This window comes from Phascolarctos cinereus, unplaced genomic scaffold (assembly GCF_003287225.1).
Source record: "Phascolarctos cinereus isolate Bilbo 61053 unplaced genomic scaffold, phaCin_HiC Scaffold_4;HRSCAF=312, whole genome shotgun sequence".
Taxonomy (NCBI): Eukaryota; Metazoa; Chordata; class Mammalia; order Diprotodontia; family Phascolarctidae; genus Phascolarctos; species Phascolarctos cinereus.
The window spans coordinates 378,217,180-378,324,425 of record NW_027555847.1 but is presented as its reverse complement, the minus strand read 5'-3'; the positions used below and the strand labels follow the sequence as shown (position 1 = coordinate 378,324,425).

Here is a 107,246-nt window from a genome sequence, read left to right as displayed (position 1 = left end):
CTACATGAAGCTGTCTTTTCTATTCTTTTATTTCAGCCCATAGTTGGCTTCTCAGATTTTGCTGCTGCCCCTGAAGATCTCGGAGCTGCTGTGGCCAAAAAATTCATTAGCCCTGGGCCAACCCTGAAGCTGTCTTAGCCAGATGTGCCTGGAGCTTATCCTCTAACCCTTCCCCCATGTTAATTACTTTGTATACTTTACTATTAATTAACTTTGAGTTTGTTAGTATTTGTTTATATGTCAACTCTTAATATTATTGCATATTTTAATAATATTGCATGCTTCATATTGTATGCTTATTAGTTACTTTGAGTTATCCTTATATACTGACTTTAATACGTATTATATACTTTAATGCTGTCAATACTGTTGTATGTTTACTATTAACTTGAATTTGTTCTGTGACAAATGAAAAAAGTCCCAGAGACATAATTTCTGGGTAATAATTTTATTAGTTATGGCTAGCAAATAATAAAGTGTTGTCACTGGCACTCTCAGGAACCAAAGAAGAATCTTGGAGAAAGCTCAACCTTCAAATCCTCGGGGGGGGGGGGGGGGGGGGTCAGGGCGAACAGCTAGGTGCTGAAGTGGATAAGGCACTAGCGCTGGTCAGGAGGACTTGAGTCCAAATTGGGCCTCAGACCAAACACTTGATACTTACTAGCTGTGTGACCCTGGGCAAGTCACTTAACCCCAATTGCCTAAAAAAAAATCCACTTGGGGGTGAGTGTTCCTAAGGCGGAAATCAACAGGGACTATCTCTATACCCTGACCACCCTGCCTGGGGCAATCTGTACAAAAGGGATACACACAGTCGGCCTCAGGCCTCAAGATTCTCTTTGTAAGGTCTTCTAGTTGGGTGAGGTGAGAAGCACATTACCGAGAAGGTTTGGGCAGTCTCTCCTATCAGCATTGGTCTTCTTTAGGACTGAACTTTGAATGAGGAAATGGAAAAAACCTTGTATCTCCTCAGTATTAATAATCATTTAACTCTATATGTTTTTATGTGACCCCTTATAGAATGTAAGCTCCTTGAGGGCAGGAATAATTTCACTCTTGATTTTTATTTGTCTCCAGAACCTAATACAGTGCTTAGTGGGCACATAATAACCACTAAATTATATAACTATTAGTTGGGACTTGCCAGAGTTTGCACTCTTCCTGCACTGACTTCCTTCCAGAATCCAGGACCACCTTCTTTAGAGACATTCTTAAACATGCATTGCAAATGCTTTTAATTAGTGTCTAGTTACAGCATAGTGACTCTTCTGAATCTTTTTCTTCTTCTTAGAAAAATCTCAAACAAAAATCTACTGAAGGAGTGAGTAAATGAAAGCCTTTATTACACTTCTAGAGAGAGAAGAAGGTACAATGAACTCTTATATGGCACATGTGCTGGTTCAGTGGTAGAATCAACTTTTAAATAGTAAGATCCGTGCTCCACCCACCAGGGCTAGAATTGGTCTAGTTCGTCTGAGTTTCACTCTTCCTGAACTGCCTATCCCATGTTCCTCCAGGTTCTGTTAACTCCTCCCACTTCCATGCATCCCATGTTCAAAAATGGCGGCTATCTCCACCCTCGGGATGTGTCAATATTCAATAGGTTTATTCAGCAAGCTTGGAGAAAAGCCTTTGCCCAAACCAGGTTTAGCCTCCAGGGCTCCCTCTTAAGGAATTAGTTGTTTATGGAATATTTGGGGCATTTTCTGATTGGTTGAGGGACAATCCACCAGATCTTAGAAGTTCTCAGAATTCCTTTGTTCTGTTGTGGAAGCCTAACTTCTAATCCTTTCTCACATTCTTCTTCAAACTTCCCATGCTTCCCTCTCTCCCCATGCTCTAAGCTGAGAACTTGGCTCATATTTTACAGAAAAGATTAAGACCAATCACCTTGAGCTCCTCTTCTTTCCTCTTCATCTCATATCACTCACATTCTACCGCAATCTCTTCACTCAGGTCTCACATGACAGGTTGGCTTTAATCCTTAACCAAGACCAACCCCTCCACCTATTCCAGCATTGTCTCCAGCAGATTGTTCTCCCTATAATCCACACTTTATCACTTATTTTCTGTGTCTCCCTATCCTTCCCTACTGTCTCTAAACATGCCCACCTCTCCTCCATCCTCAAAAAACCTTCACTTGATCATTCCATCCCTATTAACTATCCTTCAATATCTCTTCTACCCTTTGTGGCTCAACTCCTTTAAAAGGCAATCTTTGAAAGATGCCTCCGTAGTCTCTCTTCTCACTGTCTTCTCAACCCTTTACAATCCTGCTTCTGACCTCATCATTCCACTGAAACTGCAGTGTAATGATTGCTTAATTGCCAAATCCAATGGCCCTTTCTCAATCTTCATTCTCCACAAGCTCTCTGCAGTCTTGTAATGAGGTCTAGAGGTGAGAGGTGCTGGGAACCCAAGATCATAACAGGCGGGTCCTGTCTGAAAGAATTCAACCCAAGCCTTCTTTTAGCCAAAGACAAGGTTTATTAAAGATCCGTCATATTAGCCAGGCTCTTGAGGAATCTGAGAGTCTGTGAGGTATTGGCTAGATTCTAAGAATAAGAGCAGTGGCTAGATTTTAGGAATCTGAGCACCTTCATGGAGACAAGATGGACCCTATAAACAAAAAGACTGTGGAAGGGATTTAGGAGTAGCCAAGTAGTTTTGGGGTGACTGGAGGAGGGGTCTAAGGAAGATCTGAATGGGAGTGGCCAGTAAGCTAGGGTGAACAGAACTCCTGGGACCTGGACAATGGAGCCTGGGGGAACATAGGAGGGTAAAACAATGGAGGCCAGTTAATGGGATTATAACCTCAGGCAAACACTTAGAGATTTGGCCCTGTGGGAAAGTCCAGGGTTTTTCCTTTTTGGGATTTAGCTCCCATCCTCATCACTTTGACCCTGTTGATCACCCTCTGGTCCTTGATACTCTAGGTTTTTGGAACACCACTCCTTCCTGGTTCTCCTACTTATCTGACTTCTCAGTCTCTTTCACTGGATCCTTATCCAAATCATGCCCTCTAACCAGAGGTGTCACACAACATTCTGTTTTAGACCCCTATGCTACTTAGAGATCTCATCAGCTCCCACAAATTTAATTACCATCTCTATGATGATGATTCTCAAATCTACTGTATGATGCTTTAACTTGTCAGTTGGTCTCCATTTTTGCCCCTCCAACTGCCTTTCAGACATCTTGAACTAGGTATCCAGTAAACATCTTAAATTCAAAATGTCCAAAACTGAACTCATTACCTTTCCCCCTAAACCTCTCCACCTCTTATCTTCCCAGTTGCTATGGAGAACAACACAGTTGCTAGTCCTGAGTTTTACCTAGTTCCCTAGTCCCTGGGAGTCTTAACCTAGGAATCATCCTCAACTCTTCACCATATCTCACCATCCCCTTACCCAAAATGTTGCAAAGGCCTGTGACTTTCACTTCTGCAAAATCTCTTTAATATGGTCCCTTGTCCCCTCTGACACTGCTACCATTCTGGTGCCTGCTCTCATCTCTTCATGCCTGGACTCTTGTAACAGGCTGCAAGCAGATCTAGCTATGAGTCCCCACTTCAGTCCATCCTCCATTCAGCCACTAAAGTTATTTTTCCAAAGCACAGGTCCAGTCATGTCACACACACACACCTGACTCACTGAATTCCAGTGGCTTCCTATTGCCTTCAAGAACAAATACAAAATACTTTATTTGGCATTCAAAGCCCTCATAACCTAACTCCTTCCCCCTCTTTTAGTCTTCTTATAACTTACTTCCATCCAATGTCGCTGGCCTCCTGGCTTTTCCACGAACAAGACATTCTATCTCTCAGCTTCAGGCATTTTCTCTGGCTTTCCCTCAAGCAGGGAATGGTCTTCCTCTTCAACTCTGCCTACTGATCTCCCTGGCTTCCTTTCAGTCCCAACTAAACTCCCATCTTCTACAGGAAGCTTTTCCCTACCCCTCTTAATTCTAGTGCCTTCCCTTTGCTAATTATTTTCTGTGATTCCAATATATAGCTTGTTTACACATATTTGTTTTCATGTTGCCTCTTCCATTATACTGAATATTGCTTGAGGGTGAGGACTGTAGTTTGCCTCCTTTAGTATCCCCAGTGCATGAAACATAGTAGGTGCTTAATAAATGTTTTATCAATTGAGGATACTGGGAGAAACAATAATTTCTCTCTCCTATTAATAGCTAGTTATTAAAATTGGGGAGACCCAAGCTTTTTTCCCAGTCCTATTTCTTTGTCCTAAGGCAAGTGTCTACACTCAGGGCTAATGGAAAATAGGATTAACATTCTCCTTATTTGGGATATTGCTACTCTATCCAACTACTTCACACTTCTAATCTAAAATCAATTCCTGCCCATTGGTTCCACTCCAGCTAATTTAAGTGGAGGTAGATCCTCTGTCTAGGTTGCTCAGGGCTATGGGTGGTCTAGGTGTAGAGGTAATCCCTTTATCCAATAATGATATGATGTCACTCTCCCAGTTCCTCATTAATCAGAATTGATTGCTACCCTAGGGAACACCCACTCTTCCAATGGCATATAAATTGTGAGCCCAGCATCATGAGTTGTCTCTGGTCCAAGACAGCCAAATGATCATTCCTTTTATTAATAAAATGCTAGCATTATTAATAAAATGATTACTTGCCTAGGAACTATGTCTCTTGACATAGTTTTAAACTTTTTGCATCTTTAAACTTTAAACATCTTTTTAAACATCACAGTACCTTCAAGTGGCATGTAAACTCTCAGAGTCTCAGTTTGCTTCCTTGCAAAATGATGGAGTTACACTAGATTTCAAAGGTTACCTCAAGATCAAAATCTTTTGATATCCTTTGTGTAGAGAGGAAGATCAAAAAAGGCCTGATGGAAAGACTTCAAATTCCATCATGTTAAGAATCCTGTCTTCAGAACTTAGAGGAAATTTGGGAACATGCCTGATGCTTCCCTAGTCTTAATCATAAAGAAGGTGATGAACAAATACTGCATAATAATTATGTCAAACATGGTCAAGAATTTACTGAATATTGATAAGAAATGAGGATAACACCTTATTTTTATTATTATTTTTTTTTTGCTTTTTGGTGAGGCAATCGGGGTTTAAGTGATTTGCCCAAGGTCACACAGCTAGTAAGTGTCATGTGTCTGAGACTGGATTTGAACTCACGTCCTCCTGACTCCAAGGCCAGAGCTCTATCCACTGCACCACCTAGCTACCCCAACACCTTATTTTTTAAAATAATAATTATATGTGCTCTAATACAAACCAGTTTAAGGTATGCTACCTAGCTTGTACCACTCAAAGAAAGCAAGAAGAGAAAGGTCTTCTCCATGCAAAACCAAAATAATTTACATCTCTAAGAATGCATTAGAGTAAAACTTTGAATGCTTCAAATTCCTAAATTGAGTTCAGTAAATTCATAGCTGGTGCTGAGGGGTTAAGTCTAGACCAGAGTGGGTGTGATAGAAAGCAAACACAGGAGATACCACTTATCTCCATGCCAAGGATAGGGGAACCACTGTTTTTTATCATATATCAGGCATACAGTTTATGGACACCTTAATTATCACACACGTATACACACCCCTCTCTCCTTAACCCTGTACCACACAGATAAGCTAGCTCCTTTCTAGCCACTTATTAGCACTTCTATCCCCACCCTCTCTCCTCACTAACACACAGAGTGATAGACAGGATGCTTCTTCAAAGACTGAGTGCATGTTAGAGGAATACTCTTATTTTCATGGGCATCACTGTTGTGGAAAGAACAGTGGACTTGGAGATTATTTATTCCAACCCCCTTATTTCTCAAATGAGGAAGGCCTAGAGAACCTAAGTAATTTGACCAAGGTCACATAGGCGGCAGAGCAACCTTTTTTTCCAGTCTTTACTTGACTGACCTTGGGTAAATCATTTCTATCTCTGGGTCTCAGTTTCTTCTTCTCTAAAAGAAGAAGGTAGGACCTCACACCATATACCACAGTAAGCTTCAAATTGCATGGCTTAGATATAAAAGGACACATTATAAACAAAGGATCAAGGAAGAAACTATCTTAGATTTAGAGATGTAGGAAGAGTTATAGACAGGATCATAAAATGGAAAATTTGGATTTTTCAAAATTAAAAAGGGGTTATATAAACAAAATCAATTCAACTAAGATTAAAAGGAAAAGTTAAATTGTGGAGGGGGGGAAATCTTTATAACAAGTTTCTTTGATAAAGGTCTCATTTCCAAGAAACAAAGAATTTATTCAAATTTATAAGGATAAAAGCCATTCCACAATAAGATAGCAAATAGACAGTTTTCAGGGAAAGAAATTCAAGTTATCACTATCCATACAAAAAAGTGTTCCAAATCACTAGAAACTAGAGAAATGCAAATTAAAACAACTCTGAGGTTATACTTTACGTAGGAAACAGGCACATTAATACATTGTTGGTAAAGGGGTGTGTGTGTGTGTGTGTGTGTGTGTGTGTGTTTCTGCTTCTCAGGAGTGAGTAGAATGTTTCATCGTTGGTCCTCTAGAATCATGGTTGGTCATTTCATCTAAAATTGAGAGAGACAATTATGGCTCAGGGCAGGAGCAGATCTTCCCCTCATTCCCCCCAAACCCTCCCCCCAAAAAAAATCACACTAGATTATTATACTCACCTCCCTAAAACTGGCAAAAGAATAGGAGAGATGAACGCAAAACATTCTTTCATCTCTCTAAATAATCCATGAGCAATTGAATAGCTGATCCTACTGATACCCATGAAGACTCTAGGAGTATCAGATGCTCATAGATATTAGAGTTTAAAGCATGTGTTTAGTGCTTAATAAATGTTCACTGGATGAATTAATATCGCCATCCAAGTTTTCAAATGTCAGATTCTTGTAGGCCAAGTCCAAAATGCTTGAACTTTAGTGAAAAAATTTTTTTCCATATTTGATCACTGTCAAAGCAAGAGACAATATACACTCTTACAATTATAGTGTTTCATGAAAATTATAACTATAATACATCTCAAATTTTCATATTGTAAATCTTAAGAAAACCCAGTTCTACACTTGTAATCCTGCTAAACCAGTTTCCAAGTAACCTATGTTGCCATCTAGTGGCATTTTCTTGCTCCCACATCATATTATTTCCACCTTATTCATTCTACAAGAAAATCATATAATTAAATTCATTTCAATTTAGCGAACATTAAGTTGGCTATCTGACTGACTAACTATGTGCAAGGCGGTGCTAGATATCAGAGTGCCAGGAACTGACAAGACTTTACAGGTCTTGTTTTAAACACATGAGGCCTGGATTCTAAAGTTTGGGTAGGTCAAGCAACTTCACCAGTATAACAGAAGTGGAACTAGAATCCAGCTTTCCCAATCTATGTTCTTCCTCCTACATAAGACTGAACATCATAGCACTATACTAATGTAATTGGAGGACTAAGCCTTCATTGGCCTAGTTGAATTAATATTGGGGAGATATTAATTGGCAATTGATATCTGGAGGGGAGAGGGACATACTGGATGAGGGCTTATGAGCAATAATATTAGAAGACCAGCCCACAACCTTCCAGGTGACGCTGAGAACTCTAAGGAGAAATGTAGCAGCCCTAATATGGGGACATGACCCACAAGTTCTAGCTGGGATTTAGGAGAGTGAGCCCAGAGCCCATGTGCCACACCAAGCAATAAATCTTCCACTCTTCCTTTATCTCTTTTCCCTTTCTCACCTAAACTCAAAAAAGCTGTCTATAATTGGTGTTTTGAGACTTTGTCTCATCTTACTTTCTTCTAAATCCTCTGTATTCTGACTGCCCAAATTAGCAACTGAAATTGCTCTCTCTAAAGTTACCGATGATTTCTAAATTGTGAAATTGAATGACTTTTTCTCACTGCCCATCCTTGGCATCTCTGTAGCATTCAACTCTGTTGACCATCCTCTCCTCCTAGACATTCTCCTTTGGCTTTCATGACTCCACTCTCTCTTGGTTCTCCTCCTACCTATGCTTACACACCTTTCTAATCTCCTTTACTAGTTCCTCACCCCACCCATTACCTTGCATATTCTGTATGTTTATGTGTCTCCCCTGATAGAATGTATGCTCCTGAGAGACTTGGTGTTTCTTTTCTTGTATTCCCAATGCTTAGTAGTGACTAACAATAATGATTTAATAAATGATTGATTCCTCATTAACAATTGTACTTTATAAATATATGAAAGAACAAACAATGTAACTGGACTGTGGTGAAATGAAAAGGACACCTGGAGTCCCAAGAGTCCTGGGTTCAAATCTCACCTTACATTTTACTACCTGTGTAACCTTGGACGAGGCATTTTAACTGTTTCCTCATCTATAAAATAAGAATCCTCTGAGATTCCTGCCAGCTCTAGACAAAAAGCCAATTTTCTTATGAAATCTGTCTAGTCCTAGGACTTCTTATCAGCTAACTTATGATATAATGGCAAGAAGAACACTAGGTATGTAGTCAGAGGACTTGGCTAAGAAACTTGGCTCTGCTACTTTTACCACTTGTATGACATTAGGCAATACAGTTCACCTCCTTGGGTCTCAGTTTCCTTGTCTGTAAAATCTTTCCAAGCACTAAAATCCTGAGATACCTTAGACAATTAGTCACCCTTGCAAAACAGTAGGCAAATTTTCAAGTCCAAGATATTAATGGTCTCCTCTTTTGAAGAAAGGTAAATTGGAGTGAAATACATTTAAATCTACTTTCTCTTTCCTTGCCCTCCTGCCTCATCCTCACTGCCCCTCCATTATTCAAACATTTCTACTTGCTACATCTTTGGCTGTTAAATAACTTGGACAAGTGGACATGTTGTTGTCTGCTCTACTTCCATCTAATAACATCGTTGGGCCATCACCAGTCATCTTGACTTATGTCTTGCCACTGGACTTTGATGACTCTGGAGGAGAAAGCAAAGCTGATGACTTTGCACAGCCTGCCTCACTTAAATCCAATTCACTTGCAAGTCAAGACATCACCCTCCTGATGCCATGGGCCTCTTTGAAGAAAGATTTTGGACAACAACAACAGCAACAACAATAATAACATTGTCCGTACTTCTTAAGCTCAACACTTTTGCCCCTATGTGACACCCTTTCTCTCTACTCATATGACCCTATGTAACTTCTGCTCTTCTTTCTCTGATTCTAACTCATTTAAAATATTTTAGGGGCTTCCAATACCTGAATGGCCTCAAGAGGAGAGGATATTTTCATTTTCTACTGCCTAGGAATAATTTTAATTTCAATTGGGTGTAAGCTCCAAAGAGCAGAGAGTGTATCTTATGTAAACTTTGTATGTGCTTTCAGCGCTCCTCAGTGCTTATCATACTGTTCTACACATACCAGGCCCTTAATAAATATTTCTTGAAATAAATGAGTATAGTTCAGAATCAAAAAAGAAAAATTTCCTTGAAAGAAAAATGCAAAAGAAAAAAAAACCTCAGAGATACACACAAAACATCAAGAACTACTGCAGTGAATTTAATTTTCTTTCAAAGAAAGCAAAATAAGAATTGAGCTCTTAACATTTCTTAAAAGCTTACAAACCTTTAAATCAATTCCTCCATATAATTATGCTTCCAATAGATAAAGAAAAAGGTGAAATCCCTGAGGAAGTCAACAATAAATAAAACTTTTTTTATTTATTGCTCCCCAACAAAGGAAAATTTTCTGACATTTTTTAGTTTGAGAAAGTGATGATCTTTATGATACTTTAATTTCTCTATTTTTACTATGTTGAAATTACCACAAAAGGATATTCAATTTCTGCAACTTTCCTGGCCTAACCTCCCTCAAATCCACTAGGCACTTGCATAAGAAAAGAGTAAGCATCCAGTTTGCTTTCAAACAGTTTAATTCACTAAAGTGCTAGAGGATCGATTTACAATTTACAGAATAACATGGGTCCCTTGTGTGAACATTTATAGCATGCTAAAGAAAAAAAGTTTTATATAAATGCTATTTTATTTTAAGTTGGTGGTTAAAATTTATTGAGCATCTTGAGGGTGCTAAAGTTTTCTAGAAGTTATATGACAATACCACTATCAATGTGGGTACCACAGGTACCTTAGGATCACAGGTCCCTTGGGACCACAGAAGGATTACTAAAGTATCACTTGGAGTATAGAGTTCATATGTCTGAATGTCCAAAGTCCAGTGTATGTGTACATGTATATGTATATATACTAAACCACACACAAACATATATATCTTAGATACACGGTGTGTATACATACATATGTATGTGTGTGTGTATAACATCCACTTATGTGTGGATATATGATGGGCATATATACATATATACATATATATGTATACATACACATACACAAACTTTTTTTCCCTGAGAAAACCCAGCCAGCAGTGATTTCATAACTACAAAATTTTTATTATGAAGAAGAGTAACTAGACTACATACTGTTCATCAGTGATCTATCTTAAAAACAAGAATGACACTTTAGTTGTTGGTATTCTCAACAAAGAGAGTGCAGTATAAAAGATATAGGGCTGGCCTCAAAGTTGGGAAGAGCTAGGTTCAAATTCTGCCTTTGACAAATACAAGATAATCACTTAATTGCTCAATACCCCGAACAATTTTTTTTCAAAGATTTCAAGTTACCAGTGAGTTTCTCAACTACATTAGTAGAAAGAATTTCTACACCATAAATTGCCTTCACTTATGAAATCATAGCTCCTAACCAGCCCTAAATTTTTTTCAACAGTAAAGAAGCCTGGACAAAACACTTACTAGCTTAAATTTCAGCAGTAGTATTACTGGTCACTTTAAGGGAGGAAGAGAAAACAGGTGTAGTGGAAACCAGGAGGCCTATATCTTAATCTTAGCTTTACTATTAGCTGCTGTGCCTTGGACAATCATATAACCTCTCAGGGGCCTTAGTTTCTTCATTTAGAAAGTGAAAAGATTTACATAATCTATAAAGTCCTTTCTAACTCTAAGATTCTTATTCCTCCACTAATGAAATAATACTATTACTGAAAACATTGTAGGAAAACAGTTCTTTTTTTCTGAGTAAAATTATCTCTAATACCAAGAAGAGCTTTCACACTGATGACCCTTCTTCTGATGTTTCTACTACATGAAGATTCAGATCTCAAATTCTATAAACATTTCATAGTTTCCAAGTAGAAAACAAAATGTTATCCACAATTGCTACCATCGATTAGGAAGAGGAATCTCTTTTGCCTGGAACTTATACAGTCTTCAAGGAACTTTCACAACCCATCCATGACAAGTAGAACAAAAACTTTTGCACCAATTTAAAATATTAAAAGTTACAAAAGAAATAGTTCACTTCAGAGTCTTCATGACTAATACAAAATGGCAGCCAAATCTATTCCACATTGACTCCTTGTACAGTCAAAGAAGCATCAGGTTGAGAGTCTTCAATTCCTGAAAGAGGATAGCAAATCACAATCTATTAGAGGAGAACGATCATGGATGACCAGCTTTTGGTATGAGATGACTAAGAGTATGTGTGCATGTGTATGTAGGACGCTATGTGTATTCGAGTTCACATATATGTAGAGGCAAAAAAAAAGTATATTTTCCAAGAGAGGAAAGGAAATTGCAGGGAGCAAGTACACAGAATGATAAATATAATTTTCTATACTATTCAACTATTTGAATTGAGTTATTAGTCTCCTCTATGTACATAGCCCTGAGCTAAATCTTGCTGTTGATAATGACAATGTTTTATGGAAATTGAGATTATTTGTTTTTTTCTAATGCCTCTTCCAACCATGTACTAATGCTCCTCTCTTCCCATACCCTCTCCAATACTGACTATTCCCATCTTTTGTCATCTTTTGATAGCTGCTTTTTAAAAATTTTCTTATATTTTTATAAAATTTAATTAAATAGTTTTTCAAATAAAATCCACCTTCTCTGCCTCCTCCCAGAGTTACCACTGGGAAATCAAGAAAAACAAAAACATTACAAACATTTGTAGCCAAGCAAAACAGATTCTTATATTGACCATGTTCCCCCCCCAAAAAAAAATGGATAATTGAGATTTATTTTAATCCTCAGGCCAGATTTTGTTGTTATTTGCATAGTAAATATTACAACTAAAGAAATAGAGATGAGCAGGCCAGATGAAGTGCATAACAAATAAAAACAATGGGTTTATATATTGTTCTTTTATTCTAAGGCTAAAGAGTTTGTTCAAACCCTTCTTAAACATTCATTAAAATTGTTTCCATGTGCAAATGTTAACTGAACTAATTTCCCTGCTTTAAGATACCATGAAACAGATTCTCTTATTAATATTTATTGAACCCCTCTATTTATGAAATTGCTGGGCATTCTAATTTTTGTATCCCCCTATGCCCAGCACTGTGGCTTCCCTCATAACTTATCATCTATTTGAGAAGAGAAGATAAAGAAACAGAAAATAGTAGGAAATGAAACAACCCAGAGAATCAAGTGCTAAACTGAGTCATTCCATCAACAAGCATTTATTAAGCACCTACTATGTACCAAGCACTATGCATATATAATTTAATAAAATATAATTATTTTCTAGAACTATACAAGAAATACTATGAACCAACAAAAATGAGAGAGATTAAAAGAATCAACATCACCAATATCAGATGGAGGAAAATCTGCCTAAACATGAGAATTAAAGGTAAGCTTGGGATAAAAGGTTTGGGCTTTTTTTCTTTTGCAGGGTAGTGTGAGAGGGTCTGAATACAGATCTCTTGATTTCACCAGAGAACTCCAAGTATGGAGTTCCTTCCATCATTCCAACTGGCAGTTTCCTTAGAGAATTGTCTGGGACAGGAAGTTAAGTGACTTGCCCAGGGTCATACAGCTTATATGCATCAGAAGCAACATTAAAACCAGGTCTTCCTGACTCTAAGGCCAGGCTTTTATCCAATTCAACACAGTTCCTATCAGGATAGAAATAAAAATTAATACTTGTATAATATAAGTTAGCATTATGATAATAACTCAGTTTATGGTCTACAAAGCCTTTTCCTCACAACAACCCTGTGAAGTAAGTAGCACAAGTATTGTTATCCTCATTTTACCAGTGAAGCAAATTGATGGTCAGAAGTAAAGTATCTTACCCAAGGTCACTCATCTAGTGTCAGAGCTAGGACTTAAAACTCAGGTTTAGGGGTTCAAGATCTATGCTCTCTCCATTTTATCATGCATTCTCTGTATTCCCCTAAATAGCGCATGCACCCAGAAGTAATTCAGTATGTTTATCAATGGCAAAAAAAGGCTCCACAACTACAATTTGCCTAAAGTAATATCAGACTGGAATAAAGGCTCTTACTGTTGGTACTAGTTAGAGATAATATTGCATTCAGTCACCAAAGAGTAATCATCATCCTCTGTGAAAGAGAAAGAATACAAGGTAAGACAAAACTAATAACTTACACATTACACTTTAAGTTTTACAAAGAGCTCTTCTCAGAACAGTCTTATGAGATATATAGAACAGTCGCATCCCTGAGTTACACAAAAGAGACGATCAGATTGCTGAGCTGATGTTGTGAAATGTGAATTGTAAAGGAAGAAATGGAGATGAACAAATGTCCCAAATTTTTTAATGCTAGGTGAATTCTTTAAACTATAAACTGTTAAACTGGAATTCAAATTCTGGGAAAATTTGGGGACATTATTAAAAAGACCTTCTTTAAGGCATTTTGAAAAGAAAACAGTGATCACTAAGAATTAGCATAAGTCCATCAAAAACAGGCCATGCAAAACTAAACTCATTTCCTTCTTTATAATAAGGTTACTAGACGGGCAGAGAGCAGATTAATGTTGTAGACATAGTATGCCTGGATTCCTGGAAAGCATTTAACCAAGTCTCTCTTTGTGGAGAAGATGTATAGATGCGGACTGGATAATAATATAGTTTAATAGATTTGGAACTCCTTGAATACAAGACCCAGAATTATGAACTTCCCACCCTATGCAAAACCATTGTGGAAGAAGAAAAGATGCAGTATCAGCCTTCAAAGGGCTCACAATCTGATGTTTTTATCTCTAAGGCAGTACTGAACACTGTGATGGAATTACTGTGAAATACTGTTAAAATCTTATTTAAACAACACAAAACCCACACACAAGAAACATTCAGAAAACAATTAATTAAGGTCTAAACTGTAAGTTAATTCAGGAGGGTTCAAACAAGGGAGGGGGAAGGTGAAAAATCAGCCCAATGTCCTGTGACAATCAGACTTAATTTCTTCATGACTAAGCAAACAAATCTGTGCATAATTGATTCATTTTTGAACATCTGCCTCCTATATAAGCTGGCCCAGGCTCTTTATTTACCCTCCTTGGACATAATCCAAAGGAAACTACCCCAGAATTGTACTGTCCTTATGGTAGCTCATAGAGGAAACTGCCTGAGAAGAAGTTCCTTTGGTCACTTCAGTAACTAAATCTCTGTCTGGACAACAAAAATAGATCTGCCATAAACATATACCCTATTCTCATAAATAGTGTTATAGCAGGGTTACAAGCTTATTTTCATTCATGTAACCAATTCACAAACTAGGTCCTTGTTCCCTTTGCTTTGCCAAATTCAAAATAACCAACCTTACAGAGAATTTAATTCAAGTATTTAAAAAGGAATTATCCTGACATACCTGATACATTTTGAGGAATTGGTAGAGGTCCTCTCCTGCAAAAGAGATGAAAATTAAATGTCATTCTCTCTTTGGATTATGTTAATCCTGTTATATTCTATGTTACAATAAGCCTCCACTTTCCTCATTCAGTATCAGTTTTGGTTTTTGGTTTGAGGTCTTCAATAAGACTTTAAACAAAATATCCAACATGCAGCACAGCTCCGCCAGAACCTATGCTTCATATGTTAATGCTGTGACTACCCTTAGCCCAGCATGGATCAGGAGCCCTCAGAACTCAATTGAAATGAAACTAAGACTTTAGAGATTTGGATATACTGCACTCCATACCTGACCTCCTGTCAGACACTGGACACATTTGTGTACTTTCTAGAATTCTGATTTCTTTTCTGACATGTAATGATAAAAAGTTATCCTATTCATAATTACATAATTAAAACAAAAGCCCATCTTTTTAATACCAAGATCTAACCAGTGTTGCTATACTACAGCAAGACAGGAAATAGCTATCCTCAAAGAGTTAAAAATGAATATTACACAGAAGGAAATGAAAAGGTGCAGAGTGGGGGTGGGCAGCCTGAAAGTATAACCAAGGAGGAATTCTGAAGAAGAACAGGCATAAAGGATGTCATCAAGAAAATGTATGATAAGATGAAAGGATGGTCAGGTCATGAGACAAGAATGAGAGAAGATAACAGGTGAAAAGACAGCAAGAGTTCTCTACCAGTACCCTTGTGATGTCAGGAGAAAGTGAAGAATGCCTCTATTCCATTGGGTAGGGTTATTGTAGGAAATATATGGGAAGACAGACATAAAATCTGCACAGGATAGGCAGGCACACATGGGCTGCAATCTACATTGCTGAAAGGAACTCCCAAATCAATGAATCACATGTACATTTGAATATTTGAGCATTCATTAAATGCATAACAATAGTTACCTGAAGTTGAAGTATCTTTTATAGTTCTACCTGAACTAAGTTTGAAGGGAACAGCGAAATTATTGAACCTCTTTCTTATTTCATACCTTAATGTCTAAATGCCCCATGGCTAAATCTCTAGTAATGTCACCTAGAGAATATAGGGGGTAAGTTATCAATTTAAATCTGCCTTAAGAAATTAAGAGGGAAAAAGTTTGTTACAATTTTTTTTTCAAAAACAAAAACAAAGCTGAAAGCTGTGTAATTATGATGATCAAGCTTTGCCACACATACCTCCCTCTGCTCTTTGCAGAGGTAGGGGGTACTACACATACTGTCAGACATAGTTGATGTGTTGATTGGGTTTGCTGAACTTTTTCCCCCTTCTTCCCTTTTTAAACATTGTTACAAGTGATGTTTCACTGGGCAGGAAAGGGAGAGAGATATATTTGTAAATGAGGGTATATGGAAACAAAAGATATCAGTATAAATAAGTTTTTAAGAAATGATTTATCTCCAAAGCAAGAGAAGAGCAACTAGTCCATTATTACCTTCCCACATTAGGTAATGAATTTCGTCCTGGTACTGGATTTTTCTGGGAGTTATAGAAATTCTCATACAATATAGGTGCTGTAAAAGTCATCAAGAAATAGAATGTTAAAGGGCAGTTCTCCAAAATAAACACAGGATGCACAAAAGGCATGCTCGTAGAACTGCTTCAATAACCCCCATTGAACCACTTACCTGGTGGCACTTGTCCAGTCCTTCTCTGAGCTACAAAATAGTCAATGTCCCTTTCAATGCTACACATTTCTAAACTTTTACGGACTTCTTCAAACATCTAGTAAAAGAGAAGCAGATAAATCAAAAGGCCCAGTAACTCCATCAGCAGTGACACTATTCATTCACATAGGAGATTCACTAAATAACTGGTATTTCTTTCCGGATTTTGTTTTTAAAAAAAGAGGATGACTTGGTAACATGTTTCAATGTCAATGGTAATGACCTTTCTATTATATTAGTCTCACAGTTCCTTAACCCTACAAGGACCAAGTATATCAATTGACACAAAAATTTTATTATAATTTTACTTTGAAATAAAAATTTCCATCCTATCTCTATGACCTCAATTCACTACTCTAATTGAACCACTCATCAGCACAACCTAAAACATGAACATCACTGGACAAAGGCTTCATCAAAGATCTTGAACTCTGAAATTTTCTCTCTAACAAAATGTATTACCCACTCACCCTAAACTCACCTCACTCCTCAATTTTCCTCTTTCTATTGAGGGCACTACCATTCTTCTCACCATGCAGGTTCTCAACTTTAGTGTCAGGCTTATTTCTTCACTATCATTCACCCCATATACCCAATCAATTGACAAATTATGTTGTTTGTACCTTCCCCAAACCTCTCTCGTATTAGTACCCTTCTCTTCATTCACAAAGCCCTTCTTCATTGTGCCTAATATAATTGAGGCTATTGCATTACTGATCAGAAGGATGATTTTATGGCCAGTAAGGAACATTCAGGTTAAGCCTGGTGTCAATCCAGAGAAAACTGGGACCAAAAGTTTTTTCTCTATTAGATGGCAGGTCTAGAATTTCAGGAATACCTGTATTCTTCAAATCCTGCCCCTGACGCTTGCTGTGAAACCGTCAACAAATCACTTACTTCTCACCATAGTATCTTCATCTATAAAATGAGAGGTTTGGACTAGATGGGCTCTAAGGTCCCTTCCAGCTTGAGATCCATGATCCGTGCACTAGATAAGGAGAGAAGCAGGGCAGAGAGAATCCATCCTGGTCTAATTCTGCACTGATATCCAATCTATAGTTGTCAATGTTGTCAATGGAAAACTAGAGTCATTCTGAGACTGTCCAAGAGGCTCAAGTCTGCTTAAGGCTACTCAGTAGCCATTACAGATCTTCTAGACCAAAATGGAACCTTTTTAGGACTTGACCATGTTGCCGACAGAATCTAACCAAACCTGGCCTCTCTGCCCTGGGCCTAAACCTCCTAAGAGTGATCTGGACCCTGAGCTAATCTTCAGAGGTAGAGTTGTCTCTCAATGGCATTTTCTTCTTCATAGTGAATTCATAACATCTATTGCTCTAAGCCATCAGTTCTTAAACTTTTTGATCTTAGGACCCCTTTACTCTCTTAAAAATTATTGAAGACCCCAAGGAGCTTTTGTTTATGTGAGTTATGTCTATCAACATTTACAGTATTAGAAATTAAAACATTTTAGCATTATTATGAAAGTAAGTTTTACTCTATGGAACCCCTAACAGGGTCTTGGAGGCCCTTTGGATCCCCAGACTACATTTTACGAACTATAGCTAGAAGGCATTTATTTATTTGGCCCTTGCTCTCCCCATGCCTTGTGACATCTCTGGTGCTGTTGTCTTACAATGTTATGGAACTTTCATATTTTTATTTAACTTTCTGTGTATATGTGTCTCATTTCCCCAGCCAATTCTTTCAAGGCAGCAGCTCTGCATCATGATCCTTTGTGTGCTCTGAGATACCTAGCAGAGTACAATGCACTTCATGGGTGCTACGGTCAGATTTCCAAGCCAGAGGGATCAGGTCCCCAGACCACAATAAAAGGCCAAGAGGCAAGGGAGATGTCATGGCAAATACAAGTTTTATAGCCTAGTACCTAATATCTGAATTTAAAGTTCCTTCATAGCCTGACACCCTAAACAGAGCTGTGCTTACAAGAGTGGCAACAACCCCCATTTCAGAGTTTCCAGTCTTTGACAAATCTACCTCATGTAAGGAGAGCTTGGGATACATTTCAAATAAACAAACTTCCCTTAAATGATCCCCTGGCTGTTTAGATACTTCAATGTCCAGACTTCAAGGTTCCTCTTCACTTTAAAGATCAGGGAATGAAAGAGACAATGACCATATTTCTCTTTTCAGGCATGCGTTTGTTAATTTGCTGTGCTCTTTGTTACAATGTAAGAGATAGTATGTTTATAGTTTTATTCATGATTTTATTACTTATTTTGAATGCTTCTTTGTTTTTGTTGATGCTTATTAAGTTTACAAAGAAAAAACTTAGACAATTGAATACTATCTATAGCTGAAGATATCTTCAGATAGGAGCATTAGGCTAGGAGACAAAAGATCTTGATTCTAATTTAGGTTATACAAGTATATAAGTATAAACAAGTCACTTCCCTTTTCTGGGCCTCAGTTTCCTCATCTGTAAAATGAATGCCTAGACTAGATGACCTCTAAATTATCTTCCATAGGATAGGAGATCTAGAACTAGAAGGCACCTTAGAGGTTAGTCATTGGGTGTGATCTCCTGTCTTTTTGCATATAATGAAACTGAAGCCCAAAGAGTCTACTTAACTTGCCCAAGGACTTACAGGTAAGTAAAAGGCCAGAACTTCAACTCAGGTCTTTTGACTACAAATCCAGCTGTCTTTCTACTTCACCATGCTTGCAGTTCTAAGATTCCATAACTTAGTACAATATCTACCTAACAGGTCTGGAAATGATGCTGGACTGCTTACCTCATCACTTATGACACATTGAAGTGAGAGTTGATTCATGTGTTGCCACAACGCATTCCGGAAATAGTTTATTCGTTCACATTCTTGAATCTCAAAGAACTAAAGAGATATAAATTAATGTATACATTTATGTAGAGAAAGGGTATGGTGTGATGTAGTCTTTAGATCGGCAGTGACTTAAGGAATACAAACAACAGTGATCAATGTGCATTGCCTAATTTGTGTATTAAATCCAAACTGGCTTTCTTCCATCACCCAGTAAACTCCGAGGTCAACTCCCTACTACTGTTTGGTTATGTACTGGGAAAATGAAAATTAATTTTAATAACAATTATAATCAGAAACAGTGTGAGGAGGGAAGGATCTAAAACTCCAGCTATTTTTATTTTAGTAGAATTAATTTCACCCACCTACCCCAACTTTTAAGAGGCAATGGGATGTGGTAAAAAAAAAAACAACTTTGGAATAGGCCAGATGATTTGGATTATAGTGTTGGCTTAGCCACTGATGTTATGCGACTTGGAAAAATATGCTTCTTCACCCTCTGCCTTAATGTGGAAAACATCACCTGGCCTATGTACCTCACAGGGTTGTTCTAAGGATATAATGAGAATGCATATGAAAGACATTTTAAAAGTTTACAATACAAATTCAAATATTTTTTTTATTTTGAATGAGTATAAATTGATCTAAACAACTACTTTGCCTTCCTTTCCCATAAAACCTTTACTTACTATCTCTTGAATTCCTTTTATAGTCTTTCCTTTTTCTCCCACCTCCACAAATGTTAGATGGCTGATGGAAGGTTTGATCAGAACTGAAGGCATGGTCGAGACTTGGAGGGGTAGGAGGGAAACTATTCTAAAAATCTAGGTAGCCAATTTATATTCCTAATATGATAATGATGATGGTGGTGGTGATGACAACAGCTAGTATTTATATAGTGCCTATTATGTGCCAGGCATTGTGCTAAATGCTTTACAAATGTTATTTCATTTGATCCTCACAAAAACCCTGGGAAGTGGGTACTATTATTTTTCTCATTTTACAATTGAGGAAACTAAGGCAAACTTAACTAAGATTAAGTGACTTCCCCAAGGTAATACAGCTAGTGAGGGTTTGAGTTGGGAACTCGGGTCTTTCTGAACCTAGGCCCAGCACTCTATCCACTGCACTTCCTAGCTGCCTCTTAGCATATATACCAATAGATAAGTAGGAAGTAGATAGATAGATAAATAGATAGAGATAGGCATATAGACATAAATATATAGTTCGTTTTATATCTACATCTATAGAGTATCAATATGTGGGCAGCTAGGTGGCACAGTGGATAGAGTACTGGGCCTGAAATCAGGAAGACTCATCTTCATGAGTTCAAATCTGGCCTCTAGACACTTACTAGCTAGGTGAACCTGAGCAAGTCACTTACTTAACCCTGTTTGCCTCAGTTCCTCATCTTTAAAGTGAGTTGGAGAAAGGAATGGCAAGCCAATCCATTATCTTTGCCAAAAAAAACTCCAAACGGGGTCACAAAGACTTGGACACAACTGAACCAACTGCATAATATATCAAAATCTTCTAAATTGAGAAAAAGATGCCTGGACCTGTGATTTTCTTGCTTTGGGGAAACTTCAGGTATGTAAACTCCCTCTATAGATGCAAATCACTAGCTCAGCAGTATGAGTCATGGCAGACTTGATGCTAGGTCCTCTTGTCTTCAAAGGCAACCTATACACACATTTGCATGTGTGTATGTAGTACATATATGTTTATGCATGTATGCATGTATGTTTGTTTACATACATTCCCAGAATAAATAGAAATTACTTTTGGATTAGCTGCTGTTTGGTATTTACCGGCACCAAAGCTTCAATCCCTTCCTTTGCTGTGAATGATTGAGAATCAACTCTATTCAAAAATCCTGAATATAATTAAAAACAAAGGAATATGTTCTAAGAAATGTTAGAGATTGAAGGGGAAAAATTTGAAAACAGAAAGTCAGGTTTTAGTCACCTTAATATCCTGAAAGTTTAAGCAGAAAGAACTGGGAATAAAGAAATTTGAAATCTAGTCCAAATTCTTCCACTTTTGAGACCTTGGGCAAGTCCTATCCTCTCTCTGGTCCTCTATATCATCTCTCAAAACAAAGTCAGTGAGAGGCATCTAGACAATCATCCTATATGACTGATAAGGTCCTTTTCCAACCTCTATACCTTACAGTTCTATGACAATTGCAATGTCTGTCATTGTAGAGAAAAGCCTCTGCTTGCATATATGTTAGTTTTCCAAGGCAGCTCCTCCCATCCCAAGCAATTTCTTGACAGATTTACCTCACAGGCTTTGCTGTGTTCACCCTGCCAGTCTTCTCTTATCTTCTCCAGCAAATTGATGTTCAATAAGTATGTTTTGTCTGCAAGAGAAATGGAAATTAGCAAGACAAAAGATGAGGATTCTGTTGAAAGGAAGGAAGGAAGGAAGGAAGGAAGGAAGGAAGGAAGGAAGGAAGGAAGGAAGGAAGGAAGGAAGGAAGGAAGGAAGGAAGGAAGGAAGAAATTAGAAATTCTTCCTGTTTAGCTGCAGTACTGTCATTCTCCAAAGAATGCTAAATATATTGTGGACATCATTATCTCTTTCATCCTCATGGGCTCCCTGTGAAATTGGGAAGTGGAAGCCATCAGCAGCCTCCTTTTCCAAGGGAAGCCCTTTTGTGGAACAAGAGTGGGAAAAGGAGGAAGGAAGGAAGAGTACAGCTTAATATATGACCAAAGTTAATTCTATTGAGTCCATGGGTTCCCTTTTTCCCTTCCTCATTGTATGGTCCACCCCTTTATGGCAAACAGTTTCTAAGAATGCAATAATAATCAACTTAATTAATTGGAGATAAACCCACTATAAAAGTATATACAACAAATATAGTTTAAAGAGAGTTGGAAACTCCCAAGGGTAAGCAAGGCCAATTCTCCATGTAACTATGAGGCAGAGCAGGGGGATGAAATGAGAAAAGGGAAAATTTATCAGGTTGTAGTAACAGTGGCAGTCAAGGAAAGCACAAAATTCTACCTAGGTATATCTTTCCTTAAATGGGTCAGTAAGCCAGGTAATGCTCAAAGTGCTCAGGATTACAGTCAGTTCAGGGGTAGCAATGACCTTCCCTTGCAATTAGCTCATTGCTGGTACATGTCTGCACCCATAGGCTCCTTTCTCAGTGGAGTTCAAAAGTTATCAGACTTTCCCCATCCTGCCCAACTTCAACCTCTCATGATACTTCAGCCCTTCCTTCCATCTGTGAAAAACTACATTTCTCATCAGCACTTTTGGTGATAAGAGGGAGGGGAAGGAAATAAGCATTTAATAAACGTCTACTATGTTCCAGGCACTGTGCAGTTTACAAATATTATCTTATTTGATCCTTACAACAACTGAGTAGTAAGTGCTATTATTATCCCTTTTTTTACAGATGAGGAAGCTGATGCAAATAGAGGTTTAGGTGATTTGTTCAGGGTCACACAACAAGTAAGTGTCTAAGGCTGAATCCACTGCACCACACAAGCATAGAAACAGAGGTAATTAGCAGAGCTCAACTCAAGAGGATCTGAGTTCAAATTTGGCCTCAGACACATAACACTTACTAGCTGTGTGACCGTAGGCAAGTCACTTAACCCCATTGCCTAGCCAAAAAAAAAAACTGAAAAAAAAAGAAAGATTTTTTGCCTTAGCTCCTCCACAACCTTCTCCATAATGAACTAGAAAGCTTGTCAGACCAAATTCTGGTTGGGAAAGCCAAGAAGAAGTCATAGTGAGTCATTTTTCCAGCTCAAGGAAAGGAGAGAGACAGAAAGGTCTGCAGACAGTAGAGTGTGGCTTGGCTAGTATTGTAAGGCAACAGCAGTAACATGGGGGGAAGGGTGGGGTTGGCAGCAGCCATGGAGGAGTGTTCCAGCACCCATGGATGGTAAGAAGAACATCAGGGAAGAGGCGGGGCGGAGCCAAGATGGTGGAGTAAAAGCAATGACTTGCTTGAGCTCTCCCCTAAACCTCTTCAAATACCTATAAAAATGGCTCTTAACAAATTCTAGAGCAGCAGAACCCACAAAAAGACAGAGTGAAACAAATTTGCAGTCCAAGACAACCTGGAGGGTTGATTGGAAAGGCCTATTGCACCTATGGCTGGGAGAGGGGCATAGTTCAGCGTGGACCTCGGGGACTGAATTACAGGCAGCCGTGGTGGTTTTCAGACTTCTCAACTCACAAATGCAAAAGACAACTTATAAGGTCAGTGGGAAAGGTCTGTTGGACCTGGGTGAGAAAGGAGCATTGTCCAGTCTTGGCCCGAGCGTAGCCCTGGGGCAGTGGTGGCAGCGACTGCCTCCTGAGCTCTTGGCCCACTGTTGAGGGCCAGAGCTGAAGAGTCTAATATGGGATAAGGAATTTAGGTTAGAACTTGACTCTTTCCTTTTCCTACCCATAAGGGCTTACTTATTCAGAATATTTGGCTCACCAATTTCCCATGCCTTGTGAGGTGTTAGAACACTCTGCCACTTGAACCTTGATGGCAAACAGGTGTGAACAATTAAGGATGTGCATAAGGGCTGGGATTAGTCACATAAGAATTGTGGGAACACCTCGGGTGATTGTTAGCTTTCACTATATAACCCAGACCCTCAGAATAAGAAATGGCTCAGTCTTTCACTGACCTGCCTGGCCCACGTTTCTTCATTGCACACTTCTCCATTTGATGCAACACTTAGTCTTGGATGACAGCCCACAGACAGGGGATTGAGTGCCTGATCAGGCGGCAGGTGGTGCCTGCACAGGGACCTAAGAAGGTATGAGGGGAGTGACGCTCTTGGGACTCGGGAGAAAAGAAAAACCTTGGCGGCTCAACACCGTGGAAACAAGGTAAAAGAGCAAAGGTCACAAGACCCAATCTTTTGGCAATTTTAGGGCTAAAAGGACACCAGGCTAAAGTGGGGATATGGGGAAAAGAAAAGAAAAAGGGCTCGAGCATAAGAATAGTGTTGCTTTGGAATGGCCACATGCACTTACTTTCGGTTTTGGGAGACATGCCTGAGATTGAAAGTATGGGTCAAACACAAAGTGGAAGCAAGGACAGAGAATATTATCTAAAACTTTCCAAGAAAATAGTGAAAGAAAGAGGTTTAGTCATTACAGATGGTCAGTTACAGGAATTTTTGGAATATGTAGAAATATGCTGCCCGTGGTTCCCTCAAGAAGGAACAATAGACTTGGAAACATGGGAAATGGTGGGCCGACAAATGAGTGAGTACTATAGAGAAGTAGTCCAGGCACATTCTCCATAGCTACATTCTCAATTCAGAATGTGCTAAAATAGTCTCACTCCTCCAGAGAAAGTGCTATTAACAACAAAAGTACTTAAGGCAGATGTGGGGGCGGGAACAGAGGAAGAAGAAGAGATGAATAGAGTACTTGATGAGAAGCTTAGAACTGCAGAAGAGGAGGGGGAGGAGGTTATATATGCAAGACCTATCACACCTTCTGCACCATTAAGATCCCCACCTTCATATAGATCAGGCTCATACAGAGAAGATAGTGAGGAGATGAATAAAAATCAAAAAAGCCATAAAATACATTGTAAAGGGTTATTAGAGGAAGCAATTATAAAAGCAGAGAAAAAAAGAGTAAGAGGAACCACACATTTCCAACCACAAGTCACAGCAGCTGCCTTTAATAATGTCAAAAAGCTTCAATGAACACAAAAATGTTTTAATTGTGGGAAACCAGGTCACCTAAAAAGAGAGTGTAAGACACCCAAAAGGATACCACAAAATTCTCCCAGTACGCCCTGTCCCAAATGTCGCAATGGTAATCATTGGGCTTCTCAATGTAGATCTTCTACTGATATTGATGGGCAACCCTTAAGACCCCAGCGGGGCCCATTCTGGCCCAGCAAACAATAGGAGCTGTGCTGTCTCTTATACACCCCAGGCCAGCTCCAACTCCACAATAAGCACTGTGCTTGATCTTATACATGCTACCTCTGGCAGTGCAGGATTGGATTTAAGCTCTATTATACCTAAGGAAATCTATAGTGAAGTAGTTTCCATTCCCACAGGTGTACACGGTCCACTTTCTCCTAGAATTGTAGGACTTATACTGGGTAAAAGCTCACAATCACTTCGTGGCCTCATGGTTATACTGGGGAAATAAGAGTAGTATTATATGCTTTTCCTGCTACTTTTACAGATGTTTCTACTAATAACCTTAATCCTGCTCCATTATCATCAGTTTGTGCAGGGCTTCTTTTGTCCTTAAAGTGGTATCTAGCTCAGCTCCCTCTGTAATTGCTGGTGGACCTGTTACCTACCAGTCTTTCTGGGCTGAATAATCCTATTCTGTCAGTCTTGAAAAATCAAAGATCATTGTGCTCAAGTAAACCTTTTTTATGATCAAGATGGTAATATTTCATAATAAAAAAAATGGATATTCAGTGAAATAGAGGACTTTCAAGCATTCTTGATGAAAAGACCAGAGCTGGATGGAAAATTTGACTTTCAAATACAAGACTCAAGAGAAGCATGAAGAGGTAAACAGGAAAGAGAAATCATAAGGGACTTATTAAGGTTGAACTGTTTACATTCTTACATGGAAAGATGATATTTGTAACTCATGAGACCTTTGTCAGTATTAGGGTAATTGGAGGGGAAAAATTATATGTATATGTATATAGTTAGATATAGAGATAGAGATAGATAGATAAAGGGCACAGGGTGAGTTGAAGATGGAGGGGTGATAGCTGGAGAATAAAATTAAGGGGTGAGAGAGGATTATACTGGGAGAAGGAGAAAGGGATAGGTAGAATGGGGTAAATCATCTCACATAAAATAGACAAGATAAGGCTTTTACAGTGGAGGGGAAATGGGGGAAGGTGAGAGGGAAAGTGAATCTTATTCTCATTGGATTTGGCTTAAGGAGGGTATACCATACAAATGAGTATGGAAATCTACCTTACCCTACAGGAAAATAGTGGGGAAGAAGATAAGAGAGCAGGAGGATGATAGAGAGGAGGGGGCAATCAGAAGCAAACTCTTCTAAGGAGGGACAGGGTCAAAAGAGAGAATAGAATAAATGGGGGGTGGGATAGAATGAAGGAATATATAGTTAGTTTTTCACAACATGACTACTATGGAAGTGTTTTGCATGACTACATATGTATAACCTGTATCAAGTTGCTTGCCTTCTCAATGAAGGTGGATGGGGAGGGAGGAAGGGAGAGAATTTGGAACCCAAAGTTTTAAAAACAAATGTTAAAAATTATTTTCACATGCAACTTGGAAATAAGATATACAGGCAATGGGGTATAGAAATCTATCTTGCCTTACAGGAAAATAGAAGGGGAAGGGGATAAGGGGGGGGGAATAGAAGGGAGGGCAGATTAGGGACAGGGGTATTCAGAATGCATGCCATCTTGGAGTGGGGGGAGGGGCAAGATGGGAAGAAAATTTGGAACTCAAAATCTTGTGGAAATGAATGTTGAAAACTAAAAATAAATAAATTAATAAGAAAAAAAAAGAACATCAGGGCAAGAAGCACCTAGGGAAAAAAGATCCCAGGGAACCACATTACTAGCACTTGGAGCAGGAACAGCAGCATCTGGCAACTCTGTTGCCCATGACCCATTACTGGGTCACAGAGGGAGCAGAGGACACTACTTGCGTAAGGAGCAAAAAACAAGTTCCAGAAACATAGTTGTGTGAGTTAGCGCCCAAGAATAGAGTGGGAACTCGGTTCTACTTTTATTCTTACACCTAATCCTGCAGTGGAAATAATCAGGGCAAGAGAGGAAAACCAAGGGGGAGCCATCAGTTGAGTTGCTATGAGCCTGCAGAACCTTCTAGCAGGTGAACTGTGACTGAGTCTAGCAGTAGTCAACAGAAATTCAACCACACAAAATCCAACAGAGCCAAACCAGATCATGAACTTGTAGAGTATAGACCAGGAAGCAGTGAACAGATCTCATCCTAGATCACATCACTTTGGAAACACCAAAAAAGTACAGGCCCCCAGAATGAGCTGTGAAAGCAGCCAAAAGACCTAAAAAGACTGAAGCTCAGCTAGATAACCCCTGAGAACTGGGCAGACCCAAGCACTAATAAGTCCAAAGTCAAGAAATAGGTTGCAAAAGTGAGTAAAAAAACCCTGACCATAAAAAGCAACTATAGTGACAGTAAAGTTCAAGACAAGCACAGAAGAAGACAATGACTTGAAAATATCTACAAACAAAGCCTCAAAGAAAAATGCAGATTGGATACAAGCCAATAATAATTCCTAGAAGAAATAAAGAGGTTTTTTAAAGCAAAAAAAAAAAGGTTTTAAAGATCAAATAAGGGTGGTAGAGAAAAAACTGGGAAAAGAAATGAGAACCACACAAGAAAATTGTGACAAGAGAATAGCTTGGTAAAAGGCACAAAATTTCACTGAAGAACATAACTCCTTAAAAATTAGAATTGGCCAAGTGAAAACTAATGACTCCATGAGATATCAAGAAACAATAAAACAAAAAAATTAAGGAATAAAAAAAAGAAAAAATACGTGAAGTATCTCATAGGAAAAACAACTGACCTAGAAAACAGATCAAGGAGAGATCATTTAAGAATCATTAGATGATCTGAAAGCCATGAACAACAACAACAACAACAACAACAAAAAGCTAGACATATTTCAAGGAAAACTTATCTAATAGGGAAGGTGACTACGATAAATTCTGCATAGAAATAAAATGGTCAGTAATGCGTTCAGAGAAGTCCTTTGTAGAGGTACTTTCGTCTCACTTCCCATATAAAAAGGCAATGAGAAGGCCAAGGCATCAGAAGAATAGGGTCTGCTATCTTGTGTGCTGAGTATTCTACAACTCTGCAAACCAATGAGCAGGGAGTTCTTGGAACCAGTGTAACCCATGTTCTCAGTTCATGGCTACTTCTCCCCCAATGCCAGCTGCAGAGTCATGTAGATTGACACACATTCTCCTTTGTATCGTGTTATAAGCAGGGCTCCCCAGTAGAAGAATCATAAAGCAGCTACCACAACACTCCTGTCCCGGACAATGACAAACTTTACAGAGTGCAGCGTGACATGAAGTTGTTCCCCTCACTGAAGCACGCCACTTGAAACACCAAGGTACCCAAGGGAAGGAGATACTCTGTCAGCCTCTGACCATACTACCCTGCTTGCAGAGGACAGGATCATAAAGTCCATCTATTTCAAACCCACTCATTTTGTAGATGAGAAAACTGAAGCCCAGCAAGGGGAAAATGACTTGCCCAAGGTAACATTGGTAGTAAGTGGCATAGTTGGGATTCTAATGCGGGTTCTCAGTGTCCAAATACAGTGCTTTTTCCCTGGGCTTCTATAGGTTCAAAGTTCATCATCCAGGGCTCATTCCAATAGCTCTTTTCCTTTTCCCAGGATCCTGTTTATTTCAAAAACACTCAAAGCCAACCTTTTACTAAAAATGGCTGGGGACCCTAGCTTAGCAAATAACAAAGGCAACTTCTTCATTTTACTTGCCAGAGGAAAGAATATCCTATGTTTGAGTTGCATTGGTAGTGCAAAGAAAAAATGCCCTATAACCATTAAAAGTGTATAACATTCATTACGAGATTTCTCCAGTTGTTACTGTCCTCTCCTAATACGTTATTGTCTAGCGCACGTGTGTGTGTGTGTGTGTGTGTGTGTGTGTGTGTATCCTGTATTTACTTACCTATGAATATGTTGTATACAACCCCAAACCCCAGTAGAACACAAGCTACTTAAGGGCAGAGACTGTTTTACTTTTGAATTTATATCACTGGTACCTACCATACATAGTATATATAGCACATACTAAATACTTAATAAATGTGATTATAAAGATAACCCTACTCACCAGAGTCTTCTGCAGCAGTCTTTGAAGTGGCCAGTTTCACAAAGAGCTTTGAAAACAAAAAGGGAATGAGAAACCTACAGAATCATTCAATCCATGGCTCCTAGTTCCATATCCTAGGGCCAAGCAGAACAAGTAGAAACCCTGTCCTACATGATGGCTCTTTAAATACTTGAGGACATGTCTCCTTTAAGTTTTTTCTTTTGAAGTATAATCACCCTTAGTTCCTTCAACTCATCCTGACATAACATAAACTTGAATCTTTCACTGCCCTGGTTTCCCAACTTTGCTTACTCTCTAGTTTATCAATGTCCTTCCCCAGAACTGAATGTCATGTTTCAGGGCTGGTCTGACAAGGACACATAACAATAGGACCCACCTAGTTCTAGACATGAAGCCTCTCTTAACACAACCCAAGATGACATTGTTGAATGCCATCCATCCCTTTCTTTGTATCCCCAGCACTTACTACAGTGCCTGGCACGTAGTGAGTACTTAACTACTTCTTGACTAATTAACACTATTTACTAATATTTAATTTGCAATCCACAAAAACTCCCAAATTTCTTTCAGAAAAGCTACTGTCCACAACAACCCTTTAATTTGTATTTCCAGCAGCATCTTTCCTATTCATCATGGATTCTTTAAAGTACAGGAATCACATTCAAAGTTTCTCAAGGCAGGTAGGTACTCTTACTAACTCCTTACTTATCTTGGGTTTTAATTTTCCTCAGTCCCCTTTATTCTATCTTTTCCCATCTAAAAAGCATTATTCTTGATCTGAGACCATGAGTACAAGGTCAATTCTCCAGGTGATCCATGACGCTGGGTCAGTCCTTAAAACTAGATGAACTATCGAGTGATCAGGGCAGTTGGAAGTTGTAATCCTACCAATACCTTCACTTTGAGTCTTAGTTTTATTGTTAGAATCCCAAAGTATTCACTACGTACCCTTTCCCACTTGTTACTATCCTAGATATAAAAGTAGTCCTATCTTCTGATTGGTAGAAATCTTTATTTCCCACATGTTGCAAAATTAAATGGATAATTCATACTTTCAGATGAAAGTATCTTCCACAATAATATTGGAAAGAAATTTATTTAAAAGCATAGTCCCCAAAACATTCACAAAATAAATCCCAATAGTATCATTAGTGTGCTTTGAATAACAATGACCTTGAAAGAAGATGCTACCAATAATTGATAGTAATTATGCTTCTTAAAAACAATTCTTAGTTGCCTTCAACCAATTGTTTAGGCCCAATATTATTTCTCTTCAGTTTTTAAGCTCATAACCTATGCTAGTGAAATAGTTGTGTTAGGGGTAAAAAAATGTCTTTTCAGTTACCTTCTCTTGCTGCTTTGGCGTTGCTATGTTTGCATTCCGATGCACTGCCTGTTCTGCCTCATCTTTATCTTTGCACTTCTGTTCATAGATCTTCTTTGCCTTTGTTATTCCAAAAGGAAAAACAGAGTGAGATGCACAAGACATGAGACTGACATCTTTAAGGCTGTGTACCCCAAAGAAGATTGTAAAGACATAGATTTAATATTAAAAATAAATTAATAATTTGAATTATTTATAATGCAATGAAGACTAAAGTGAGTGATTGGCTCTTTTTCTAAATTTTCACTAAGTAGTCAGTGCTAGCCTCTTCAAGGAAGAGGCATTTCTTTTCTTGTTTGTTTGTTTTTTTGGATTCTCTCTTTTTTTTTAATTTTAAATTTTATTAGTTTATTTTGATTTATCAACAATCACTTCCACATGCTTTTGAGTTTAAAATTTTTCTCCCCCTTCCTCTCCACCACCCTCCCCAAGACAGTGCACAATCTGATATAGGCTATCCATTTACATTCCTATTAAACATATTTTCACATTAGTGAAATTGTAAGTCAAAATTAAAACCGATAGGAGGAACCATCAGAAAGAGGAAACAAAAGTCAACAGAAGAGGGAAAAAAAATGATAGCAATTCAACTTCCATGGTTCTTTCTTTGGATGTGGATAGCATTTTCCATCACGAGGCCTCTAGAGATGTCTTAGGTCTTTGTAATGCTGAGAAGGGTTAAGTTTATCAATATAAGTCATAGCACAACATGGCTGTTACTGTGTTCAAAGTTCTCTTGGTTCTGCTCACTTTGCTCAGCATCAGACCATACAAGTCTTTCCAGGTTTTTCTGAAGTCATCCTGTTCATCATTTCTTATAGCACAATAGTATTCCATTACATTCATATACCACAACTTGTTCAGCCATTCCCCAATTGATGGGCATCCTCTCAATTTCCAATTCTTTGCCACCACAAAAAGAGCTGCTATGAATATTTTTGTACATGTGGGTCCTTTTCCTATTTGTATGATCTCTTTGGGATATAGCCCTGGAAGTGCTATTGCTGGGTCAAAGGGTAGGAAGAGGCATCTCTTATTAAGAGCATATATAAACCATTCTTTAAAGGAAAAAAAAATACTTGATTGAAATAAACAAAGACAAAAAAATCAGGAAAATTTATAGTTTTAAATTCATAACTGAGAATCATAGTACTAAGACATAGCAAATCCAGCCTCAGACACATAACACTTACTAGCTGTGTGACCCTGGGCAAGTCACTTAACCCCACTGCCTAGCCACAAAAAAAATTTTTTTGTGAAGATAAAGCAATAATCATCAAAACTGTCTGGTCCTGGCTAAGAAATAGAGGGGTGGGTCAGTGGAATAGATTCACAAGACACAGTAGTAGATGACCCTATAGCAATCTAGTGCTTGGTAAACCCAAAGCAAACAACTTTTGGGACAAGAACTCACTATCTGACAAAATCTGCTGAGAAAATTAGAAAACAGTATGGCAGAAATTATGTATAGACCAATATCTTACTGTATGCCAACCAGTCAAAATGGGTGCATGACTGGGTGACACCATAAGCAAATCAGGAAAGCAAGGAATAGTTTACATGTCAGATCTATGGAGAAAGGAAGAATTTATAAACAAATAAGAGATAGCATTACAAGGTATAAAATGGATAATTTTGATTACATAAAATTTAAAATTTTTTCCATAAAACCAATAAAACCAAGACCAGAAGGAAAACAGAAAGTAGGTAAACAATTTTTCAGCAAATGTCTCTGATAAAGGCCTGATTTCTTAAATTATATGGAGAACTGAGTCAAATTTATAAGAATACAAGTAATTCTTCAATTGATATTTGGTCAAAGGGTATGATTCAGATAAAAAAATCAAAGCTATCTATAATCATATAAAAATGTTCTAAAAAACTATGGATTAGAGAAATGCAAATTAAAACAACTCTGAGGTACCACCTCACACTTATCAGGTTGACTAATATGACAAAAAAGTTAAATGATAAATGTTGGAGAAGATGTGGGAAAATTGGGACACAAATGCACTGGTGGTGGAGTTGTGAACTGATCCAACCATCCTGGAGAACAATTTGGAACTGCACTCAAAGGGCAACTGAACTGTGCATACCCTTTGACTCAGCAATACCACTGCTAGATCTGTACCACAAAAAGATCAAAGAAAAGAGAAAAGGATAAACTTGTACAAAAATATTTATAGCAGCTCTTTTTTGTGGTGGCAAAGAATTGGAAATTAAGGGGATGCCCATTAATTTGGGAATGGCTGAACAACTTGTGGTATAGGATCGTAGTGTAATACTATTGTGCTATAAGAAATGATGAGCAGGCTGACTTTAGAAAAACCTGGAAAGACTTATATGAATGAATTGATGCAAAGTGAATTGAGCAGAACCAGGAGAACATTGTACACAGTAACAGCAACATTGTACAATAACTGTGAATGACTTAGCTGTTCTCAGCAATACAATGATCCAAGACAATTCCAAAAGACTCATGATGAAAAATATTATACACCTCTAGAAGAAGAATTGATGAAGTCTGAATGCTGATCCAATCATACTATTTTCACTTTATTTTTGTGTGTGTTTTTCTTTTGGTCTGTGTCTTCTTTCACAACACGACTAATATAGAAATACATTTTACATGATTGCACATGTGTAACCTATATCAAATTGCTTACCATCTCAGGGAGAGGGGAGCTGAGGGAGGAAAGGAGAAAATTTGGAACTCAACTTTTTTTTTTAAAAAGGAATGCTTCAAAAAAGAAAAAGGAAGGCTAAAAAAAAGTCTTCACATGTAATTGAGAAAAATATTTTTAAAAAAAGAAACAAGAATTGTGTGAATTGATACAGAGTGAAACGAGTACACTCAAGAGAACAGCTTATGCAATTGTCACAGTGATATAAAGGAAAATATCTTTGAAAGACTTCAAGTATCAACTGTTGATTAAGCTTTTGATTAACAGCTGATTAATGATTTCTTCAGAAGATGGGTGGTGAAACATGCCTCCTAATGCTTATTGGGGGGAATGCAGTAGGAATGTAGAATAAAGCATACATATTCAGACTTGGCAAATGTATTGATTTGTTTTGCTTTACTTATTTGCTTCAAGGAAGGGCTTCTATTTGGTTATGGAAGAAGAAAAGGAGAGTGAGTTATTGGGTAGTTTAAAAAATGCAAAAAAGAAAAGATCATAAATAAAATGTTGAAAAATATATAAAAGAAAACAAAAAAGTTCAGAAGAGGAAACAAGTCAATTTTTTTACTACTTTGTTAAAAATAATGCATACTTTTAAAATACAAACTATATAATACATTCATACATCATTTTTTTGTATATTGAAATTTTTGTGATTGTTACTGTTAAGTTCATAACACATTTTTTAAACATTAAATTATTCTTTCAAAGAGAAGAAGAATTATAGTGGTTTGAGCTGAAGTGAGCTCATAGCTTCTTGTTACATGAAATTATTCCTTTTATTCCCAGGACTACAAGACAAGAATCAGGGCCTTTCCTAACACTGATATTTGTGGTAGAAATAGATATGGTTAAGCTAACTCTTAGGTGGTTGAGTGGTTGGCATAGATCTGGCTCTTGGGGAGCCCAGAGGTAGTTGTTAAGCCTAGTTCTGCTGAAATATGGGAATGAGTAAGGAACAAGGTCACTCCAGAGGCACATGTACCATGTCTGTGAATCTGGCAAAATGAGAGATCTGAATCTAGAGCTGATATCCACAGAAGCAGCATTTAAGTCTTTGACGACATTGAGCCCTAAACAGCTTTGATATTTGACTTGGCAAAGTTCTGAGCTCAGTGCACAGCAAAACAAAAACAAAAATCCAAGATTACGCAGAGGATCTGGACATACGAGAACTCAAGTGAGGATCCATCATGACTGTTGAGAGGAAGGAACAAGAGGAACTGCTGCACTGAAGCTAATTCTGCCCAATATGGAAGAACTACTTCACGATAGAGAAGTGGCAATAGGAAAACCACATCCTCTTAGAGTTCATAAGAGTGGAAAAAAGGAACACTATACAGTTATGATGGCATCCTAGCCTTTAAAAAGTGGGGTTTTGTTTGGTTGGTTTTTTTGAATCTAAAGAAAATGGAAATGAAACTCTAAAGGGAAATTTGGTTCTCTATGGATGGGAAGTTCTAAAAAAAAATCTGTCCTTACAATCATAACAAATTTCAATGAGGAAGAAAAAGGAAATATATCTAAAGAAATTAGTATAACCACATAAGAAGTTCTTAGATGAGGTCAGATTTTTAATTTATTTTTTCAATGAATACAAATCTGTTTTCTTTTCCCCATTCTCTCTTCTACCTCCCCTCCCACACAAAAGAAGGAAGGAAAGAAGGAAGGAAAGAAGGAAGGAAAGAAAGAAGGAAGGAAAAAAAGAAGGAAGGAAAGAAGGAAAGAAATTCTTGTAGCAAATATACATGGTCAAGAAAAACAAATTCCCCCACTGTCCAGGTCCAAAAAACATATGCCTTAGTCTACTTCTTGAAATCTATCATCTCTCCATCAGGAGATGAGGAGCATGCCAGATGAGGTCAGATTTTAAAGGACTTATATAACAGCTGTAAAAGAGCTTGTAATCAAAGACTATAAAAGAGTGATGTGAAATTATAAGACTAGTATCAGGGAGGCTGTAGCCCAGAGTGAGCTGAGACATAAAAAAATGCTGAAGTTAGAAAGGGTGTCTTTTCCTTGGGGAAGATGGCGTAATGGTAATTGATGACAAAGAGAAAGTAGAATTACTTAGGTCCTATTTATCTAGCTGCACCCTCCTCCCTCTCTACTCTCAAAATGAGTTTAAGCCGTTGGATTGGAATTAACCACATCATCTCAGAATATTAAAAGATCTGGAAAATCTAATTCTTGAGTCTCCACTGTCAATGTCTAAAAGATGTGAGAGAACAGAAGAGTTTTAGCAGTAATGGAAGAAGGGCAGGTGTCCCAATTTCCAAAAAAGGGAAGATGGTAGAGTCTGCAAACTAGAGACTGTAAGCTTGACTGTAATTTCTGGTAAAATTCTAGACCACATTGGCATTCTTCTGATCTATCAGTCTCATAACTATCATCAAAGGAAATAAGGTTAACCTGACATGGTTTGATCTTAGTGTTGTTTCTTAGGTATTGATAGTTTGTTGCTGTTGTTATTTGCTAATTGCTCTCAAAATCATCTTTTTTAAAAAAAAAGTTTAATGTTGTCTTTTGTTTTTACATATTTAGTCATTTTCCAATATACCTTCCTCCCATGGTAACAAACATGTCTTCTTAGTAACAAAGAAAAATACTTGAGTAAAACCAACTGACATAGCGACCACATCTGACGGTATATGCCTTATTCCATACCAGCAGCCTACAGTTTACAAGACCTACTCCTAACCTCCTACTTATCAAAAATAGAACAGCATTCATGGATCTCCAGATTTCTGTTGCCTTTCCCATTTTCCAGGATTTCTCTGAAGTAACCAATAGTCATTCCATGGTTACTTATTCATTTACTTCACTACTGTGCACTGCTATTTGTCTAGTCCTAGAATCTTTGGTGGAGCTAAGTGTTTTCCACTATCTTCACTCCTATTTTGGTGTTCAGTTCTCTCCTGATGATGTTCCAATTGAATTCAAAAAAGGCTTATTAATTGTCTACTCTCTGCAAGGTACTGTGCTAGATGCTGAGCCTCTGCCATTCTAATTTTTGCATATTGCCTTTTCTAGTTCAAAGATCGATCACCTTTGTGGAAAAGATGAAAACAAAATAATCAAAGAATCAGAGAATCTAGGAGAGGGAAAGGACTTCAGTGGTCATGTAGTCTAATCTGTACCTGATCAAAAAAACCTTTCTGTAATTTACTGAGATCTCTAGCAAGTACTCAATCAGCTTCTTCTTGAAGACTTCCAATGAGAGAGAATGAACTCAGGGAAACCCATTTCACTTTAAGATAGTTTCCATTTTAAGGAAGTTTTACTTAGACCAAGACTAAATGTTGCTTTTCTTGCAACTTCCCCTAAATCCCTCTTCTACCTGATAGCCTTTAAATACTTGAGGTTAGTTTTCATGTTTCCTATGTTTGTCCATTTGTTTTTCCCTCCAGGCTAAATATTTCCAGTTCCTTCAACTGATTCTTATAGGGCTCCAATGCTCTCATCATCCTTGTTGCTTTTTTCTGCTTGTCTTCCATCTTTCCTATGCCTGTGTCTTTTTAAAAATATGCTGCCTAAACTGAACACAGTACTCCAGATATGGCTTGACCAAACCATTGTGTTGCTCTTGATACTATGTCTCTCAATAAAGCCTAGGATGTCATTAGCTATTCTGGCTGCCATGTCACACTCACATTAAACTTGGATGTCTGCATTATAAAACAGAAGCATCAAAGCCATTTGGTATCATTAAAAAATAGAAATACAATTAAACAAAGAAGAATGGATTAAACAAAGAAGAATGGATTAAACAAAGAAGAATGACAAACAATGAAACCAAATAACTCCATATTCAATAAACCAAAAACCATAAGCTACCTAGAAAAGAAGTCCCTATTTGATAAAAACTGGGGAAATTGGAATACAGTCTGGAAAAAATTAGACTTAAGGCTAATGTCTTATACCATATTCCACAGCAAATCCAAAACATACACAAAATCTAAATACTAAATATAAATACCATAAAATATTAGAAGACAAACATATTATATCCTTTCATTAGCTATAGGTAGGAAAGGAATTCTTTATCAAAGAGGGAACAGATGCAATTACAAAAGATAAGATAGGAAACTTGATTATATAAAATTGTAAAGCTTCTGTACAAATAAAATTAATTCATATAGGATAGGAAGGGAAGCAGTTGACTAGGAAAAAGGTCTTTATATTGAATGTTTCTGATAAGAATTTGGTATCCAAGATGTGGAGACAACTAACAGAAACATTTGAAACTAAAATACATACTATAAATGCAAATATAATAAAAAAAATTTCTCAATATATAAATGGTCAAAGGATATGAATAAACAGTTCTCAAATGAAGAACTGCAAAATATTAACAACTATATGAAGGTGCTAAGAAACTGTAAAAATAAGAGAAAAGCAAATCAAAACAGTCCTGAAGTTTCACCTTGTATTCTGCAAATTGGCAAAGATGACAAAAGATGGAAATTGTCAATGTTGGAGGGGTTGTGGAAAGATAGGCACACTAATGCATTGTTGCTAGTGGTGTGAATTAGCATAACCATTCTGAGAAGCAATTAGGTAGTGTGCAAATAAAGTGGCTAAAATGTTCAGATTTTTTAATCACAAAATTCCACTGCTAGGCATATATACAAAGGAAGTCACTGACAAAAAGAAAAGCTGAGACCACATCAAAATACTTATAGCAGCACTTTTTTTGTGGTAGCAAAGAACTAGAAACAAAGTAGATGCTCATCGATAGGAGAATGGCTAAACAAATTGTGGTACATGAATGTTGTGGAATATTACTGTGTCATAAGAAATAACAGATATAATGAATACAGAGGAACATGAAAAAAACTTCCATGAGCTGTTGAAAAGCCAAGTAAGCAGAACCAAGAACACAATATACCCAATAACTACAACAAGGTAAATTTAAAAAAAAATGGCAGGCACGAAATAGTTAAAAATTAATAGTACAAAATTATAAAGAATGTGCCCCCAAAGAAGAGATATAAGAAGATACTTCACCCCAATCTTTTTCAGAAACTGAGGGGTCTACAAGAGTGGAATATTTCATATGATGTTAGGATATTTTATGAATTGGTTGGTTTTGCTGAATTTTTACTTTTTTCCTTCCTTATAAAAAAAACAAATTTTTCATTATTAAAGGATGGCTCTTTGAGAGAGGGGACGGGGAAAATCTAAGTGATATAAAAAAGATATCAAAAGAATCTTTTTTTAAAAAAAAAGCTTGCACTATCACTAAAACACCCAATTCTTTTTCAGAGGAACTGTTATCCAACTATACTTTTTTCATTCTATGTTTTTCAAGCATAGTATATTGACCTGAGCATAGAACTCTTTACTTATTTCTAGTGAATTTCATCTGAGTAGATTCAGACCAAAATTCTATCTACTGAGATGTTTAAAAACGAAGAAAGCAAACCAATCCTGTCATCTATCTAACTCTCCAAGCTTCGCGATTTGCAATTCCGACAAGCATTTCAATTATAACTTAATCTAAGTCACTAATAAAAATGTCGAACGTCTCAGGGCCAAAGACAGATCCCTAAGGCTTTGAGCTGAGTTACCACCAACCTGTTAATGAGTATTCTTTAGATGTGGTCACTCAACTAGCTCCACATATGCCTGAATGTACTGTCATCTAGTACCTAACTTTCAATTTTATCTATAGGCAAGACATGAGATACTTTGTCAAATGCTGTGCTGAAATGGAAGGATTTTTTGTCTACATCAGACCCTTACTATACACATATAGTTGTTCAGTCATAAAAGGAAATAAGGCCAATCTGACATGTCTTGCTTTTGATGAAGCCATGTGCTGTAAATTTAGTGATTATTATATTTTAGATACACAAACCAGAACAAGGTTTAAAAAAAACAATGAGTTTTATATAAAATAGTGAATATTTACTTATAGCTTGATTTTAATGTATATATTAACTTTAATAACAATGGCTAGCATATATGTACCACTTTAAGGTTTGCAAAGTACGTCATATATTTCATTCGGTCCTTCCAACTCTCCTGTGAGGTAAGTGCTATCATTATGCCCATTTTACAGATGAGAAAACTCAGGCAGACAGATCGACTAGCTAGTAAGTGTCTGAGGTAAGATTGAAATTCAGGTCTCCTGGCCCTGAAGTCTAGTGCTTGATCCACTAGGTCAAATAACAAGATAAATAACAACATTTTTCCATTTCTGTGTCTCCTTTTGAATTCCTTTTTCCCTCTGTGTGCTTTTCCAGATTTTGTTGCATTCATCGTTATGATGAATCTGATGACTGTTGCTGTCGTTTTGTACACTGTTGTTTTGATTCTGCTTTTATCACTTTATATAAATATGCCCAAGAATTGGAAATTGAGAGGATGCCCATCAATTGGGGAATGGCTGAGCAAGTTGTGGTATATGAATGTAATGGAATACTATTGTGCTATAAGAAATGATGAACAGGCTGACTTCAGAAAAACCTGGAAAGACTTATATGGTCTGATGCTGAGTGAAGTGAGCAGAACCCAGAGGACTTTGTATACAATAGCAGCCACGTTACGCAATGACTAAGAATGTTAAACTGAACCCTTCTCAACATTACGAGGATCTAAGACATCTCCAGAGGCCTCGGGATGGAAAATGCTGTCCCCATCCAAAGAAAGAACTATGGAAGTCGAATTGTTCTCACTTATTTTTACCTTCAGTTGAGTTTTGTTTCATCTTTCTGATGGTTCCCCCTATTGGTTTTAATTTTTACTTACTTCACTAATGTAAAAATATGTTTAATGGGTATGTAAATGTAAAGCCTATGTCAGATTGTGCGCCGTCTTGGGGAGGGTGGGGGGGGAGAAAAAGGGAGAAAAAATTTTCAACTCAAAAGCATATGGAAAAAAAAATTTAAAAAAACCCATAAAGAATAAAATAAAATATATTTAAAAATAAAAAAATAAATATGCCCATATTACTCCATATTTCTTTATATCCTTAAGTTTATCATTTCTTATGACACAATAATCTTCTAATTGTAGTACATATGGTTAACCCCAGCATTTTCTCAGTGATGCTATATATTTGTAGATTATGGAATACCATGATTTCAGAATAATTACAAATTAGGGGGACCCGGAAGTGAATGGAAAGATGTATGGCAGGTGTAGGCCGCCTTTAAGCCTATTGCCCATGATGCCTCGCACACCAGAAGCGATGTGACGTGATGGAAAGAGTAGAGAAGTTGGATTTATAAGACCTGCATTTAAACCAGATGCTAACTAGCTATCTGACCACAAATAAATCACTGAACCTCTTCAGGGCATTGGTTTCATGATATATATATACTGAGGATAATCGTACTTACTAACCAACTCTCAGGGCTATTGTGAGGAAAGAATTTGCAAACCTCAAAGTGCTATGTAATGTGAGCTATTACAATGTCACCTAACTTTGTACAGAATATGCACAGTTATTCTCTGCCTTCTTGATAAAAAACCACAGTCAGAGGTTGTCTCCTCTTTAAAAGGTTTTCAAAAATAAAAGAAAGAAAGGAAGGAAAGAAGGAAAGAAAGAAAGAAAAGGGTGGGGGCAGTGGCGCAGTGGATAAAGCACCAGCCCTGGAGGCAGGAGGACTTTAGTTCAAATTTGACCTCAGACACTTGACACTTACTAACTGTGTGACCCTGGGCAAGTCATTTAACCCCACTGCCTAGCAAAAACAAAGGAAAAAAAGGTTCTTAGCTGTTCTAGCTCAACAGCCAGCAGAGGCTATCTGCACATGCTTTATAAAAAGGCACCCTACAATTAAAAAAAAAATCAGGAAGGCAGATGACCTGTAAAGAAGGTTGATTGGTCTCATAGTAACAGTGGACAAGCTGAGTGTAACATTGCTATCCCCAAAATATTGATGGTTCTAGGAAAAGGCATCTGGTGTGTTAGATGTATATAGGGATCACAGGGTCCTTTCAATTATATTTTCTTTCTTTTGTAAATTATATTTTTCTAAGTAAAGTTGATGTCTGTATATAAGATGATGTCAGATCACCTTATACAGTGGGGGCTGGGAGCCAAAGAATTTGAAAATCTCCAAAATGAATATGATCCCTTCATGTTAGAAAAACCTCTAACACACAGATTACAGATAATTATCTACCTCAACTAGAGGAAGGTTTCTAGTTGTGTGCTGCAGGGCTCTCAGTCTTCTCTGCTCCAACATTTTTTTTGTCAAGATCTTTGATGTACGACAAGAAAGCATGATTTTCCAATATATAGAAGGCATAATAATATCCCTTTTGTTAGATACATGGCTGAAATGAAGTAAGCTTTTATCAAGTGCCTGCTATGTACTAGGTACTTTGCTAAGCACTTTTTACAAATATTACTTCATTTGGTTAATACCAGTATTCTCCTAATGATATTGTGTCTTGTATATAATGAAATACTCCCCCCATTTCTTACCTTCTCCAAAATTGTGAGGGTTAACTATACATTATGAGACAGAATTAATATGTAAAAGATTTGCAATGGATTAGACTCGTTAGAACAATGGGCACAAATTGCAATATTAAAATGAATAGGGATAAACATAAAGTTTTACATTTAGGTTAAAAAAAACCAAGTTCCTAGGTACATAAGTGGAAACCCAATTAAGCAGAAGTTAATGCGAAAAAGATCTGGGGATTTTAGTTGAATACAAGCCTTAATAGAGTACAAAAGAGCTACTAAAAAGTGAATTTTGCCTTCTCTTCCATTGTTAGAAATATATCATCCTTATCAATGGAGGTAAAGTTTCCACTGTAAAATGTAATTTGTCAAACCATATATGGAACTGTTATAACTGTGTCCAGTTATGGAGGTTAAATTTTTTTTTTTGGTTTGTTTTTGCTAGGCAATGGGGTTAAGTGACTTGCCCAGAGTCACACAGCTAGTAAGTGTTATGTGTCTGTGGTTGGATTTGAACTCAGGTCCTGCTGAATCCAGAGCCGGTGCTCTATCCACTGTGCCACCTAGCTGCCCCATGGAGGTTACACTTTCAGAAGATTTACTAGATAAATCTGGCCATTTCCAGAGAAGAATGAACTAGACAGTGAAGAGCACAAAAACTGTGGTATCTAAAGGACAAATTAATGATTCATGGGTGTTTAGCCTGGAATAAAGAAAGCTTGTGAGATCGTGAAAAGCTTCCTCTTTTTTATTTTTAAAAAATATAGTTTTTTTTCAATGAACAAGTGGACTTCAGAAAAACCAGCAAAGACTTGTATGGACTGATGCTAAGGGAAGTAAGCAGAATGAGGAGAACATTGTACACAGTAACAGCCACATTGTGTGATGACTAATATTGATAGACTTAACCCTTCTCAGCAATACAAGAATCTAAGACATCACCAAAGGCCTCATGATGGAAAATGCTATCCACAAAGAAGAAAGAACTATGGAGTTTGAATGCAGATCAAAGCAGAGTATTTGCTATTTTTTTTCTTCTGTTTTGTTTTGTTTCCTCTTTCTTGTGGTTCCTCCTATTGGTTCTAATTCTTCCTTACAATATGACTAACATGAAAATATGTTTAATAGGAATGTATATGTAGAGCCTATATCAGATTGCACACCATCTTGGGGAAGGAAGAGGGGAGGGAGGGGGAGAAAAATTTAAAACTCAACTTATGGAAGTGATTATTGAAAACTAAAAATTAAACAATAAAAAATTTAAAAATAATTTTTTATTTTTGCTTCCAATGCAAGTACAGCTACTCAAATATATGAAAAAGAGCATAAGAAAAGAACATTTTAAAATGAGCAGGTAAGTGGAAACCAGTAAATAAAAAAACTGCATGATTAGAAACAATTCCATATGTGTGTCTACAGCTTTTTTTATTTACTGATTGTTAACCTCACGAAGGTGCATCAATTGACTTTTATTTATTTATTTTTAAACGAAAAGTAATTTTAATTATGTATTTTATTTCAAAGGCATTTTATTGATGCCTTTTTTTATATATCACAGACATTTCTGAAAAAGATCCCAACACTCTCCCTGCGATTGAAACTTTCCTTATAATAAAGTAGAGCAGTTAAGCAAAACCTACAATGTAGTGATCATGCATGAAAACCATCTTCAAATACTGACGGGATGCCACAGGATCAAATAGTCTGAGTTCTAGAAAGCACATTAGTCACCATCTCATCCAGTCCATACCATAAAGGAACCCCCACTCAACATACCTGGCAACCTCTACTTGAAGACCTCTAAGAAGTGGCAACCCACAATCTCCCTTGGCAGTCCATGCCACTTGTGGACAGTTCTCCCTATTAGGGGGCTTTTCCTAGCATCAAGCCTCTATTTGCCTCTTTGCAACTTCCCACCATATTTTTGTCATACAAAAGGCAGAGGATAGGCTTGTTTTCTGTTGCTTCAGAGGACAGAAGTAAGATGAATGTATGGGTTACATAAAATTACATGTTGACTAACTGTAATGAAAAACTTTCTGAAAGCTAGAGCTCTCCAATGATAAAATGAGCTGGTTTTTAAGGCAACGAACTCCGTGAAATTAAAAAGTGTTCAAACAGAGACCAGATAATCATCTGTCAAGAATATTGTGGAATGAATTCCTGTGCTAAGTGAGACTCTGGACTTGATGACCCATAAGAGCTCTTCCAACTCTAAGATTTTATGATTCTAAGCCTAACTGATCTCTACAGGCACAGAAACATCGAATTTTGAACCTGGAAGAGCCAGGCATATGCTATATGAACTGAAGCAGTACAGACATACTCATAAAATTTTAGAGGTAGAAGAAAGAGGTAAAGAAGATCCAACTAAGAAATATACCAAAGTGGATTTTGAGTCATCATCTAAACTGCCCCACAGTAGTTCAAAAACTCTAGATTCGGGTAGGGGGCTCTCTTACAGCCATAAGTCTCTTTTGAAACAGGATGTCTATCCTAAACATGTCCCTTCCTACTGCTACTTTTGTCTATCTAGAACTTCTCTATTTGGAAACTTCTGTCTCCCATGCCTGTACATCCAGATCTCTTGTATTAGCCAATTCTTAGAGTCTTCCTATCTGTGATATCAAAGATGGGAAACAGATCACAAGATCAGAGGCTGAGGGCTGCAAGAGCACTTAGAGGTTACCTGGTCCAACCTCCTCACTCCACAGATGAAGAAAAGGAAGCCTAGAGAACTTCAGTTACTTTCCCAGAGTCACAACTAGCTAGTGACAAAACCAAGTCTAGAAGCCAGGCTCCTGATCTTCCTACTAGACTCATCTGACATCTAAGGCTATGAATACCTTTATTAATTTTAAAATTTTAGTTCAAATGGAAAACAAGTTCAGAATAAAACATTTTTAGGTATGCCACAGGACTTCAAGAATATATCAATAATTCTGGGGGTGGGATGAGTAACTAGACCTGTGATTTCATTGACGCAGGGAACCTCCCATCAGGAAAAAACTCTCCTCGTGCACATTGGCACAAATCTCTTCTCCACTTATAAGTCTTAGAGAATCAGATGCCAGGGCATTGAAAGGGTATGTGTTTTTCTTAGGGTCATCCAAACAGTAAGTGTAAGAGGCAGGACATCAACCCAGGTTTCCCTGACTCAAAGGCAGTGTCTCTATACCCAACAATAAGCCATGTCTCACGTCAAGATTGCTCATCTTTAAAAGACAAAAACAAAAGATTACTCACTTCCATAGTTTTCTTATACTGTAATTGTTTTTGTTTGTGCATGTTATCCATCAAAACTTCTATCTGTAGAAGGAACAACAAAAACACAATTAATAATTAATCATAAAATTAATAATCACAATAGTCAAAATAATAATGACAAAAATAATTAATAATCAAAATAGAAAAAGAAAACTGAAATTAATATAGCATGAAAGTACCTTTGTCCTTCTGCCTTTCAACAAATCAAAAAGCCACTTTACAAATCATCTTTTAATCCCAACCTTGCTGCCTTGTGTTCCTAAAATATTAGGACTAGAAAAAACTTTGAGGGATCATCTAGTCTTCTTCCCCTATACCCATAAGTGATGTCATGCTTAAATCTTCCCAACTAAATATTTTTCTTATAGCTGAAGATTTATAGGAAAGGAAATTCTGCAAATGTCTGGGGTACTTCCATCCAATTTCTAACAAAAACTCATCCTTTTCTCCAATGTTCCTGTGTCTCCTGATGGCACCACCCCACTCCCAGCGATCCAGGTTTGAAATCTCCAAGTCCTCTTTGACTCTTCCTCCTCCCTCCTCCGTCCTCCATCCTTCCTCCTCCAGCCTCCCTCCTCCCTCACACCCAGTGAGCTGCCAGGTCCTGTTGGCTCTGCTGTCACAAGGATCTCTCGTGTCCTTCCTCTCCTCACAATTAATGCTGCCAACAGGCAGCTCTCACTCGTTCTATCATCATAGTCTACATACTAAGTTGGAAAAAAGGTTGATTTTAGACTTTAGACATTTTTTTTGACAATGAACTTATTCATTTAGGAAAAACTTTGAAGGAGGGAAGGACTTGGATTTGAATTTCTGCTCTGCCACTTTTCCCCAGCATGACTTTGGGCAACCTTTCTAGGCCTCAGTTTCCCTAATCCTAAAAGGAGGAGGTTAGACTACACGACCTTCCAGACTGAAAGCTTACAATCCTATTTTCCTAGGAACTGATAATCCAACTACTCTTCCTTCCCCTTCTCAATAGTGCTTTCAAACACTTACCAAATTAATCTTCCTAATGCATAGGGCTGACCATGCCAGTTCGTTATTTAAGAACCATAAGTGGTTCCCTATGACCTATTAGATAAAATATATCTGTCTATCTATCTCTGAACCACCTATCTAGTCTTTTCTTATACCACTCCATTTCAGTCAATCACTCAACTGATAAGCATTTTTAAGCACCTACTATATACCAGGCACCATGCCAGGAACCAAGGATACAAAGACAAAAGTTTCCTATGGTCACGAAACTTACAATCTATTAGGGGAAACAAAGTGCACCCATAGCAATAAATACATAGTGCTCTAGGTTTGCAAATCTGTTTACATAAATTATCTCACTGTATCAGCCCTGTGAGGTAAATGTCATTATTACCCCCATTTTAAAGATGAAGAAATTGAGGCTGAGAGAGATCAAATGACTAGCCCAGGATCACACAACTAGTAAGGATCTCAGCCAGTACTTAAACTCTGTGTCTTTGTGGCTCCAAGTAAGCATATGTGATATATGTGTATGTGTACACATGTATGTATACATATATACATACATACACACACAAACACACACTATAAATACAAATTAATTTCAAGGGGAGGAGGCACTAGCCTCTGGAGGGATTAAGAAAGACCTCATATAGAAGGGGACACTTGAGCCAGTCTTTGAAGCAAGCTAGGGACTCTGTTATTTGGAGGTGAAGAGGAAGGGCATTCCAGGCATGGGTGATGACCTATGCAAAGGAATGGAGATAAGAGATGGAAATCAATGTATAGAAACAGCAAGACCAGTTTGGTTGGATCACTGAATGTATGAAGAGGATTCATATGTAATGTGCTTGATTGGAACCAGATTGTGAAGAATGTTAAATGTCAAAGAAAAGAGTTTGGTTTTGAGCTAAGAAGCAATAGGGGCCACTGGAGTTCTGTTCTTTTTTAAGAAATTTTGAACTTAGACATATGCTAAAAAGACCATTTCCATACACAACAGATACAGAAAAAGAATTCTATATGAAACCATGGTGCTTCCCAATCTGATAAACAAGAAGCTCTAAGTCACCTTGTCAGAATGAGATCAATGGTAACAGATCGTCAACTTAGCTGCTAAGTCCTCAAGTGTGCTCCCTCCCCAACCCCACTAGCATGAATCAAAACCAGTCACCACCCAGAGCTTCCTTCCTCCTATGCCTAGTACTGCCCAACCCAGACAAGAGTCCTATAACAGTCCACCAGACTGGTTTGGGGAAGCACTCTTCTGGGTATACCATTCCTTCTGGGACTCAAGTGGGATGAGCTGAATTCCACCCAGGTTCCAATAGCCCTGATCTGTTTCCATCATCATCTACCTTTTATATTGTGTCTCCTCAATAATTCAGGCTTTCTGTACTGTCTTGTGTGGTTGATGTGTCCTTGAACTAAAATTTAGAATTTCTTGAACCTTCTTAAACTTCTGATAAAACATTGTGAATCTCCATTGCACACATCTTGGGTTTTATTTTTAAGTAAACAATGAAATTTACAAATTACTTTCTTTTTTTTTTTTTGCAAAGTTAACATCTGTTTTATTGAACTAAAATTGGTATAGAACAGTGGGGGCAACAATGGCTCAAGTGTTCACTAGCTTAACAAAATGCCCCTGTGGAATTTTATCTCTGAAAGTCCTAATATGGGTTTACAAATTACTTTCAAAACTGCATTTCTTTTCTTTGCTTCCTTTTGAACTTCTTTCTGTCTCTTCTGTGCATTTTTAAAACTGTCACAATAGCCTTCTTTTTTGACATCACCATTGCTACCCTTTCAACATTAACCAAACATTAACATTAATATCTTCCTTTCAACATTAACCAAACATTAACATTAATATCTTCCTCTCAACATTAACCAAAAGAAAAAATCAAAAATAATAAGTTTTATCAAATAAGCCTAACCAAGGAAAAGGAAACCTCACAGTGGCTATGTTCAAAACTGTATCTCTCTTTCTACACTTCGCATCCATCACCTCTCTTCCAGGAAGTTTCATCATAGGTGCTCTGGAGACAAATTTGGTCATTGTAATCTTTAGAGTTTTGAAGTCTTTCAAAGTTGCTTTCTTTTACAATGTTTTTGTCTCTGTATAAATTGCTCTCCTAGTTCTGCTCACTTAACTATATTTGTTCATTCTACCCAAGATTCTCTGAAATCATGTATCATTTCTAACGGCACAATAATACTCCATTACATTTCTACACCACAATTTGTTCAGCCATTCCCCAGTTGTCTAAGAGGCAATCTAAGGCAGCTCCTTAGATCTAGTTCTTTGCTTTTATCTTTTCTTTCCTTCCTTTTAGTCACCCCTTCAGGAACAGAAAGTTTGATTTGCTTATGACTATTCCTTCCCTGGTATTATCCCCCCTCTTAAATGCCTCCTCTTCCTATCTCTACTTGTTTCCATGTTGAGTTGGATGTATTTCTACACCAAACTTTTGTGTATTAAATCTTTCTTTGTCCATTTCTGATGAGGAAGGTTTTTCTGATGTTGCTTCCCATCTCCTTCTACATGTTTGTATATTCCTCACCTCACACACTTTAATTATGAGAAGCAGCAATTTCCACCCTCATTTTCCTTCTTTCTACAATAGTATATTCTTCCTTTTACCCTCCTTTCTCTTTCTCTTAAAACCTAAGAATAGAACTAATACTGCTCAAGACCTTGGTTTTTCTTACTGAAATACACAATAAATACCCTTTGAAGACATTAAAGTTCTGAAGGGACATTTTTTTCTTCTCCCCCATTAGAATGCTATCATTACATCATTATACAGCTCCTTCAAATTACTTTATCTTTTTCAAGTAATTAATTAAATTAAATTTACAATTAAAGTTACCTTTCAAGGTTTCTCCAGACTCTTGTATTTATATTCCCTATTTCCTATTCAGCTATAGTCTTTTCATCAGAAATACTTGAAAGTTCTCTATTTCATTAAAAATCCATTTTCTCCCACCAAGGAATATACTCAGCACTGCAGGGCAAGCTATTCTTGGTTGTAAGCCTGTATCTCTTGCCTTTTGGAATATTACTGTATTCTGAATTCTTCTCTCATTTTTAGTACAAGCCTTCAGCTCTTGTGTGAGCCTGTCTGTAATTCCTTCTATTTGAACTACTTTTCAGATTCTTAAAGTATTTTTTTGTACATTCCTGAAACATTTCCTTTTGTAGTTTCTTTCAGGAGGTGACAAATCTGAAGTCCAGACAAGTTAAGGGACTTGCTTAGGGTCATACAGTCAATTCACATCAGAGCTAGGATTTGAACTCGAGGCCTTGGACTCCAAATCTAGATTTCCTATATCAGAAACACAGACCTAATCACTGAATGGGCATTGCCTCAGTCAAAGTAAGAACTTAGAAAGGCCTTGGCTTGAAAAGGCCAAGGTCTTCTACCGCATCCTGGGCCATCTCCAGTTGCCCTGATCTATATCTGGCCATTGGACTCAGATGGCTCTGGAGGAGAAAGTGAAGCTGGTGACTTTGTATAGTCCTACCTCACTTAAAACCAATTCACTTGGGGCAGCTAGGTGGCGCCATGAATAGAGCTCTGGCCTTGGAGTCAGTAGGACTTGAGTCCAAATCCAACCTCAGACACATAACACTTACTAGCTGTGTGACCTTGGGCAAGTCACTTAACCCCAATCGCCTCACCAAAAAAAGGAAAAAAAAACCCAAAACCAATTCACTTGCAAGTCATCATCTTCCTGATGCCATGGTCCTCTTTAAGACCAAAGGACAAACCACAATTCCACAATTCAGGAGGTGACTAGTGGACTCTTTCTTTTGTTATTTTGTCCTCTGCTTCTTTTTAAAAATTATACTTTTTTTCAATTAAAAAAAAATCTATTCTCTATCTCCCACCTCCCCACCCCAATTAAAAAAGAAAAAGAAAACCCTAGTAACAAATATGCATACTGAAATAAAACAAATCTTCCACACTGTTCATATCTAAAAAATGTTTCATTCTGTACCCTCAGGTTTTAATAGATCTGGGCAGTTTTCATTTATTATTTCTTGAAATACAGCGTCAAGGCCTTTTTAAAAACTGGTTTTTAGTAAGTCATTCAATAAGCATGTAGTAAACACATACTGTGTGCCAGGCATTGTGCTAAGCACTGACAATACAAAGAAAGGCAACAGTCCTGTGCTTCCAGTTTTTGGATAAGATTTAATACTCTCTCTTCTAAGTTAGTTATTTTTCTAATTCTTTCCTCCAGAGCTTTTATTTCACTTTTACCTCTTGCTTAAGAGATATTTTCTTCTAGATATTCATGTAGTTGTGGAAAATTCTTTTTTTTTTCCCTTTGAATCTCTGTTATTGAGAGAAAAGGGTCCAGGACAAAGCCTTAGGGAGCACCAATAGTAAGGGGGTAAGACAGGGGAGAGAGTAATGTCATGAAAACCCAGAAAGAAGAAACTATCCAGGAGGAGATAAGAAGATATTCCTAAAGGGAGGATAAAATGCCGAGGAAGAGAGGATGGCAATAGTGCCAAATGCTGCAGAGGGTTCAAGAAGGAGGAAGACTGAGAAAAGTTCATCAAATTTGACAATTAAGAGATCATTGAGAACTTTGGAGAGAGAAGTTTCAATTAAGTGATGAGAATGTAGCCAGATTGAAAAAGTCTGAGACTATGAGTAAGGGGAGAGAAAGTAGAGGCAACAAATGAAAATAGTTTTTCTTCCAGAGAGAGACAGAGACAGAGAGACTGACTACAGGATGACATCTTAAGGAAATGGAAGATTCACGTGGGACATTTTTTTTTTTTGCAGATGGGGGAGATCTAGGCATTTTTGTAGGCAGTAGGGAAGAAGCCACTACATTTAGAAAGATTAAAGATTACAGAGAATGGAGATGATTATCAGGGTAATCAGAAGAAATAGGAAGGGATACGATCAAGATACAAGTAAAGGTGTTAAACTTGATAAGAAGTAGGACATGGGGGCCACTTTTTCATAAGAAAAGAGAGAGTCTGGGTCTGGTACAGCATGAGCCATTATACAACAAAGGAGCAAGGGATTTGAGCATAGAGGATAATGTAACATTTAACTGGTTAACTGTTGTGTCATGATCCGAAAGGGAGAAAAATGAAGCCAGATCAGTGGTGATGGCACAGAAGATTACTAAGGGATAGAAGGACTGAGGTCACGGTGAAGACAAAAAATATGTTTGAAAGAGTGAAACATAGAGATGAAAGAAGGTTATGGGTGTGTAGAGGAAATTCAGAATTCCTAATTACAAAAGTAGAACACTTGTGGATAATGCTAATCTTAAAGGTGTGCCAGGGGTGTGCTGGAGCCAGATCCAACCATTAAATTTTGAGTGTGAGCATTTATACCTTGGAAATTGGCAAACACTACAAATCAGGGCTTGATTTATTGCCTTGTTGGTTATCTAGATTTAAGAAAGGGATGGAGAAAAAAGTTAATAATGTATATTAAATTTAAAAGCATGTCATGCCCATGTTAATTTTTCTGAGAGCCAGTTAATTAAAATTTACTGTACTACATGTGGTTGAGGTAGAGTGAAAGAGTAGATCAAAGGTGCTGGGGAGTCAGGGATTGAGAGTGGAGAGGAATACTCCAAGCCAGATACTAAACTCCTTCAGAATTGAGGAAGAACGATCTTGAGGCCAATAGATAACTGCCTCTAACATCTAGATAGAGTGATATATCTCACTAGATTGAACCTCCAAAATGAAGGCCAACCACAAAAGGAAGGTCTGGAAATGGTAGTGAAGAGCAAGGAGTATGTCAGCTCCTCCTCCAGGACCAATATATCTGGGGGAAAGAAAGAAGCTGTATGTACAATACAAGAAATTCCAGACAAACAACTAGTTGTCACAAATTTCCTCATGTCTCTCTGCCTAGATTACACTTATTTCACACTTTCTCTCTGACTTTTGAAATCCTTCTCTTCCTTTAAAACTGAGCTCAGGTACCATCTTTCCCATGAAACCTTCCCTGATCATCCTGTCTTAAGCTGAATTCTTCCTCTTCTAATTTTCCTAGAGTACTTTGTTAGGATAGTCCTTATCACGGTCCATCCTATTGTCTATCTTGTATCACATTCATCTGGGTTCGTGCTATATCTCCCCATAAGACTGATGCTCTTTGAATCCAGAGGCTGTTTTATTCTCTGTCCCTAGCATCTAGCACAGTGCCTTGCATCTAGCAGGTACTTAACAAATGTTGGTTTGTGTTGAGTAATGTAAAACTGAAGTGCTCAGCAAATTCAAAGTAATGGTAAACGCCATTATCCCACAGTGATCCCCCCTTTCTCCTAACTCTATCAGTACTTATTAATGCCACCCAAACTAAAACTATTACTACCTCTGCAACCTGGGTCAAGTCACAAAGTGTCCCCACATTGTCATCAGGAAATGGTAGAATGGGAAGAGAATTTAGGCATCATCTAGTTAAATACTCTCATTTTACAGATGAGAAAACTGAGACTAAGTGAAGTGACAGACCCTTGCGCACACAGCTAGTTAATGGCAGAATGAAGACTGGATATTGACTCCCCTGACGCTCTTCTCTCTGCACTATGCCATGCTTTCAATATGCCCCCTTTTTATCTGGCACCTACAATAGAAAATCTCTGTAACATAATAATTCACAATTCTAAAGCACTTTGAGCTTTACACTTTAACTTTTGCTCCTGACTTTGTGGCATAGATTGTATGAATATTTTTAGGACTATTTTACCCATAATGGAACCAATGCTCATAGAAGTTACTTGCCAGAGTCTCACAACTATCAACTGTCAGAATTGTGACTTGTGTCTTGGTCCTCCTGATTCCAAATCCAGTGCTCTTTCCACTACATTACGGTGTGTATGGGGTGACATTATAGTGAGGGGGAAGGGCAGAATAGAGCAACTAATCTAATTTTCAAGAGTCAAAGACTACATCAAATAAGGTCAATGGTTCTCCTTCTGGTTCTATTAAACACTTCTTATAAGGATATTTTGTCCACACAGGACAAATAATGAAAGAACTGAGCTCATTTTTAGGAACTCTGATCAATGTAATGACCAACCACTACTGTAGAAGAGCCATGATGAAATGCTGGACTCAGGATGCAGATTGAGATATTTATTTTTCTTTCTTTTGGACATGGCCAATGAAAGATTTTTTTATACTTGATTATGAATATTGGTTGGGAAGACTTTGTTTTTCCTTTTCTTTTTCCAATGGTTTGGAGGGATGAAGTGGGGTGGAGAAATAGTTAATTTTTATATAATAATCTTAAAAATTAAATTAAGAAACTAATTTTAAAAAGAAATAGGAAAAAAAGAATTAAGCTCATTATGTGAGTAATTCTTGATCAAAGAATACCTTTACTACTTAGGAGATAGAGTTTTGGAGACCAAAAAAATCCAGATTGGCCATGAACCTTGATCAAATGATCTGAATAGCTGTCTACCTCTCCATTTCAGTTTGCCTTTATGAACCCATTCCAACAGTGGTCTGGATACCAGAAGCATTCATTTCTCTTACACAAGTGGGAATCTTACTCTCAGTGAGGTTTCTGTTGACCCTGGAATGGCTCTTAATCTGGTCATACCTGGTCTATTTCTGCTGCAGTTTTGGGAAGCCCATGATCTCTCTCTAGGCCTCTGCCTAAGACTTGATACTGTTACTTCAGCCAGAATATCTTTAGGGTAGACATTTTGGTGATGGTGGGAGTTTCTTTTTCCCATGCTCTAGTAAAAGACTGGAAAGATCTCTCTTTGTCTCCCTCACTCCACACCTAGTTTGGTTTTATAACTAAGGGGGCAAAGATCTCTCTCTACAACCTATTTTCTAGGAAGTGAAAGAAAAGGTATTTTTAAAAAGAGAAGTTAGCATTGACTCATTTTTCTCCAAAGAGTATTTAAAGAAAAAAAAGAATAAGATATCTGAATGAGGAAGAGGTACAACAAAGTACCTATTATGACACAAATAATTATGTAATTTTAAAATAAACTTGGGACTTTCTAAAGAAGACACAAAAGATTTACTTTTTGATTCTAAGAGGAAATTTATGAAAGAAAATTCATGAAAGGAGCTGGACATTGTGTACAGAGCACTCTGGAGCATATTCCAGATACAGAGAAATTTGGTGTTTGTAGTTTTTAAGGAGAGAAGTTCAAATGGCTTGCAAAATTAACAATATTCTCTCAAAAAATGACTAAGGACTGGGTAAGGGTGGATTTGGGCCTGGAAATGAACTACCCAAAATGTCTAAAGACAAGAATGGGCCACAACATTTATTACCAGGAGAATTAGCTTCTTTGCTAATATGAAAACTTAACCTTTTTCCGTTGTATTTTCTGCTTTTCCTTGAATTCTTCCATCTTCCTAGCTTCTTCCCGTAGAGTTTGTGCCAACTGGAGATGAGATTGTCCTACATTGTCTATTTCTGCAAAAGGGAGAAGAAAGAAACCAATGTCGACATGAATCCAAATTTTAATTTATTCATCTTAATTTATCCATGTGAAAATGCTTGACACAAATTCAATGGCATAAAATTCATTCACTACTGGAAAGGACATGGCATAGAACAAGAACTCTTAATCTGATATCCAAGAACTTTTTAAAAAAATGTTTTCACAAGTTATTTCAATATAATATAATTGGTTTCCCTTTATAATCCTTTGTATCTTGTTTTATTCATTTAAAAAACATTATTCTGAGATGGGGTCCACAGGCTTAACAAATTGCCAAAGCAGTCCATGACACAAAATACACAAAGAACCCCAGTTAGAGAAAGAATTAACATCTGGAGAGGCTCATGTCTGAATCCCAGCTTGTTCAATAAATAGCAACAGAACTGTGAGCAAGTCAACTTGAACATTGCCCTGGCTGTCCTCTGTGCATGCAAGGCATTCACTTCTTCCCTCTGTCTCTTGAAATCCCTGGTTTCCTTCCAGACCCAGTGCAAGCACAATTTTCCACATGAAGTCTTACCTGATCTATTCTCCCCATCCCTCCCCTCCCAGTTACTGGTGCCTCCCCACAAAAGTTACCTTGTATTTTCTTTTTATGTATGTATGTTGTGTATATTTACCACTAGGCCAGGAGTCAGAAAGACTCATCTTCTTGAGTTCAAATGCAACCTCAGACACTTACCAGTTGTGTGACTGTGAGTAAGTCACTTAATCCTGTTTACCTCAGTTTCCTCATCTGTAAAATGAACTGGAGAAGGAAATGCAAACCACTCCAGTATGTTTGCCAAGAAAACCCCAAATAGGGTCATGAAGAGTTGGACACAGCTGAAAAACAACTGAACATATATATACACCTATTTATGTGTGTGCTTTCTCCTCTGTTGGAAAAGTCTCCTGAGGGCAGACTTTATAATTTAATAATAGTTAATAATATTATTAATAATATTAAAAATTAAATTATATTAAAATTTAAAATAGTAATAAGGTTATTAGTAGCTATTATTAAATAATAGCTGGGTTGAGCACTTTACACATATTTTATTTTATTTCTTCTTCACAACAACCCTGGGAGAAAGGTGCTATTATTATCCTCCTTTTTTCAGCTGAAGAAACTGGGGCAAATAGAAGTAAGTGCCTTGCCCAAGGTCATAGAACTTGTAAGCGTCTGAGGACTAATTTGAGTTCAGGTCTTCCTGACTCCAGGCCCAGCACTCTGTGTACTATGGCACCATCTAGTTGCCCCCAGCTTTGTGTCCCCGATTGCTTTCCCATAACAGGCACCTAGTAAAAGCTTGCTGATCAATCACTGTCAATACACCCTTGGTACGCGTCAATAACAACTTTATTAAAAGGACTCAGCACACTCAGAGAAGCAGAAAGCATTAGGTGTTGAGTTTCAGGAGTGAGAATGTCATAAAACAGTTGAGCTGGAAGAGACCCCAGAAACATTCTAGTCCTGATGTTACAGATGGAGACACTAGCAGATGAAGAAGGTAAGGGACTTATCACATGGCAAGTCGGTAGCAGAACCACGACTAGAACCCAAAAAACTCCCAGTTGAGAGCTCTTTCTAGAACCATATCAAGTGGTACAGATTCAATGAAAACCGACAAGCAATCGCTAAGTGCCTGCTATGCCCTGGAGGCTGAGGATCCAAAGACAAAAGGAAAAGCAGTCCTAGTCCTCAAGAAGCTGACGTTCATTCCACCGAGGAAAAACTACATTACGTAGATAAGCAAAACTAAGATTACTTAAGGAAAGGGAGAGCTCTAACCACTAGAAGAATCAGGGAAGGCTTCGGGGGTAGCACCTGAAATGGTATCAGATCTATAACAGTGGGTCAGTGAGTTTGTCGTTGTTTGGCCTTTTATTTCAAAAAAGACCAATGACATCATGGGCGATGCGTTGACTTGCATGTGAACTGAAGTGAGGCAGAGTCGTGCAAAGTCATCAGCCTCATTCTCTCTTCTGGTCATTGGAGTCCAGTGACAAGTCAAAAGTCAGGATGACTGGTGATGGCCCAGGATGCAGTGGATGACCTTGGTGTCTTCGATGACTGACCAAGCTCTAAGGACTCCACAGTGCCTGCTTCAGCTGCTTTCATGGCTGTTGGAACAAATTGTTCTCATCCAACCATTCCACCAAGGGGCGTCTTCATATGCTTGGCGTGGACATCCCCCTAATTGACTGATGGTTTGAGGCATGTGGGTTACCCTCAACTTGGTTTAGCCCGTCTGCTGAGTCAGTTTATTGGGGTGTGGTCACTGTGCATGATACAGCTTCTTGTAGCCACAGGGGAGAGCTGGGTGAAGGTGGACGTCAAATTCGGTGGATGGGCAGTCCTGAAAAGGGGTCAGCAAGCCCTCACACCAAAAGCGCTAATCCTACCTGAACATCCCCTGAGTCACCTCGTGAGAAAGGTACTCAGTGCTTCCAAAAGTGAAGCACACAGGCAGACTTAGATATCATCTAGTTCATTTGTAAAGATGAGGAAGCAGAGTACCAGAGTGATTAAGTTACTTGCCCAGTCACCAAGTATAACCCCCTCATAAATGAAGATGACCCACAAAGATATAGTGGCATATTCAAGGTCCCATAGCAAGTGAATGCCAGCCGAGAGTAGAGTTCAGATTTGACTCTTCTTATCACATGTGATTCATTGGCACCATGTGCAAATCTCAGAAGCCCCAGATCTCATTTACACCCCCAACAAAGGCAATATAGTCCAGAGATAAAAAAAAACATTACAAAAGGCCTCTCGATTTGTCTTCTATTTGACTTGCAGGTATTGTGATTGAGACAAAGATGGCTACATCAGGAAGAAAGCCGTTTCTCAGCCCACAAAGAACTAGAAAAGAGGAACATCCCCATCGAACTAACAATGAGAATTGGTTACTTCACACTGGGAGTTTAAAAACTGTGACAATTGGTGACTTCTCAAGGGCTTCCCCTTCCTGAATTCAGTTTCCCCAAGATTTAAGAGGCAAGATAAACTGACTATCCACCATCCACAGGTGAGCTTACTAAGTAAGAGTGAGATGGTGGGACTTCACCTGAGTGTCACAATGAGTTTGTACAGAAGAGGCTAAGGAGGAAGAAATTGTGTGTGCTAGAGAAAGTAACAAGAGTCCTTGAAGGATAGCAAACACCAGGGAATCGTCAGTCATGGCACCAAAATTTGGGAGAAACTGATTGTTAGATCCAGTCTGGGAAAACAATAAAACATCTAAGAAAGCAGAAAAAGGATCCAACACATCTGATCCATCAGGAAAGCCTGAGCACAGTACTTCTCTTCCCTTCTACACACTCAAAGTCTATACACACCAATAAAGCTACCTTCGCTAGTCAATTTAGCCAGATTTTACCTGTGTAAGAATATTTGAGGATGGGAGCAAATGCTCTCAGAGTATGATGTACTCAGCTGATGGGAGCTCCCTGAGTTGTCTGCAGAACTGGCACAAACATGAAAATATGGGCAAGGGGATAAGTCTGTGCATAATAGTCTGACTGAGGACACTGATAGTGGGATCCCATAGGAGGTCCATGATGGTTATCACCCAACTCTGCCCCGATACTGGGAAAGACAGTCCTTTTTGCTAAAAACAAGCCACAACAAATAATAATATTAGTGGCCATTTATAAAAACGTTTTAGGGTATGTAAAATGCTAAATACATTTTACTTCATTTGATCTCCATAATAGTTCTATGAAGTTGGTATTATTAATAATTAAGCATTATTATCCTCATTTCATGGGCAAGGAAATTGAGATTCAGAGAAGTTAAGTGATTTGGCCATGGAACACAGTAAAGTATGCTGTTACCGTTGTTATTTTTCAGTCGTTCAGTCACACTGACTCTTCATGACACCATAGACCATACCATCCATGGGGTTTTCTTGGTGAAGATACTGGAGTGGTTTGCCATTTCCTTCTCCAGCGGATTAAGGAAAATAGAAGTTAAGTGACTTGCCCAGGCTCACACAGGTAGTAAGTGTCTGAGGCTGTACTGGAATTCAGATCTTCCTGATTGCAAGCCTGGAACTCTATCTGCTGTGCCACCTGACTGCCTCCTAGGCAAACAGGTTAAATGATTTGCTCAAGGTCATACAGCTAATGGGTCTCTGAGGCTGGATTGGAACTCAGGTCTTCCAACTTCAGGCCTAGCACTCTACACATTGAGCTGCCTCCATAGCAAATAAAAGAGGCTGGATTAGAACCCAGAGCTCCAGGATTCCAAGTCTAGGACACTTTCTGCTACATCATATTGCCTCTCATTAAACAGACAGAACATAAGGTCCTTGAGGACAGGAACTGGCTCAGTTTTGGTTTTGTGTATTTGGCACACAGCACCTTTGCCTAGCACACAGCAGATACTTAACACGTTTGTCAATCGCCAGGTAATATTTGCTGAATGAACAAATGAAAAGAATGAAGAGAAATTACGCAAGGGTGCTCAGCTCTCTTGAAATCACAAAGCCAGAAGAATTCTGCTGAATTTTTTTTCCACCTCACAGGTACTCCCACCACTAGACTTTCACTAGTCTGGTACAGAAATTGTGAGACAGAGAATAAGCTTAAACATAGCACTTACGCTGCTTGAAGACTTCCAGGGCCCTCTTCATGGTGCTGAAAAAGCAAATGCAGGGATATGATTACAGTTTTGGAAAGGCCCAAATAATGTCCTGCCATAAATCTCCCATTGGAGCTCCCTCTACACAACATGTTGAGGCCCTCCCTGCAATTTTTTTGATATCCCCTGGACACCAGTAAAGTACCGTGGTCTATTCAAAAGTTATCCCTCATTCTTACTGTGATCTACCCTTATTATTTTTTTAAGTCTTACATTTCTCTGATAACATCCTATTAAGAGCTTTTATTATTTAAAGAAGACTGAAAATTAGTACTAAGGGTCCTTTTAAAATACGATCTACCACTTCTTGATTTTTTGACATTATTTTTGGGTTGTGGTTTGTTTGTTTTTATTTTTTTTTGGAAGAAGGCACTCCTTCTGACTCTATCTTCTGACTCCAACTCTGATATTTGCCCTGGCTGTCGTCCATGCCTGGAATGCTCGCCTTCCTCACCCCATCACCTAGCTTCCTGGCTTCCTTCAAGACACAGCTCACATGTCAAAACACATTCTGTACAAAGCCTTTCCTGGTTCCCTGTACAGCTTTCCCTCTAAGACTCCCTCCCATTTACGTGCTACATATCTTTCATGTTCACAGTTGTTTGCATACTGTTTTCTCCACTAGAATGCAGGCTCCTGGGGAGCACCATGTTTTTGTCTTTCTTTGTCTCTCCAGTGCTTAGCACAGTGCCTGGCATGTAGCAGTGCTTAATAAATGCTTATTGACTAAATGACAGACGTGACAGTCCCTGTCTTCCAGCTCTACTCTGACACTCTGTTCATACAATATTAAATACCTTACTTCTCAGACTTCTGCTTTCTTTTCTTTACATAACTTTTTTATCTCTCTTTTTTTTGTTTTCACAAAATGCTCCCCCTTACCCTAGCTACCCCTTGCAAAAAAGAATAATAAAGAAATGGAGAAAAAAGCACCTCAGCAAAATTAACCAATACACCAACCAAATCAGATAGTATATGCAACATTCTGCACACATTTTTACCACCTCTGCCAGGAAAGGAGGGATATACCAGGTTTGGACATTAAAATTACACATTTGCTTTCCTTTCAAGGTAGTTTCCAGGAACCTGCTGCACTGCCAAAATAAGGTCAACTTCTACCTAAAGGAATTCATTAATGGCCTGAAAAAAATGAGTGGGCTTCTCTGAGTAGCTACTAGAGTAAATTAGGTAAATGAACATGTTAGCAGATACATAGGAAGATCTCCCACTTGAAGGAGCTAGGGCAGATATACGGTCTCTACAGTACCTTATGGAAAAGTACCACCCTATCTGGAAAATAATACTGTTTTGTTGCTGACCTCTGGCTTGTGAAAGGGAGAGATCAGGGCGCTATCTTTGTTCCCCTCACCAATGAAATCTATTTTTGCTTCACTAGCTAACATTCCATTGCTAGACATGAGAGCGAGCCAGGGCCAGAAGCTACATGTTGTGAATCCCTCGACAATCACAGCGCTGAATTCATGCCCAAGGCCTGTATCAGAGGCAGGTATAAAGAGGAAGAACCACAGGGAAGTACAAAAAGGTCACACAGATTTCCAACTGGAAGGGGCTTGAAAGATCATGTACTTTAATCCTCTCATTTTAAAAATGAGAGCTCCAAGGCCAAAAGAAAGGAAGGGATTTATTTGGTCAATAATAAGAAAGCTGAATTTGGAACCTAGGTCCTTGGACTCCATATCCAATGTTCTTTCCAGTACACCTCAGAGTGCCTCTCCTTTGATCACAGAAGTGACATCATCAGAGCAGTGCCTTAACACACACTCTGCAGTCTGTGCCACCCTATCACATACTCACTTCACTCCCAGCTTACTATGGTGTGCTCTAGGTCTTCACCTGCTGCCTTGCCCTTCTAAGGATAGCTCTACCCTGGGATTGCCTTGATATGGATACCTTACTCTCCGCTTAACCCCTCACTCCTTAGTTCCCCTTCTATGTGCTGTCGGGTAGAGACCGTCTTGTTTTTCTTGGTTTTGTATCCCTAGCACAGTGCCTGGCATACGGTAAACACTTAATAAATGTTCTATCTGTCTGTCTGTCTATCTGTCTACATATCTGTCTGTCTGTCTGTCTATTATCATGTCCACTGTGTGAAGGATGGACTGGAGAGGAGAGAGACTAGAAACCAGGAGTCTATTTGGGTGATTATTACAATAGCCCACAGGGAAAGGTAATGAGATTGTTAACTAATGTGGGAACAGCGGGAGCACAGAGCAGAAAAACAGTAAGAGAGATGCTACAGAAATCCAGTCGAATGTGAGGGTTGAGGGTAAGAGAAGACTCAGATAAGATTCCTATTTCCAGATTAGATAAATGGAAGAATGGTGTTGCCAGCTGCAGAAATAGGGAATTTGAGAGGAGCAGTAGGTTAGGAGGGAAAGATGATGAGTTCAGGCCTCATCTTTTTGGTCTGTTCTCATGCAAATCATTTAAATGCTAGACTAATGGGTTTGCCAAATTAAGAGACTCGCTAAACTTTTCCAGCTTCACTGTAATTTTCTGGAGATTCCCTGACACTGTCCTGATTCTTTCATTGTACTAAGATTTTTCTACATCAAAAACATTTTTTGAAATACAGTAATAGAACGTTAGATGAGAAGGGACCTTGGAAATAACCTAGTCCAACCTCCTTGCCCCCCCCATATTAATACAGATAAGAACACTGCCATGTTTTGAGAGATATCATGACCCACTCACTAAGAGCTAACTAGCAATGAAACAAAATGAACTTGTCCCAACTCCCAGTCCGGTGCTATTAAATATGACATCACCAATGACTGTAAAATTATTATAATTAATGCAAATATTTCATTCTACTGGCATTTATTGTAACATCACCTGATATAATATCTACATCTCTGCATATGCCTGGAATAGTAACACCAATTGTTTTTGCATCCCTAGAACCAATCCTAGTGTCTTCTACATAGTAATTGTTCAATAAATTCTTGTTGAACAAACAAATAAATGAATCATTCTTTGTGAAGATTTGGCAGGTCCACTATACTTTTAATATTTTCAAATAGCACTTAAGAGGCAATAAGATATAATGAATCTTGAACTCAAAAAAAAACCTGATGGGGAAACACTCTCTATCAACACATACTGACATCTGCAACTTATAGTCTTAGAGACATTCCCGGGACTTTGAGAAGTTAAGTGACTTATCCAGGCTCCTCTCTCACACATGGTAGTTATGGGGCTCTGGACAAGTCACTTAAAGTCTTAGGGCCCCAGGCAGCTCTCTAAGACTATAAGTGGCAGATCAGGTGCCAATAGGTACTGGCAAAGGGTGTTTCCTCATAAGGAGTTCCCTACACCAATGAAATCAGCATTTAGTGCCTGGCATGCAGTAGATGCTTAATAAATGCTTATTGATTGATTGATTGATTGATTGATTGAAATCACAGATCAAGTCTAAAAATTTGAAGTAACAGATATGAGAATGTGGGATGGCTTGTGTATCGTTTCAGTGAGTGGAAATGAAGAAGTGGGATTGTCTATCCATAGACACTGACCTCTTAGGGAAATCCTCTGAAAGGAAGTGGGGATGGTTTGTTTCAGACCTCTTGAAATGAGGAAACCCTGCCCCTTATTTCCTTAGGCAGCTCTGGAGGTACATTTGATTCCACATTGCTATAAATGTGGAATTTGGAGTGCCTCATCAGGAACTTTAAGGAGTACTTAAAAATAAGCATCTTTTTTTTGATAAAGAAGTTTTCATCTTGAACATTGCAATAATAACTAAGGAACTAACTGTTCTCTCTGGTTGATGCTGCTCTTTTTTTGTTCCCTTTTGGTGGAGGGCAAACACCATCAAGGGAAGGAGGCACCCAAAGGCTTTTGGTCCTTCCTCAAGAGTCACTTCGGGAATCTACTGTGGGCCAAGATGTTATAAAAACAGAGCCTGTGCCTCTCTGCCCCAAGAAAGACTGACCTGAAACCCAGGTGTGGGCCCTGAGGTCCTGTGTCTTGAGTTTGGTGCTTCTCAGAACCCACTGAACTACCATACCCACTGGTTTTACTAGAGGGTGGAGAGAGAGAGAGGAGAGTCACTGAATGTGTCTTGATAGGGGAATATCAAGGGAATCTGTGCTTACTTGTATGTACCTCTGCTTAGTAAAATTTGTTATTTCAACTTTGACCTTTTCATTGAACCAAATAATGGACCATTACTCCAGAGAACAGACGATCACAAAGTGGTACAGTAAAAGGCATCAGCTTGGATCCATCCCATATTGAAGGAGCACATGGCTATGAGACCTGGAGTTCATATTCTGCTCAGGATCCCTGACTTTACTGGCCTACTCTGCCTGGTCGAAAAGAGCTGCAGAATGGGAGAAAATCTGGGTAACATTAGCATGTGGGAAATAAAAAAGAGGGAAAGGGACATACTTATTCTCACTTTGCCCACAGGGCTTCTTCCGGCAGAGGTTGATCAGATCTTTGCCATATCTCTCTTCAATCACTGCCCTATTGTGAACAGAAAAGAAAATGATGGGTCATTCACAGGTCCTTAGAATTATCTTTGTCAAATTCATAACCTTAACTACATCATCATTTCCTTGAAGACAAAAAGCCTGGCTTCTATATTAGGTGTGAATATAATTTAACTCACTATAAAGTAAATTCAATACTGGATCTCATCTAACAGTTTAGTTACTACTATTACTGCTACTAATATCTGGTCACAAAAGGTAGCACCTCAAGGTTTACAAACCGCTTTTCTTACAATAATCTTTTGGGGTAGGTGTATTTTATAGCTCCATTTTGCAGAGTAGAAGAATGAAACTCAAAGAAGTTAATTTCCTTGCATGGTACCACAGGGCAAATGCCTTACCTGCCCCAGGAAGTATCAGAGCTAGAACTCAAAGGCAGGCCTTCTGACTTCAAATCCAATGCTCCTTCTACTACACTATACCAAAAAAGGAATGCATTTAGCTGTGTGACCCTGGGCAAGTCACTTAATTCTGATTGCCTCACCAAAAAGAAAAAAAAAAGGAATGCATTATAGTTACTAAAATAGAAAAGAAGACCCCAGCACTCTTACTTATCCTGTACATTTGTAAGCATTTTGTATTTTTTTTTCACTGAGGGCCAGCATGATGTAAAAAGAGTATAAAACATGGAGTCTGAATTGTTTCTTAGCATTTCTTCTTTCTCTTGTCTGCATAATTGTTTCGAGCTAGAAATGATCTAATCTAACCTTCTCATTTTACAGACAAAGAAACTAAAGCTCAGAATAGTCCAAGGGCTTGCCTAAGGTCACAAAAGTTCTAAGAACTAGAGACAGAATTTGAACCCAGTGTTAGAGTTCAAAACCAGAGCTCTTTCCAAATTTATCTCACTGCCTTCAGGAACCTCTTTTCTTATCTCTATTCAGTGATTCACAATATTCACCTTCCTGCTGAAAGATAATCATTGACTTACCCTGGAAAGTCCTAGAATTTCAGAGTATCTGATCCATTCCTGAACAAAAATCTTGTCTACAACACAGCTAAGTAACCATCCAACCTTTGCTTAAAGGCCTCCAGGGAAAAGGAGCTTGCTACCTCTTAAGGCAGCCCAGCCTATTGTAGGAAGTTTTCCCTTCTCCTAAGCCTAAACTGGCCCCTTTGCAATTTCTATTCTTCATCCCTAGTTCTCCCCTCCAGGCCCAACAAAACAATTTTAATTCTTTTCCTACATGGCAGACCTTCCAATACTTTAAGGTAAATATCCTATTCCATACCATCTCAGTTGCCCTCCTCTAGACACTCTATAGCTTAACAATTTCTTCTTTAAAATATGAAATGCAGAACTAAATGCAAACTAAATGCAAGCTAAATGTAATCTTTGCTTTAAAAAAAGTTAAAATACTTAAGATCCTCAGACACATTTTAACATGGAATCTTCAATTCATAATCATTTTTTCTAGAGATTAATAAATTCACAATCTCTTTTAAAAAAGTTAAAATACTTAGGATCCTCAGATACATTTTAACATGGAATCTTCAATTCATAATCATTTTTTTCTAGAGATTAATATTCAATTCACAATCTCTTTTGAAGGAAAGAGTGTCCTGCCCCAGACACCAAGGCTAGAACATAACACAGCAGACAAAAATTACTCAAATGGAGAGGAGACAGTGTCAAAAGAGATGAAAACTGAAACTTCATCTTCATGGGACCCATTTCTGAGAAAATGGTAGTATAACCATCACTCCTGAAAGTTCCTCTGAGAAAAAACTGATGAGTAAGAATATGCTCAGGGTTGGAGGAAGCAGCATATCTATGCCTGGCATACTCTCTTCTCTCCTAGCCAAGTCTCTATCATTCGAGACTCGGCTCCATCCCACTTTCCTACATGAAATTTCCTTGACTACTTCAGCCCGGATTGATCCTCTATCCCTCTCAATACTTACAGCACTCATTTTCTATCTCACATGCTTGAGGACTGCATTATTTATTACCTTGATCATTTCATAATATTTAACTTGTGTTAGTCTAGTATTCTTAACTACACTGCATATTCCTCAAGGGAATAAAGCCGCCTCCCTCTCTCTCTCTCTCTCTCTCTCTCTCTCTCTCTCTCTCTCTCTCTCTCTCTCTCTGTTTTTTGGTGAGGCAATTGGGGTTAAGTGACTTGCCCAGGGTCACACAGCCAGTGTCAAGTGTCTGAGGCTGAATTTGAACTCAGGTCCTCCTGACTCCAAGGCCAGAGCTCTATCCACTGGGCCATCTAGCTGCCCCTAAAGCCCCTTCTCTTTAAAGGAAACTAGTAACAGAGAAATTAACCAGTGTACCCAAGATCACACAGTACAAAAAGGGTGAGGATTTGAATCTATGAATCTAACTACAAATTTGGTACTTTTTATTCTACTATAGGTTGTCAATTCTTCATGCATAAAATGACCATGCCAGATGGCAGTCCATTTTTTTCCTTCTAGGAGGTTTGTTGCTTTGTTTTTAATTCTGCACTCAACAAACTCCAAATAAAATAAGCATTTCCATATACACAGTAGAAGACAAAAAGATTATACCCGAAATGATATATCTCTATTATAGAAATTCTTAATTTGTTTTGTGTCAGGGACCCCTTTAACAGTCTGATACAACCCAAGGTCTCCTTCTAAGAATTGTGTTTTTAAATACATAATAATATGTTTTTAAATACATAAAATATAACACATAGGATTTCAAAGGAAACCAAAAGTTAATGAGAGCAAAAGTATAAATTTTTTCCTATTCAAGTTCATGGACCCCTTGAACTCTCTTTTCTTCTGTTAGTTTTTGTACTTCCTTCTTCAATTGGCCAATGGTATTTTTTTAAAACATAAATTTATTTATTTTTAGTTTTCAACATTTCCCCCTTCTCTTATCCCCTTCCCCTTCTATTTTCCTGCAGGGTAGGATAGACTTCTGTACCCCATCTCCTATATTTCTTATTTTCCAGTAGCATGGGAAAACGTTTTTTTTAAACACATGTTTTTAAAACTTTAGATTTCAAATTTTCTCTCTTTCTCCCTCCCCACCCACCCTCATTGAAAAGGCAAGCAACTCAATATAGGTTGTACATGTGCAGTTATGCAAAACACGTCCATAGTAGACATGTTGTGAAAAACTAACTCTATTTCCCTTAATCCTATCCTGCCCTCCCATTTATTCTATTCTTTCTTTTGACCCTGTCCCTCCTCAGAAGTATTTACTTCTGATTACCCCCTTTCCCAATCTGCCCTCCTCTCTATCATCCCCCTGCTCTCTTGTCCCCTTCCTCCCCTATTTTCCTGTAGGGTAAGACAGATTTCCATACCCAATTGAATGTGTATGTTATTTTCTCCTTAAGCCAAATTCTATGAGAATAAGATTCACTCATTCCCTCTCACTTTCCCCCGTTTCCCCTCCACTGTATGAGACTTTTCTTTTCTGTTTTTTTTTTGTGAAATAATTCACCCCATTCTACCTCTCCCTTTCTTCTTCTCCGAGTATAATCCTCTCTCATCCCTTAATTTTATTCTCCAGATATGACCCCTTAATCTTCATCTCACCCTGTGCCCTCTATCTATATACACATACATACATAATTTTTTCCTCCAACTACCCGAATACTGACAAAGGTCTCATGAGTTATAAATGTCATTTTCCATGCAGGAATGTAAACAGTTCAACTTAATAAGTCTCTTATGATTTCTCTTCCTGTTTACCTCTTCATGTTCCACTTGAGTCCTGTAATTGAAAGTCAAATTTTCTATTCAGCTCTGGTCTTTTCATCAAGAATGCTTGAAAATCCTCTATTTCACTGAATGACCATTTTTTCCCTGAAGGATTATGCTCAGTTTTGCTGGGTAGGTGATTCTTGGTTGTAATCCTATCTCCTTTGCCCTCTGGAATATTATATTCCATGCCCTGTGGTCCTTTAATGTAGAAATGCTAAATCTTGTGTTATCCTGATTATGTTTCCACAGTACTTGAATTGTTTCTTTCTGGAGCTTGTAATATTTTCTCCTTGACCTGGGAACTCTGGAATTTGGCTATAATATTCCTAGGAGTTTTCCTTTGGGGATCTCTTTCAGGAGGAGATCAGTAGATTCTTTCAATTTCTATTTTGCCCTCTGGTTCTAAAATATCAGGGCAGTTTTCCTTGATAATTTCTTGAAAGATGATGTCTAGGCTCTTTTTTTGATCATGGCTTTCAGATAGTCCAATAATTTTTAAATTCTCTCTCCTGGATCTATTTTCCAGGTCAGTTGTTTTTCCAATGAGATATTTCACATTGTTTCCTAATTTTTCATTCTTTTGGATTTGTTTTACAGTGTCTTGATTTCTCACAAAGTCACTAGCTTCCAATTGCTCTATTCTAATTCTTAAGGAAGTATTTTCTTCAGTAATCTTTTGGACTTCCTTTTCCATTTGGCCAATTTTTCTTTCTAGGGCATTTTTCTCCTCATTGGCTTTTTGGACCACTCTTGCCATTTGGGTTAGGCTATTTTTTAAGATGTTATTTTCTTCATTATTTTTTTTTGGGTCTCCTTTAGCAAGCTGTTGACTTGTTTTTCATTATTTTCTTGCATCACTCTCATTTCTCTTCCCAGTTTTTCCTCTACTTCTCTTACTTACTTCTCAAAATCCCTTTTGAGCTCTTCCAAGGCCTGGGACTGATTCATATTTTTCTTGGAGGCTTTGGATGTAGGAGCTTTGACTTTATTGTCTTCTTCTGGTTGTATATTTTGATCTTCTTTTTCACCAAAGTAAGATAATACAGTCTGATTCTTTTTGTGCTGCTTGCTCATGATCCTGGCCAATTACTTGAGTTTTAAACTCTTTGTTAAAGTAAAAGTCTGCTTCCAATGTGGAGAATGTACTGTCCCAAGCTTCAGGGGTTTGTACGGCTGTTTTCAGAGATACTTGTAGGGACCTGCAAATTTTCAGTTCTCCCAAGGTGGTATGATAAGGGGCGAGGTGTTTACTCCTTTCCTGGCCAATTATATTTTTAAGGGATTTGTTTTCTTCAGTGTACTTTTTTTTCCAGTTTGCCAATTATGTTTTTTAGGGACTCTTCTACCTCTCTCATTAGACTTTTAAAATCCTTCTTGAGCTCTTCTAAGAAGGCTTTTTGGGCTTCAGACCAGTTCATATTCCCTTTTGATGTTGCAGATGTGGGTCTGTTGACAATGTTGTCGTCTTCAGAATTTCTGTCTTGATCTTCACTCTTCTCATAATATGAGTCCATGGTACGTTTCTTTTTACTCATGGTGTTTCTTTATTCCCTGGCCTTTAAAGAGATTGAGCTCTCCTGCTGGGGAACAGAGGGCACTGACCCAATCTTCTTGTGTTGGGAGCCTAGGTCTTGGTCACTGGCTTTATGTGCTGGGGCCTCTTATGCTGGCAATTGGAGGCTATAGAGTTCTGGCAGCTTACCTCATGTTGGGCTGGAATCAGCAAGGCTGGAACTTTCAGGCAATTCTAGGTTGCCTGCTTTTCCTTTCATTTAGCTTTCTTCACCTCCTTGTAGATGGGTGCTGCAGGATGTTTATCTTCCTGGGGCCCCTTGCAGTGCTGCCTCCCTTGTTTCTGCTAATGCACTGGGAGATTCCTTTGCAGTAGAGTGCCAAGGTACATGGTGGTTTTCTGAGCTGGTTTCCACTGGTTCCCCCTCCCTTACTGAGGCACTCAGAGGTCCAGGTGTTGGTGCTTGCCTACTCTACCACCTGGGCTTCGGGATCTCTTCCTGGTTGACACTTGGAGGTTCTGACAGCTTACCTGGCTGGAATTAGCAAGGCTCAGACTTTAGGAAGACTTTAGGTTGCTTTCTTCAGCTCTTTTCAGATGAATGCTGCAGGGTGCTTATCCGCTTGGGGCCTTTTGTAGTGCTGCTTCCCTTATTTTTGCTGAGGCACTGGGCTGGGCTGCTGCACTGTTGCTCCCCGTCTTTCTTCTAGTTCAGGTGTTCCAGGGTTTTTTTCTGGGGTGATATTTTCTTGGTTTTCAGAGGTTGATAGGGGAGAGTGAGAGCGATTGCCTTTTTACTCCACCATCTTGGCTCCTGGAAGCCCCCCTTGAACTCTATTAACAGACCCCTTGTGGACCCCAGGTTAAGAGGACCTGCTCTGTTATGTATGATTTGCTTTTCTCTTTAAATAAATAATAAATTCAATGTGTAATTTTCAAAACTGTCCTGCTTGTTTGTGATTCCTTCTGGCTTTCCCTCTGGTCTCTTTTGCTCATTTTTCTGTCAGCTTCTCCATCCCTAGACCCCTCCCTCTCAACCTCCCAACTGAAAAAAAAGAATACTCATATAACAAGTAGGCATAGCTGAGCAAAACTAATTCCCATAATGTGTGGGTACTAAAATAGATGGCTTATTTGAATCTTGAGTCCATCATCTCTCTATAAGAAGGTGGACATGCTTCAATCATCCTCTGGAATTTGAAGGTCTTCAGGAATGGAAGCTCTACAGTCTCTCTTGGGTACCCTTCTTAGTGTTTCATCACCTTTGTTGTTGTTGAGTCTTTTTTCAGTCATGTCTAACTTTTTGTGACCTCATTTGGGGTTTTCTTGGCAAAGATACAGGATGATTTGCCATTTCCTACTTCATTTTACAGATAAGAAAACAGAGGCAAACAGGGTCAAGTGACTTGCCCAGGGTCACACAGCTAATAAGTGTCTGGGGCCAGATTTGAACTCAAGAAAATGAGCCTTCCTAATTTCAGGTCCAGTGCTCTATTAACTGCACCACCTAGCTGCCCATTTCATCACCATGGAAGTGTAAATTGATATACCTTTAATTCTAAAACTCTATGATTGTAGTAAGATTATTCTAAGACATAAAATCAAGATTGGACCTTGGAATACTTTTAATAATTTGATTTCTGAGAATTGGTGGTGAAACATGCCTTTCATCTCTCTTTTCCTGATATGATTAGTGTGTTTCGCTTCACTGTACTTTTTTTTTTTTAAACAAGAGAAGATTCCTTTGTGGGTGGGAGTGAATCAGGAGATCATTACAAAGTGCAGCAATAAAACTTTTGAAAAGCATATTAAGTAGTGGCAGCTAGCTGGTGCAGTGGATAAAGTACCAGTCCTGGAGTCAGGAGGATCTGAGTTCAAATCTGGGCTCAGATACTCACTAGCTGTGTGACTCTGGGCAAATCACTTAACCCCAGTTACCTCTTTAACAAATAAAATAAAATAAAACAAAACCATATTAAGTAGACAAAAATTTGTTTCTGTTGGCCTCACATTTTCTCATCAATATCCATATATAGTCCCTTTTAGTCTCATTCTTCTTCTTTGCTTTTTCTCTCTCCTTGACACCTTCCCCACCCCTACCCCAAACCAGGAGCCTATTCTGTGTCATCTTCTTTTAAAACATATTATTGGCGCTTTTTTGATGCAACAGACACTTTCCAACAAATGCCTAAACAACTCTTACTACAAAATCATTCCTAGAAAACAGTTAAGCAAAACAACCTAACAGGGTGACTATGACTGACTAAGCAATCCTTCTAAAATCCTCCTTGAAACCTTATCTAATTTCCTAAAGAAACTATTCCAAATCTGTTCTTACCTCCCCTCACCTCTAACCTTTCATTTTGGCATATGATAACCTCTTCACAGAGAACACTGAGGCCAATCAAAGAAAGCTCAATCAATGACCTCCTCCTCTCCCAAAACTTTTCAGATTATGATCCACCCTATTTGGTTTCCTTTCTATTTCAGGAAAAAAAAAAGATACGTCTACTCTTTACTAAGGTTCCTATGGCTGGACAACCCAGAGTCATGAACATAACAACAAAAGAGCCAAACCTAAAGCGGCATCTTGTGGTAGCCAAATGCAATGGAATTGTCATCCCTTTCATCCCCAAGGTGAAACCAGATAGCAATCAATTTATATATATGTAATAAGCATCCACTAAGTGCATAATCTGTACTAGGTGGTTTGAAGGAAGCAAGAAGTCAGAAAATATGGTTGTTTCTTGGTCATTTCAGAGATGTCCAACTCTTCATAATCCTATTTGGGGTCTTCTCCAGCTCATTTTACAGATGAGGCAAACAGGGTTAAGTGACTTGCCCAGGGTCACACATCTAGAAAGTGTCTGAGATCATATTTGAACTCAGGAAGATGAGTCTTCCTGACTCCAGTCCTGCATTCTATCCACTGTGCCACCTAGCTTTGCAAAGTGCTTTATGAACCTTAAAATCCTTTATAAATGCTAGCTAGCTACTTTTTTTTCCAGCTAGAGTTATGTTTAAAAGGGTTTTCAGGAAAATTCTTAATTACCTAGAAATCTTATTTCCCAGGAAACTTATCCCTTTAACCATGTTAAGTAACCAAGTTTCCTTCTACCTACAAGGTAGAAGTCTCCACTGGATAAATTCTCATAATATCAGATAGTTTCTAGGGATGTCAGGCCTCTGTACATACATATCCCTCAATGCAAAATGTTCAAGTTATGCTTGACTTTGCTTCACCTCCAATACTAGAAACTTACTAGGAGGCTGCTAGATGCAGAGGGTGAAAAACCAGTATGTTGAGAGAAAAGAAACATAAGAGAAAGACAGTAATGGTGTAGTAGAAAGAGAAATGGATTTGCATTTATTTGTATTTATTCCCTTCATATATACTTACAAATGCACAAGTTATACCTCCATTATAATGTAAACTGAAATTGATTTACATATAACTTTTCAGGACTTTCAAGTTTATTGTTGGGAAACTGCATCAAAGAACGTTTGGAGACTATGGGAATATTGTATATTGACTATTTATGTCATATCTTACAAAAATGTGGTTTTTGAGTTTCTCAACCTAGGATAGAGGCAGGTCCCTATATGAGGAAACCCTAATTTGTGGCCAGAAAGATAGAAGTCAATGTCAAAGTCAAGATAGTCACAAAAACCAGAAGAGAAGCTGAGAAAAGGCTACAGAAAGCAATGAAGATAAATAGTGGGCAGAAGAACTGACTTGAACTGAGCCCAGCTGACTAGAGGCACACAGACTCTGCAATTGAGTCCAGGAGCTGATCTGATTGGATGAAATCTCTGATTCTAGGAGCCGATGCAGAAAAACAAAATCCTCTGCTTTTTTGAAGAGCTGGCTAAGAAAAAGCTGTCTTTCCTCTATGGCCATACGAAGTTTGAAAGAGACTAAGTCCCTCAGGGAATTGCCTACATTTTCTTTTACTATCTACTATAGTTGAAAGGGGAGAAATTCCTCAAAGCCCAGGAAGCAGACTTGAATAGTTTTGGAGATCCAGGCTTAAGGGAATGGCTTTTCACTGAAGGGTCAACACTGCTTCAGTACCTAGCCAAAGCAGCAGATCTGGGAAGTTCTATAAGTGCCAGGCTTAAGGCTGCTGTTTGCTAAAAGAGCTTAACACTGACTTGGCAATCCAAGAATATTAGAGAAGTGGCTTTATCCAGCAGTAGATCAAAGAGACCCAGAAAAGGAGCAGGTTTATCTAACAAGTGATGTATGCTATACTGTTCCTTAAAGGGGTGGGGTGAGGGCATTGCTCCATGGCTATTATTTGTTGGTAGAACAATTTGCATGCTTACTGGTTAACATGACCTCCAAGCAGTCAGCATCCCAATTTCTTATAGGGACAAGTAGCATTCAACTAAATACAATTGAACAATCACAAGTCTAAATATCCAGGGCTGCGTGTAAGCTATGCTGGCTGCATCAATAAGTGTCTACCTTCTGCCTGCAGGATGGATAACCCACTGAAGCCCATTCATGATGAAGATTGCAGATTTTAATTATTCTCCATGAGTAAAAAATTCCCACTCAGTTCAGATCACAAGCTTGCATTGATTAAGTTTAAAAGGCAATGTAGGGTGGAGACAAGAAGACCCAGGTTCAAATTCTGCTTCTGACCTTACTTATTAGCTAAATAATTCTGGACAAGTCTCAATTTCTTTGACTTTCAGTTTCCTCATCTGTAAAATAATGAGGGTTGGATTAAACAATCTCTGAGGTCCATTCCAACTCTAAATCTATACTCATAAGACCTTAGGATTTCAGTCTAGAGTTTTGAGTTGCCTGGGACACATGGATTCATTCCCCTATATTCCTTCCTAATAGGTTGCTGGAAGAGCATGAGCCAGGTTTATGAGTGGATTATTGTTCTATGTATTATTATTATTATTAAGATTATTCTTATTCTTATTACTTTTTATCCTATTAGTAAATGTTTCATGATGGTTAATGGCGTCATCTTGCCTGATTTGTGTAAAGGGGAATCACACTGATGGGAGCTCAGGAGCTACAGTTGTAAGTAAATAATGGCTGCATGTCTTCACCATCACTATGGTTTCTCCTACAACCTTGATAGTGAGTTGTATTCACCTGGTTGAACTACTCTGACCTGCCAAAGTGGGTAAAGACGCAGTAAGCAAATCAGCTCCAGGCCATGGAGTCAGAAGAGTTGGAGAGTGTGGGTCAGTAGTACCATGCCACACCTATTTGACACCAGAGCCATGCAACTTACTACCTATGTGACCTTGGGCAAGTTACTTCAACTCTTATACGCCTTAAATTCTTCCTCTCTAAAATAAAAGGGTTGACCAAAATAAAATGAAATGAAATGAAATGAAAGAGCTGGACTAGAGCTCTTAAAGGCCTTCTAGCTCTAAATCTTATGATTCTCTTGAGTAGGTGATCATGGAAAACTATGAAAAAGACATAAGACTCTGTAGGGCTTGAAAGATGTATAGGGTTTAGTTAAGTGGAGGGGAATTCAAAGCAATGGGAAATATCATGAGCAAAGACAAAAAAGTGGAAAAGGACAAGATCTGTTTGGAGACAGTGATAAAACTATCCTGAGCAGAGCAGAAAGTTCTAGCATGGGAATTAGTAGGATATAAGACTGGCAATGCTTAGCATGAAGTTTCAAAGAGCAAGGGAAGATATATTGCTCTGTGCTGGCAATTAATCAAGGAACACAAAGTACACAGTTATTTCTCAAACAGTCATCTGCCCAAGTTGAAGTTATTTATGCTTAATGAGCAATAAAAGAGGGCTTATTCCAAAGATCTTCCACAATGATAGAAAGGTAAATTAGATACATTTTCAATAAGCACACAGGCAAATCAATTCTGGATACTTACAAAGCTTAAAAGTCATATTAGGATCGAGACTGATCTAGCACACATTCTTACTAAGGGACATGGCACCACCCTAGGCATTGTGCTAGCCTACTACATGTTCAAGAAAGGAAAATCCTCTGTCCTATGGTTACGTAATTGATTAAACACTGTGAGAACAAAGATCATAACTTAAGTGTCAGAAGTACTTTCTATACTTAATATTTAAATATATGTAATACTTAAAGGATTAGTAATTTTATTTCCATGAATATTCTCATCACTAGTATAGTTCATACCTCACTACCTGGTAGATGGTTTTAAAATTTACTGTACTCCCCACCCCCAATCAATATTTTGCAGCTGTGTCATCTTGCCATTAAAAAAAGAATCTCAGTGCTCTGTCTTAATGGAGTAGGACTGCTATCGTTTTTACTGTATATTTATTGGGGGGGGAACGTATTAAGTGTACAAGATTTAAAGGGAACACCATTTGTATTTTAAAATCATATTGCTAAGACGTAGATGTTGTATAATAGAAGGAAAAAATACAATCTGTACATATATAGATATTCATAAAATATATTCAAAATAGATACAAGGTGACCTTGTGGCAAAGATGCTAGCAGTTAGGGTAACAGGAAAGGCTTAACGTAGAAAGTAGGGGTTCTAAGAGTCAGGGCTGAGGAGTTAATACACTGCAGGCATGAGGGACAGTTGGTACAAAGACATGGAGGCAGGAGATTGAATGTTATATGTAAGGGAAAATAGGAAGATTCATATTGTCTGGAGTTGGATCATAGTATAAATGGAGAGGAGTAGTTTGTAGCAAAGGTAGAAAAGGCTAGTTGGAACCAAATTGTGAAGAACTTTAGAGCAAACATAGCAGATTATATTTGATTCTAGAAATACTGGGGGGCTGCTGGAGTTTATTGAATAGGAGAATGATAGAGCCAGACCAGTACATTAGGATAATTCTTTTGGCCACGGTGGGAAAGACAGATTGAATGGGAAGAGATTTAAGACAGGGTAACCAATTATTAGACTATTGCAATAGTACAGGTGAGAGGCAAAGAAGGCCTGACCTAGGGTTGGGGCTGTGTAAGAAGACAGAAAGAGACAAATGTAAGAAATGTTGTGAAAGTAAAATGGCAATATTTGACAACTGTATGGATACTCATCTTTATAGAGATGAATAATTAAACCTATGGGAGATCACCAAGTGAGAGGGTGTAGAGAGTAGCAAAGAGGGTCTAGGACAGAGCCATGGGGTACACCACTTTAGGGGACATAGATGGTGATTCTGAAAAGAAACTGAGAAGGACTGGTCAGACGCATAGGAAAATAGGAGTGTTACAAAAACTCAGATTAGAGGGAATATCCAAGGGGAAAGTGTGGTCAACAGTATCAAATGCTGCACAAAGATTAATAAGGAGGAGGGCTTAGGTCATTGGAAATGACAATTAAGAGATTACTGGTAGCTGCTGGGAGAGCAGCTTCCACTGAGTCATAAAGTCAGAAACCAGATTGTAAATGGTGGATGAATGAGAGGACAGTAAGTAGAAGTAATTAGTGTAGACTAAATTGTAGTAGAAGTACTCATATAGATAGTTTGGGGTTTTCATTTTGTTTTTCTAGCTTATAAATTCTTTGAAGGCAAGGACCAAGTTTTATATTTCTATAATCTCCACAGCTTTCAGTAAAGTGCTGAACACAACAGGGACTCCGTAAACTCTCACTGATTGAGGGGAGATTCTCCCCAGTTGTGTCGTCTTACAGGAGATGGTACTGTACCTTTCTTTTAAAAAATCTTCAAATTCCTTGCAATTCTTTCGGCCCTCATTCAGATGCTGAATAATGCTGTCATAGCCAACTGTGCTGAGAAACTGTGGACACTGTGGGCATGAGAGAAAAAAAACATTGCATCAGAGCTAGTGAAGGAGAGAAAAGCTAAGATTGTGAGGAGAGCAGCCTGTCTAATGGAAAGTTTCTGAAATGACGGCCTCTGTGCCAGGAAACAAAAGGAGAAGTAAAAGGAAATGCTCTCATCATAATCTCATACGAGTTTTCAAAATTGTAAATTAGAGTAAAGTGAAAGGAGGATCATTGGAAGGAACCCTGTGGAATGACTACAGATAACTCTCTGATCCAACTGAGGGCTAATGATCTAAGCAGGTTAGGAAACCCTGAAGAAATAATTTTTAAAAAACCACTCAGCTAAAAGTCACATAAAACTTTTTTGCAAATATAATGTATATTGCAGGGTACTTTGCCCAGCAAATAAATCAACTGGAAAGTTTGGGAATTAACATTTACATAATCATAGAGTTGGAAGACAATCTCAGTGCCCATCTAACCAGACCCATTTCTGAGCAAGAATCTCCCCCATGATACTCTTAATATGTAGCTGTCTAGACGAGGCTTCAAAACTTTTAGTGAAGAGTAGCTTGCCACCTCCTGAGTCAGCCCAGTCGAGTAGATTTAATCATTAACAAGTTTTTCCTTATATCAAAACCAAATTACCATATTCCTAATTCTGTACTCTGGCCCAAGTAGAATAATCTAATCCTCCTTTCATACAACTAATTCTCAAAGGCTTGAAGACAATCATTGTGGCTTTGCCCACTCCGGCCTCTTCAACCCGCTTTAAAGAAAAGATTCTCTTCTCCAGGTCAAACATCCTTGCATCTATCTAATTTCCTAGGGTTATGGTTATTACTGGAGCTGGGATTTCAACCCAGGTCTCTCCTGACTCCAAGGCCAGTTTGACCCACTACATAACACTGTCCTTCATTCTTGAAAAAAAATCAATCAGTTGGAACAATCCATTTGTTCCTATTTTTTCAAGTAAAAAAAACCCAGAAATTGCTGTTATATTTTATCATAAGCTCTTTCTAAATCTACTGATATAATTAATCCTGATTTTTGTGAACTTTGTTATTAATATGATTCATTCAGTTTATAGTTTTCCTAATATTAAACCAATCCTATATTCTTGGTATTAAACCCAACTTGGTCATAGTGTATAATTTCTGTGATAGGTTGCTTTAACCTCTTTGTGAAAATTTCATTAAAAATGTTCTCATCTAGGTTATGAGGGATATTGGTTTATAGTTTTCTTTTTTGGTTTTGATTCCTCCTGATTTATATATCAAGACTATATGTATGTCATAGAAGAGATAAAGTAAAATCTTTTGTTTGTTGCTATTTTTGCAAATAATTTATGTCATATTGGAATTAATTGTTCTCTGAATGTTTAATAGAATTCACTTATTAATCCATCTAGTCTTTGAGTTTCTCAGACCCTAAAATGAAAGGCTGTCAAAAACTCTTCACCCACGGATCACCCACTGATCACATCCTTCCTTGAAATCCTGTTGTACTTGCATAATTAACAATGTATGTTCCTTAATTGCTTTGAAGGGACAGCATGATACAGAGATGAAGGAGCACTGGGATGACGGGTGTCACAAAGTGTGGGATCAAGTCTCAGTTCTATCCCTCAGACGGGTCATCTACTATCTCTGAGCCTCAGTTTCCTCATCTATAGCATGGGGATAATACTGTCTTCACTACATACCTCACAAGGTTTCTGTAGAGATTGAACAAGGGGAGGAGGAGGAGGCATAGAGGGACAAAGAGAATCTGGAACTGAAAATAAAAAATAAATTCATGAGAAAAGAAAAAAGATAAAACAAGGAAAAGAGCCCCCAAACAGAACACTGTGTAATTAGAATGACCAAATTGTCTCTGTGGAAGAGGTGAGAAAACGTACCTCCACCTCTTCTTTGCAGAGGTGTGAGACTATGGATGTGCAACATTTCATATACCATCAATATATGGTTAGTTTTCAGAACTGCTCTCTCTACCTCTTTTAAATGCTTCACTGTTACAAGGGATAGCTTGAAAGGTAGGGGATTGGGGTAAGATGTATTCAGAAATTCAGCTGATATAAAAACAAAATATTTCAATAATTTTTATTTATTTTTTTTTTAGGCAATTGGGGTTAAGTGACTTGCCCAGCAGGATCACACAGCTAGTAAGTGTCAAGTGTTTGGTCTGAGGCTGAATTTGAATTCAGGTACTCCTGACTTCAGAGCCGGTACTCTAACCACTGCGCCACCTCGCTGCCCCTCAATAATTTTTAAGATATTAATTTTAAGATATTGAGACCAAATGGATTTATAAATAAAGTTGAAAAAATTTAAAGAACAAGTCCTACCTGGATACCTCATTGTGAAATGGAGGTGACTCTGGATTCTTGAAAGCTATGCCATTCAAATATAAGCTTTGACATGTTATACCATGCTAGGGAGGTTTCAAATATTTGGTGGGGGCCACACAATGGGGTTAAGTGACTTGCCCAGGGTCACACAGTTAGTAAGTGTCAAGCGTCTGAGGTCAGATTTGAACTCAGGTCCTCCTGACTTCAGGGCTGGTGCTCTATCCGTTGCACCACCAAGCTGCCCAGAGAGGTTTCGAATATTGTCTTGGTGATAGAAAGAATCTGCTATCCAAAGACATAAATAGCCAAGTACTGAGAAGCTCATCTGTAGGTGGCACTATGAGGGGTGGGACAGGGCTTAAATTATTTGGTCATGGCAACCCAAGATAAAAAATTAAACAAAAATGACTCATTCCCATGTAAACCTCAAAAACTTTTGAAGTGATAATGGCAGTGGCAGAAAAAAGGGGTAGTGGACATGAAGTATTGTAATTTTTAGACCATCTATAAATATAACTGGAAGTACTCAGAATGGAAGACCTTTATCCAGTAGCCAACAAACTAATTGGTTCTTGGAAGAACTAAACAATATCAACCATGAAATTTTTGCTTTAAATGAAATCAGAAGTCAAAAGGATATTTGAACTAAATGGAAGGGTGGATCACAAATTTTCCCTCAAGAGGCAAATAAAGAAATTAACTTAGAAATCATTTACCAAAAAGTAATAAACACCATCTCATATGACATCACCTTGTCATGCAGTATTCATGCTGAGAACAAGCAAGACCACCATAAAGGTGAAGACAATTTGTATGCCAACACTATCACAAAGGATAAAGAGGCAGGGAAATTCTAAAAAGAATTTGACAAGATGCTTTAAACCAAGTCCACATACTCTGATGTGTGGTTACCTCATTACAAAGATGGCCTCAGGGAATGATGGTGAAAAATATGTTGGAAAATATGGCTTAGGTTTAAAAAACAAAAAAGTCAAGGGCTTGCTGTCAATTCAAAGGTTTCATGATTATGTATCAGAAATACTTTCTTCCAGAAAAGAGTTGAAAGGTCCTAGGCGTAGTGCACACTCAAAATGAAACTGATTCTTATCTCAAATGTAAATGACTGGTTACTGATATAAGAAGCATATTAGAATCAACTGTTTATGATATCAAGCCACTGATAGTTAAAGCAAAGGTCAAAATCAACATCAAATTAGAAGGATAAGGAAGAAGAAGAAGACACAGCAGGTATTTGCAACAATTTCAGTCTGGCATATTCAAATGACTCATCAATGTTCCCTCAAAAAAAAAAAAAGGATGTAAAAAGATCAAAGTATTAGGGAGTGGGGAGAGACTAAGCAATTATTAAATAGGTATATGTTCTACTGTGCTAAGCACTTCACAAATATTATCTTATTTGATTTTCATAACAACCCTGGGAGACAGGTACAATTATAATTCCATTTTTTACAGCAGAAAAAAAGTGAGGCAGACAGAGGTTATGTAACTTGCCCAAAGTCAAACACCTAGTAAGTGTGTGAGGCTGAGCACTCTGTCCACAATCCACCTAGCTGCCTCTATTTTCCCTTGATCGTTACTATTTCCTGAGACATAACAAAATAGAGTTGAGAGACAACATTAAAAACAGGAAGACCTGGGTTCAGGTGTTGCTTCTGATACATACTGGCTGTGTGGCTCTCATCAAGTCACTTAAACTCTCAGTGGCTCAGGCAACTCTGTAAGACTCTAAGTTGCATACTAGGTGCCAAACCAAATTGGTAAAGGGAGTTTCCTCATTTGAAGTTCCTTATGCCAATGAATTTAGAGTTCCGGTCCAAAATAATTACAATTTCCTGTAAAAATTTAACTTAGATAAGACAGTCACCCCAAGGAAGCAAAAAGAAACCACATAATCAGCATTTATCAAGTGGAGAGACATAGCAACCAAGGGCAATACTATTTAAAATATAAACACATTTACAAAATAATACACAGGAGGATGTCAGAAGATTATGACTAGTATTTCAAAAAACAGCAAAAAGCAATGGAAGCAAAAACCAGTTTATAGAAAGCTTGGTATGAGACCTGAGCCACATCGTCCCCAAATCATTCAAAGATGAAACTAGCAGGACAATAAAAAATTGAAATCAGAACAGATGTGTCATTATTTCTCTAATAATCTATTTTCAACATTACTGGCAATGGACCTATCAATCCAATCAGGATGCTAACATCTCAATCTCCCACATGCTTAATAGGTGTTGAAAAGGCATTTCAGGTGCCAAAGTTGAGAAGGACAGCCAGATCAGATCACTTTCTCTTTTAAGTTACTTATTTTCTTTCCAATTCTCTCCTCAAGAACTTTTATTTTATTTTTTAATCTCTTGAATCATTTTTCTTTCTTTCTTTCTCTCTTTCTCTCTCTCTTTTCTCTCTCTTCTCTCTCTCTCTTTCTCTCTCTCTCTCTCTCTTCTTTCTTTCTTTCTTTCTTTCTTTCTTCCTTTCTTTGTCCCCATGATTCCTGAAATATCCTTCATCTCCCAGGGTTAGGCCTTCCCTAGATCTTTGAGGTATAGAACATTAGATCTTAAAGGATTTCTATGGCCTCTTAAAACAGAATATTAGGTACCTCAGAACTCCTGGGCCTGAGCTGTCCTGGTCTGGGACAGATTTGGTATTGTGACACCAACCTGTTCACTCACTGCCACTCCCCAAGTGTTTCAAGGTCCCTATTTTGCAATTCTGACCACCTCGGAATTTCTGACCACTCTACTTACTACTCTGGTCTTTCTTAGGAGAGCCCTCTGTTCTTTCTCTTCTGCAGAATCTTGAAGATTAAATATATCCTGTCTCTGCTCTCTGATCTGGCACTGTGGGGGATGGAGACAAAGGCATGGGAAGGGGGCAGAAATTGCCTTTACTGGTGCTAGCTTTGTTGGTGGGCCCCCTTTCCTAGGATGAACAGCTACAGATGACTTGTCATGTGGAGGCAATTATAATTACATTATCTTTCCACTGAAACCTACTCATCCCCCAAACTTCCCTGTTACTGTAGAGGACACTGCCATCCTTCCTGTTACCCAGGTTTTCACAACATCAGGAGTGAGGGATGCCTGATCAAAAAGTTTGGAGACCCTTGGTTTAAGGAACTCAGATCATCTAAGTCACTAAGAAAGTAGGTAAGGAGAGTAAGACCAGGAGTTAGATGACCCAAGTTTTAGTACTGGCCTCATTACTTCCTAGCTAATTAGGGAAATCGCTTACCTTATGAAGCTAGTTTCTTCAAAATTAAAATAGAAATAATAATACCTTCCCTATTTATTATCTCATAGGCTTATGGATCAAATAAGAAAATGCATTAAAGTTCCTAAAGCCCTTCACAAACTTGAAAGAGTATTATTATCACCCCCATCATTATCATCATTTGAGGGCAAATAAATTTGTATTATTCTTTCCAAGCCTCATTAGTATTTGGAATCAGATTATCTGAGTTTAGTTCCCACTTCTGATACTTATTACCTGTTCGTTAAGTAACCTGTCAATGGACAGCAGGTGCAGCACCAGGTAAACAGCCAAGGTCTGCAGCCACTCTCACAAGCCAGAGACAATGCTCCTTCCACTCTGGGAGCAGTGTTCAAATTTAAAAGAAAGGGAAAAGGTTGAAAAAAGAGAGAGAGAGAGCAAAAAATCCAACCATAAAAAGTTATTATGGTGCCAGGAGAGACCAAGACTTGAACTCAGAAGAGGACAACAATGTCAAAACAACTACGGGCAAAACAACCCCAAAGAAAAACAGGAAGTGGTCTCAAGTCCACAAAGAATTCACAGAAGAGCTCAAAAAGTTGCTTAAAAATCCTATCACATCACTAATGTGAAAATATGTTTAATAGGAATATATATGTATAGCCTATATCAGATTGCGTGCCATCTTGGAGAGGGAGGTTGGAAGGGAGAGGGAGAAAAATTTAAAACTCAAAAACTTATGGAAGTGATTGTTGGTAATTCAAAATAAATTAATTAAAAATTTAAAAAAATCCTATCAGAGAGGAGAAGAAAAATTGGGAAAAGAAATGAGAGTGATGCAAGAGAATTATGAAAAAAAGAGTCAATAGCTCAGAAAACTGCTTAAAAAGTAGAATTGGCCAAATGGAAAAGGACATACAAAAATCCACTGAAGAAAACAACTTCTTAAAAAGTACAATTAAAAAAATAATAAAAATAAAAATAAAATAAAATGAAAAGAGTACAATTGGCCAAATAGAAAAGAAACTACAAAAGCTGATTGAGGAAAACAACACCTTAAAAGCTAGAATTGGGCAAGTGGAAGCTAATGACTCTATGAGATATCGTGAATCCATCAAATGAATTCAAAAGAATGGAAAAAAAATGGAAGAAAATGTAAAATACCTCATGGGAAAAATAACTCACTTGGAAAACAGGTCCAGGAGAGACAATGTTAGAATCATTGGACTACCTGACAGCCATAATCAAAAGGAGGACCTGGAAAGCATCTTTCAAGAAATTATCAAGAAAAACTGCCCTGAGTCCTGGAACCAGAGGGCAAAATGGGCATTAAAAGTATCTACCAATTACCTCAGGAGAGAGATCCCAGAATAAAAACCCCAAGGAACATTATAGCCAAATTTCTGAACTATCAGGTCAAGGAAAAAAATACAAGTGGCCAGAAAGAAACAATTCAAATATTGGGGAGTCACAATCAGGATCACACAGGACTTGGCAGCTGTACCATTAAAGGATCAGAGGTCATGGAACATGATATTCTGGAGGACAAAGGAGCTAGGACTACAACCAAGAATCACTTACCTGGCAAAATTAAGTATCATACATAAAGGGAAAAAAATGGTCATTCAACAAAATAGAAGGATTTCAAGCCTTTATAAGGAGAAGACCAGAACTAAACCAAAAATTTGACCTCCCTTATCAAGACCCAAGAGAAGCAAAAACAAGTAAAAAGGAGAAAGAAAACATAAGGGATTCAAGAGAGCTAAACTGTTTACATACCTATATGGGAAGATGATTCTTGTAGCTCTTAAAAATTGTATCACTAACAGTACAGACAGAAGGAATATACATCAATAGAGGGTACAAGTACAAGGTGAATTTGAGGGAATGACATAAAAATAATGAAGGGATGAGAAAGAGGATATGATGAGTGAAGAAGGAAGAAAGAGGTAGAATGGGGTAAATTATCCCAAATGAAGAGGTGAGAAAGACCTATTATAGTAGAGGGGAAGATGAGAAGGTAGGCAATGGACATCACTTGAACCTTACTCTCATCAGTATTGGCTCAAAGAGGGAATAATAAACACAATCAGTTGAATACAGAAATCTATCTTACCAGACAGAGAAGTAGGAGGGGAGGAAATTAAATAAAAAAGATGGGGAGTGGGGACTGACAAAAGGGAGAGCAGATAAGGGGAGGTGGTAGACAGAAGCAAAACACTGGTGAGGTGGGAAAGGGTGAAAGGAGAGAGAGGACAAACAGGAGGAAGAATGGGATAGAGGGAAATACACGGGTAGTAATCATAACTGTGAATGTGAAAGGGATGAACTCTCCCATAAAACGGATATCAGAATGTATCAAAAACCAGAATCCTACAGTATGTTGCTTACAAGAAACATACTAGAAGCAGAGAGGGACACACCCAGAATACAGATAAGGGGCTGGAGCAGAAGCAGAAGTAAAAAAAAAAAAAGCAGGGGTAGTAACCCTAATCTTAGACAAAGTAAAAGCAAAAATATACCTAATTAAAAGAGATAAGGTGGCACAGTGGATAGAGCACCAGCCCTGGATTCAGGAGGACCTGAGTTCAAATCCCACCTCAGACACATGACACTTACTAGCTGTGTGACTCTGGGCAAGTCACTTAACCCCCTTGCCTAGCCAAAAAAAAAAAAGATAAGGAAGGAAACTCCATCTTGCTAAAAGGTACCATAGACAATGAAGCAATGAAATTAGAAGAGAAAGGAATAGTCTACCTGTCAGATCTATAGGGAAAGGAAGAATTCATGACCAAACAAGAAAGAGAGAGCATTACAAAATGTAGAATAAATTATTTTAATCATATTAAATCAAAATCTCTTCTAGAACTGAGTCTCTGATCCTATGAGCTTTTGCCAAGGCTCCATGGGATTATTCAAATTTGAGCAAGTCAATTAGCTTTAGCAACAGGAATTCAAATAGGGAGCAGATGTCTATCTTTCCTTTTTTTTTTTTTTTGCTTTTAGGCAATTGGGGTTAAGTGACTTGCCCAGGGTCACACAGCTAGTAAATGTCAAGTATTTGGTTTAGGCCAGATTTGAACTCAGGTCCTCCTGACTTCAGGGCTGGTGCTCTATCCACTGCACCACCTAGCTGCCCCAATGTCCATCTTTCCACAGCCAGAAGAATCAGAACCAGAAAAAGCCAAGGAAAAAGTCTGTAGGGAGGCTTGTTCAGCTACTTGCTGACTAAGAAAGGCACTGCCTGTAAATCAAAAAGCTTGAGATCTTTCCATCATGTAGAAACCAACTTTCCTGCCTGCTACCTGTGCCTTTCTCCCCTTTCTGGGATTCACCTATGTGACAGCATTGGGAATACTTGGTTATTTCCAAAATCTCTTGCTGAAACTGGATCAGTATCACTCTGAAGAGACAGCAGGTACTTACATAATGATTTTAGCAGTTCTCCCTCTTCTTCCCACAAAATACTTCTTGTACCTACTAAGTGAGGCCTGAAATTCCTTTAATGAGAAAAAGTTTGACAGGATCTACAACAGTGGGTACCAGAGGAGGGCTTAGAAGAGGACCTTCTTACAAAGCTTAGGTATGAATAGCTTAACACAGAGCAACAGTTCCTGAAAAAAAGGAAGGGTGGAGAAAGAAAACAAAAAGGCACTGTGTACCCAAAGAAAGGGAAGGAACATCAGGGGGATGTGGAAGAAAGGAGAAAAAAAGGCAAACTGGGGGCTCCCCAAAACTGACTTTACAATCTTGACCCACACTATCTACAGGCACCTGTTTGAACAGCAGCTCATTTAAAAGAACAGAACCAGCACTAGCTGAGATGGAAAGACACAGAAGAAATCTGGCACCTGGTCACTACCATGGGGGAGGTTTTACAGTCTAATGAGGAAGACAGAAACAAAGAAGAGGAAGGGGACAAGCATCTGTTAAGCACTTATTACACAGCCAGCCACTGTGCTAAGCACTTTATAAATATTACCTCATTTGATCTTCACAACAACCTTAAAATAAAGGTGCTTTTATTATCCCCATTTCACAGCTAAGGAAATTGAGGCAGATAGAGGTGATGTGACAAAGAGAAATCTACACAGTAATAATTTATATAATAATGACACTTTATAGGCACATAGCACTTTAAGGTTTATGCTTTCCTCACAACAACTAAGTATCAGTATTCCTATTTTACATATGAGGAAAGAGAGACACATAGCACTCATGACATCTCACCTGGATTATTGCAACAGTCTTTTAATTGATTTCCCTCCCCCAAGCCTCTCCTCTTTCCAATCCACCCTCCAGGAAAGTGCCAAAATGGCATATTCCTACACCATAGCAGTTCTGACCATATTGCTCTGTTCAGTAAACTCCAGTGGTTCCCTCTCACCTCCAAGATAATACAAATTCCTCTGTTAGGCACTGAGAGCCTTTCATGACCTAATTCCAGCCTACCTTTCCAGGACATTACATATTACTCTCCTTTACCCATTCTACCTACATCCCAGACAAACTAGCATTCTCATGATATGATGTTCATATGATGTTACTCTGTGTTCTGGCCTCAAGGCCTGTAAGGCACTCCCTCCTTGACTCTATTTAGAATCCTTCACTTCCTCCAAAACTCAGCTCAAATACTGTCTCCTCCTACATAAAGCATTTCCTGATCTGCTTCATCCCTCCTCTGACTTCCCCTACCCATCTTGAAAATTGTATTCACTTTGTATGCATTTTGTATCTACTCATATGTATACATGTTGTTTCTCCCAATACAATGTAAGCTCTTTGAGGGCAGGGACTGTTTTAATTTTTGTCTTTGTATCTCTAGTGCCTAGCACATGGGTGATGTTTAATAAATAAATGCTTGTTGACTTATGCCAAGTCCAGGGCTCTTTCCACCATGCACAGTGCCTCTGTGAAGATGAGGAAATATTACCATCTTGGCAGCACCCACTAGAGACACAGTCACACACAAGAATCTGTGGTCTAACTGGAACAGATTTAATAGCTAAAGACATGAGATTAGCCAAGGAGATATCTGTTGAGGAAGTGAAAGGTATATCATCCCATGGTTGCAGTGCTGGCTTCCCCAGAGGAGCTAGTACCAGATGAATGGCAGAAGATATTAGTGGAGAAGACTATCCAAAAGAAATTCATGACTATCTGTCAACATTTGAGAATTCCCTTCAGTCTGTGGATGAAATGCTAAAGATCATGATGTCAGTTTCTAAAAATGAGTTACTGCAAAAATTGGACCCACTTGAACAGGCCAAGTTGGATTCAGTTTCTGCTTATACACTGAATTCAATGTTTTGGGTTTACTTGGCCACTCAAGTGGTTAATCCCAAGGAACATCCTGTAAAGCAGGAAATAGATAGAATAAGAATATATATGAACAGAGTCAAAGAAATTACAGACAAGAAAATGTCTGCCAAACTGGATAAAGGAGCTGCTTCAAGATTTATAGGAAATGCTCGCTGGGAAGTCAAACCAGAAAAAGGATCAAAGTCCTCAAATAAAGGAAAAAGTGAATCTTTGGAAGTGAAAGGCATCTGGAAGAAAGATGTCCACCATGTGGTAGGTACTGGGAATACAAACACAGTCTCTTCTCTCTAGGAGCTTACATTCTAATGGAGGTCCATTGCTAGATAGAATATTATACGAGAGAGTAATGGTCTTGGTATTTACTGGATTCATCTCCTGCTTCAGGTGTTTCATTTTAAAGAACAAATGAGAGAATGTATAAGAAGTGTTTTGCAAATCTTAAAGCCCTATATAAATGAGTTATCTTTATTAGCAGAGGGAGGGAAAGCACTGAGGAAAAGTAGGAGACAACTTGAGTCACTTCCTAAGAATGGTACTCAGTGCTTCCAAAAGTGAGGAACAAAAGCAGACTTAGATGTCAACTAGTTCAACTTTACAGATGAGGAAGCTGAAGACCATAGAGCTTCAGTAATTTGCCCAAGATCACACACTGTAAATGGCACAGCTGGAATTTGAACCACCACTCTAACTTTCACCCTTATTGATTTTTCCAGGTGTAGGCTCAATACATATTTGTTGACTACTGCTTCTGTTGGTCTATCACCTACTCCTCCACTTTGTATTTTCACCGTTGCTAGTAAAGATTCTTGTCCATAGTTTTACAAGGAAATGAGGTTTAGTAGAGATTTGTTCAGTTGTTATAGTGTCTTTGGAGAAGGAGGAAATCCACTTTAGGATGTGGCTTTTAGAATGTGAACTGAAGCTAAATTTGTCTTTTGCGTGAGGATATCCCTCAGCTATCATAGTGTTATATGGGGAAAGTCTTCCAAGAAGCACAGAAAGGGGACAATAATCCATTTTCCGTTGAGATTTGAAAAGGAAGAAAATCAAAGATATTATGTGTTAGGTGCTGCAGAGAAGGCTATAAAGCCTTGATGAAAGAGCTGAGACAAAAGCAGGGTAAGATGAGTATCAGGAGGAGCAAAATATCCCCACCCATTGGTGATCCTGAGTAACTCTGGAAACCCTCATGGGCCTTAGTGTCTATCATAGCCACGTAACTCAAAAGTAACATAGCAATCATAGTATTTGTAAACAAATCTTTCGGGTGCACAGAGGGCCTAAAAGAATCCATCAGTGAATTCTTTTATAAAGTAAATACATATGACATCTAACAGTTTTTTTCTGAGATTTCATAATATTGAGTTTGCTCAATGGGTGTATGTTTCCTGCTTTACAATTCATTCCCACAAAGATCTTATTTCCTGTCATTTTCAGTCAAAGCTATCCTATTGACACTAGTTCATTCGTTTCCACTGAATCGGACCAATATCTAGCAAAGTGGGTGTAGCTTCGAAAGTCCTAGGAAAACTGCAGGACTAAGCAAAAGATGGAAAATAGGGGAAGTCAAAGATTAATCTTTAGCATACCAGCCCCACATACTTCCTACTATGTACTCAAGTGGAATGCCTGGAGACATACAGAGATAATGACACTTGTCTAACTGTATAACTTGCCCCAGAAGGAATTTATGATCATAGATTTAGAGTTGGAAGGGACCTTAGAAACCATTAAAAACAATGCTTTCAGTTTTGCAGATGATACTGACTTAAGCACTATGCTAGCCTTCTCTTAAAAGAGATAAATTTTTTCATAGTCCTCAACTATGAGATATTATAACTTGATAACTGTGAGCAAGTCACTTTTAGGCTCTCTGCGACTTGGTTTCCACATGTGCATTCCATGTTCACAATGATTTTACATTTCTTTTTTTTTGTTGGGCAATGAGGGTTAAGTGATTTGCCCAGGGTCACACAGCTATTAAGTGTTATGTGGCCAGTGCTCTATCCACTGCACCACCTAGCTGCCCCTGTACTTGCATTTCACATGACTGTGAGGAAAGTGGTCCACTGCACAGGATGTGTCCATCCCAAAGCAGGTGAAGATGAAGTTCTTGTCATGTTCTCTTCGCCCTACTCTCCTGAACCAGTTGTGGTATCATACCTGGATCCTTACTCTGAGCTCTGAACTTTGGCTGATGTGGACCTAATTGGGGGGCAGAAAGAAGTCATCAACCCTAGCTTATCCAGTTCTGTCCCCAGGGGAAGACAGTGTAAACAAAAGACCAAAAACTAGATAAAAATTCAGAGAGATGCCTTTAACCTACCCTTTTCAGTCCGGGGAGGTAAATATGAAACAGTGCTGACCAGCTTCTGAAGGAAGCTTTTTTCTTTAGAGGGTACCTTGAATATAGTGGGCTCTTAGCAAATGTGATGGAATTCCTTGTTCCAATAAATAAAATATCAGTGGGGCAGCTAGGTGGCGCAGTGGATAGAGCACTGGCCCTGAAGTCAGGAGGACCTGAGTTCAAATGCGACCTCAGACCAACCACTTGACACTTAATAGCTGTGTGATCCTCGGCAAGTCACTTAACCCCAATTGTCTTTAAAGAAAAATAAATAAATAAATAGAATATCAGTGATTAGGAAAACTTTCACGGGAAGATACATTTTAAAATGCATGTTACTAGTCACCTTCTGCAACAGAAGCAGATAGGAGCATATCTTCCTTTCTGAACTGAAACTGGAAATTAGAACTGACCCTAAGAGGATTTCTCCTCCTTCTCCTTGTATTCTATAGCTTGAAGAATAGTGAAATATAAGACTAATTAATGATAGTAATATATAGATCCTGAAGTATTTGTTTCCACCTTCCTTCTATTAAGCTATATCTCAGTTTCTTCCTCTAGAGGTGATCTCTCCTGGTCGCTGGATGAAACTGTGCTGGTAAAGTATTCAGTGATATAATCCTGAGGTACCCTTAGTAATGGCTGAAGATATCTCCCGGATATGTTTGCATTTTATTAGGGAACTCTAGAAGACACCCTCGCCTGCCTAAAAACATAAAGAACTAAAGGAATGACTCTAATGGTTGGGTTTCATGGCAGGCTGTTAGGGGAGATATTTTAGGGCAGCAGGGTCCTTCCTAGTGCCACTCTTCAGGACGGAAGGAAGGAAGGAAGGAAAGAGGGAAGGAGAGAGGAAGAAAATATTTAATATGCAGCTATTATGTGCCAAGCACTGCGTTAACGCCTTACAAATATTAGGTTCTATTATCATCTCCAGAAAACTGCAAAACTTCATTTTTAAAAATCTCTTGCTTCATTTCTTCTAGGTATTCATATAGCCCTTGTTGAAAATACCTTTTTTCCTGTCCCTCCACCCTTCTGAGAGATGTTTTCAGATCCGAAGCGACCCAAGCTCAGAACGTCCTGGCCCTGAGTGAGGAGAGCCCTTCTAGTTTCACAGAACGGGAGGAAGTGGAGAGAAGAGGGGAGGGGGTGGGAAGTTCTAAGAGAAAAGAAAAGGGAAGGAAAAAGATAAAGAATAACAAGCTTGCTTATTGTTGGCAATGAAGTCCCGTAAAAGGTCCCCGCCTTTTCCTTCCCCGTAGACCATCGGGATTTGCCCCGACTAGCACTTGAAAAGGTTCCTAGAGACGGGACAGACAGGTGAGAGAACCAAACCCAGAAATGTCCCCTCTCTAGCTATCCCAGTGCTAATGGGAATAAGCTACCAAACCAGCCGGGTCCAAGGGTTGGTTCGCCTCCTCACCACCTGCCAGCCTGTCCTTTGAATCCAGAAATTCCGAGTTCGAAAGGACCTCCGAGGTTCCCTAATGTGCTCTCCTCCCAGCTGCGAGTCCCAGGGCCTCCGCTGCCGGCAGGATTCCAGGAGCTGGCCCTCCCTCCCAGAATCTTTCATTCCTCCCCCTTGCAACTTCAGCTGAGCTGTCCCCTTTCCCAGCTCGCCCCTGGTGTACCGGCTCCCTATTCCTCATTCTAGTCCACGGCAGCCCATCCCCGAACGCTCCCGCTTCCTTACCCAGAAGTTCTCCCTGAACTTAGAGGCTATCATGACGTTCGAGTCTAGGCAGTAAGGTCCTAAGGTCCAGCTAGCAGGGCTGAGTGATTGCTGTGTGAAAACCGGAGTCCAGGCTGCAACTTTTGAGTTCCTCCTCAATCAGCCCCGCCCCTGAGTCCTAAATCATCACGGGATTGCGAGAATTCAGAATCCTCAAGCTGTCATTTCTCTGTGCTTTGCAGCAGCAGGAGGCAGAGATTATTAGAATAAACCCATTAGGCAGAAGAAGCAAAAAGAAAAATGCTCATTTGCAGGCATATTTTAAAAAAACCTGAAAAGATTTATATGAACTGATGCAGAGTGAAGTGAGCAGAACCAGGAGAACATTGTTTGCAATAACAGCCCACACTGTGTGATGACTAACTGTGATAGAGTTACTCTTCTCAGCAATGCAAGGATCTAAGACAACTCCTAAAGACTCACAATGGAAAACACTATCCACATCCAGAGAAAGAACTTTGGAGTCTGAATGCAGATGGAAGCATACTATTTGCTCTCCTTTTCTTTTGTTGTTTGTTTTGTCTCTTCTTTCTCATGGTTCCTCCCATTAGTTTCAATCAGGAGAATGATATAAGGAAAGTATAATCATAGAAGATTAATCTGATAACTGTTTTTTAATCTATTCTGTAAACTTTTTTATTTTTATAAGGGAATTCAACCCATTTAAATTCAACGTTACAAATAATAAATTTGATTTTGAAGTAGAAAGAGCATTGTGCTTGGAATCAGCAGAGACCTGAGTGAGTATGCAATATTCAACACTAGCTATGAGACATGGGCAAATCATTTAAAACTCTTTAAGCTAATTTTATCGTATATAAAATGATGACAGTACTTATCTTGAAGGATTACTGAGAGGTTCAAATGAGATCATATTTAAAAAGCACTTTACAAACTTTAAAGGACTTTATAAATGTCAACTAATTATTATTAATCCATCAAGAGGCAATGTGCTATAGTTTATAAGAGGGCCAGCCTTCTAGTCAGGAAGATGAATTCAAATCCCAATTCTGACATGTTGGCTATATGAGTCTGGGAAAGTAACTTAACCTAGACAACTCTGTTAGACAGTAAGTTGTAGAACAGTTGCTGGCCTGCACTGCTAGGAGTTTCCTCACTGGGAATTCCACATACCCATTATATTACCACTCAGGACAAAAAAAAGAATGCCTAAATGAGTTGTCATGACTAAACCTAGCTTCTTTGTATCATCTCAATATTGAAACAACACATATAACAGAAAAAGAGGGGAAGGAAAAGAAATCTTCCCAAGAAAACTCTTGTAGAAAAACCAACAGAAATATTGAAGCCAGGAATAAGGTAAAAAGAGGTCCTAATACAATGTATAAATTAATGAGAAGGTAGAGGAATAGGAGAAAGAGGGAGAAAGTAAGGAGAAATCTCCCAAAGGAAAAACAAGACTGCAATAACAACAAGAAATTTCAGAGTGATTTAGACTAGCCAGGTCAAATTCAGAAGACTCCTCACCAGATTGGCTGCAGTTATGAACTTTTCAGCCACAGAAACACTTAAGAGGCCATCTACTGAGTTTTAGAAAAGTTTCATTCTATGTCAATGAAGGAAGTGCACGTATGAATCAGGTATTTCTTTTTAATTTAAAAAAAAATTGGTTGTGTGTGTGTGAGGCAATTGGCGTTAAGTGACTTGCCTAGGGTCACACAGCTAGTGTTAAGTGCCTGAGGCTGCTTTGAATTCAGGTCCTCCTGACTCCAAGGCTGGAGCTCTATCTACTAAGCCACCTAGCCGCCCCTATGGATTCCTTTTAAAAATAACTTTTTAAGAGATCTTTTTTTTTTTGCATCATTATTCTGTCCAGTATCCATCCCCACCCCTTCCCATAGAGCTATCCCATAGAACAAATAGAATTTTTTAAGATTAAAAAAAAGAGAAAAAATTAGTAAAATTGATCAATACATCAAAAGTCTGAAAATATGTGCAATGTACCACTCATAGACCTCCCATCTCTGGAAAGGGGCGGAGGTCTCTTGTCATCTCATGAGCCATGTCGTTCTTTATAATTTTGCAGCATTCACTTTTGATTTTTTTGTGGGGTTTTTTTTGTTTACATTGTTGTAGTAATTGTGTATATTGTTTTCTTGATTGCTTCACTATATCAGAAATATTTTTGTTGGACTTGGCTAATATGGGAATTAATTCTATTTGACTACGCATATTTGTTACAATGGTTTTGTTTTCCTTGCTTTATTCAGGGGTGATGATGGGAAAAATGTGAGGGAGAGGTTTTTTTTTATTAAAAAAAATTTTTAAATCACTAGTCCCTTTTAAAATAAATCAAATTCATGATTGGGGGAAATCCCATATATGCCACTTGTGTTCATAAGGAAAGGCAGGCCAAATTCCTCAATGTTAAACTAGATGTTGAATCGGTAACCCTTCGCTACATAATACTAAACTTTCCAGTATTGATATGACAAAGACGAATGTTCCCCTTCTTCCTTTATAAAGGAGGTGGCACAATGGATAGTGCCAGGGCTGAAGTCAGAGACACCTGACCCTCAACAGCTGTACCACCCTGGGCAAGTCCTTTAACCTTTGTTGGCCTGTTTCCTCCACAGGCATAATTAGGATAATAGCACCTCCTTCCCAGGGTGGCTGAGAGGATCAAAAGAGATCATCTTTATAAAATGTTTAGCACAGTGCTTGGCACGTAGTAGGCATTACGTAAATGTTATTGTCATTTCACAGCATCGGTACAAGAAGTTGGTAGAACTTAGAATACCAGATCTATATCATACTCCAGCAATACTTCTGAGGGAAAATAAGCTTTTAGCAAAGAATCAGCAATCTTGAATTAGAGGGGAACTCAAGTGGAAAAGACAGACCCAATAACTGATTGGATTCATTCTTAAATTATTAAAAATAGTAGTCCTTATATTTGGAAAAACAAAAATTTTATTGATGAATTTCCAGTCTTCACTTCTATCAAAATTGGTATTTCTGATTATCACCCTGAGATCCTGAATATTGGCATGGTAGCAGAATGGTGAATTTAGAGTCAGAAGGCCTGAGCATAAATCCTGCCTCATACTAATTGCATGACTTTGGACAAGTCACTTCATCTCTCTGTAGGTATTTTTTCACTTAGAAGGTTGGAGGAGAAAGCCTCTATGGGTACCTTCAACTCTTCTATAATCCTATGAATCAAAGATTACCACGAAATACTTTGTTATATTACTGATTCCTTGAAAATGGGGAATTCATTCATGCGACAGTTTTAATCAGGGTATTTGATCGGCCATCCAGTCCTAACAATAACCCTTGTTTTGTAGCCATTTCCCTTTTCTGTTCTAGCATATCAGAATTTGGTGCCAGCCTTTCAATAGCTTTCATGATTTGACTCGAAAATTCAAGTTCTGATTTTTCCTTCTTCATGTTCCATCATCTGGAATCCCTTTCCTCCTCTCTAGTTTCGATTATTATTCAGGAACCCAACCACAGGCAAGAAATTTGTCTTGTGTAGTGGTGGGATAGTGCTTTATTTCTCTGTATTCAATGCCCAGCGCTGTGGGAACCTTTTTAGTTGCAGCAGCATCAGCTATTTTGAGGGAACAAGGAAGGACTCCTAAGTCCTTTTTTTAAGATTATAATTGATAGCTCACACCTTAAGTTAGACAGGTTTTTACCTGTATTGTTCACTCTTAAGATTGTGGTGTTCCATTACAAGCAAACTAAGTGAAGACACGTGGCAAGCCCAAGCAAGCTGATGTGCACACCACCAACTTCGTGCCCAAGTGATATAAAACGTGAATGTCCGAAATTTCTGCCTCCTGTGTGTAGACTAGGAGTGACATGGTAACACATTTTTGGATCAATTTGAAAGCTGAGTGGACTAGAGAATGGACTACAGTTAGTAAGACATTTGAGGCAGGGAGACCAAAGAAGGTTAATTGCAATAGTTCAGGAGGGGTAAAAGGCCTTTTTCGGGATGATGGCAGTGTTAGGAGAGATGGTATTATAAGAAATGTTTTGAAGATATAAATGACAGGACTTTACCACTGATTGGCTATGGGGAGGGCATGAGAAAGAGTAGGGGGCAACACCTAGACCTAGGTTGTGAGACTGTGACTGGGAGGATGGTGGTATCCTTAACAGTAACAGGAAAGTTAAAAAGGGACAGTTTGGGGAGAAAAGAGTTCAGTTTGGACAAGCTGAGTTTAACAAAACAACCATTTCAAGATGTCCAATGTGCAACTGGAAATACAAGACTAGGGTTTGGGGCTGGATAACTCTGAGAACCATCTGTATAGATATGATCACTGAATACAAGTAAAATAATATAGAGGGAAAAGGCTCAGAACAGATTTGAAGGACCCTCACAGCTAGCAGGGATGGCCTGGATGAAAATCCAAAAAAGGAAACTGAGGAGTAAGACAGGCAGGAGAAACAGGAGAGCAACACAAAAGAACCAGAAAAAGAGAACATGGTGAGAAACAGCCATTAGATTTGGCAATATACTACATAATAAAGTCTTTATAGAGAAGTTTCAATTTAATGAGATCAGAAGCCAGAGTTGAAAGTTAAGTGAGGAAAGGAAATAGAAGCAACAATTTTAGGTGGCTTTAAGTTTCAGAAGCAGAGAACAGATACAGGATAATGGAGATGGATGGACTTATTGAGAATTTGGGGGAACAGAGACATTAGTACATTTCAGATGACAAAAAAGACAGGGAGAGACTGAAGATTAGCAACAGTGATGACAGTTGGGGGCAACCACTGCAGATGTGATGGAATGGGATCATTAGTGCACACAGAAGAGCTCATTTTGGCAAGAAGGCCCACCTTTTCATATAAGGGTATTGGAGACAGTGACAAAAGGCTTGAGACAAAAATGGGCGAAGGAGCTCTCAGTGAATGGCCTGTTATTGTTCAGTTGTTCAGTCATGTCCATCCATCTCTGTGACCCCAGTTGGGGATTTCTTGGCAAAGATATTGAAGTAGTTTGCCATTTCCTTCTCCAGCTTATTTGACAAATGAGGAAACTGAGGCAAACAGGGTTAAGTGACTTGCTCTCATACAGCTCAAGTCTGAATTTGAATTCATGTCTTCCTTATTTCAGGTCTGGTCCTCTATCCCCTCTGTCACCTAGCTGCTCCAAGATGGTCTCATTTTTATTATTCTATATCTCAGTAAATAATTAATATAAAATTATATTATGTATATGACAAATACATCAATATTTACATATTCTATATGTATGAGAAGCCTCCTACAATACAGCAGACATGCTATTTCCCAAGTTTTACTTGAATAAACACAGAAAACTTGAAGTTCTGGATCATATTTTAAACAGATTAAAACTACAACATTGGTTAGAATTGTTCTTTAAGTTATTTATGCCAGACATGTTGAATTAAAACATTCACTTTTAGGGGCAGCGAGGTGGCACAGTACATAGAACTCCGGCTTAGGAATTAGGAGGACCTGAGTTCAAATCAGGACTCAGCGCTTGATACTCACTAGCTGTGTGACCCTGGGCAAGTCACTTAACCCCAATTACCTTGCCAAAAAAAAAATATTAATATTTACTTTTGGGTTTAGGAGATACAGTGAAAAAAAGGTACTAATTTTGAGTGAGAAGACCTGGGTTCTTATTCTATTCTGATCTAACCTCTTCATTATCTGTGTGACCCTGAGCAAGCCACTGAAGCTCTCTGGGCCATTTCCCTTTATTTGCAATAAAGGTGGGACTCTGGGAGTGCCAGGGATTAACTTTTTTTTCTGTCATAAACCCTTTTCAGCACTCCAGTGAATCTATGTACTAGATGTATGGAGGAAACTACTTATATTGAAATAGTTATAAATATTTAGGGGCAGCTGGGTGATACAGAGGATAGAGTACTAGGCCTAGGGTCAGGAATATGTGAGATCCAATCTGGACTCACATACTGACTAGATGTGTGACCCTGGGCAAGTCACTTTTTAACTCTGCCTCAGTTTCTCATCTGTAAAATGGGTACACACTGAAGAAGGAAATGGTTAACCACTCCAGTATCTATGCCAAGAAAACCCAAGTGGGATCACAAAAGAGCTGGCCATATACATATTATGTAAAAAAAAGTTCACAGGCCCTTCCCTCCCAGATTAAGAACCCCAGGATTAGATAATCTCTACAATACTTTCCCCCAATTACCTTACTGACCAATTTAGCTTCCGTCACAAAATATGAAGCCATTAAAAACCAGTGCCAAAAGTTCTTCTTATATATTAAATTAGGCAAATAGGTTCAGTCTCTTCAATAACAAGAAGACATTAACATGGAACCCTTTATTCGTAATGGGATTTCTGTACATTAGGCGCAGGGGTGCATTGTTAAAGTCCTATAATGAATGGAACCGAATTACTAGAAGAAACATCGACAAAACCAAACTGGCATATGATAAAACCCATGGGAGTTTAAGGTTCAAATCCAGCCAAAAAGTTTGTGACAATTTCCTTCAGCTTTGCATCTGACTGTTCTGAGATCTTTCCATCGGTCCTGTATACAAAAAACAAAAACAAAAAATACCACTGTAATTTCTAATATAGATAAAATTTCTTCATTAAAAAAATGAAAAAAAAATCAAAACTTTCTATCTCTTCTAAAAAAATATTAAAACTTTCTATCTCTTCTATTATCAAAGGAACTGATCGTTTTTTTCATACCTGATATTACTCAAGAGGGACTGGTGTTGGCTGATGACATGAGCTAAGAAAGCACTCTCAAACTTGGTGATTTTGCTGGGCTCTAGTTTGTCCAGATACCCTCGTACACCAGCATAGATGACTGCCACCTGTTCTTCAATTGCCATGGGAGCTGAAAAGAAAGTCAACATCTATCTATTTGGACTCCAGATACCATATCCCTATGCCAAGACTTAGGAAATTCTTTGCTGTCCTTGGTCATAAAGTGTAGTCTTACATATATTTCTATCGCCTATTCTTTTTCCAACTACCTGAAAGCCTATACGAAGTTTGTTTCCTTTCTGAAAATTAAGCTTTTATCACAAGTAATCCATGAAAATCACCATAAGATCCATGAGCCAACTTTTAAGATTATTTATAATCTGACACATCACTACTTTTCTTTAGCCATTAAGACCATTATGTATTTAACTATATCGAATCAATATGGCATATTGGTAAAAGAACTGGATTTGGGATGAAATCTGGGTTTAACCGCCACAATCTATTTGTCCTTCAGCAAGTTACTTAACCTTTCTAGACCTCAGTTTTATCATCTGTAAAAGTGAAGGGGTTGGATAAGACAACTATTCTGGTCTCTATTGGCTCTTAGATCCTAGCCTAAGCAATAACAAAAACAAGAGGCACAACTCACAATACTGTCCTTGTTTCAGTAACTCAGTCAGACGCACACCACGACTCAGCAGCTGTTGAGTAGCAGCATCTAGATCAGAACCAAACTGAGCAAAAGCTGCCACCTCACGATACTGAGCCAACTCCAACTTCATGGTACCTGCCACCTAAAGGGCAGAAGATATATATGGATAATGAGTTCTTTATTAATCACAGGTACTAATTTAACCATTTCTGCACTTTGTTAACTTTACAACTGTGACATCAAATTACCTGCTTCATGGCCCTGGTTTGAGCAGCTGATCCAACACGGGACACAGACAGACCAACATTAATGGCAGGGCGGATACCTTTATAGAACAATTCTGTTTCCAAGAAAATCTATAAATAAGAAAGATTAAATTACCCACCACGACAAATACAAGGACACTTACTAAAGTGTTTTGAGAATGAAACCTTTAAAAACTTAAAACAGGTGTTTCTATAATGTCTTAGGATCTCTCAGATTACAGATTTTTTTTTTAAAATACGAGAATTACTGGCTTAGAATTAATTAACTAAGACATTTTCTATCAAACTATTTATTGTGGTTAACAAATACCTGTCCATCAGTGATGGAGATGACATTTGTTGGAATGTAGGCTGACACATCACCAGCTTGTGTTTCAATGACTGGAAGAGCAGTCAAAGAGCCACCTCCAAAAGCGTCATTCATTTTGGCTGCTCTCTCCAGCAGACGGGAGTGCAGGTAGAACACATCACCAGGATAAGCCTCACGACCAGGGGGACGACGGAGCAGCAGAGACATCTGGCGGTAGGCAACAGCCTAGCATACATAGAAAGCAGCATTCAACGAAAGTGACATGTTCTTTGAAATCAGGTTATAAAATTAGCCAATATTTAACACCATCCCTTCAATATCCCCCAGTTTAAAAATTAAATTCACTCAACCTGTTTGGATAAATCATCATAGATAATTAGAGCATGTTTGCCATTATCTCGGAAATATTCTCCCATAGAACAGCCAGAATAAGGAGCCAAGTACTGAAGTGGGGCAGCATCAGATGCAGTGGCTGAAACCACGATGGTGTATTTCATGGCATCTGAAGAAAAAAAGTAGCTTCAGATTTCAAATAATTTAATTTAAAAATCAGTTTCCCCAAATTGTGAAAATAACGAAAAGATATAAACTTTAAGTGATCTGTAACTCAGAATTCATCAAATTAAATGTCAAAGAATTTATCAGAAACAGTTCTTTTAGGGAACAATTCAAATTTCCCTTAGTTATCTCTGAACAAATTAAAAAAACCAAACATTTCAACTGCAATTTTTAGTATTATTAAACAACAATGTTCAGCATTAACACCCCTTAATACCTGCATCTGTAAGTCTCTTCACCAGCTGGGCAACAGTGGATCTCTTCTGACCAATAGCAACATAAATACAGTACAGCTTCTTCTTTTCATCAGTTCCATCATTAAAGCGTTTCTGATTAATGATTGTATCAATAGCAATTGATGTTTTGCTGAAACAGATTTAAGTTAAACAGTCAGAAACGGTCAGTCAATTCACATTTTACTAACCACCAACTGATTAAACCACGAATACACCTATTATCCTTCTCTACTTCTACAGAATTCTTTTTAAGTTGAATAATATAAGGAACATAAGTTGAATATGTAACAACAATAATAATAAGTTGAATTTAAATTGAATAACATAAGGAATCTTCTCTTTTTGGAGAAGAAAACAGTAACATTTAACATATTATTGAATCTTTACCCAGTCTGTCTATCACCAATAATCAGCTCACGCTGACCACGGCCAATTGGTACCAAGCTATCCACAGCCTTAATGCCAGTCTGCATTGGTTCACGCACAGAAATTCTAGGAATGATTCCAGGGGCCTTCAGACCAACTCTTCGACGAGTTTTGGAACCAATTGGACCCTTTAGGAGAAAAGAATTATAATTATTAATAAGCATTGCTTTGACACCCTTCCCACCAACCCAGTTTAAAATTAATTCTAAATCTACCTTTCCGTCAATGGCGTTGCCAAGGGCATCTACAACACGGCCCAATAGCCCCTCACCAACAGGAACATCCACAATGGCTCCTGTTCTCTTCACAATATCTCCTTCTTTAATCAGTTTGTCATTACCAAACACGACAACACCAACATTGTCAGGTTCCAAGTTCAGGGACATACCCTAAAAGAAATTTACATAAATGAAAGTCCAACAGATACTGTAAAGATTTTAAAAGGTGCCCCTTAACCCACAACAGTTAGTAGACTGACAACATAAAATAAAATAATTTATCCTAAAAAAAATTCAAGAAGAACTAAAACAATCCATGCTTCTCTTTTGCTATACATTTATTAAATTATACAATTTATTTGTAGGTGATATGAATATTTGACTACAGGCATGTCTGTATGCCTTTGTTATTTTCTGTCCTGGTAACCAGTGAAGAAATTTTTTTAAAAAGGCAGAAGAAAAAAAGTCTTTGTAGAGTCCTGGAGTATTTTATGCAATTTTTCAACAGATTTTGAATTTAGTAATTTTATTACAGGGAATTAGAATTCTCAAGCTAAGAGGAAGAAAGGAATAACTGAATTCCCCAAGTGCTAAGCCCTAATTCACTGTTACCATCTAATAGAGTGATTGGATTGGCTCCTCAATCACATTCAGACAAGATTATACCAGATATAACGGTCTAGAACGTAAGTCAAATCTTGGGCATAACAGTAAAGATGGATACAATTTAAAAAAGCAGTCCATATTGAAATAATCCCTGTTCTTGCCACAGGGTCACCCTTTCCATATTCTACTTCTTACAGTTGCTATTTCCAAAATACAATATTGCCCCAGTTCAGGGGAACCCAACTTAGTAAACAATGATGCTGAAACAAGTTTAATCTCAACCACATGACTCAGAACAAATATTTCAACTTGCCCATAAGCTTCAAGTATATTTGAATAGGAATACTAAAAGTCTATGATATCAACCAGAAAAGGAACCAAAACAACCCTCAGAAATCACCTGTGTATTTTTAATAAGCCTATATCACCTATATCTGTAAGAGCTCACACACAGATTTGAAAGTTCATCTAGCTTCTAAAAGTTATCAGTAACTAGAATAAATCAAAACCACTTGCAATTAGGATGGGGCTTGCACATATTGAATTTCTGAGCCAGAAGTTAGTCATTTCTTAGATGTATTCCAGCTACAATTCATTTAACGGCTTTAACATTTACTTTATATTTCATAAATGATGGTAAAAAGAAAAAACAAAACCTCAAACCCCGCAAAAGTTCTCAAGTAGTCTAAAAAGACACTACATACCCACTGTGACCATGAACAAGTCACTTAGTCTCTTGGTGTCTTAAAGACAACCCTCCCTAAGACTGTAAGTTATAGAAGAGTTGCCTGCATTTATGAAAGGAGTTTTGACATGGGAAGCTCCGAATAATATGAAATCACAGGCCTGGAACTCCTCCATAGTGCCCCAAACAAAAGCCTCTAAGGCACAATTGCACAATATGCAACCCATGAAAAATGTAGGGTTGCCATGACAGTCTCCTGTCTGTCGCGTGACCAGCAGCAACCAACCACTGTTGAAGAAGTTTACAAGTTATGCAGGTCTGCTCTAAGGTAGTCATGTCAAACTCAAATAGAAATGCATCCCTGCTGCCACATACTGACTTAGAAAACCACTAATTAACACTATGTATGTTTCACTGCATTTTTATTTTTTTGTTAAACATATCCCAATTACATTTTAATCTGGTTTCAGCTACCAGTTTGACGCCTATGCTATAAGGTAGCTTGGCAGTTATGAAATGATAACTAAATACTTGAAAACAGAGCATGCTACCATAAAAAAAAATAATTTACCTTTAGGCCTGAAGAAAATTCCACCATTTCTTCTGCCTGAACATTCCTTAGCCCATGAACACGGGCAATACCATCACCAATAGATAGGACTCGACCAGTTTCTTCAAGGTCAACAGAGGTGTCAGCCCCCAAAATACGTTCTTCCAGAATAGAGGACATCTCGGCAGTGCCTATCAAGAAAGTATAACAATATTAAATGTTCATTCTTGGTTTCTTAAAAGCAAAATGCTGGCAATATATGAAATTTGTTTAATATATACACATGATAATATTCAAGATATACACCTAAATCCAAAAGATGAAAGCTCCATTAAACAAGTAACATACCTACTATAAAAATAAGCTTTAGCTTAGATGACCTGGACCTGCAAAGTCAATGCAAATCAAATGAGGGAACAAGAAAATGAAACAACAGTCCTTCAAGAAATTAAATATACTCTCCCTCTTCTACTCCTTGTATATTTGATTACTATGACAACCAACATCTTTAGCGGAAGTGCAAAGTTATATTCTGCCAGAAGTTGTGTTCTCGGTTTACCAATCAGAACAGAATTAGAAAACTGAGGTAGCAGTAATATATAGTTTATAGTTTAATTGTTTTCAAATGCCATTTTTATACAAACGATGCCTTTCCGAAACTTCTACACTTCTCTAGAGGTGACTTAAGGAGTGAAAATAAGCTTTAAAAGTTAAATGAAATCATTTAGTTCAACGAGGAATAACTGAGATAGGATTAAGAATTTACATTTAAAATTATTACACAGAAGACTGTCTGCCACCTTCAACAAAAACTTAACAAGTCAGTAAGGCTCAAATAAGAAGAAATACGTTAGAGCAAAGTGCTACATATTACTGTTGGTTAAAGCTACAGCACTTAGAATTTAGGTTATCCTAATATATCAATGTTGACAACTCACTCTACAAGTATAGGATGAAGTCTCATAAAGCAAATTAGTTGATCTTTCAAGTTCCTTTTCTTTCCTTATTCTTTTAATACAATCTGTGTATTAAAGTCACCCTAGTTCCTGGCTTAAGACCTATGCTCAGTCTACATAAAAATTTTATTTTTATCATTCTTTTTTTTTTTTTGGCTAGGCAATGGGTTAAGTGCCTTGTCCAGGGTCAGTCACACACCTAGCTAGTAAATGTCTGAGGTATTTTTATTATTCTAAGAGGAAGACTTTCATTAGCTACCTGTACAACCTCTGTAAGTTCCTTAAATTCTCTAGGTTTAAATTTTCTTATCTATAAAACAAAGGATTGTTCTGTGATCCTACATTTCCAAGACAGAAATAAACACTTCACTGCATTAGAGGAGCCTGAAATGCCAAGTGGAAAGTCAAATGAGAGAATATCACAAAAGTCAGACTATATTAGAATCCAAAAAGCAGTATACTACGGAATATACAAATCCAAGAAGCTTCCATAAACTTAGAATATAAATCAGTTGCAAAAGTAACCAGAAAGCTCAGTTAGCAAATTAGAAAAATCACAAATTGAAATATCAACGAAAAAATTTTAAAACATCAAGAAATCTCAATTATTACCCAGCACTTCTTAAACTGTGGGTCATGACCCCATGCGGGTAGGTTTAAGGAGTTTAAGGTTAACAAGTGCTGATGGGGTTGTAAGAGGAGAAAGTTTTAAGAAATTCTGACTTATACCACCTTGAGGAAGACAGTACCTGTACATCCCAGTTTTCTCACCGATAAAATAAAAAAAAGTTGTTCAACATCTTTTACAGGGTAGTTGTGACCAAGCAATGGAAAAACTTATTAATCAGTTTTTCACCATGTCTTCCTCTGACAGTACTAATAAGATTCAAAATGTTAAAAATTTAACAAGATAATGCAATAGTCAGTCAATAAGTACATATTAAGCTATTAATATGTACTGTATGTCAGGCACCAGGGATAGAAGAGGTAAAAAATAACTGCAAAATTCAACTACTACCTTTCTGATGCATTCAACCACTTACTAAATCTCTAACAAATTTTTTTAAAGAGGTGAAGGGGAGATATAACAATCAATCAAAATCAAACAAGTATTTATTAAACACCTACTACATATAAAAAATGGACTTATTCCTGCTCTCGGAGAGTTTACATTTAATCTGGGGAAATCAACAAATACTTAAGTGTCTATACATAATAAAAAAGGAAATTTTGTGGGGGGTTTTTTGGGGGGGAGGGATCAGGAAAGGCCTCTTGTGGAAGGTGGCTCTTAAGAAAACTAGATACTGCAGGAAGTGGAAGTGAGGAAAAAGTGCATTCCAAGCATGGGGAGGAAACTGTGCAAAGGCATAGAAATCCTATGACAACAAAACAGCCTAGAACACAACTTTCTCAAAAAATGCTCCACAAAATAGATTTTAAAAAAAAAACCTCTCAAATAAAATCAATGCTTGTCTTTCCTAAAATGGTTTTTAGATAGTCTTTATATTGACCACAAGAATATAAATTTGAACATACCAGACTTCTGAAGGCGGCTGTTAGAGGAATGGAAGTTCCTTGTTGCAACAAAGGCTGCTCCCAAGGCATTTCTAGAGACCTGGGCCCAAAGGAAAACATTCAATAATTTCATTTCCATGAAAACATGTGGGAAGTATCAATATCTGTCTCAATTTAAACCTAGCCAATATATTAGCTCGTGCCCATATCTTCAGCTTCATTTGGATGTTAGGACATTATCTGAACAGGCTGATTTTGTCTTTAATAAAAGGTAAGGACAAATCTTAATTTATCTTTCTTATGTTACACTGAAATCACTAGTGGGGTTCATTGCTCAGAAAGACATATCACTAAATTTTTATTTTGCTCCATAAAAGGCACAAACAGAGGTACTTCACAGATTTTCTTGGCAGCCTAGTATGAGGGAGAAGGTGCTGGACCTGGGAGTCAGGAAGATCAGGGTTCCAAATCCTACATCCAACACTTATTTAGCCCTGTGACCACACGCATTTCTCTTTTGTGAAATGGAAAACAACATCCTAATATGGCTGGTGATCAATGAGGCTCAAACAGAGAAGGTAAGTTAGAACAAGGTGCTAGGTATGGGGCAACAGTCAAAGAGAATTGCCCAGCCTTCCATTCAAATAACATTGCATAAATGAACTGAACGCAATGGTAGGCTTTTCTAGTAAAAGTCTAAACTTAGCTATTTCCTCTTTCACTCTATGGAAGGAATTTTAGTGATAAACTCCAAGGTAGAGAACCATAACGACCTTTAGAGGTCCTTTTCAATGTTATGCTCTTCAGGGTCACAGCAAAGAAAACTCACACTCCAAGACCACGTCATAGATCCAGGGCTAAAAAGGATTTAAGAAGACATCTAATCCAACCCCCTCATATTTTACAGATGTGCGGTTAATTGATTTGCTCAAGGTCACCCAAGTACTAAATGGCAGAACTGGGATTTGAATTAAGTCCCAACAATAAATTTCCAACTCTTATCACTACACCAGGGTAGCCCCCCCCAACACCTTGGAATAAGAAGTAAAGTCAAATTTTCAAATTCTTTATCGTGTTATTTAGCAAGTTTTCTGGCCACACTGGCGAAATGGCAAAAGTGCATGTGACCAACCCCTCAAGGGAGAGGGCTGTCATGCTCCATGCAGCACCTTAATCCTGCAATGTCGTTACCTGTTTAAAAGCTTATGGGGAAAGAAATCGGCCAATGACCTGCGGACTCTCACGGCAGTGAAAGTGAAAAGCCCCTTCTGCTCGTCGCCAAGCTTCAGGGCAGGCTCGAGCGGGGGCAAACCCGGGCCCCGCTGACCTTCAAACCCACGCCCGCCACCGACGGGCCGGACGCCGGTCACCCCTGCAACCCGCCGGGCCTGACCTAGAAGGTAGGCGAGCCCAGGGGGAGCCTCGGCGCGTGGATGCAGGACTGGGCAGGACAGGTGCAGGGGCCGCCCCAGGGGCGGCCTGACCTTAACGCGGGCCAAGGCAGTTCCCGCCGCGACCTCCGCGGGCCAGGCCGGACCGCCCGAGGCCTCCTCCGGGACCTTTCCCCGCGTCCTCCCGCAAGAGGAGCCGAAACCGCCCGTCCCCCAGCCCGGGGCCTCCCTCTGCTCTGCTGCCCACGGCTGCAAGATGGCGGCGCCCGCCCCGTCTCGCGCTGCAGCTGCGGCAGCGAAGGAGCAGCGATCCCTGCCTTCCTCCTTCCCTTGCCTGGCTCCGCAAGGTGCTTACCAGCCCGGCTTGGCGGGGGAGGGCGCGGGCCAAGGCAGCGGCGACGCGTACAGACAGCATCCTTGTAGCTCCTCGTCAGGGAGATCCTGTGCAGCCGCTGCCTCCGGAGTGACTGGAACAAAATGGCGGCGGCGCCGGCGAAGGTCAAGTCGGCTTGCCCACCTGACCCGGAAGTGCTCCCTCCCAGGCCTCCCTCTCGCCCTCTCCTAACTTTATCTCTGTCCTTCAGGGTCCTTTCTCTCCTGCCCCCTGCTGACTGTAGCTGTTTGTCCGTCAGCCTCTTCCTTCCTCTCGCAACCTCAACCTCGCGGTTTGCCAGAACAGCCGTTCCGTTTTCTGAGGCGACCTCTGCGGGGCGTTGGCCGGGATGAGCACGCCGGCTGGCGGTGACCTTGGGCGCCGCTGTCCAGGACACCTGCCTGGGGCTGAGCCCGAGCCGCTGACCCGAGAGGGCGAATGGCGTTAATCGGGCGCGAGCCTGCGGTGGGG

At 38.4% G+C, this 107,246-nt stretch overlaps 2 protein-coding genes and 1 pseudogene across 2 annotated transcripts; 1 reads left to right on the top strand and 2 right to left on the bottom strand.

The window, feature by feature from the left end:
• Positions 1 to 9,488: 9,488 nt before the first annotated feature.
• On the bottom strand, positions 9,489 to 91,407 carry PSTPIP2 (proline-serine-threonine phosphatase interacting protein 2). The gene is made up of 15 exons (XM_020985759.2): positions 91,287 to 91,407; positions 76,248 to 76,348; positions 63,282 to 63,359; positions 58,830 to 58,864; positions 54,104 to 54,210; positions 44,768 to 44,830; positions 30,371 to 30,469; positions 29,026 to 29,071; positions 21,452 to 21,531; positions 19,122 to 19,220; positions 16,327 to 16,423; positions 16,134 to 16,212; positions 14,664 to 14,698; positions 13,337 to 13,394; positions 9,489 to 11,439 (listed from the first exon to the last, which is right to left on the bottom strand). Exons 1-14 carry the CDS (start codon positions 91,317 to 91,319, stop codon positions 13,345 to 13,347), a joined length of 1,002 nt encoding a protein of 333 aa, XP_020841418.1. The 5' UTR covers positions 91,320 to 91,407; the 3' UTR covers positions 9,489 to 11,439; positions 13,337 to 13,344.
• Positions 87,031 to 91,191, top strand: LOC110207996 (nuclear nucleic acid-binding protein C1D pseudogene; annotated as a pseudogene).
• A 6,209-nt stretch (positions 91,408 to 97,616) lies between the features above and the next one.
• ATP5F1A (ATP synthase F1 subunit alpha) lies at positions 97,617 to 106,898 on the bottom strand. The gene is made up of 12 exons (XM_020985760.2): positions 106,758 to 106,898; positions 105,033 to 105,111; positions 102,562 to 102,731; positions 100,697 to 100,870; positions 100,443 to 100,609; positions 100,037 to 100,185; positions 99,612 to 99,763; positions 99,262 to 99,486; positions 98,934 to 99,041; positions 98,683 to 98,827; positions 98,010 to 98,160; positions 97,617 to 97,842 (listed from the first exon to the last, which is right to left on the bottom strand). The coding sequence occupies exons 1-12, from the start codon at positions 106,815 to 106,817 to the stop codon at positions 97,761 to 97,763; spliced, it is 1,662 nt and encodes a 553-aa protein (XP_020841419.1). The 5' UTR covers positions 106,818 to 106,898; the 3' UTR covers positions 97,617 to 97,760.
• Between the last annotated feature and the right edge of the window lie 348 nt (positions 106,899 to 107,246).

Bases quoted from the DNA above. Each gene is read 5' to 3' on its own strand.
- ATP5F1A (XM_020985760.2), bottom strand. From the start codon at position 106,817: ATGCTGTCTGTACGCGTCGCCGCTGCCTTGGCCCGCGCCCTCCCCCGC. The intron at 99,764-100,036 runs GTATTAAGGGGT...TTTTTTCTTCAG, and splicing joins GAAGAGACTTACAGATGCAG to ATGCCATGAAATACACCATC. The intron at 99,487-99,611 runs GTTGAGTGAATT...TATGTATGCTAG, and splicing joins ATGATGATTTATCCAAACAG to GCTGTTGCCTACCGCCAGAT.
- PSTPIP2 (XM_020985759.2), bottom strand. From the start codon at position 91,319: ATGATAGCCTCTAAGTTCAGGGAGAACTTCTGG. The intron at 30,470-44,767 runs GTGAGTAATCTT...GGAATAACAAAG, and splicing joins AGTATAAGAAAACTATGGAA to GCAAAGAAGATCTATGAACA. The intron at 19,221-21,451 runs GTAAATCTGTCA...ATATCTCTTTAG, and splicing joins AACACAGCAAAGCCTGTGAG to TTCTTTGAGATTCAAGAATG.